Genomic DNA, 144179 nt, shown 5'->3' with positions numbered 1-144179 from the left:
CTACACTGCAGTTATCAATAAGGACCTCTCCTTGCCCCCGCAAGATCAGCAGCATGGTGGGATAGCAATTATGGGTCCAAACCTGGCCCAGGCTGTTCACCCTGAGCAGCGCCTTTCCCTTGTTTGAGGTGGACTAGCTCACCTTCTCGGGACTAGCCCAGGGCTTCCTGGGGGCATCTCTGTGGGCTGCCAGCAGCTTCTGCTCCCAGTGTCCCTGTCCACTGCAGCTCAGGTTAGAACTGATCCCGCTGGGTCCACGGAGGGGTCAGGGATCCTTCCTTCCTCTCCTTTTTTTCTGGAAATATAGATGTATAAGTGCCAAACAGGACATGTCCCACCCTCCCACCTCACCCGCTGGGAGAAATTTCTTCTCCTGCTATGGAAGATCTGCTGAACTGAAATTTCTATCGTATTCCTTAGTAAAAATATTCTTTTCAGCTTCAGGTCTTCCTGCAAGTCACAACACACTTAAGACTAAGCTTCAACTTGATACACCATGAGAACTGTTTTATACAAACATCTTATTACAGTTAGGGCTTCTTGAAGTTAGCTTCTAGTTGAAATCACACATCACATTTTGGAGTTCCAAGGACAGTCATTGCATGTACACTGCTTTTCCTAGGTTACCCAAAACTATCAGCCATTCCATTCTATCATGATTCTCTGTCTTAAATGGTTTAAAAAAACTAAAACCCAGCCACTTTCTTAAAATCATTCTGCTCAGACATAGTTGCTGATCTTGCCAGTGACAATGTCCTGACAGCACAAATGAGGAGAAACTGGCCTCTAAGATTCACTTTATGCCGAAGTACAATATTCAATGCACTAAAAAAAAAATAAAAAAATTCCTCATATAGAAATTTGAAATCTGCACAGTTTCTTAGTTTCTTGTATCTTCCAGTTTGTTTCTGCTTCTTGATGAATATTGCAATTCATAAGGTAAAGGTTCTCCAAGGCACTCCATCCAGCTCAAACCTTCCTGAAGTCCTTCAGTTATGAAGTCTCATAGATTAAATTGCAAATACCAGGCAACACAAAGTGAAATCCAAATCTCACAATTAAATATGTTACTAAAATTTATTTTCTGCAAGTATCTGAAAAGTCTAATTGAAAATTTGCTTTTGCAAATATTCATGAAAGATAATTTCAAGTGCTTGTATGCTCATAGAAAGCAAATTCTCAGAGTCATAGACATGATCAATTTGGAGTTAATTTCTGAATTTAAATGAATATTCATAGACATTTTTAACTATTCCTTTAACTTCAATACAGACTCATCAGCACTCATTTGCACCTAGTTTTTATTAGTGCATATCAGATTAAAAACATTGAATCAAAAGTTAGGCATGCCTGAAAAATGCTTAAAGAAGAACAGAATTAAGCCATCCTTTCTTATCTTCAAAATGGAATAAATCTAGCTTCCTTTTTTATTAAAATTTGAGAATAATTTGTGATCTTCTGAAGTTATTGTTCTGCTGTCAGCTAAAGCTATTTATATGCTTTGATACTAAACATTCCTTTACATAATGGCGTCTCTTCCTCCCAATCCCTTAAAAATTACTCATCTGCAATACTTTTTTTTTCCCCATTTCCTTGGATTCAGTTTAAATGAAGTTTATAAAGTGCTCATAAAATGATCTATTTCGGGCTGGTTTCAAATGCTACAAAGTTTAATATTAAAAATTCTTTCACTTACAAAAAATTTGACAATATGAGGAAAAAGGAAGAAGATATTTTAGATAATAAATTAACACAGTTGCAGGTCAACGAGTTATTGAAATATTTTCCAAAAGAGCAGCAATAGTCACACTTAGTCAGTTAGATTACTTATATGCTTCAAGTTCTCATGTGACTGAAGAACTCATGGGATATGATAATACAGTAAAATCACATTGTTTTGAAAAGCTTTAGTCCTGGAACTTTCTTTTCTTTACATCTTGTGAATATTTCTTTCTCAGTTTAAAGCTGAACTCAGCAGTTCCTCATTTTATTTGACTCCAAATTTATGTGGAAATTCTGGGATGACCCCTGAAGCTGTTTAGAAAGATGGAACTGTATCAAAGGTCATATTTTCAAAGATATTCTAGGTGATTTAGAAGTATAAAGGTCTGTTGACCTATAGGATTCAAAATGTCTCAGTCACTTCTAAAAAGAATGTAAACCTGGGACTATTTGGCTCTTTTGACTGTCTTCCTAACATTACTTCGTCAAAGTGATGCACAATGACATACATTGAGTTACATCACAAAAGCTAACAAAGATAATTACATTAGAGCTAATCAAGTTTGTGCACTGTGATGTCAACCATAAGCCTTTTCAAAAAGCCACTGATGAACCTGATGCTCATCATTCTTGAAGAGTAACCAATCCATTCTTCATCCTTTCCCCTGGAAGGATGAACTGATGTAGAATAAGTCTCCTAAGAATATATCCTCCAATATCACAGACCTTCTAGAAGTTACAAATGCAATGTTCACAGTTGTTGTTTGTGTTTATATGGAGCTAGTTGTTTCTCTACAACAGAATTTTCTGAAAAGTATTGGCAACAAATGAGAAAGCTAAAAAATCCAAAATGAAGAAGAGAAGGGCTTCCCCTCCCCCCCCTCCTTTTTTTGAACCATTTTTCTTAGATTATCCTAACATCTAAAATCAATATTTTTCTCCCTACTTATTTTCTTCAGTACCCAGCTTCTGGGCATATTTTATACAAGGCAAAATGAAAGCTTGGCTTTGAAGTCACAGAAAACTCACTGGCCAAGTGCATCAGCAATTCACGGAAACACACATGAAGGCATAGAGCAGAGAATTGGTACAGATCAGAGAAACTACACAAGCCGCTGTATCAGTTCAGCTTCATTTATTAAAAGGAATTGACAAGATACTCTGTATTGGAACCTCTGCTATATTACTTACAGAACAACAGGTCAAACTTTATGAGAAATTTCTGTGGCTGCCTTTTGCGGATGCAAAGGTCTTTACCCCTGGTGGATCATTTAACTCCCCTGAGATAAGACACACTAATTCCATCCAGCATGATCGCTCTTTGCCTTTATTTCTTAGATCATACTCATCCTTGTTGCAATAATCATTAATTACAATTGAAACATGGCATTTCCTCGAATCCCCTTCTATCATTAGAATACTGAGACATGCATATACTTCCTATGCTAATCGATTAGCTAAGATATGTCTTAGTGGAGGAAACTGGTTTAATATAGGTTTTATTTCAGACTGGAAAATTCTGCAGTATCCTTTCCCAATCAGTGCAAATAATTTTCATCCTTGTCCTCTTTGCTTCCTTATTCGCCCCAGTCATTTACTCAACTATGGGGTTGTGAAGATTGCAGTAGCTGTTAGTCTACATGAAGAAACTGTTATATTCACACCAGATATATGATATGCAAATACACCATTGTAATTCATCTGTTTCTTTAGGCTAATTTATATTTTAATGAATTTGGTCATTGGGAATTGAAGTACTTTAGCTTCAAAAACAGAGCTTGTTGAAAACCTTTTGCTGAAATATATAATTTTCAAGCAGGTTTTCAGCCAGCTCAAATCAGTGTTGAGATCCTTTATTTAGTGAACAAACACTTCAGTAAATAAGACAGAGATATGACTTCTGTATAATAGCCCATAATTTTGTATATGAGATATAGGGATAGCAGAGAAAGCCATGCACCACTGGGATAGTTAGACAAGCTATTTCTGAGGTACAACGTAGTTACAAACCATGTTTTGAAAATTATTCTAAAATTACTTCATCATTATTTTGTTGCAGGAGTAGCTTTTTTTCAGAAGATAATTCAAATTCATTTAAAAGATGCCATCAAGATCTAATAGACAAGTTCCAGTCATGATTGGGAAGCACAGTTAGGAGTGGCTCAATGTCACACAGCTGCAGGAACACTCACAAGGTGAAAGTGATGGGTGTCCCAGCCTGGCGTCACCAGAGTGGATCTGAGGAAGATCACCTCTATCAAAGCTCTCACAGATCTGAAAAATGAACCGTAAATGGAGCACAGCCCCTAATTTGGCATGCGACACAGTGTTTTGGTGGGACTATCCAGAAGTCACTTGGTGAAGCAAATTCAGGCATTAATGAAATTTCTTTGGGATGGGATGGAAGCCTTGTTCACTCTGGTTGTGGCATTGATTAGCCAGTGCCTTCTGAATTCACGCAGAAACTTAGAGGCATCATTTTCCCTACAGAAAACCTCCGAATTTGAATTTTACCTAGGCTGAATTTAGTCTGATGCCAGCAAAAACTGGATTTTCCATTGGCAACACTCAGCTACAGGAAATCTGAGCTTTCAAAGAAACCTCTCACACAACGGACATTTTGGAGCTCTCGTTCATTAGCTGGGCATTACTGAGCTCGCTGCTGCTGGAAAGCCTGCAGTGTCATGGTCAAGCTAGAGCTGTGCGTGGTGGCAGTTGTTGGCTCTTTAAATAGATTACTTCAGTTTGGATGGAAAGAACATGCAAATTCAAGCTCACCATCAGGAGGATGGGGAAAGACAGAATGAGATTAAGAGAGATATCACTAACAAACCTCACACACTGAAAACAATGGCAGTAAAATCACAATGACGGAACAATCATTTATGTCATACCAGTTTGAGAGAACATCGATTTAAAAGGTGTAATCAGATCCATTTATTGCAAGGACTAAAAAAATACGGAAACTGTGAAAGTGAATACAGATAAATCCTTTGCTATATTTTAAACCTTTGGCATAGCTTTACCCAATTAGAATGAAATCCATCTTATAAGAAATATCTAATTAGATATGGTAAACTTATTTTATTTTAAAAGAAAGACATTGATGACTCCTAATTATACACATACATGTTTTCTAAGTAAATTAGTTATTGTCTAAGCCATTATGCCGAACATGTCCTTATACAACAGTGTCATCTAGTGGTCAGCGGTCAGACCAGACTCTGCTTTAGCTGGAAGAAGGAGATGGTCAATAAGAGTGGTAACACCACCGGGTTTTTTGTTTGTTTAATAGATTGCACTATTTCACATAACAAAATACTTCACGGTTTATTATGTTTGTGTTAATGACAGCCCTTTCAGCGTACTAGCACAAGGCATGAATGGACTGATAACTTGGAAAGCCTATCAGCACCAGTGCAATGGCGACTAGGGCTGTGCCAGCTGCTTTCTGCCATGTTAGCAACAACGACACATTCACCCTCTTTCTCTGCCTCCAGATTTGTTCCCTCTAGTCCATTTGGTGCAGATTTATAGTTCAAGTTCAGGGAAATTTTGCTGTCGACTGCGTGCATTCAGCAGGGAGCTGATGCTGGCAGGTCCATGCTGGTGCACAGCCGCCGGCTCCTCCCCAGCCTCACCCCACCGACACCAAGTGGGGAGCAGAAACCCCCGGCTGCCCCCCGCACGACTGAAGCAATTCAGACCAATCCATCCATTCAGGTCTGCAGTCCCTCGCATTCAGCTTTTCTGCTCAATGCCGTACGCCTCTATTGTATTCCAGAAAGCTTGCTAATACTTCTCTTCCTATCAGCCAGCTAACCACACTGGGTCAGAATACGGCGAGCGTGTGCTGCCTCTGATTGTGAGACTACAGACAAAACACCCAGTGGAATAAATAATTACATTTTACAGACCTGCATCCTGGAAGCATTCGTAATTAATGGAAAACAGAAAAAAACTGATGTGATGACAACATGCCCTAAAAGCAATGCACCACTATGGCCCTGAATAACCTGCCATCAGCTGAGCCCTTTATCTACCAGTAAATCTCATTTTATGAAAAAGAAAAACTTTATATTCTAGAACTAGCTGGAAGTTCTGTATAACAACATTGGGAGTGTACAGTCTTGACAGAGACACCTACTGCAGGCTTTGGTGAAAGCCATGTTTTCTAAGGTATATCCCTCTGAGATCCAATACTGATCATAATGGTCAGACATGCAAACCCAGACAGTATTTCTCAGCTCCCCTCTGTAACAGGCTAGTCCTCTTCCCAGAAAAGCCTTGGGGCCTGATACCAGCAATCTTGACAAATCAGACATTGCAAAATTGTCAGATTGGCAAACTGTGATCTTTGAGATAACCAAATAAAATTCAGATTCCACCCCAATTCACAGCAATGCAGTACCATTTCCAAGAGTCTACTAATTCAAACATATTCCTAGAAGATGTGGGCCCTTATTTCTTGACAAGTAATATCATAATTAGGATCACTAAAACACTGGATTAAATCTGGAAGATCTTTTTAAGTATGTTCTACAAAATTTTCACAATACATTATACACAGATCTTCAGCACCCAGTAATTACAACTATTATATTATATTAAATATTTCCCCTGACCAGTGACATTATGGAAAGAAAGAGACAGAGAGAGAAAAAAAAAAGGGAAGGAGGGAAGGAGGGAAGGAAGGAAGGAGGGAAGGAGGGAAGGAGGGAAGGAAAAAGAAAATCTTGTTGAAATCTGCTTCTTTGTGAAGTTGTTTTGGGGAGGTAAGAAATAAATTAAGGGCTGGAATCTATGCACCAAGCCTGATCTCTAACCACTATGGGGTTTTCCCTATTCCCTGCTGCTGCATCCCACTTACCCGGCTTTTTCTTTCAATCCAGCACTCCTGAGAAGGGCTGCACTAAGTCAGCATTCTTCGACTGGATTGTTCCAGTGATCAATAGAGAAAGGACAATGATTTATTTATAAAGCAGCAATGCAGCACTGCAAGAATCAGTTCTCTTCAGGAAATGTTTCCCATTTTATGCATTTCCTACGTAAAAGAATGCACAATAAACTTCAGCATGAATTGCAGCGCAAACCACATTTTAACTTTACCACTTCATTTTTTTTCTCTTTTGGAAGTATCGTGTGGGTTTTTTTATTTAAAGCTTGTTGTATATTGATTTAGCAAGGAATAGGTAATAGCCATATCCATTTTCTCAGTGAGATGTATTGGTAGAAAAACAATTTTATAACTAGAAACAGAAATGACTGATCTATTGGCTATTATGAGCTATTCTGATTATATTATACATAGATGATACAGGTGATATATATAAATAGCATAGGCAAGTTTTGTATTTTAGATATGCTTCAAATAATATTGGCAGTATTGTTAAAAGCAAAAGGTCCACATCAGCAGTATAATACACTAGAAATCGATATTTTGCATAGGAAATGGGATATATGTCTCCGAGTTCCTTATTGTGTTGATTATTACATTTGGGAGAAATAACATCCAGTATTATTATGGCAGTTTGAGAAATAAAAATGTATGTGAATCTGCAAAAAATGCAGCTCATAACAATCTGGGCAGACACTCGGTGTTTCACAAAAAGTAAATGGGATAGGAAGTATGTTTTACATCTTCAAAAACAGATTTCTTTTTTCCCCCTTTTGGGTTGCATGTTTCTTCATAATCATCATTTTGCAATATAATGTCAGAATGAAGCACAAAAGGGAAATTTTTTCCAACAATTGGAATTGCCATGGCAACACCCCAGATCTCAGATAAAGTTTGGTCCTGTACCGATAGTCACATTAGCATTTGTTTTTGTGCTAAGCGCAATACTGCATGTGAAAAGCACTTTGGTTTCTCTAGTTAAGTATAAGGAGGTGTAATTTGATTATTTCAGAAACGTGAACTGTAAGATTTCGACAGGAGATAGAAAGCTTCATCTTTACTATCACATATTTTTGAAATGACACTAATCATCAAAAGAAAATCAGGTACGGCTATCAATATTAAGAGCAGTTGTTTGCATCTCTAGTCTCAATTATGCTGAATTTGAATAACTGTCCAGTGCCCCTTTTCCAGTAGCTGTTAACTTTCCAAAACATGTTAATCTTCAATCTTTGTATTCACATATATATATAAAGAAACCGATGAAATTAAGTGATGCCCGTACGCTACTAGAGAATCAAAGGAGACTATTTTTCCTAGACATCTTTATAAGGTTAATTTCCTTACACTAATTCAAAGAATCAGTTGAAGGTTAAGACAGACATTTCTTTTCTGACACTCCAAAATCCTATCCAAACTATAAGGAAATTAAAATCCTTTAAATTACAAATATTCTAATTTGGCAAATCTACACATCTATAGAGCATATACATGTAAACATATTTAGGATGTGTTTGGAAGGTTTTTATCCTGTAACACTACTCTGTAGGCTTGTAGAACAACTTACCAGAAAGAAAATATAGAGGGAGAATACATGACCATCCGAGCTGAAACCCAATTCCTCCCCAAGCAGAAAACAAAACCAGAATATACTTTCTGTCAAAGCAGCATACAGTTCAAATTCCAATTACTGATTTTCTCAAAACAGTGCAGAGACAAAGGCTTTGGTTTTGGGAAAAAAGACCCCACCAACATGCTGGAAATAACTTTAGGAATTTTAACAGTTCTGATGACAAAATAAATAGTACAGAATACAAGATGAGACTGAAATTCCTTTGCAAAAATAAGATATTTCAAAAAGATCTGATTATCCACCACTGGGCAAGTGTCATGAACCGTACAAACAAAGCAATACAAATACATGGTCTTGGTATACTCAAGCAGGTACCATAAACTCTGTAATAAATGCAGTGAAGAATATAATATGCCATGTGTCCAGCTGGAGAGGGAGCAACTTAAACGCAAGACCTGTGTCTCCTTTCTCTTTAAGGTACAGATGGCTGAACAGCATCCGCTAGGAAAGTATCTTCCAGAAGCCTGGCATTAAACAAAGATGCTAAATTCTGACATTTTATAAGTATATATGGTCCACTTGAAATGCATGCTGCTGTTTGAAGTGCTACTATTTTCCTGTTCATATTATAGATACAACTTCATGGGTCCACAATGACAAGCTTAGCTCCTCAAATGAAAAAAGTCACAAGCTGCAAACTGTATTTAAGGGCAGAATAAACTAATGACCAAAACCAAAGGCACAAAAATATGAAAAGAAAAATGCCCAGGGCCAGATACTGTTAGCTGTTGTGGGGGTCAGTTTTCAAGCACCCAGCAGAACGTTGAGTCCCTATTTAGTTGCCCCAAGAGGCGTGCATTGCTCTTTACTGAGAATCTCAATGCCTTGATACACTGGGACACAAAAGTGCTCGGAGTTAGGCAACGAGTCCTTAACCACTTTTGAGATCAACAGCCTCAATGTTGCAAAGCCTTTGGCAGATCAATCCTGCGTGTCCCAGGTGAGGTCCTGAGAAGCCAGCAACATGTGCTGCATTAGAACCAACTTAAATGTGGTTCATTTTTAGTATTTACAGGTGAGGAGTAGGAAAGAGAAGGGAACTTCTTGCTACAATTCTTCACTGTTTAACTTTTTTCTTCATCCTGTTGATTTCTATTCTGCAGAACCGGCTGCAAGCTTTACAACGCAGCAATCATCATTTGGGTTCACTTCTTCTATAATGCACAAATTCTAAATTAAGAGACCTTTCTTATAGAAAAGGGAAAGCATTTCTGTTAATGCACATCTTCCACTCTCCCAAGCAAGATATTAACTTTGTACAAGAAATAACTGGGATGTCCTTGAAGACATAGGCATACTTTGAATCCACTTTTCCAGATTTCACACTGTTAGGCATGAATTATTATTCCCTGTGATGTGAGGCAATAAATAAGTTAAGCTATGAAAACTCAGTACTTTGGAGATTACAAACCAAAACAGAAAACTGGGAGGGAAGAAAAGACAGACAGCAGTGAGACTACACCACTGAGCATCTGGGGCTTTTTACACCTTTCCTTGCTGCCCTACAATTTTTCTAGTAGCTCCTCTTTGAAGGGGATAATATATAGGTAGCTGTGTCACTGGTGGCTCTATCTGCAACCATGCAGTTGTGATTTTATTATGCAGTGTTGTGCTTTAAGAGCCATTTGAAAGCATTATTGAAATATCTCATTGCACATTATGATGACTCTTGTACCAGTAACTAAAGATGTAGTCCCCAGGAAGTGCCGTTTATTTCAGTGGAGCACAGCTGCACTGGAGGAAAAAGCCTGGGGCACCCGCAGCAGCAACAGGGAAGCAGAGGGAATCAGCAGCTTCTGTCTGATTTGAAAGAGGAAACATCTCTTTGAAAGCATTTATTTGCAAACACCTTGCACAATTACAGAGATTTCTAGAGGAGTCTCCTATTTGTTTTATTTCTGAATTATTTTTTCTTCAGGTGTTTTGATGATTTTGTTAATCTTTTCCTTTGCAAATAAATCTGTTCCTTGTAAAAAAGTCTAGCAGTTCTTTTTTTAGTATCCAACATGCCCACACATGGAGGTTACACACTGAAAAACATATGCCCCTTTTCAACTTGCTCTTGTGGTCTAATGGAAGAAAAGTGTAAATGTATTGAAATGTATTTCTTCCTATGCAAAAACCTTGTTTTAATTTTTTCCATTTTAGAAAAACATTACTGAAATGACAACTGGAAACAGTAGTTTCTGAAAACCTTTTCAATGACGTTTACAACAGCCACTGTAAACAGTTATAATTATTTTTGTAGAGAAGCACAAAAAGGATAAAAATAAAATTCAAGCCAATTCCAAACCCCCCACCTTTTCTTAAAAATCTGGATTACATTTCTGATGACACCAAATTTAGTAGTTTGGGCTGGGAATCTACTTCTCATGCAGTCAAAGTTGCGTGCTGTGATCTGGAACAGGTCACTTAATCTATATCTGCTGTTTTTCTTTGTCCTTCCTTAGATGTCTAATTTATACAGTGAAATAGCAGGACAGACTATAACACTCTGCTGCCGATACTGCAAATAGAAAAATGAGGCATGATCTTTTAAATACAGTATTCATTATAATACTGGCATTAGAAATGCTTTACTCTTCTATGATGCAAATAAGAACATCTTAGAGGAGGTTACACATACACGTCAGAAGCACATTTAAGGACAAGCAAATATATGAAACAAAACAGAAGAATCTGAATGATGATTAAATTTCATGCGGTAAAAATCTGATCATATGCATAGTGCACAATGGAGGGAACAGTGTACTCATTTACATTCTTAAAATGTGTACATTTTCAGTAATTAGAAAATAAATTTGGATGCTAGAGTTTCCATAAATAACAAAAATCATCAAGATGCATTTTTCTCTTGTGCAGCTTTTTTTTTTTCTTTTTATCTGACACACATATTTTTTATTTCCTTTATGTGATCTCAAGAGATTAAAGTCCAAACCACCTAGCTACATCACCCGCAAAATAAGTCATATGACATGCTCAATTTTTAGAGTCATTAGCTATCTGCAGGCATCATCTTAAGCAGTGGAGTTAAAAAACCTAAAGAGAAAAAGACAATGTATCTGAGGGTAAAAAGCCTTTGTGGGTGTTGATGGAAGTATATGGAAGAAACCAGCAAGAACAGTGGATAATGGAAGATTGCTAGTGCAGGTAGTGGGCTTATCTATATGACAAATTGATGAAGAATGAGGAGGAAAACTATGTTGATTTAATGCTGGCAATTTGAAGCATAGGCTGCACAGCTGTTTCAGACAGAAATACCAAGATAAATTCAGAAGCAACCCCTGCTCTGACAGATTAATAAAATACCAGGAATTATTTGAGCTTCTTAGAGGAAGGGATCACTAAAGAGCCCTTCGAATACCCAAGATATTGCACATAAGAATAGAAGAACGGCTCATCCAGCCCTTGCCTGCCTGTTATCAAGAACATGCTTTAAACTGATAGCCAAGCTTTTCTAGTAGACATGAAAAAATACATATTAGAAGTGAAAAAGTAAAGAATAAAGTGAACACCTGCTATTGATACAATTTTAGAAAAAAACTGTCAGTGGTAGAGCCTTCAAACAGGACACCTAAGAAAGGCTTACCTAAAATAAGAAAAATAAGCCATACAGCATCTTCTGTTTCAACTTATGCTCCTTAGACTTGTTACTAGCTAAAGGAACATTTATCCAGGTAAATGGAAAATCCAGGCTTTTTACACTTCAAAAATAAGACAAACGTGTAAACATTGTCACCACTGCTTTAAACATGCCTGTGAATGCTGAGCCCTCCATTCTCTGATCAAATATGAAAGACGACATTTCCTTGGTTCTGCCAGCTGTCTAATATGTGGTCTGCATGCTCACTGCTAACAACATCAGTCGACCCAAGTCACTAGAAAATGTATTTTAGCACATTTTACTAAACAGCCAGCCATGCTTCTTGGCTGGGTTTCTGAGAGAAAGTTTGATTTACTGGCATTTTTGTCCAGTTCCAGACAATCCAGCACTCTCAGAAAGGCTACACTGCGTCAGCAGGTTCCCACTGCTCTGCTCCAGAACCCTTTGGAAAAATAACATGGATTAATTTACAGACCCAAAGATCAGAGCTGAGAGCTAGCTCTTTGCTGGGAGAGAAGCTTGCTATGGAAGAATGTTTAGGAAGCGGTAAGACTGCAGGGTAGCAATAAATAAAGTTTAAAAAAAAAAACCAACAAAATTAAGTAGCTTTGGTATCCCCTCCCCTCCTCCCTCAAAAGAAGGGAATACTTCTTTGGAATACTTCAGTGTGATGGCTCACTAATGAATTATTCACAGAAAGGTAGAACTCGCTTTTCTTTCCCAGGGGTTACAGCAATGTCAAGTGAAAACCTGTTGGTCTGCCAAGAAATACGAATGGTGTGGAATACTTCTACTGGAGATGACACAATCACCCCTCTAATGATATAAGCTCTTTTGATGGGTGTATCTGAACTACATTCCTACAAAGGATGCCTGGCATTACTAATAATTTGATATTTAATTTTGGGAAAACAAAGCTCCTCTGAGCAACTTCTAAAGCCATGTTTTATTTTTAATTTATCAGCATTGCCTAAACTTATTATTCATTGCACAGTCCTTGTCCAGCACTATTTTTAACAGGATAAGCACTCAAAGCACTAATTTTAATACTAAAATGACCTGTGTTGTAAAAATGCCCACCACCTTGTCATCTTAGTTCTGGGAAGAACTGCTCAAATCTCAGTCCAACAGACAGTCCCAAAGGGTGGAGAAGAGCATAGGTTGTAAACTGTAAGTGATTTGCTCTCCAATATTTGGGTTGAGCCTATTTTTCTCACAGTCCCTTGAGAAAATGTGGTATTTAGGATGCTTTTTGTCAGGTTCTGGTGGTCAAGAAGGAAATTCCTTTATTAGGGAACCTATTGAGAAAGGTCTGTTGCTGTTTTTCACCTCATTCACAACACCATTGCTTAAATACAATTTAGAAATAAATTTATTTTTCCTAAACAAATTGCAATTTACAACTTAATTTATGCTTAGTGCTAATAAGAGGTCTAAAGCACTTAGCTTCCAGGACAAAACTTGAAATTCATCTAGTGGACGTGATTCTTATGGGAAAATCTTTGTAGGCTCAAGTGTGTTCTTCACAATCTCTCTCTCTCATCCTCAAGGAGAAACTTAGGATCATTTCGCGGAGCTAGCTGCATTCATAAGCCAGTTGGAGGAGAGTCTCCCAGAAACTCCATAACCTGTGTCCTGCACCTATATTAAAGTTTGGTACTTTGTATGACAAAATTATAGCCTACAACTGGAATTCATGTTTGTGCAAATTTTGATCTGCCCATTATGTATCAAAATTAAGCTACAGGCAAGGAATTAAGAAGAAATACTAGACTGACCCATGCTCAGACACTTTAAAAAAAGATGTCCAATATTACCTAAAGGTATGATTTGTTCATGAGAAGCATTTCAGCCCACAGGTGGGGTAAACTGGCCCCTAAGAATGCCTGGTCCTTGATGAGGGTAAGTGTGTGTCCATTGCCCACAGCATTCTGCCAACACCAGCAATCCTGCGATGGTCCAACACTTACAACCAAAGCTGGTATCAGCCAAGCATTTGCAGGAAAGATTCCTTTCAAAATTTCTTCTAAAGCTTCAAGGTTGCACTAATGCACCTCTAACCACCTAAATCATTTTTCCTTCTCCCTAATCCCCACATATTCGCTGTCATATGGTGTCAGATATGACAGTTCATAAGCCAGTCTCTTTCCAGTCAGGAAACTGTTGATCACCATCCTTCACTACATCAAACTGCTTGTGTTTTGTTTGTTATCTCAGTTGCAATGATTTTTGTTTTAAAGTCTGTGGACTCATTCCTACTAGGCAACCTCCATCTCCTACCACAGTCAGCAGCAGCATTTCTAAAGAAGACAGAATAAAGCATTTTCTTACTTTTAGGGTCATACATTTAATCTACAGTGACCCCATGTTCTTCTTAGTGTTTTTTTCCTGAAACTGCTTGCTTAAAGCTGGATAATTTTATCATGTTTAATAGCCAGTGCGAGGTCTAGCTCTGCTTGACTTTTGTTCAATTCTTAATATGCTTCTTTACCTCTTTTGCATAAATTTCTTTACCTGTCAGTCCTTTCTGCAAACTTTTTTCATTCTGCTCGTTTATTTTTAATTATGGGGCTATTCATCCAGTTAGATTCTTTCTACAATGTTTCCTTCTTTGTTCTGGATATTGATTCCAGATAGTTTAAAAACTTTTAGTAAGAAAGTTCCAGACCTCCTCCACATTTGAGTTTCTGACCTTCTTTGGGAGATTGATTTAATCACTCACATCCATAGAGTATTGAACTTTGAATTCCTCAGTTACATACCTATTTGTTTTACTCTTGTAATTTAATTTTATCTGAATCACACATCATACGTTCTTCAATCATCTCATCTATAATATCTTCACTACCTAAATGAAACCTTAAAGTTGGCCTCTTATCAATGAAGTGAAAAAACTGTCAGCTATTACCAGCAGAAATAACCAGTATTATTAGCATTTGTTCTCCAAGCTATACTGAAGAAGTTAAATACTTCCATATGTGGGCCTGCCCACCCATATGGTCACAACTCCTGGTAGTACTTCAAGCTTTAACCACGCACAAAATGTTAAAACATAAAAGGCTTTAAAAAAAATCCCTTTTAGTAATCAAATCCAACCCTACGATATCTTACAGACTCACACAATTAATAGAATTTTTCTGTCATCCCCTGATTCTGAAGCGCTTTTGATTCAAACAATACTGCTACTTCTTTCTTTAATCTGCCTCATAAATCAATGTGCAATTCTATCGTTTTTGATTACCATGCCCCGTTCCACACTTGTTTTTCCACTACGTTCTTGTAATCCTTCTAACATCCCACGTTTTGCTGGTCCACCTCATTATATTTGCATACAAACATGTTAACTACTCTTTCCTGACCATCAATTTTTACCCAGATTAATCAAAATCCTTCTGCTGATTATGGCACCTAACTGTAATCCTGAAGAACTGTTCTGGCATGTTGCTTTTCCCTCCAGCAGGGTGGGCTGCACTTCCCTTCCCAAACATCTGACCCTTTCCTCCCAGCTGGACAAATGGCTACCCCTGCCCAGCCACAGAGGAGAGGCAGATAGCGGTGGCACAAAGCGTCTCCCAAAGGAGCACATCCATCGGAGGAGAGCTGACAGAACAAGCCCCAACAGGGACTCCCTCCTTCACACTGCAGAAGCTGGACCAGACAGGCCTACCTGACTGGTGTTACGCAAATCATTATTTTCTCTTCTTGCTGCCCATGTTTCTGCTCACTGCCAAATCCATCATCACTGGAAGACACTTGAACTCACTTTTTCTGTTTACAGGAGATAGGCTGGGCAGTCCAAAAGTCTCGCAGCCTTACCCCTCATTTCTCAGTTTCAGACTCATTTTACCAATTATGCCAATCTCAGTCCCCAGGGGCAGATTACCAATGCTATTTCCTTATTTTCAGCTTCCTCAGTATGCAGCAGTACATGTCATTATTTACCTTTTGATCAATTGTGAGATAATTTGTATCCATTCCACTCTGCATTTTGTTTACCTAAAAATTAGCTGATTCATTTGTAAATAGGCATAATTTTGTTTTAAAGCTATTAGCAATTCAGGCCATACTTTTACTGGAGACTCATTCCTTCAGCTTCTGTACTGATATGTACATTACTTGCTTTTTTGTACTATAAAAATAATAATGAGAAAAAATGCTTTATTAACTAGATTACATTAAATATGTTGAGTAACCAGAGGATATTCAAACCTTTTTTCATCCAGGTTTAAGTCCATAGCTACCATGTTTGCTTTTATTGTTTCCTTTTGCCTCCTTTGCTCACTCCTATCAGGCATGTATTTGCACTCAGGTGTGCATGTAAAATTAAAGATAAAGTTAAAAGGCATACACACACCAGCAGCACATTTTCATGGGACCCGTAGGCCAATTTCTTTGTTGCCTTGTGAGTAATTTGCATTGGTTCTGCTAGGGCCCGGGAATCATGAATCTTCTTTGGGAATGCTCCTAAAAACCCTAAAAAGGCACATAGATATCAAAAGCGATTTGCTCCAATCTACCCAATAACTCTTACCAAGCAGAGAGAGGATAGCTGTATGTAAGAACGGCCTTTTCATGCTCCAGCACTGTCCAAAATACTTGTCTTGCCTTATCAGCACAGGGCTTCAGACAGAAACCATACAGCTTATTGGGAATTTTATCAGAGATTTTTGGCAGAGTGGAAACCAAATCAAAGTCTCCCACATCTTATATCATTCCTCCTGGCAGCATGAACGGCTTTCTGAAACAAAGAGATGCAAATTCATGTGAAGGCACTCCTAAGCTATTCCAACCTGCTAAAGAGCTGAAGTAATTCTCAGCTGATTCAAAAACAGGTGAGTTTACCACTGAGACCCTTTCCCCTACACTCAGCCATTGAGTCCAGCATCAACAGAGCTTGCCTGTCTCTGAGGCAGTCTAAGAGACACTAGAATGGTTAAACTGGAGTTTCTTCTTGAGCAAACCCAAAGGCCTTCTCAGAGGTGTTGTATATGGAAAATGAACCCTTTCCACTAGTTGTTTTCTGTTCATTGCTGTTTCCCTTGTGTATATCACACGATAACAAGAAAAGTCACCAATCTAAAATTCTAGCCTGTTTCATTAGTTTCATATACAGTTCAAAAATGTAATTTGTTAGCATAATTCATTAAGTCAATTTAAAGAGGAATTCTTACAGAACAGCAAATCAACTACTGCAACATACATGGCCACAGGCTGAAAAATGTAATCTAGCAGACTGATGTCTTAAGTGATATGACATACAAAAAACCCCATATTATTCTGTTAAATTCAGTAAAGCCAAAAATAGCATGCAGCTTTGCTTCACAGGTAAGGAAAGCACAGTAATACACTTAAAGCCAAAGGAAATGAACTCCCTGATTTCCAAACTTTTTCACAGTATGGAGTAGGTTAAGTGTAAATACTGTACTACACACCTCAAGTTCTCCTCTGTTCCTTCCATTTTGTTAAGTCTACAGCATCCTTGTAGCAGTTGCTTATCAGAAAGATAAATAAAGAAGAGAAATTTTAAATATTTAAGCTTTCATCTCATATGACAGGGATTTAATTCCTAGCAGCTGGGGAGGTACACCTACTCTTCCCTGCAGTTTCATCTTGCCTAACAACTTTTATCTTTCTCTCCGTGGAAAACAAGTGCCAGTGCTGCCTAACTACAGAGCTCATTGTAACTCACCAGAATACAGTATTTCAATGCCACAGTTCATCCACAAACCTCATTTTAAACACAAGTTCTCTTGCAAATTCATTGGGTCTTAAGTGCTCTGCTATCACATCATCTCTAAGTGCAGAATCAGTTGAATAAAATAGGGACCTAATTAATCCCATTGTTTCCCCTCTGAGATACAGACCAATCTGGTCTTTCTCATTTTCTCACAACTCAAAACAAAACTACTAATAGTTATTAAATAAGAGAAAACTGCAGGAAGCATATGACTGCTTGTGCCGCTACTGTAAATCACATCTGTTGGAAGACTTCCTTCCCTGTCTGATCTAGAGCTCTCACAGCTGCAGCCTGACCGGACTGTCCGAAATCACCGTTTGTCTTGGATTACATCTTGGTATAAAGTCTTGAAATTTAAATTGCTTCCTCAGCTATTCCTTTCTAGAACTTGGCGATGGTTCTTCTCAGTATTTGGAGACAAATACTTCTCAATTTTGAAGAGTGTCCAAAATTGTACACAGTGCACACACACCAACACATGCTAAGAGGAAATAAAATGAAAAAAAAATTCCTTCTTTGGGCTACAAAATTAATCAAGTCTACTCTCCTGTGCACTTGTGCCACTCCTCTCATATGTTCTCTATATAGCATTCCCACCACATATCTTATATGCCTTAGCTGATCCTAAGCAAGACATGCAGCGGTGAGAGAACAGGCAGGAGCTGGTCTGTTGCATTTCATCTGTTCGGAGCACAGAGGAACAAATACTCTCTGGCACTTTACTGTGCACTAGAAGCAGCTGATATTTTTAATGCATAAAGATATTTTGCGGGGGAGGGGGGTGTGGGTAAATATAAAATAAGGGGATAATAGTAGAACAGCTGTGTACTATACTATCAGTTTCATATGTATGTACGACATCAGAAAAATTTTGAGGTTTCCCAAGAAGTTTTGCTTAAGTAAGGGGTAAAAGATCAAGTCAAAATGTAAAATACATTCTATCAATCTATCTCAGCTCTTTTTGGGGTTTAGGCTCTCTTATAACGGTGTTGAAACTATTCTGAGCCATTTAGCAACTTTATAGCAGATATTGCAAGAATAATCTTCTGGTAGACCAACTGCCAAGTTTTCACACAAGGGCTTTTCCACATATTAATATTTGATAAGGAAACTATCCTAAAATGTTGTAAACACAGCTGTTTCCATTCTAGGATTGATTTCTTCTATGTCAGGCAAGCTCAGTGCTCACAAAGTACCCTAGTAGTACTCCTTTGTATTTTTTCACTTACTCATAAGTCTGCTCCCCTGTCTAATCATATTGTCTGATAACATACATTGTTCTTTTGGTCACTTCTGAGTCTCATCAGTTTCCAGATTTTTAGAACAACCTCTGCTATTAATTGATATGCATCATTTGCTTCCAAGGACTTAACAACGGCTCTTCACAACTGAGAGCAGCCTTTGCCTGATAGGTTGTGAAAAAAAATCAGTTACATTCTGTGTAAATGGCAAGAAAGGTATCCATGAAGTAAATTCAGAATTTACACCTGAAGATGCTGCAGTTATCCTGTCAGACTGTGTGGATTTCCTTCCAGCTCTGGCAGACTGTAATTGTTTACTTAACCTGGATATTGATTGTAGTTAGACTGCTGACTCCCTTTCTTCGGCTGCAATTCTCATTTTGGCAGTTTCACATACATCACTTAAAATTCCTCTCTGCAGCCACATTGTTCACATTCTTTCCTCTGGGTCATAATCTACTATCCACAACCATACTTTTATTTCTGCATTATGATGTGGGGTTTATTTTATATGTTTTCTGATCTCTGTAGAACAAAAAGGAGCAGTTTTTAGCAAGAAAGACCTTGAACCACTGTCCTTTATAATTTGTATCGTACAGAGTTTTATGGAAGAGCTCAGTGACACAAGATAGAAGTGAGAGATTCTGTGGCAGTGTAGCTGTAGAATGAATTTTCCACAGGTTTGATGAATGACTATATACATATAATTTTCTATCAATAAGTGTTAAAGTGTTAATTAGGTCCTATGTAAATCCCAATTTTATATCAATAGTTCAGGTGTGAATTTGAGGACTAAAAAACCTTTCACATAAGAACTTTCTTAATAGTCATCCTGGTAGCAATAAACTGAGGCAAGAGGCACACAAAGGTTCTGTCTAAAATAAAATAAATCTATTCACAACATCATGAACACCGAGGGTTAATTCAACCATAATGTGCCTCCTGGATTGGTTTAAGCAGGCTCACCTACCTGCCAGCTCCCTTTAGTCAAGTTTTTTAGGGTCACTGAAAGCCTGTGTGAAAAATAAAAGATTGCTAAATCCTTATAAAGCAGTTCTGTAAAGGCTAATAACCTCTGAAACAATGGCAAGCCTTGTGCCTAAAATGTCAAATAATCACAGGTTTGCACCATATTTTCAGAGCCTGTTCATTACACTGGAACAGCTGAAATACAGTATTCAATTTAAATGGGTTGTAAACAGACAGCTGTAAATGAGTAACATTCATATCAGTCACTGTCATTTCTTTCCAGTTATTTAACAGACAGAACCACACCTGGTCATTGATAAATAGCTTAACTGAAGTCCAGTATTAATCCATTTCCTTTACCTAAAGTTCAGAGTTCCCAAACTAGGCATCAGGAAAAATAAAAATAGAAAGAACTCAGATTCATATACTGGATTAATTCAGTAAGCCTTTAAAGGTATGTTAAATATTAATATATTCATTGCATACTTTTGGACTAGGAGATACTCTAGTATTTCATGCCATGAAGTACAGATTGCTAAATATACTAGTCATCAAAAAACAAGAACAGCAGCAATTATTTGGAAACATGAAACCATTCCTTCAGCAGAAGAGACAATGCTAGATTAGAACAGATGGACTCTATCTGACAACAGTGCAAAGTACTACCAAAAAAAAATAATCAATGCTTTCATATCCAATGAAGCTTGGCAACCACTTTTAGATTGTAAAAATTATGAAACCAAATAATGCTTCACCAGGAATATTTTCACATCTAAAATTTGGCAGAGTCACATAACTTAAAAGGATAGCAAGTCTCTAGATATGGATCAGGGCTTTGTACATCTACAATGTCATAAAAATGATCTGCAGCTATAAAAGACATTGATTATGATATGATATGATTATGAGTACACGACATTGTAATTTCCTTTGGGCCATCAGAAAGCAAAGACAGTCTGATAGTCTCTGAAAAAAATAAGCTCGGAGGATATCCACTGTGACAAATCACTTTACAATATAATATTTACAATTAAAGCACCTTCAAAACTTACACTAATAACAACAACAAAAATAACCAAAGAGCTTAACAGTTACCTTTCAAACAAAACACAACGGGAAGCTGAAAAACTAAGCAGCTCACAACTTCTCTGGGAGCTTTAACGCTCCAACTACTTTGCCAGTTCAGGCAGGGAACACAAATAGTTAACCTTATTTTGAGCTATTATACGGAGCTTACTATAAAGCTTGCTCTAATAAATGGTATGATATGAAGGTCAGCCCTTAATTCACCATCAAAATATCTTCTGGCTGTAAACATAATGACTTCTGCTTATACACCATACAACCCTGACAAGAATGCTACTTGACTGCATTTCAGACCTAGAAAAATGTTCTCATTTGCGTCAAGGTGCCGAATGTCAGCAGATTCACTAATATGCTTATTATTTGCACTGCAGTGGTGGAACAGAGTAAAACACCATGAGCCCTCCATACCCTGCTCCTGCCTGGCTAGGGAGACGAGGAAATAAAACAAGATTTAATCCTGTCCATATCACTGTGCAGGTGGTGAAACTCGACAAGTCAACATTAAGTATTCAAAGTGGTATTGTGGCCTAAAGGGATCACATGCAGCCTGCACATGAGAGCGAAGGAATAGCATGGTTCTGCTTCGGTGTTTGTAAATTTAATTTGTTCAAGAAAAAGCAACTCTGGAAGGGATTACTAGCTAGGATCAACACTCTTACCAAAGAAAAAGGGAAAATGCAAGTAGGAATAACATTGACATTTTTGTAACACAAAATAGCTTTTTGGGCTTAAGCGAATAAATAAGAGTTGGAGGCAATCGCAGCTCAGCCCTGACATATGTGAATACTCAGAATCACAGAATCACCTAGGTTGGAAGGGACCTTTTAAGATCATCTAGTCCAACCAATGAAAAAAAAAAAAAAAAAAAAAAAACCACACACACCCCACCACACCACCCAACACTAATCCATATTCCCAAGCACTATGTCAACTCCTCTCTTGAATACCTCCAGGGATGGTGCCTCAACCATCTCCCTGGGCAGCCCATTCCAATGCCTGATAACCCTTTCAGTAAAGAAATATTTCCTAATATCTAACCTGAACTTCCCCTGGTGTAACTTGAGGGCATTACCCCTTGTCCTATCATCTGTAACTTGGGAGAAGAGACCGACCCCCGTCTCTCTACAGCCTCCTTTCAGGTAGTTGTAGAGAGCGATAAGGTCTCCCCTCAGTCTCCTCTTCCCCAGACTGAACAACCCCAGCTCCCTCAGCCTCTCCTCGTAAGACTTGTGCTCCAGACCCCTCACCAGCTTCGTTGCCCTTCTCTGGACCTGCTCCAGCACCTCAATGTCTTTCCTGTGGTAGGGGGCCCAAAGCTGGACGCAGTACTCGAGGTGGGGTCTCACCAGTGCCGAGTACAGGAGGACGGTCACCTCTCAGGTCCTACTCACCACACTGTTCTTGATACAGGCCAGGATGCTGTTGGCCTTTTTGGCCACCTGGGCACACTGCTGGCTCATGTTCAGCCGACAGTCGACCAACACCCCCAGGTCCTTTTCTGCCAGGCAGCTCTCCAGCCATTCTTCCCCAAGCCTGTAGCGCTGCCTGGGGTTGTTGTGACCCAAGTGCAGGACCCGGCACTTGGCCTTATTGAACCTCATCCCGTTGGTCTCAGCCCATCCAGCCAGCCTGTCTAGGTCCCTCTGCAAAGCCTCTCTACCCTCCAGCAGATCAACACTCCCACCCAACTTGGTGTCATCTGCAAATTTGCTGAGGGTGCATTCGATCCCCTCGTCCAGATCATTGATAAAGATGTTGAAGAGAACATACTCCACTCGGTGTTCCTGAGTAGGAGGGCCCAGAAAGGTTAAGTATCTAATGAAGATCGCATAAGCATTTAAAAACACCGTATTATCAAAATGTTAAAATTTATTTAGCAAAATATTGTTGAGTATTGATATCTTTGCTATCTCAGTACGATAGCTATTTCTTTAAATAAGTGGGGCAATAATATTCATGGCATAACAACGTCTTACACACTGACTCTTCTCTTAATTATTGCCAAGATCTAATTCCACAGGTTCAGGGAAGGATACCTGTGGTTATATGTGTAAACCCCAAGCACTCAGCAAAGACAGGGCCCGCTGGCATATATGTGCATATACACACACTGAAATGAAGAATAACCAAGATCTACAGCAATGTACTTCTGAAACAACAGTACAAGAGAAACCTGTAAATCCCCTCTGGTAAGCGTAGCTCTGTATTTATGCCACCTCCAATATCTCTGAACAGCACAATTATTCAACTCTTTATAGTCATCTCCGGTCCCACAGCAAAAAATGAGCAACAAATTCTTGAGTCTGTAAAAAGCTCTTTTTGCTAAATACTGCAGGGGGAGAGGTGCTGGCAATCCCACTGGCACTCGGCACGGGAGGAAGATGCCCTATTTACTTCTTGGGCCCTTTCAATAGAGATTAGGGACAACCAGGGTAGAGGGTGGGGATGGCAGGTGAAAGTGATGGCCAAATGGTCTCCTATTTTGTTTTAGCATGGGTCCTTGTGATGATTAAAACTCCAAATAACTGTTAAATGTACCGCATGTTTTCCTAGAGCGAAGGACAATGAATACCTTTTCCTCACAGATTGGTACTTCAAATATAAAGCACAGAAAGATAAGCACTGCCAGCGAGGAATCTAAAAATATGTCTTGTTAAGCTTGATTAATGAGCTAATAAAAATCTATAATAAGAAAAAATCCAATTAAAGCATCTTGTGAGATTTCTCTCAAACAGAAATAAAGAACCCAAGAGAATGGTAAAACTTTGAAAAATTAGTATGATCCAGATGACAACCTTAGTATTCAAGCCTACAGTACACCAGTTTTATATTTTCTTTGACTGGCTGTCCTTTATTTATCATCTCTGATGTACGCTGTCAGGAATTCTGATTGTTGATGAGTTCTTTTATTTTGTTATTGCCTCACAAGTATAACATCTGAATTTAAATACAGACATACTAAAAACTTAGGCATTATATGGGTTGTAGCTACTCTACTCAGAAAACCTGTAGGCCTCTGGCACAATGTGTGGTTCTTAGAAACATGGAAATAAAGGCAAAACCTGAGGAAACAGAACTCATCCATCACCTGTATAAAGTCAGAAAACAAACTAGATACACTTGTCTTATCATTGATGTACAAAGGACAGAGTGGAAAATTTATATTCTGACATTCACTTTTCATCAGTATCTGGTACCTGAGTGTCACGGATTCAGTTGGGACAGAGTAAACTTTCTTACTAGCAGCTGGTATGGTGCCGTGTTTTGGATTGGGGATGGGGAATAGTGTCAATAGCACACTGCTGGTTTTGGTTGTTGTTAAACTCTCAAGCCTTTTCTACTCCTAACACCACCCTGCCAGTGAACAGGCTGAGGAGCACAAGAAGTTGGGAAGGGACACAGCTGGGACAGCTGACCCCAACTGACCAGAGGGATATTCCATACCATGTGATGTCACGCTCAGTACATAAAGCAGGGAGAAGAAGAAGAAAGAGGGGGTGTTTTGTATTCCCAGGTAACCATTACGCATGATGGAGCCCTGCTTTCCTGCAGATGACTGAACATCTGCCTGCTGATGGGAAGCAGCAAATTAATTTCTTGTTTTGCTTTGCTTGCGTGTGTACCTTTTGCTCTACCTATTAAACTGTCTTTATCTCAACCCATGAGTTTTCACTTTTCCAATTCTCTCTCCATCCCAACTAGGGGAAGTGAGTGAGTGGCTGCATGGTCCCAGTTACTGGCTGGGGCTAAACCATGACAGCGAGGGTAACCAGAGGATAGAGGAGCAGCAAGGACACTGGAAAGGAACTGTAAAAAATGCAGAAGTGGGAAGAGCCATAGATTTAATCCTTGATGAGAAGCACCTGCACCACAAGGAAGCCCAGCCTGCACCTTGCAGAGCCTGGAGGTGAGCAACACCTGGACAAGGGCTGGTGGCAGCCAGAGAGGAAGGCAGTGCACCAAAGAAACCTGAGGTTCCTCAGAGGCACAGAGCTGGGGCGCAGCAAACAACAGCAGGGCAGGGACAGTCTACACAGGGTCAGAAGGAAAAGAAGCCTGAGGATCTTGTACCAGGGCCAGTTGTTATTTTAAAACTACAGAAAGTGCCTATTTTAACTTACTGAACCACACCCTGCCATCAGCGAGTATCCGAGTACCCAGGAAAGGTGCATCCCATCTCCCTCTGGTGGCTAGTCCTCAGAAGAGAGCAACCTGCAATGGCAAACGCTTATCTGTTAGCCAAAACGTGTGGGATCACTTCGCTGTAAAGGCCCACCATCCCCAACCCACAGTTCCCTCTGAATTTTAGGTGTTGGGTTTTTTGAGGTTTTTTTAAACAAACATGAAAACGTCTAAGCTTATATTCTCTAATTACACAGGCATATTCTTTTTCTCTTTGCACAGTTCAGTGAAAATTTAGTATTTATTTTTATCTCTTTCTTTCAAGCTGTGGCTCAAGACTTCACTGAAAAGCACGAAATACCAAATGAACTTCCTCATCAACTGCCAGGAGTGTTTCACGAATGAATGCTTTTCAAAACACTTTCATTTGATTATGGGGTTTGCCTTTCCTAATTTGACAGCAAAGGAACCAAGGTACACAAAGCTTATGTTGTATCTGCCCACGTACCCGCCCAGGGCTCTTGAAGCCCACGTTAACAACAAAGTTTCCATTGACTTCGGATGGAGCCTGTAAAGACGCGCCTTGTTCTACGGGGTGCAAGCGTGTGGCGAGATGCCCAGCACTGCAGAGGAGCTCCTGTGGTCAGCAGGGAAGCCATCCCCTCCCCTGACCTGCCTGCTGGCGCACCGCACGCCCCCGGCTCCTGCAACCGGCAGCACCGCTCATTACGTCCTACTCAACACCGGCCACTTCAAAATACCTCAATTCTGACGCTTTTACTTTCTGCGGCTTTACCATTTTTGAATGTTTGGTGTCCCTCTCCCGGCTCCTTTTCAGCTGTGACGTGGCGTCAATTCGTTCTCACAAGTAAGTCTCTGACCCCAGAGCAGTAATCTCCGTCCTCAACACCCGAAACCCTGCCAGACCCCACGGTGCAGGAGGAAGCCTCCGGTAACACAGGCCAGCAGGGCTGCGAGAGGCGAGAAGGCAGCCGTGCTTCCCGCCTGCCGCCGCGCCGGCGGGGACACGGGGTGCCGGGACAGGGCCCGGTTGCCCAGGGCCGTCCGGCTCCGCTCGGCTCTTTAACACGCTCCTTCCAGTGACCCGAGCCCGCCCCCGCGGGTGGCTCGCCAAGGGCGGCTAACGCCGGCCCGCCCCGTCCCTCGGCAACCTCGCAGGCGGCCGAAGCGGGGAGCTGCCGACGCGTCAACGAGACCGACGCCTCCACGAAACCGTCTGTGGGCGGTGTGAGGAGCAGCCGCCTCCGCCCCGCTTCCCTCACGACCAGCCTCCGCAGAGAGGCTGCGGCCCCAGCGCCCTCCGAGGCTCCACTTCCCGCTTCCTGCGGGCCCGCCGGTGCAGGCCGGCCCTCCCGCCGCCGCCGCTGCTTCCAGCCCCTGCGCGCTGGGCGCGCCCCCCCGGGGCGGGCCGGGCCGGGGGCCGGGGGCGGGCCGCGGGCGGGGGGAGCGGCGGGCGGCCAATTGCGGCCCCCCCGGGGAGCGGCTCTGGCGGGGCTGCCGCCCGCGCTCGCAGGGAAGGATGGAGGCAGAGGGCCGGGTACCGGGGCCGCTGCTCCCCACGCCTTCCCCCGGCGGCGGGGGAGGGGCCGGGGCCGAGGCCGATCCCCTCGCCGGTGCCCCCGGCGCGGCCCAGGGACCTCTGCTCGCCGCCGCCGCCGCTGAGGTGCTGGCGTTGGACGATGAGGAGGACGACCTGGAGGTGTTCAGCAAGGTACGGCAGCGCCCTCCCGGGTCGGGCCGGGAGCGGGCGGGCTGCTGGCGGCTCCCTCCCTCGCTCGCCGGCACTTTGCCCTGCCATGCGCCGGGGGAGACGGGACGGGACGGGACGGGACGGGGCGGGGCGGCGGCGATCGCGGCCTCTGGCCGGGCTCTGCCCGCCTGCCCCGCACTCGGACGGGCAGCCCCGGCTGTGAGCCGGAGTCACCCGGGGCTCCGGGGCCAGCCAGAGCAGCCCCGGGCAGCCCCGCGCCCCCGAGCAGCCCGGCCCGCTCGGCCGAGCCCCGGGTGAGTTTTCCGCGGGCACGAGAAGCCGGGGTTTGGTGCTTGGGACAAGCCCCGCAAGTCGTAACTGCGCTTACCTTAAATTTGCAAAGTAGCCTGGGCTCGCTGTAGCCTTATCATCGCTTACATTTGTCATGTACCATATATGTATCTGTAAATTAAATAAACAGTTGTATTTAGTAATTGCAGTTGTATTTAAATATAAATAAATATTTCCAAGTTTCAGTTTGAGTTTTATAAGATGAAGGGAAGTCCAGCACCTTCACATAAGAGGTTTGATAAGGAAACGTCTGTATTTTGATGAAGGGAATAAAAGGAACGTAACTGACGATATATTAGGGTCTGCATTCTGAAAGCGCACAGAGTTGGCGAGGTATATGGGTGCCACTCTTGCCAATATTGCTGATTTTAATTGAACCAATGAAGTGTGGTATGGCTACCACATGTATTGTTTCTCATTTTGTACTGATTTGGTTGAGACTTACCTCTTCAGCCATTAAAGAGGAGAGCATGTCGTGGATCTATTGGCCTTACCAAGGCAGCATCTAAAACAGAACATAAGGACATACAGATAGCTAAGGTGGAAAAAAATATATATAGGGGGCCAAGGCCCAGCTCACCTTCTGTGACTTCTGAACTGCTGTGTGACAGCATGTGTGACACTGGAGAGAAACAGCTGATACGTTTCCTATTTGAAAATGTGTCACCAAATGTAATTTCAGTAGGACTGATTGACATGTGAATTAAATGTGTAGTTTTTATATTTCTGTCATCGAGATACATTTTCTGGTATGCATGAATAAAAACATTGGAATAACAGCTTCATTCTTTGGAGCTATGTATTTAAACTTTGACTGTAGTAAAATTCTTTAAATTCATGGATTTTTAAGGCCAGAAGGGACTATTAGGTGATTTAATGGTCTGTAACATGCAAGAGGTCAGGCTAAATTTCACCAAGTTATCTGTGTTTTTCTGAAGCATGACTAGGGTCTAACTAAATCATATTTTCTAGAAAAGCACCAGTCTTGATTTGACATAAGGAGGTGAATGATTCACTGAACTTGCATGCGAAAGCAGTGCTAAAATATAATTTGAGTTGTTTGTTTCTTACTTTGAACCCTTTTGCTTTTACTAGGTAAGCTCAGGCAGTTCTGCATGCAGGTATCTGCCTATCAGTACAGCGTATCCACAGTTATGCTGCTTGCTTGTCAAGAGTGATGCTCCTTGGGAATAAAAAATAAAAACAAGTGTAGTTGACACGAGTTACTGCTGCTATATGGCAAATATGTATATCTTTACATTTCTGCTACCTGGATTCATGCCAAGTATTTCTTACTTAAATTAAATCTTAACTACTATTAATGCATGACACATAACTTACTGCTGCAAACAAGAAAATTTGTCATACTGTGTGAAAATACAGCATTCTTTCCAAAGCTTGGACACCTGCATTTAGTGGTTATATATAGACCAGAAATTCATGGTTTCCTTTTAGGTGCAATTTGAGGGCTGATCTTTTGCGCTGATGAAAATCTGTAAGGTTGATTGGGGATTACACCCCATTTGTTCATGTTCTGTATATTGAAGGGAAGCTGACAGGCTAAATGTAGCTTCCGACCAAGTTTTGTAAAACCAGTTTTTCCATAACGTAGTGTTCCAGGACCACCTTGTTTTAAATTGTATCTTAATGGGGTTTCTCACACCACTGTCTTTAAGGTAAGTGGTGTAGCATTTGCTGTCCAAGTGGGACAGCAGCAGCAGTGCGGCGTTCAGTGCCTGACACCGGCATCGACTTCATTTTTCTCAGTTCAGTCAATGGAATGTACCAGCTACCAAAATGGTGAAAAATGAGATTCTTAAAAATTGTCAACCTCAATACCTTAAGTTATTACTCAAGACGTAAACACAGGGCTTTTATTTTATGAAAATTCATAGACATCTAACCTCACAGTGTCATAAACCATTGACCCAGTATCCCGTGACATATCTCAAATATTACAGACTCGCATCTTCTTCGGCAACTCGGATGAAGCATTTCATGATGTGACGTGCATTTCACTTTATCCTAGTTTCCGTTACCATGGAAAAAGTTCTGAGGTCTTTTTAGCAGAGATGACTTCTCGGGGCTGGGTTATGAGTCACACAAATACAATGCTTTCAACCTGCTTTCTTCCATTAGTCTCAAAGTATAGAGTACTGCAGGTATCGCAATACCCATTCAGTTAATCTTTGCCTTCCTTGTTAACTGATTTGGCGACCTAGCATTGACAAAGCTGTCAGCGCTTTGGTTAATACTTAAAATCTTTAGCAGCTCTTCTTTCAGGCTCTGTTTTACAGTGTTTGTCTCCATTTCATAATTTCAGAAAACTTAATTAATGGTATTTCTGGAAAAAATGTACATGCCACTTCAGAATTGCATAGAGGATAATTTTTCTTCCAAAACAAGTTGATCAAGGATTTGAGACTAATTTATAAGTGAAGTTTTCAGCCAAGGAACTATTCTGTCTTCCTGAATCTTTGCTTCTTTGAAGAATGCTCCAGAAACTAAGCTATTTTCTTATAAAATAAACTGCCACCATGTCATTTATCTCCAGACCTGCTTCAGATCCCTGGCCTCAGAAGACTGCAAGCTCTGGATCCTTGCTGGGAGGGAGGGATGGATGAACGAGGAATGAAGGCAATCCTGGGTCAAGGACCTATTGTCTGGGGGAAAATGGTGTCTAGGCAAACCTCTGGACTTAATGTCTTCTACCAAGAGCCGCAGGCTCAGCTGTGTGCGCAGCCTGCTTTGAGGCTGCTCCTGCTGTATGTGTGTTTTCCATCCCTTACTTATTTTGGAGTCTTACTGACCCATTGCAGCCAAATGTGAGAATGAGACAGGGTAGCTACAAAGTAGTAGAGGAAGGAGACCCAGAACGAGGCCCTCATGCTGCCAGGAGCGCGCTGATTTTCTATCCATTTGGTCTCCTGACCAGTAAATCAAAATGCATGAACCTATTTGCTGCTCGGCACACACAGCTCTGCCAACTGCTGTCAGCAGTGAAGGGGCTTGGAAGGGAGAAGGGGAACTGCAGGTAGGTGGGGCCGGGGGAGGTGTGGGAAAGGGCATCGTTATCTGGGACAGGACCTTGGTTCTCTTTGCATGGCTGAAGAGGAAAAAAGTGTGTTTTTTTTTAAAAAAAAGTTATACAACCCAAGAGCTAGAAGAATTGTCTCTATTTCCTATGCCACAAAACTTCAGCCCTCATCTGTATGCACACAAAAGTATAGTCCCAACCACAAAATTACAGCTGTAGAGAAAATTATCATATTTTTTTACCATGTTTCTATGATGACTTCAGGCTTGTGTCACGTGAACTTCAAGAACTGCTGGAAGTAAACCTGAAGTATCATGAGGATAAAGAAAGAGAAACAGATGCTTGTTTAAGACTCACATGCATTCATTCATGTGCAGATGAACACTAGACCTGTATTAGAACAAAAGTGAAGACCTGCTAATTCTATGGATTTTTATCGCCCGTGTTTTGTTTCACAAACCACATATTCATAAGCTCTTTCATAGAAAAATATACTTTCAGAAACCTGCCTGTATAGAGCAATTTTTAGTAGCAACCTAGAAGGAGGAACAAAACATTAAAGTATTAATGACCCATGGAAAATGAGAAAATATGAAACACATTTGCCTTGATCCAATTTAGGCCTTGCAGAGTCATTATTCCTCAAGTTATATGGCCATTCAAGTCCCTTACGCGCTCACATGCATTTTTCTTTCCCTGGAAATTTCCCGTTGTCTCAGCACTTTGAATCACAGGGGCTGCTCTGAACCAGCGGTCCTCATTCTTCATGTAGAGCACGGGCAGCCAGTGCTGGCGGGCAGTGAGAACAGCTGCTCTGTTTATCCTCCAGCACTCGGGACAGGGCTGGCTGGATACCAGTAAAGAAATCATGCGCAGGAACACACTGAGTAAACATAAAATGACTTACAGGTGTATGAGTGAGTAGCTATATAATATTTAAAGCACTGCCTTTAGTCTTCCATCCTGCTTCTGTCTCCCTGTTCAAAGAACTGTAGTTAAGTGATGCGAGGAGAATTTGTACATCAGTGCTTTCCATGCGTAATTCTCAGTATAAATTCCTACTCCATATTTGTGGGAGTAGGCAGATAAATCCAAAGGAGAGGGATGGCAGTAGGCAGTGAGGTTTAAGGCAGCAAAAGACCAAGAGAGGAGAATGTGTTCCAGAGAAAGTTTTGATTCAGTTGAATACAAGAAAGAAGCAGCAACTCTCCCCAAGCTCAGCAGCACTGTGGTGGTGTGCTCGTCGCTCCCACGTGATCTGCCTTGGGATGGTGCTGTGTCTAGTTTCTGTGGACTCCCACATTTCCACTCCTGCCATTTGAGCAGTTTTCTCTTTAGCAACATGACTTTTCTCCTTGTTCCATAGTTAGCGAGGCACCAGAAAGGGCAATTCGTTGTCACTTGGTAGTTTACTGTAGCCTACACTTTTAGAAAACTTCTAGAAAACAAATTAATTTTAAAGTTTGTTATAAAAATACTTCATTGCATTGGATATATTAGAAAAAGTGTATAAAATGATCGATATTTAAAACATAGTGGTTGATTTTAATTGCCCAAATTTATTATTTTTAGTGATTTATTCATTTATTATGCTCTTTTATAGTTAGTGATTTTAATTGATTTTCCTAGTCACTGTATCCTTCAAAATTTTAGATAAGTAGATCTCATCCAGACTTGCATCTAAGAAAGAAAGTGAGATTTTTTTGCCTGTTTCTAATTTCCCCCCAGTTTCTCAGTGTTTGGGTGATCACCATTGAATGCACTGAGCAGAAGCAGCTGCTATGGGGCATATTCTTAGAGAACTGTGGTGGAAGTGGTTGACGCTATCAAAAAGTGGTTTCCCGCTTCAGCAAAACAGTGGTTTGACTGAGAAATTAAGCAACAAATTTGCACTGCATCCTTACTTAACTGTTTTTAAAAAGATTGAATTTATATCTCTGTAAAAGTTTTCCATTTCAAACTTCATTTTAAAATGTAGGCAAACTGAGATATCCAATTCCAATAAAAATTCTCATTTGGATTTTGTCTTGTTTTCTTTTAAAATCACCACTTTTTATACACCTTGTTCAGGTTATTAGAGATAACTCAAACTTCATAAGTCCCGAGTAACTGGCTTCTAACAATTTTAATAAAGCTGGTAAGTATCCTACACAATTATTGGGTGCTTGGATTCATAACTAATTTTAGCATTCATAGGCAAGTTCTCTCTCTGGCTATGCATAACATTCTTGACAAACAGTAGCATTTTTCATCAGTCTTAGAATAAATCTCATTCATATTTCTTACATCCTCACCGAAGCAAATACTGAAAAGGATAATGGATTTGCCATGTACTACATAATTCTTTCATCTGCTATATGTTTTATCTGTTTTACCAGACTATTTAAAAGCCTGTTAGTTTATCTTCTGAGGTGTTTCCATGTTTGTTTTTGTACATACAGATGTATTGATATGGATGTTCTCATGTCTTATCTGTAGGATACATCACTGGCTGAGGTAAACTCATTCAGTCCTTCAATGCCAATGTCCCCCTCATCAATGATAAACCAGTATAAATTTGAAGATGAACCAGAATTAAGAGATCTCTTCATTACCGTCGATGATCCTGAAAGTCACATTACAGCCATTGAAACGTTTATCACATACAGAGTAGTCACAAAGGTAAGCATCTACTCATGGCTATAATGGCTTACATTGATAACAGTAGTAGCATTTTCACTCTTCTTACATGCCATTCTCTGGGACATTACTAAATTTAAATTATACTCTGATTTTGCCATGACTTACAGACCACTAAAACTTTATGAAACTGTGCATTAGATTCTGGGGAAAAAAAAATCAGTATAAGTCTACACATACAGGTGCTTATGTCTTTTAAGCTGAGAAAATAGCTAATAATTCTTCAACCGCCAACTGAACAGACAGTTCTATATGAGAATAATATTTTCTGTTGTGATCTTCAGCAGGAATATGAAACAGAAGAAGGACTGATTCAGTTCAAAGACACTATATTAGCCTTAGTATTTATGACTTTTGGATCACTTGCAGGCTAGCAGTCTTTTGTCTTGCATAAGTGTTACCTGCTACAAAGTCTTTCAATTCCATTCTTTTGTAATTGCAACATCCACTATCACACGGACATTAGTTTCCCATTTACAGTTGCATTTGATTTCTGGGAAAACTGCCACAATTCTCCAATGAAAAAGCAGTGTTAGGAGACAACTGAGTGTATTTTTAGCTGTCCAGAATACAAATTATTTGCTGGAAATAAGGAAGAAAGTAAGCCTTGTGAGACTAGCCAGCTCTCTGGGGTTACCGGCAAATATTCTGCAGGCTGCATTTTGCAAATTGCACTGTTAATTTATTTTACTTTGAGTCCTTTTAAAAAGATTCATTTAAAGCCAAATTTTCAAATGGGAATTATTCATCCTTAAATGAGAGGAGATATCAATTCCTCATAAAGTATTTAAAGAGTAGGAAGAGAGCTATCTTCATTAGGTTGCTAGCAATAATTTTCACTCTCTGCATGTTTTTGTATTCGAGAAAACATTTTTTTCTTCAGGCAAGTATGGAAGGGCTATAAGGTGGATTGCTTTTTCTTTTTTATCTACTCTATCCTTTCTTATCATATTTAATTTGAAGTGCTGTTTGTTGATGATAAAGTAATAGCATTCCTCCCACATACCTTGAAAAATTTTCATTCAACCCTCAAAAATGTTTAGATTACATAAACGTGTTTTGAGGTTTTTAGAATTTACTTGCATCACATTATAAATCTCTGTGCAACAATGAATGCTAAACAGCACGTATTACTTTACCGAAAACATAGGCTCTTTGTGGCTTGATTCTAGAAGATAGAGCAGTGATAAAATAAATCTCATGGTCTGACAAATTTGCAACACTGTAATAAGCATTTTTTCTAGGCAATAAAGGTTTGTTGGCAAGTTCTAACAAAAGGCTACAAAACTGGAATTGATGATGGAATTCAGAATCCATTAAGCAGCACAAGAAGTGTTATTGCTATGATATGCTGAAGTTTTCATGTTTTGAATGTGGGGATTGTTAACTAGTGGCAGCAGGTCCCAAGGATGTATGTCAGCTATTTGGGTTTTTTTTCAGAATGCTAAAAAATGGGCTTTCCTTACTCATAGATTACTAATCACTTTAAACTAAGTGCCCTAAAAGTAATGAACATAACTATGATTTCTAAAAGGAAAATGCCACACTAAAATTAGGATTGAAATCTTTTGGAAACATGGCAATAGGCTAGTTCTTATAAGTCACTCTGTATGCAGTTTAGTGCTTGCTTTTTGTTTCTTTTTTTATTTTTATTTTTACAATAGAACTTTGAATTTTTTGCTAAAATGGGATGTGTTTTATCTCTTCAAGTAATTGATGATTGCACTTTAAAAAACATCAAGCAAATAATTCCGGCAAAATAGAAGCATGTATGCACCCCCTTTAAGTACTCAGTTTTCTCCAACATCTAAAACTGTTTTGTTCTTTTTTTCTGATTTTCTGACCTGGGCCTGTTTTTTCTGCTTCTGGTTTTCAGACATCTCGTGGTGAATTTGACTCCAGTGAATATGAAGTTCGAAGACGGTATCAGGATTTCCTTTGGTTGAAGAGCAAACTTGAAGAAGCACATCCAACATTGATTATTCCTGTTCGTTTGCTAAAACATAAGTTATTTTTATTTGTTTACAAGATGGCTTCAATCTTATACAGAGATGTTTGAGATCTTTCTTCAGTTTCTGAAATCTCACAAATGTTAAACCAACCTAGTTTCATTAGCTTTATACATATGTGATAATTAGAAATCCCATGAAGGTATTCTTATGTTTGTAACTGTGCCATTTGCAGTAATTTATGTCCTTTTTCTTAGTTGTATCTGTATTCTTCTGCACCGTGTGCTACAAGAACCATGTTATACCACTGTTGAGTGTGATAACTTTATAACAGTTTGGGTTTTGCAAGGTATAGAACCCACAATGGTGGGTTCTACAAGGTATAGCTATGTTTTTTGGTCTAAAACCAAGGTATTGGTCTAAACCAAGGTATACCTATGGTTTTTAGTAAGTAGAAGAACTATTATAATACCATTAATATTATGCAAATTATACAAAATATTTTTTCTTTTTTCCTTAGCCATTGCCTGAAAAATTCATAATGAAAGGAATGGTGGAACGGTTTAATGATGAATTCATTGAGACTCGAAGAAAAGCTTTACATAAATTTTTGAACCGTATTGCTGATCATCCAACTTTAACTTTTAATGAAGACTTCAAAATTTTTCTTACTGCGCAGGCCTGGGTAAAATGACTTTATTTTTATTTACAGTTATGTGAAACCACTTCTGGTGTTAGCAGGGTATATCAGGAGTCTCCCTAGTTCAGTATTCAGTAGTGTCCTCTCACGGCCTGTTACAAAAGTGTCAGAAGGCGGCAGTGGATTTATGGAATATTCATCCCCCGAGATAACCTCTTCTTGTGTGCCTTTGGTAATCGTGTGTGTGGCCGTAGATACCTCTGTACCTTCCACAGCAGTTTTTATTGCTGCATTTTTAATTTTTGTGGCAAATTCTCAATATTCAACTGCATGCTTTTTAGTATACCTGTAAGCTTCCAAGATTATATGGAAAGTAGTATTTTAAATTAATTATTGTTTAAGAATGGCACTGTCTTTTCATCTTGTTTTTTTAAGTTATACTGGTCTCATAAAAGAAAAATACAGCCTTTGAATTTCCTGTTGTATTTTTGCAAGATGAGTCCAGTTGAAAATTGGTGTTTTGTACTCAGAAAAGCCTGCCTCTCAACTTCAGCAAAGGTTATTCCAGCAGCATATTAAAAGAGTTGCCATAAAAAGATGGATTACTTCTTCCAGTAGGAACATTGTTTGCTTTTCTCAATGACATATTTCTGCAATCATTGCCGCTGCTTTCCTGTTCGAAAGGCTAAATTGCAAACTAACTGTCACCCTAAGGAATGAAAGGGTAAAGGTTCTCTGCCATCTTTAATCACTCTTGTGAGAATGTGATACATGACATGCTTGTGTTTGCCCAGAAAGGCTTAGCTAATAAATGCACATGGCAGGTATGGTTCTGACATAGGTCTAATAATTTTAAAGTAAGATTTATACAGTAAAAAGACACACAGAGGCTTATTTATGTAGTTTTGGTTAAAAAAAAAAAAAGCTTTAAATTATGCATTATTTTCAGAGAATTTCAAAAAGTACATGGAAGTAAACACAGCTTGTTCTGTCTACAGGAGCTCTCCTCACACAAGAAGCAGGGTCCCGGTTTGCTGAGCAGGATGGGACAGACCGTCAGAGCTGTAGCATCCTCAGTAAGAGGAGGAGTTAAAAATCGTCCTGAAGTGTTTACAGAAATGAACGATTACATGGAAACATTTAGTCAGAAAATAAACGTACTAGACAAAATAGCTCATAGAATTTACAAGGAAGAAAGGGGTAAGTAGAAAACAAGTATTGGTTTTATTGATTTAAGAAATTAATATATTGGAAAAGTAAATTAGTTTTCATTGTGCCAGGCAAAATTCTCTTTCCAGCAAGCAGGAGAAAAGGAAGATCTGTGTTTATACTGTGCTTTTCATAATGGCCATTGTTTTGGCGGACTTTCAAGTTAGTTGAATAACTTGTTAATACAAAGAGTTTGAACATGTCATTGGACTACTTGATAAGGAAGTTAGAAAGAAGAAAGCGTAGCAAGTATGGTTATCTTGTTACTTGTGCTTTTGGAAAGTTGTGTGACCTTTTGGGTCGTACTTTCAGTGGAATGTAAATAGTCACAGTTTTCTGTGCTGTCTCGTACTAGCATAATGCTGTCTAGGTTCCAGATCTCTTTTTTGGTTTCATTATGTACCTTTTTTCTGTGTTAAACAAGTAGATTTTTTTTTTTTTTTTAATAGCTTTACCGTTGGCCATAATTTCTGTCCTGGGAAACTATGCCTGGTAGAGTTTTCTTAAGAAAGGATGACTTAATCTCAATTTTTTCCTTAAGTAACAGCAGTTTGAACACCTACTTGAAACACAAAATTACTGACTTTGTGAGATTGACCCTGATCTCAGACTATGCCTGTTCAGTACAATTTCCACCAGTCAGCACTTGAGGGATTTTATTGTCTATATAATATAATTTGAAGAGCTGCACTTTGTTCTTTAATAACTGAGCCTTTATGCTTTATTGTGCAGTACCAGATCTCAGTGTGTCCTCACTAAATTGGAGGGGTCTTATAAAAGGAAAATACACATTGGTGAAAAGTGTTTCTTTTGATATCGTTTATTTCAGTGGAAATAGATGGTTAAGGTCTGTAGGTTCAAGGCACCAGTGCCAAAATATTTCATGGAAAACCCTATGAATTTTGACATGCTCCCAAATGCTGTAGGTTATATCTTCTTTCTAGATTTTCCGAATAGCACTTGGCAGAACACTTGTGTGCAGGGCTGCACTGTTGTGGATATGAACTGTTGATAGCCGTGATTCAGAGAACATTCCTGCTTGGCATAGCTTAACATGGGATTCTTAATTATATCTCCCATGGAGGTTTTTTTGGTCCAGTTCATCTCAAAGTAAACATTACACTCTTCATGGCACACATCTGCCTTTCATCTTTTCTTGGACATTTCTTCAGTATAAACTCAGTTGCAATAAAATTGTGTTTTCAGTACATAACCATTGTGTTCACAGTACCCTCCTGTGAACATGCAGCTTCCAGGTCATACCCAACCTTGCCCAAGTTTAGTCCTGCCAAATGGCACAGTGAATTCTGGACCTTTTTCTTTCTGCTCATAGATTATCACTTGGCCTCGAGACACAAGAGAAATAATTCACAGGATATCCATGTATTTAGATTAATAAAAACTACTGAAGGTAGTTCTGCACCTGCAGAACTGAAGTGAACTTCAGTGTGTCTTCTGCAGTTTTTGGGATATACCAAGGCTACTAGTTTTAATAATGGGATTTGAAGCATTACTGTAGCAGAAGAATTTAGGGCAGTAGAAGAAAGTCAGACCAACTACTGCCCGGGGCTGCTACGGCTCATGTCTCTCTGTATGAAGACAACATGAATTAATTCAGATCATTGGGTGAACAGAATACAATCCACCAGGTCTAAGAGTGTATGTGTCCTTTTAAAATGACCGGGGTATTTTTGCTGATAGGTTTCCAGGAACTACTTAATTACAATACATTCATTGATTACTTGATTCATAAACTGCAGTTTACTTATTGTGGTCATTTGAGCAAATGTAAACATTAGCTTCAGTCTCCTGCTTTGTTACAGTAAATATGAGGTTGCAATTACTATCACTTAAACATCTATTAATGAACAAAAGACTAATATGTGAATATGTTCCTGTTAAGAGTATTTTAATGAAATGAAGGAATACGGCCCCATCCACACACTCTGGTCAGCGTCAGAAGAAGATATAGCAGACTCCCTAAAAGGTGTTGCCAGCTGCATTGACAAGTGTTGCAAGGCTACGGAGAAGCGAATGGCAGGGCTCTCGGAAAACCTGCTGCCGATTTTACATGAATACGTTCTCTACAGTGAAATTCTGATGGTAAGGTTTCCTAAAGGATTGCTTATGGATGTATATAAAGTTTGGCTTAGTCCAGTGACAAACACTGGAAGAGGGTTTGCAAATGATGGAAATGATTTTGCAGTCCCTTTATTTGGTGTTGTTACTAAACGTGCCCAGCGTAGGATAGCTGTCCGATAGCAGGGAATCCGGTTTGTCCTGTTTCCCTTGTTAATCAGGCAAGAGGCACCCCTTCCACCTGAGAAGAGGTTGGTAGTTTTGCATGGCAGGCCACCCTTAGTAGCTGGGCTGAAGAGTGTTTTGTTTGGCCATTTTCAGGGAGCTCTGCGTTGCAGCAGAGGTGGGAACACAGAAAGGTTTGGGGAACAGCAGCTGAGAACAGCCTCCTCTGACACTGCTGAAATATGAACTCATCGACTAACAGATTGTGTGGGGGAAAAGGTGTGGAGAGGTTTTTCCCTTTCTAGGAGATGTTCCTAAACTATGTTTTCTTTTTCTAGAACAGCAGGGAACTTCCAGTTCCTGTGCCATTATGTAAGCACGTGTTAGTCTTTGCCATGTTCCCTTTATGTACGTATTTTTCTTACACTTGGAGAGAATGTAAAAAATCAGACTTCAGAATTGATAAACTCAGTGCTGATGGATAAACAACATAATTAAGTAACTGAATTCAGCATGTCATAGTTCCCACTCTGCTGCCTCCAGAAAGGAGAAAATGTGTACAAACCCCTCTTTGTCTAGGTTTTGAGCAATGCAAGCTGCAGTATCTGTTCTTGCCTCTCTGCTGGGAACCCAGCTCCTTCTGCAGTGGTTTCTGAGTAGGGGCTGAGAGTGTGTTACAGGCCACGGGTAGAGCAAGACCCAAGTTAACTCAGCCTTTGCCAGCACTGTGCAGAGCGCTGCCAGTTTCTCAGTAAGGCTTAGCTACTGAGAGGTTAAGAATTACTGCTGAAATGACTGCTATCTTTAAAACCAGTTCACTGAAACAGGGGCCCTACAAAATGTCCTGTATCTCACAGGCCTCTCTATTTACATGTGTGCACAGGTAGATGGAGGTAAGTACTGGTTTGCTAAAACATCCTGGCCATTGCAGGTGGTCTGCCTCTCCCCCACTTCCGAAGTTATTTTTCAGAATTTCTTAGTCTGTTACCCGTGAGTGGTCCCAGCCTTCATGCTGTTGAAGAGAGCCTGCCCATTGCCTTCTAGTCTGCAGCCTGGCTCACCCTTTCCCAGGTGTTCTCTTTTGTCCGGAGCACAGAGGGGTTTCTGTGGACAAACCCCACGGTGATGATCTGGCTCTTCACGCACACCTTACAAGTAGCTGTTGCCCATTGCTTTTTTTTTCCTGCTTGAAGTGTTCTTGATGCAACACTTGTAATGCAGCATTAGGCTGCCTTCAGGTCCTGTCCAGAGGAGAATTTTCCTCCAATAGCCTATTCCTGTTCTACAACTGTTCTTTTCCTTTCATTTACCATCGATTTTTATTTTTCCTATAGTTTACTTCCCTCTTGCAATTTGGAGAGGGAACTACTAGTCACGATGAAAATATAATAGAAGACACACACTGGTAAAACCTGCTTTCAGAGGTGTGTTTAACCCCTCATCAGAGGGACCTTTGTGCGGTGCTGCCAAGATCATGCGTAAATGTGCAGCAGAAGGTGTGGTCAATACAATACAATACAATACAAGCCTTGTATATTCCAGTCTTGGGAGCTCAGCCTTCAGCTGGGGAAAGAGATGAATTCATAGCTAAAATATTTACATCTGGACTGGCTCCTTCCGAACTGACTCACTGAACAAATCTGGGGAGTGCAGAGTAGTGCTGTGCCTCAGGGTACAAATTGCAGCAATAAATTGGTTATGGGCCCACATACAATTATTTGAGGGTTTTGTGGCAGGGTGCTATTAAATATTACACAAAAAAATTGTAAAAGTATAATAATATGTTCTAAAAACACAGTGCCTCTGCCATTAAAAGTCAGAACTTGTGTATAGTTGTGGCACATTAATATTAAAATAATTTGTTTTATCTTGTAATTTAAGGAGTATTTGTGATAAATAGTCATTTTTTGTCACAATTTGTGACAAAATAGTATTTTTTGTCACAAATTTGTGACAGTCATTAAAATAGTTTTAAAAGAGGCAGAAGAAATAGTAAAAAAGAGAAAGCATTTGTAATACAAAGGAAAGCTGTTCCAGACATATTTGTTTTGCTTCTGTTGTTAACAGCTAAGCATTTTCTATATTTATCTAACCAAAAGACATTCTGAGCTATTGAAACATAGATTTATGAGCATTAGTATGTATTGCTAATCTATTCCTCAGGATCGTCCAGTCAGGCTTACCAAAATTTTCTAGTGAGTACTTGTTCAAAAAGAAACCTTGAAAAATTATTTTTAAATTAACCTCCTAAATTATTCTATTATGTTTGTTAAAGTGACAAGATCTCAAAGAGAACTCAGTCAAATAAGACAGCTAGAGAAGGTAGAGCTGCTTGTGCCCTGTGCTGTTTCAACATGTCCTATGCTAGAGGTGAATACTGAAAATCTCTTTAGTATATACAGAAGAAGCAGTAAAACCAGTTGTGGCAAGGTAATGTAAAAGAAGGTTGTAAGATTTGTAATTATATAGGTCCTGCTTCTGATGTTTTTTTTAAAAGGACTAAAGCCTTGCAACATTTCTGCAAGATAAGCACACCTGAGTGTGCTCTTCTAGATGAGGAAACTAAGGCAAAGAGAAATTTGTAAGGCTTCCTCAAGGTCACGGAGCAAATGAACATCAGGAATGGAAATTTAATCTGTAATACCGTTCCTGTTTTGTAGTTTAACAAGTAACATTCCTTCCCCTTTCTAATTATTTTTTGACGCTATGCTAAAAAATCCAATACCTGGTAAGACAATTTTAAAGGAGGAAATAATTACATATACTGAAAATAAGCACATATGTCAATGTTAGAACATCTATAATTTTTATGATAATTTTATCTGTTTTTACTGAACTACATTTGGCACTTACAAAATAATATTGAAGGTTAAAGTCACAATTTCAATAATGCATGGTATACCATTTTTTGTCATTTATTCTACTTTGTATTGTAACTTTTACTCAAAGATACTTTTGTCATGAGATTTGGTGAACTCGTGTTGCTGTTTTAAAATATGAATATATATAATAAGTTGAGCTGATACTAAGTAAATTGCTGTTGCAGTTTTTGTCATAAAATAGCAATTGTACTGTATGGCAGATTCTTGCAACACTGATTTTGGATTTACTAATATTCTTGAAAAACATATAAGATAAAATACAGGTATTGAAAAATAAGTCTTCACTGCCTGATTTTAAGATTTCTTTTTTTTTGAGGAAAGTACATGTATCATGTCAAAATTATTAAATGGCATTATTCTGTGATCTTGCTTAATTTATTAAATAGCTGAGTTGTTTCATGGTTTTCTGAATAGATGGCTAAAATTTGGTGCGGTTTACTTCTTTTTTTTTTTTCATCTTCTATTAAGGGTGTTTTGAAAAGGAGAGACCAAATTCAAGGCGAGCTTGACTCCAAAATTGATGCTTTAGCCAATAAAAAAACAGAAAAGGATCTGGTGAGTATGCACAGAAAGCTGAAATCTTCCAGGCCTTATTCTAACTGCAAAAGATGATCCCCTGAAGAAAGCTTGTTCTCTGAAGCCATGCCTTGTAACTGGACGGTGTCTTTATAATTCTCATACTTATTCTGAAAAGGTTTGGTCTCTGTAGCTTTGCATGCCAGGCAAAGGCAATCACAAGAAAGATGCAAAACTTCAGTAGCAAGGCTGCTGGAGCAAAGGACTGGTAATAGTGGGTGACTACTGTGTTTTGTCAACACAGTCTGTACTGTGGCTTATTTTTAGTGTTTCTGTTTACTTCCACACTGGGAGTAAAAGAAAGTAAGATTTGCTGCAGTGCTTTTGTAGCTGCTGCTCCATGGATGTAGGAGAGGGAGAGGAGGTGGTTAGAATCAGGAAACTGTTCATTAAACTTATTTAAAATAAAAAGATCTGGATTCGGTTTTATTTGGTTGGGCCCAGGGATAATTTTTTTACTTCCGTTATGACACCTTCATTCACTCTAGCGAGGTCAGACTGTAACTGGTAGCTCATGGGGCAGGCATCCCCAAACCCATAAGCGAGGCTCAGTGGGCCAATTAAAAGTAAATACTGGGATAGGTATTGGCATTTTTTAAATTTTTGATTGTTCAACTCTCCAGCCTAAATAATGTCCTTTAAGTACAGTGTTAACACAAAGTGTTATACAGTGTAAATAATATATAAAAATGACTAAATAGTAATCACTGTAACTTTTCAGTACATCAAAAGAGAACGTCCTTGACATTTCAGATACTTTTTATTAGGGTTGTCGTAATTAGCTTTTATGTAAAATGAGCTGTTTAGATAGCTTTGGCACTTGAAATGCATATTTTTATTTGATTTCTTGTCACTGAGCTGCATAAATAAGAATATATTACCACTGTCTGATATCTACCATGGCTATAGTGTATTTTGTAACAATTTGCCTCTGCGCACTGCAGTGGGACAGTAAGTGCATACCTCTGGATTTGTTTTTTCCTGAAGTAGAAATTCTGTTTACTTAAACCTTATATTGTCCTTTCATTTCACTGCTTTTGTGTTCTCTAATCTGTTTTTGTCTCTTTACTTTCTCTGCTGCTTCTTCTGTCCTTTGCCCTTAGTTTACATATAAAGTTTGAAGCTGTTATAAAATGCATGGAGGATGGTGAGTTGGAGAAGGCCCCTAGGCTGGGAGTTGGGGTAGCGATGGCAGGTCCTACTCCTCTGCTGGCTGCAGGCCACCGTATTCCTACGCTGCCTTGTGAGGGCACAGGCCATAGCCTGCTCCTCCCATAGCCTGCCCGTGTCCCCAGCACCCCGCACCATGGGTGCCCCCTGGGCCAGCAGCACGCGTTAGCTGCACCGCACGCGAAAGCACAGTATATATTAAGAATGATCCTTATGGGTCCCTTCCAATTTGAGATATTCGGTGATTCTATGATTCTAAGAATTTTTTCTGGCAGAAAGGAGTGTTATAGGTCATTGTGTAAGTTACTTCGTATGCAGCTAGTTCCAACAACTTTTCAACATCCCTTTTAATCAGTACTTCCAATTTGAATGGTTTGTTGGCAACCTGCTCAAAACAGTTGCATTTGCACAGAGCAATTCAGTGATGAATTCCAATTTCATACAGCTTGTTTAGCAGCTAGTCTTATTGCTCTCCACTGCAGGGAAGGGAAAATTGCCTGGCAGGACGTGGTCTTTTCAGAATGCATTTCTGTTATAATCTGATGGAGTCCTCAGACAAGGTGCATGCACTCTCTTTTCCTGAACTGTTACAGACAAAAAGAAATATTTTCCCTTTGGCACAGTATTGATCACACCATGCTGATTAGATATTGACAATGGTTTACTCCATAATGAGATGTTTGTACTTGCTTCCAGTAAAATTTGAGATCAGTTTGCACAACGTGGTCTTTTTTCACTGTTTCAGTGTTTCCAAAATTGTGTTTACAGTTTTGGTAAAAGCCTTTGGACAGTCTGATTACCCAGGTGTTTGAATCTTTGCTTTATCTTTCCAACCCCTCTATTTCTTACTCATTTAAAAAAATCCTGTTTCTGAGAGCCTGATTTTCCTTGCAGTCTCACGAGAGCAGTAAACAGATGTCTGTTAGTCTAATCTGATCATAAAATCCTCTGTTCTCTAATTGAGTGACAGCTGTATCCTGAAGACTTTTTTCTTAATTAGAATTTGAAGGTTTTTTCTATTAATGATAGTTTGGCCACAGAGAATAGTGTACTGCTATTTTTAAACATTCGAGTAACTTTTAACTGTTTTCTTACTCAGTTTTTTAACTATGTTTTAATTTTTCTTATGTCTTGAAATATGTTGCTGACATTTTTAACCAGACTGATTTCAGAATAAAAGGTGGTCATAACACCGGTGCTGTTACTCGAATTGGTGTCAAACACTGAGTTTGGCTGTATTTGCACATTTCTATTCCTAAGCAGAACTCATGTAGCTTCTAATGATCTCATAGATGTCAGATTGAACTTGTCAGTGTAATCTAGTAGCCAGAAATTCTGCTGACAATGAGTGGCATGAACTCTAATCTCATTTGAAGTACATTTCCACCATAGATAAGGAATCTCAGGCTGTCATTAGAGCCGATAAAAGGCTGTGAGATCTTTAGCATTGGTCAAACATTAAATGATTTAACAAACAGGAGGTTATACAGCAGGAGAATACAAAACATCCCCAAGGTCAGTGCAGCTGAAATAGGCTGGAATTGCAAATTAAACCTTACAAGATCTCAGGCTCATTGGCTGGGAAAAAAACATTTTCTTGAGCTGTGCTTCTGCCACTGGGCTTTTAGAAAGCTCCTTGTGGTGCTGCTAAAAAGCCAAAACCTTCTCCCCCACTCCAAAATTTAGTCCACGAAGAAGGTAGTTGTTTCGTGTATGGAAGGTTTGACGACTGATTTTGGATGCAGGCTCTGACACAGATTTTTGGGAGGACTTTGGTGTCCTCCTGCTTATCTAGACCATTCTTACCTCCAGACCCCTGGCTGTAAAGATGCTGGAGTCTGTGGCTCCATCCCTCCCATGCTCCATTCTGAAGGCATAAACAGCAGTGCTAGTGCATCCCTTTGTGGTTGTGAGTTTTTAACAGTTTTGGTACTGCCACTAGCGGTAATAGTAATTCTGACAAAAGATTGGTATAATGTGCTCTGACAGAACCAGATAAGCATTAAATGCTAACTTAAGGATTCTAGCGTTCAGGCTTGCAACTGAGTGGTAAAGAGATGAAATGCTGAATCTATCACATTCTGAATATATCTTATTTTTTAACTCCAGGCTAAAAACAGTTATTATCACCAAGCTGTAGGATTAATTAATGTAGCAGATAGAAATAGCATGCTATTTTGCATAGTGAGATCGTGTAAACTGCTGTGTCACTTACTAGGTAATCTGGCTATTGAGCCAAGGCTCTTTGGCTACAGGTGGCACTGGTTCACATCTGGTAGGGCTCTGCCCTAGCAGTGTCTGGCTCCCACCTTCCTGTCCCGTGGCCCGATGTCTGATTAGCACCACGCTGTCCTCTGGGGATCACTGATGTGAGATTCAATTTATCACACCAAAGTGAGATCAATGTAAGAAAATAGATCCGGAAGCATATTTAATTTGCAGGATAAACTGTAACAATTTACACCTTGTAAATGAGGAACAGACTAGGTAGATGTTTTTGTTGAGACCAAGCCATTCTTCTTTGATTTCTGCTGTAGTGGCAGCTGAAAAGGGTGGCATTTATGTTTCTTTTCAGTTGTGAAAAAGTAGGTCTTAAACCTCTCTACTTGAGATGAAGTGTGGCCTAATGCTGTTGGCCTTAAGTCCAACTCTTGGCTTGATACAACACAGTTTCTTTTGGGCTTTAGAGGTGATGTTTAAACCGCGTATCCAGGCAGGGATGTAGAACAGTCTGCCTGTCCACATCACGTTGTGACTACACCGTGGAAGATATTCGTAGTTCCTAGAAAAGGCAAGACAAAAACAAACTGTAAAATAAATGTCTTAAAGATATGAAGAACAAGATAAGGGGAAGCTGCTGGTGCTGCCAGGACTTCTAAGTCGGAGAAGTTCTTTACGTGTGTAGCCTCGCTCATTCCCATATGGGGACTTTTTTCTTGCAAAAGCAGAAAATGGATTCAACTGCCTTTCGTGCTCTAAATAATCTAAAAATATTCACTGTTTTCAGTATTCTGTGTGCATTCAGTTTTGGTATTTGGAGGAAAGGCAATTAACGTGGGACATGCCCAAGATACCAAATCCAGCTGCCTGTAAATCCTTTACAGGTAATTTCCCCACATTTAAATTTTGGATTAACCTTTTCATATTGAATACAGTGTTGGTAGTTGAAATTACCCTTGTCCGTAATTTGATTACTAGTCCAGCTAGATAAGTGAACTTGGGCTTTTCAGTAAAGTAGAAATAATATTTTGCATTTTGGTCTTGATTAATAGCATTTCATTAATCTACAAGTGTGGCAAGGAAAACCAGTGTAGAAATCAAGTCTAACTAAAAATGTTTATTCATCTGTATATTGTGGAATGTGGAGAAAATCCATTCAGATGAAATTTTCAATTTTACTAGCTAAGGAGTTTTTGGCTACTTCAAGAGCTGAAGGATTCTAGTATGTCAAACTGAATTGGGAGTTTGTGAATTAGGCGCTGGGCTCAGGTTCTGTCACCGTTCCAGGCAGTGCTGCTTCCTTCCTGTCTGATGGCAGCAGCGCTGCTGGCTGTTGCACTGGGACACTCTCCTCCCTGCGTGGTTCAAGCTGGAGGCCGCGCACCAAGACTTTCCACATCCTGCTCTGAATTTTGGCATATCTGTATTCTGCCAATAGCCCAAGCATTCCTTGAAAATCCTGGAAGTTAATCCTGGAATCCTGAAGTTCATATCAATGAAAGCACCAGCCCTGCAGAGAGCACAAGGAGCCATTCAACTTTACAGGGGTGTTGTATGAGGAAACAGCAATTTGCCTGACAGCAGAATACAGGGAAGAAGAGGAAGGTGTATGGGACTTGGGTTGCAATGGCAACAATACAAAGAGATTAACTTTTCCTGCTTGATGTTCTTTATTGGTGGTGTTTCTCCCTGACCTCCCTCCTGCTGCAGACGGGCACTGTGCAGTCCCAGCAGATGAATTTGCACTGTAGCTGCAGAAGATATACCTCCTTCTGTGACTGGGTGCCAGCCAGAGCTGACACAGCTGATTAGTGAATGATAATAGGTAACAAAATTATTGAGAGGACTAGAAGACTCATTAAAGAGAGGGCCTCTGTCCACTTACTCATTCTCATTAGCTGAAGTCACTTTGTGCGTCTACAGTAATTAGAAGAAAATTATGTCTGTAGAGTAGCCCTCAAGGTTTTTGATCCTGGATCACTGTGAAAGAGTTTCTTCTCTGCAGAAGTCCTTTGGTTTAATTTCTTTCTCTGCTTCTGTATTTCTCTCTCCCTCACATGGTCACACAGAGGTTAGTTCCACAAGAAAAGATGGCAAGGTGACAGGCAAGAAATCAGAAAGTTTGTGCTTTTGATTTCTGCTGTCTTCTCCCCGTTCTGTTTTTCCTGAGATTATCAAAGGTTCTCTCAGCGTTTTCTCAGTTTTTCTGGCATCTAACTTGTATAGTCGATTCTGCTTTAGTAGAGCCCTCTATATTTTCCTTTTTATATGCATTGCTGTCAGGTGCTAGTGAAGAGGTGCCAGAGTCTGTAACTTCTCAGTCAACAAAAATATCTTCAGCAACACTTTAATTCTGGTCTAGAATTTTTGTTATTAATATTTCAGAAATTTTACCAAGTTATTAATTAAGAATAAAATTTATATATATCCCTGGGAAATAATTTTCTGTGCCACGTTAAATGCCAACCTTGATTCTGCAGTTCTGTTTGTCTGCGCTACAATCACTTGATTCCAATCACTTTAGAAATGGTGACTCTACTAATATTTTTTAATGTTTCCAATTCATATTTAGTTCTCAGAAGAGATTGGGAAACTTGAAGACAAAGTCGAATGTGCCAATACTGCTCTGAAAGCAGATTGGGACAGGTGGAAGCAAAACATGCAGTATGATATGAGATCAACGTTCACTAATGTGGCTGAGAATAATCTCCATTATTACGAAGAGGTAAAACACTTTCTCATAGCAGTGTTATTTTTTCATTGATTATTTCAGTGGAGAAGTCCATGGGTTTTCTTTAAGGAGGAATTTTTTGCACTTCAGTTCAAACCTGTGTTAACCTTCAGAACCCGTTTTTGCAGGAAGAAGGAGGCAGTTATCCTTAATTTGATATGTTTCAAGCAAAACGTATATTTGTGTCCAAGTGGTTGATCCTGGGTTCCTCATCGACAGAGGGCACTCTTGTTTTACTAACCACAGCAATTTGGAATGTATTTTTCGGTTCAATGTCAGCTGCTATATTTCAGTTTGGAAATCTTTTGCTACAACTGCATGAAGAAGCCCTCTGGAAAGCTCAGACTTGATCTTGTATGAGGAAAACATTTAAATGTGATTCCATTTCAGACAGCACATTCAGGAAGTCCTCGTTGCTATTTCTCTAAGGAATTGTCTTTTGTGAAATAATCTGACTTTACAAGGATAAAGAAGAACAATACAATTTTGAGAAGTCAATATAAAAAGCTTATTGCACTTTTCAAAAAAATACGACTGCTGCAAGTGTATAAAATTGATAAATTGCCTTGCTTACTACTTCAGAAAGAATGAAAAGTAATTGAAATTAGATTTTCCTTTTCAACTCAAATGCCACAGTTAATATTCTTGGTAAGAATTCCCTTTTACAAGAATATATGCTAAGAAAGATAACTTGAAAATATATAACAAAATTTATTAAACATTCTGTGAAGTTTCTTCATGAGGAAGACATTGTTGATGGAAGTGCACATTTTGAAAATATCCCAGATGTCTTGTATTTTTTAAAAGAATTTATCCTTATTTTTGGAAAAAATTGGAATACACTAAGCCATCTATTAATCATAAATGAGTAAATTTCACAGATATATGTTGATGTCTGTAACTTCCGATCCTGTATTTTGAACTTTTTATGGATTGCCTGTTAGCCAATGACAGTGTCCTGATTTTACAAATCATTTTGTTGAAACATAATTGAAAAGACAGAGCTCTTGATCATCAAGTCTAATTAATTAACATACATTCTGTGAGATGCACAGACATTGACAATCTGTTGTTAGATATTAAGATCAAAATATTTTCTGGAATCAGGCAGCAAGCTCTTGGCATCCTCTCACATTTTCTTCAGTTATTGATGATCTCTGACTTCTATATCAGCAATAAGTATGTTAAAATGATGCTAAATATATTGGATTATTTTCTTAATGAATGATTAGCTAAATTAAAACACAAAAATAATTCTTTGGTTCTCTTTCCTGTCTAGAAACGCTTTTTGCTGAATTAGAATTTTAATTCAGAGTGGCAAAGCTCATACTGTACAGGAAATTACTAACATTAAGTCACAGACTGCAGAAAATAGTTCAGCTATCTCTGTAACTGCCAGTCGTTCTTCTTAAATAGCCTCTGAAATACTGGAGAAATTGGTTTATACTGAGACATTATTCATAATTTCAATTTTCGTGAATATTGAAATTTGCATACAATGTTTTTGTTTGCAAAGTGAGGGCTTACCAATTTTTTTTTATCAGAAAATCATTATCTTAATCCTGACATTCAAGAGAATTTGATAAAATTAATATTAGATTGGGAGTTTTGATCTAAAATATGCATGTTTGAGTCCTTTGGTTAATGCTGATGGTTAATTATTGGAGAAGTGATTACTGTCAGAGGCTCTTATATTACAAACTATAGGTGTGTAATGCACTCCTGAAAACAGCAGAAGCAGCAGCCCTGGCATCTGCTTTCGCTGTTTGGAAGTGAAACTTAAGGAAGGGAATCTCAGAAACCTAAGAATCAGAATATGATTTTTATGCTTTAAGTAGAAAACAAAATGCTACCTTAACGATAATAGTTTGAGTTTCACTCATTAAACTCATGCACAAACACCATGCCTGTTACAGTGTTTTTCACTTGTTCAGTCATTACTTGCATCATTACCGTTCTCTCACATGTCTGCAGTTAAATTACTTGTTCATGCTTTTGATGCACCATTTGATTCTTACTAAGACTTTTCTTGCTGTAGCATCCCTCATCTTAGTTCTTGCCTTTTTTTTCCCCAAGCATGTTCTGTGCGTGCTCCCAGGCACCATGGATGCCATGGAAGATTCAGTTGCCCAGCTCTTCTGTCCATCTCCTAATAGGAATCATCTCCTACTTTCTAACTCAGTCACTATCTGCTTTTCCTCCTTTCACAGCTTTTTCCCCCCACCAGTTCAACTCCTATTCTTGCTTCTCCATAAGGAGTGTCCCATTCTCTTCTCCACAGCAGTGTTTCCTCGTTGTTCCCCAGTCTTGCTGACTTCATTTCCCAGGCACACAACCTATCCAGGAGTCATGCCTGTTAGTGGCCACTCTCTGCATCTCTTAAATTTCTGAGAACTACAGAGTAACAAGAGACAGACATCTCATGTTTTCTGGTGGCTCTTGCAGGAGAGAATCCAGTCTTTCAAGACTGTATAGAACTAAAGCCAGTGTGATCAAGCACAACACAGCAGTGTGTCTAAGTACACTAGAATTTCTAAAATTTCTAAAAAAATATTTCCTCTTTGTCACAATATGGGGAAAGAGTATGACCTTACATTTGTTTGGGTGTTTCCTTAATTGTAATTGCCTAGGGATTCTGCTGTCAACTTGTCAGGCATCACTTGGCTAGCATAAAAGAGTATGACTCCCTTAAGCTGAATTAATGTTCATGTTACATGAAGTGTTATTTTAAACTGTTACCTGTAATAATATATTTCTCTGGATTTACTAATTCAAAACAGGTAGAGGTATTCCTGTAGTCTTCCAGTTTACTGACTATCTACATTTAATATAGTTGAATAAGAAGTGTTCCTTTGTTTCTACAGCCGTGGAATCACCAATCTCTTTGGTCTCTCAATGCTGTGGTAACAAAGACACTAATTAAAGCCCAGTGTTGCAAATTTACAGGATGCTTCTATGCAGACCTGTGACAATGAAGGCTTTCCTGTGATAATGTACATGCTATATTACAATACATTTAAATATAATACCATTTAGTAGCCAAGAATTACCATGACTGAGCAATCATTTGGTACTCCTGTAGCTGGTCTCAAGAGTTCATAGACTTCTCTACTTCCTTTACTTTGCTTCTGGAAAAGAGTTGAATACATGCTTAAGTCTCTGTATTCCACAAAGGTTTAAAGCCAATAACATACCGTATTAATAATGACCAGAACTGCATTGCTAAAATAGAGAGGTTTTTCTGAAACAACATGTAAAGGTTTTAATTTTTAAACATTCAGAACCGTACTCCTATTTCTGAAGCAAAGAGCACTAATTTGTTTGTCCTACAGAGAAAAGTTCCGGAATGAAGTATGGGTTAACATCGTACCATTTATTTTACTCCTTTTCCCCATATCTTAGGTGTGTCACTGTTGGCTGAAACAGCACACCTTAGTCCAGAAGAAGTATATGCCAAATGTATCTGAAATCATAACCTGTCCACGGGGTGGAGCTTACAGCTGAGAAGGCTGATTATCACCAGGAGTATTTTCATTAAGTTAGGTACAGATATTCTGCAGAGCCCTAAAGATGCAGCATTACTAAAACCAGAATAAGATACAAAGTTACTGGTGGTGATGGTATTAGTATTATTTAGCAAGCATGTCTGAAGAGTTCCTGGTACAAATTAGCAGAACCAAACCAGGCAATGTTGAACTCTGGCTTCAAAGCGCAATTAAATATTTACAGATTTTTTCCTTTTGTGTTTACTAGAGTCTCTAGGATATTAACAGCATAAAAGAAAAAGAAACACTTTAATTTTTCTCAGCAAATAACTTTGTTAACCTATTCTATTCAGAAAAAACACCAGAATAAGTGGCTAGATTTTGCAGGCCGGTCCAAAGACTAGTAAGACATTATAAATCCAGCAAATATACCAGAGTTTGGTTTTCCACTGCTCATGATGCAGTCTAGTAAATGCAGGAAGACTGGGTTTTTTTCATAATGTAGGATGATATTTAATTCATTTTGGCATTGGAAGAACATGGTTTTTTCTTGTGCATGGATGAGCCTTTGTTTTAAAGCGTAGCCTCTAATTTTATTTTTCTCATGTCAAACTAATCCTGTTAAACCTTTGCAGCTTAATTAGATAAAAAGCTAAAGTTATCTTTGATATAGTGAGATTCTTGTTGGTATTGACACAGCTTACTCTCTTCCAAAAATAGAAATAATTTCTTGATTTTCTAAACTATTTCAAGAATAATTTAGTTGATTTCTGTGACCTACATTGTTGTACAGGCATAAATTAATCCAAAAGATTCTTTATGGCAAAACAATTCTCCTTCTCCATTACAGTAACTTCCCTTTAACTCCAAAGCCCTTATGTACCTCTCTACCTGGTATATCTGTAGAAAAATAGATGAGATTTGTTGTTTGCCCTAGAGGCCTCTGTAGTGATGCATATAACTAGTCACTTGGTTGCATAGCAAAAAGTTAGCTGCTCATGCATGTTGATCACATCCTACCTTAGCAATGCCTGGGAATTTAGCTAACAAACTTCATGTGATTTTCAGAAGCTCCCGCATGGCTGAGCGAGTTTGTCCCTGTGCATGTCGCTTCAAAGCCAGGATCCATCTTTGAACCCTCATTCACTTCAGCCGTAAAAATTTCTTTTAAATGCCTTCGTAGAAGGAAGACTTTTTTTTTTTTTTCTAGTGGGAATCGCTATTTCTGTGCACTCTAGTTTTTGTTTCCTTGCACCTAGAAACTATGAAGGTATTTTTTGTCTCTCTCTCTCAGACACAGACAAGATTTCATTTTCAGATTCTACTCCAGAAAATGCCATCATAGATGATATTTTTAAGGTATCAACCATGAAAAACAGGGAACTGGAACAAAAACACACATGTCATGTGCCACACTGCTTCTGTTATCATCCCTACTACACGTTCTATTTTTATATCTCTCTTTTAGCTAGATATGCAATTGTACTGTATGAAAACCTTTTTGCTGTTTTTTCTAAAAAGGATGTTACAGAATAGATGTGTGATCTGCAGTAGTAATCAGAATATTTTAGGTGAAGTAGCCTTATTTAAGATCTTGCTATTCCATTTTGTGTATTTAGGCTTTTTTATATCTTCTGCCGGGCTTTTACAAGTAATTGGATTATGAATTTCAATCCTATGCATGCACATTTAATTTCCTGGGTTTGGGTTTTCTTTTTTTTCCCGTTCTGTCTCCTTTGTGAAAGCTGGCTGATCCTCTGTTTAGATCTCTGTTTTCAACCTCCCAGGAGAATGAAGTAAAATCACTCTATAATAATGTTGAAGTATACATCACTAACGAAATGTCGCTTATGCAGTTCATGCTTCACAATATGAAAAGCTTGAGCCTAAGGCACAGAGACCTAGTTTTGTTTTGGTACGGTTAATTATAAAACTTGTCAGATGTAGCAGCACTGTGATGTCTGACAGTGAAATGAGCCACCATTGCTCTTACATTTTGGAAAATGTGTTTTAGTTATATAAATGAGGATAAATTAACAATTTAGGAACTTGTGTAACTGAAAAAAATGCTTTGCATCTTTGTCTGGAAAGACTTCAGTAGATTCTGTCTATCTGGTCAAGCAACATATTGTGATTGTATTTTAATGTGCAGTTTGGCTCAATGTTGCAAAGATAACAGAAAGCCACTTTTACATTCCAGCCAGTGCTGATATGTGTATTTTAATTCACATTACTGAAACTACAGAATTACAAAACATGATAAACTGTGGTTTAGAAAAAAAAAGTCAGTCATTGCCAACCAAAGACTTTTCAAGAAACAGTGATCATTACTTGTCCCACACCTAGAAAAAGCCTAGAAAAACAGATGTGCCTTGCAGCTTTCTAGCATAGTAATCCAGGCTGGGCTCTAGCAAACAGAAATCTGAGTCTGGGCACCACAGTGAAGACACATTGCTAGCAGCTGACTCATTGACATTGTAAAGCCAAGATGCAACCTTCCAGCTGAAGCATCTCGGGTAGACTCAGCTGCCACAGTGTCGCATGAAGTAGGGGAGAATCCAATGATCAGACTTTAAAGGCTTTATACGAAAGGTCAAAAAGACCAAGTTTGCAATGCCTGCAGATCAGTGTTCATGCTAAGACTATTTTCACTGTTTCTCCCTGATTTTATATTTACCATTTCAAAATAACATTTCTCCAAAAAGTCAATGAAGAAAGCAGATTTCTACAAGAATCTTATTCTGTTATTTCTCTCTTTTCACAGTAACTCAAACCTTAGATGTGCTTTGAACAGCAGCATAATGTTGTCATGTGCAAAAGCAGCAGAAGCGAGTTGGGTATTTTTGTCAGCAAGATCAGAAAATAAAGACTGGGGAAGTAGATTCATGGTTTCCATAGTCCAGCGGACAATATACGAATAACAGGAACAGTCTCTAACATGCCTGATAATGACCAAAATCCTATGCAGAAATAAGCTCCCGCATACTTTTTTCTTTGTGATCTTTTAGGTCAGTCAGCTGTTTTAACCTCTGTCATTATCTTGCAGACCCACGTCTTTCTACTTTTTTATCCCTGGCTCTGTGTCCTTGTGTCATCAGGGGGTTCCCCAACTCTGGTCATCCTGTGTGTCTCCTTCATTTTGCTCTTTGAGCTTATACTTTAACATTATTCATGACTATCAGATCCTCCCACTCGTCTGCTTTCACATAGATATGCAATAATACCAGGACCTAGGCTCTTTAATGTAATATGATTAAATCTACATATTTAAAGACAGAGTTTTGAAGTCATTCACTAGAAATGTCTAATAAGACAGAATTAGGTGGCTGTAAGTTCAAGTGGCATGAATCCTAGTTTCCAGGTCTCCTAAGCAATGACAGACGGATGCTAGATACTGCATTGTAGCTGGGCGTAGCAAATGACTACGGCTTGAATAACTTTTGGCAAAAGGTTATGAAATGACACTGTTTTAACACTGGGTACTGATTTAATTCAAAGTTCAGATAAACAGAGCATGCTGTCCAGGTTTTAATATAAAAGATCTTTCCTGAGAAATTTCAGAAGACTTTATTGTGAATATTTCAGATTCTTGAGGAAAAAAAAAACTACATACACTAAGTGGTAAATAAGCTGCATTGTCAAGAGCAATAGGTATGAGTGTAAAAGTTAAAATTTTATTAGAGCATTTCCATTTCAAGATGTGTTTTTTTTCAATAGCATCAAAACAATAAAATTATTGCATGAGTTTACCTGCCCTGTTCTAATGGCAGACTCAAAATAGTAGAAACCTGGTACTTTGGGTAACAAGCATCAGCACACCACAGGTTACCTCGTGATACTCTTGCTGTGACTCTCAACACTAATCTATGATTTACAATGATTTGTCAAGCTGCCAACACTCATTGAAGCCAAATTGAACCAAAATCATTTGGGATTTTTTTTTCCTTTTCATTTTACTGCCTACAGTCTTGATGCTTCAAATGAAAAAAAAGTAGAATGTACAATTATAAATACATTTTTCCGTGAGGAGAGAAATGCCACTTGTTGTAAGGATGACAGTTTCCCCATCCCCCCCACTCCCTGCCTTTCTGGTCCCATTTCTTTCCCATTACTCAGGGGAAAAATGAATTCTCTGTGTGTTTAGAAAAAAAATGTTTTAATTTAACTTGGAAGGAAAATTGGGTATACAATAGGAATCCACAGAGATTACACGGGAGCTGTGCCTGACACCGAGCTTTCTATTTGGAAGAAATCTTTGCCTGTAACTAAGGGGAGAGATTAAAGAAGAGCATAATTAATGTTAGCGTCTTCTATGCGAACACATACAATTACGGTGCTCACAGTGTGTGCTTGTCATAATGTAAAAGTGACCTTTACAGCTCACTCAGCATGTTGGCTAACATTTTGCATATCACTGAGCTGCCTAGGAAACCATATTTTGCTCTTACCATAGTCCCACAAGAGCAGCTTGTGACAATGCATATGTATTCTGATTTTTGTCTTCTTTTTCTCCTTGGCTACCATTTTTACATAAATCTTTGTGCTATATTCATGTGTATCTGTGATTTTTTTTTTAAGTGCCTTGCTACATGGGAGTCCTTCCTAGCATCTCAAAGAGTGGATCTTCATGTGGAAGAAGATTTTGAAGACAGGCCTTGAGTAATATCTCTGCTCGATCTCTGCCTTTTCCATGCATTCTCTCCCAACCAAAGAAGTGCTTTATACAAGATCAGATATGTTATGAAATATAACTGTTAAAAATCAGTGAAATGCAGGAAACCAGCTTATTGAAAACTCAGGTATTCTAGTCCTGAAATACATTTTGGAACATGCTATATATTGCTTTATATTGCTTAGCTGTGATTTTACATATTTTTATGCAAGTGTTTGCATACAATTGTTTTCATAAATATTGCATAATTTGGATATAAAGTATTTTAAATATGTAAAAATAGCTCCATTTTAATAAAAAGTTTAATAAGGAAAGCTTGTCTTCATTCTGTGTCCTAGTCTCTAAGAAATATTTTGGTATTTTAGCATGCTTGTTATATTCTCTTTGTTGAGTTATTTCCTGTACTTGTAAAATTATGTAGCATAGTCTTCAAGGAGCTCTTTAGGATTATTTTAATAGATTGTGCTAGTCTCCCAATGGCAACGTGGTGCAGAAAGATGCTGAACATGTTCTGTGAGATTAATGCTGCTTTAACGTCCTGTTAATTCGGTTTTCAGTTTGCAGTATTTACATGTCTATTAAACATCTTCAATTTGACATTTTTTAAAGATAAACTGGCAGTTCATGAAGCAGACTTTCTACAATGATACAAAGTTAGTTGCAGCACTGATCCTGCCACCACAAGAGCTTCCGTATGGAGTTTGCAGGATCAAACATTTACTCCCATGGCTGACCTTCCCATAATCCTTAACTTCCTCCCTCTTTGGATAGCCGGTGCGAAAGAGAAAGGGATAAGAAAGGAAAAGTGAGTTTTGCATCAAAATGATTAGCTGATTCACTCATGCAATATGCATTAAAGTGTTCCAGTCATTGAATTATTCCACCCAAAAGGTCTGTCAGTCTGCACTTGTAATTCCTGCAGTTGTTCCCCCTGGTAGTTATGGTCTGAGCAAGCCTAAGTCTGAATGTGGCAAGAACGAGGTGCAGGAATTGGGGACAGCTTAACCGCGGCTCTGGCCTTGCAGAGCAGCAGGGCTTCAGCCGTCACCTTCACCTTTTGTGGTGGTATGTTGTGAGCTCACCCTTGTCAGTCACCTAATGGCTGCAGGAGGGCCGGTTCCTGAGCACACGGCTGTGCCTGGGTGGACATCCAAGCTGGACGAGTCATTCTGTGGTTTCGATCTTAAGAACTTTACATTGCAAGTGAGACCTAGAATACCAGCACAGCCTTTTCAGCAATGCAAAGACGACTGCTCTCATGCTGCCCCCATGAAGTATTAATGAAAGCTCAGCTCTTTTTTTTAGCTATAAAATAGCAGTTAAGATGCTTCTTAAATACTGCAGGAAGCATGCATCTCTCCCAGCGCGGACAACTCGCAGATGGGAGGTGAGTGTGTGCGTGTGAGGGGGAAGGCAGTGTGGTACCCAGGGGCTGTGTCGCGGAGTGTTGTGTCCGGCAGTGCTGGCAGTAGATGCTGGCGGGAGGCACGGAAGAACAACGTGGCTGGACTGTGCTCTTTTCCCATTGTATCCTTCCCACTGATTTTTTTTTTTTTACGTGACACCTTCTGTCAATGTGCATAGTAGCCCTTAAATGCCTTTTCCTATGCTTTATTTTCTTTTTTCCCCATCTAACCTTTTAGGATTTACCAATATCAATGGATTCCACAATTTAATTTGCAGGAAAAATAAATTCATTTTGTGGTTTCCTAAACCAGCTACCCAACAATTTCAGGTAATGCTCTCTGCCTCTTAAATAGTGAGACGAGAGGAACAATTGTTTCCTATTTGTCTTCCCTGTGCCACTCAAGAACTTACAAACCTCTAGTGTGTCTTCCAAGCACTGCCTCTTTTCCCAGAGGAAAAGCTGTAGCTTAATATCATCTTGTAGAAAAGGCATTCCACATCTGTGCTCATCGTTGTTGCTTTTCTCTGTATTTTCTAGTTCTACTGCAACCGGTGTTCAAAATGCAGGCACACCAGAAATGTACGTGTTGCAATAATTATGCTTTGATTTTGTTTCATCATTCTTTCATACTAATTCCAAATTTATTTTTTAAAGTACCACTGAATGCTGAGCTGCCATTCCATAGAACTGCCCACTAACATTAAGAGCTATTCTGAAGGTGGCTAAATAATTTAATTTCCATCAGTGTGTATATATAGAAGTGGCTTTCCTCCAGTGAACATTAATTTGCATTTATTAATACTGAATTTTGCCTGCTGTTTTTAGCTCCTAATCTCTCAGTAGTGCACAGTCCTATAAACAGGATTCCAACAAGATAGGCAGCAGTAACACTCTGCATACCAGGTAAGCGAAAATTCAAGAAACTGAGCTTGAAAAAGGCTTACCTGGAAGGATATGAATGTTTAAGTGTAACAAAAAATTAAATATCATTACTCTAATTTAGGCTCCTCTAAGAAAAGGAAATGTCTGGTTAGCTGAGATGGGGAATGCCAATGTGCATTGCATTGATTTTGCCTGTGTGTTCTGCTGCAAGCAGAAAACTGCTCTCTGAGGCTTTTGGAAATCAGAAGCACCATCAGAGATTTTGCATCCTTGGCAAAAACGTGGGCTGCAGTTCATTATGTTCATGATTAATTTTTAATTTCTTTTCCACTTTAGCGAGGCCATAACTTATGGAGGAAAGACTTTAGTAATTAGTTATGTAGAGGCCATGTTGTTATTTTTCTGATTTTCTAGCATCAGTATTGTAATGCAAAACCAAGGTCTATTGTTAAGAACAATCAAACATTGTCCTTTTTGTGACATGCAAATACTTCTGAAACTTATAATTTTAGAAAGTCTATTGTATATTTAGACCTATTTCCAAGATTTTTATTTTTATGGAGTCTCACCTTCCTTAGGCTAATGCTTGGAAAGTGCTTATATTCGATTACTCAAAATAAGTCTGCCTATACTTACTGGATTTTCTTTCTGCTGTTTTCAGATAGCTTTGTACGGCTTGTTAGAGCCCAACCACAATAAATAACTTCTGAAGTGCCAGAAGTCTGACTAGGAATTCAACTTTCAGGTACCTATAGCTAAGAGCTTCTGTCTCAAGGATTCAACTTCCCTCTGCAGATTTGAAGACTGAAATTAAGTAAACACTTAAAAGGCAAGTATGATCTTCAAAAAAAGAAACCAGTGTAAAAATGGTGTGATGTTTTAGTGTCTTGTCTGCAGAGAGCATGAAACAACAGCTCTGAATAGTAGAAAGTTTTCCATCCAGTTCTGTGTGGGTTTTGTTCTCAAATTTATATGAGATCATTAACAACATTAATGTTTTACATTAGTGTTTTATTGTAAAATAGAAAATTCAAACTGCACCTGCAGTTTCCTAGCTAGATAATCCCCACTTGAGCACAGAACTGACACAGCTTATCAGCTTCCTTGGGCAGCCAGAGACAATGTGACTGAGAGTGTTTTCTTGGCCCAAGAACTCAGTTTTTTGCAGTGATGTCTTTTCTGCCCAGCGTCAGAGATGGGACCATCGACAGGTAGTCACAAGTTACAGGTCAAATTACTTTCAAAGCTCCCATTACAGCATTCTGACTTTATGTACAGATACTTGGAAAGCACAAGTCAAATAAATATTTAAAAGAAAGAAAAGAGATGTCCTTTTGCTCAGTTCACTGTGTAAACCCCAACTCCTGGCTAACCACAACCACCTTCCTCAGACAGTGCTGTGATTGCACAGTGTGTGGGGCTGCAAGGTTTAGTCATTGTGGTCGGTGTCTTGACCATAAAGAGGAAACAGTTCCTCTTTATGGAAGACAGAAGAAGAGGTCAGTTGTTGAGAAGATGCTGCCTCTGTATGTGAGTGGTTCATACTTAGAGCCTGTAAACAATGCATTTCTTTCTCTTGTTAGACTGAAAACACATAAAAAGACAAGAACAAAAAGCTTCTCAGCTACCTACTAAAAGGGAAGCTGCCATCAGTCCAAATTGCTGGTAATAAAGGTAAAACAGAGATGGCTTGTATGGGTTAGACATTAGTGGCTTTAAGCATCGAATGATTTTAAATGGTTGCCTGGTGCAGAGTCCATCGCTTCACAAGCTCCGTGGCAAAACACATGTCCAGAGAAAAACGAAATAAATATGGGCATAAAAAAAGAGCTGCTAGTCCCTGCTGCTGTCAGCCTGTACCCAAAATAGTGGTTTTCAAAAAGATTTGGCCTTTATATATTGAAATTCATTCATTTGCCTGATTGCTATGGACAGGATTTCACTGATAGCGGCACTAAAATAAAGATAATGCTGGTATAAATTAATCATGAAACCAACCTTCCAGCAGGAGCTCTGCAGGCCAGGAGGAATACCAAGGGGTTTTCTTTCATATGCCGAACTCACGCTTTAATATTGCATATCAGCACTGCCCACTATATTGCACAAACAGTCTCTTGCAGCTTAGTGAAGAATGGACAAGGGCAGAGGTGTGTGTAATAGGCTCCTCTGATGTTTTTTAAGTTTACTCAAAGAAAATGGCTAAATAAACCTTTCCTGACAAATGGAGGAGCTCCTGCCTGGTAGCTGGTGGGGCTGACTCGAGTGACTAGAGAATCAAATTGTACAGCCTTAGCAGAAAGCACCTGGAGAGCAAAGCGTTCATAAAGCACCGCACAACTTTGCAGCCTTTGCTGTGTGACCCAGTTACGAACCGTTGATTGCCTTTCTGCTGCCTTGACTCCAGCCCCGCCATCGTCCTGGAGAGCGAAAAGCCTTATCTGTGCAATCCCACAGAGGCAGATTAGTGAATACAGAGTGATTAAAAGAAATGTTGGCGAACAAACTGAACCTCAAACTCCTTCAACAAACCTACTTTGTTGCTTTTCCAAGCTGCAGCGATGTTTGGGTGAAGCCCCACTGCTGGCAGTGACTCAGCCTTGCTGGGAGGAACAGAGAGGTGACAGCTCATGGGAACCGGCAAGGGACAGCCACAAACTTTAAGTGGATTTGGGAGGTTTTGGGGACCTGAAAAGTGAAGGTAGGTAAGATAAACAATTAAAGAAATGCTCAACTGTAAAAGGATGTCCTTGTTTAAAATAAAATCAGAAGAATGATCAAAAAACATTGTATTAGTTTTCCTACAGGCAAAAAGCCATACTTTGAGGTTTAAAATTTTTGATTAAGACTGTGACACGACACTGAGTTTTCAGCAGGAATAATTCCTTGATAACTATTGCTTAGAAGGTTAGTTAAGGAAAAAGCATTATTATGTCTGCATTAATAATTAACCAAGAGTTGCCAGTAAGCCATTAACTGTCAAAGCCAAACTAAGAAAATTCCTTGGAATCAAGGCAAGGTTGATTACATTGTGTGGGGAAGATTCACCGTTCACAGCTTAAAGAGCAGCTGAATTTCCTTTTTGAATTAACTTCTTTAATCAAAAAATAAGTGGTTGCAATGTTGTAATGTGATTTTTTTTTTTACAGAAGTAAAGCATCTCACCAGCTCTTTTGCAAATAAAAAGACAATAAGATGCTTATTTTTTTATTTGTACTCTGGAATTGCGTTTGTTTAAATAATAAATTAAGCTTTCACCAGGAGGTTAAAAAATAGGATGTAAAATGAGAGCTGAGCAAGAAGCTCCATACACGTACAGCTATCACAAAACTCTTTACTTCTAAGTGGAGAACTGTTTTTTCACTCAGGTGCTGCATTATTTGGCTGTTGGGTTACAAGACAGAGTTGCCCTGAACATCTGCACCTCCTGCCCAGGAGCCCATAAGAATTGCTGGAGCCCCACAAAGCTGGTACTGAGCCCCTAAGGCTGCAGGGACTACCTAAAGGAGCAGCAGCTCATTGAGATTTCAGAATCGCTAATGCTTCTTCATCTCTTTTTTTACTGCTTGATATTTCAACATACATGGCACAAGAGTCCAAAGCTTCTACCTAATAAAAGCAAAAGAGGGAAGTTTATGAGCGTCCATTTCAACCTAAAAAGCATTCCATGAGTCTATGAAATAAAGTGAAAGCTGAGAGTAATCCTATGAAGAGAAAAAGTATTACAGAAATGGAGTTACATCCTCTCCTATTTTAGTCCACCAGCAATACCTTTTGCAATAAACAAAAAAAAACCTGGCAGATACTCTGCCGACATAAAAGTAAGACTAAAGCAAGGTTAGAGAAATATTTGTAATTGGGTTTGAGAGAAAATAGCTAAGTGAGAATGGCTTTTTGGAGACCGTGTGATCATTCACTGACAGGACAGTATATATTTTATAAGCAAATTAATTATGACAGCTTAACATAGTAAAGTAAGTTGTTCAATATTTATTGGTGCCTTCCAGCACGTTGCTTTATTCCTGTGATCGCACATATTTTGTTAGCATCTCACTGTGGGGAAGAAAAATAATGGAGAAATATAAAAGGGGAGGCACAAAAGCAGAAAAAGGAACTGATTTTTAAACTTCTGTGATGAAGATTGTACACTATAGCATAGAATTGTTAAAAGAATTCTAAAATATTATACAAATACAGTTGTGCCTCATTTTGTCACATATGGATAGAGCAAATGAAGAAATACACTTCTGCTGAAGACTGAACCTAGAACTTTTTTTGTATATTAGCCTTTTCTTCATTTCTGTGTTTTTCCTGAAGTAGAGAAATTCTCAGTACAGAGCAGCATCGGCCCTATCCAGAATATCTAATACAGAAAGGCAGCACTGGGTCAACCCAGCAAGTCTTTGCCAGCTTCTTTTAAGCAAGATAAAAAAAGCCATAGTTAAAATGCAGAGGTCACAAGAGGAAAAAAATTCCCTGATTTATTTATTTTTCCCTTTTCCATAAGAGCTGCAAAGCCACCTCCTACAGGTCCCACACTGGTTCCTGCTCACCCGCTGAGCACCTCACCCAGGTTTAATAAGGGCTTTTACAGCCACATTAGGAGAGGCTACACAGTCCCCTGATGGAGGGGCTGGCAAGGAGCAGGTCACAGGGAGGTGGGAGCCAGGCACTCGCTGGGGAAAGGTAACCCTGGTTCTCTTGGCCACAGCGCTGCCCCGGGGCCAAGGGAGATGCTGAGGAGCAAAAGGAACTACTGTACTTTGTCTCGTTACTCAAAAAAGATTCTGGGAGTTGTATAAAGATAACTGTCATCTGTCACTTGGATTGCAGTCTATACATAGATTTCAGAATATAGATCAAAAAATAGTATGGAAGGAAAAAAAATACCTTAGATAGAATTAGCAGGATATCTGCTTTCATGATTTAAACTATATTTAGCTTAGTTTTTAACCCTTAACTCAAAACGTTCCTCTTCCTACCTTATATGGCTTGCTACCTACACCGGATGTGTGTTGCGTCTGAAGTTTGTGAAGGTTGCCATGGGAATTCTGGCTTCACTGTTCAGTAAGTCATTGTCTGCAACTTGACAAAGCTGATCAACGTTACTGCTATATGTGTTCATCTGCCCTTAGAAACATTTGTCTTATGGATGACCTTTATGGAAAATAATATTACTTCATACCTGCTTTTTAATGTCATCTTATTTATCAAAAGTATTTATTTGGGACAAATAAACTGCAAGGCTGTTGAGATTTTCCTTTGGAGTCTCTCTCCAATAGCACAGATCCAGATGTTAGATCATTCTAATTCATTATTTGTGGTACAGCTATTTTATAGGAAGGATGTAGGAATGCATGTATGACTCCATAAAAAGGCCAGCACAGTGTCACATGGCATGGCCATGTGCCCATAAAGCTGGCAGCTGACATTTAGCTCACTTGAGTGTGGAGAGCTGCTCAGTGCAAGGAACATTTCAGTATTAATTTTAGTTTTTTAAAAAATCTGAGATCAGTTTAGAGCAGAATTGAGTACCCTGAGTAATTCTAACCATGCAAATGTATTTTTGTGGTGCCTCTTGTTTTTTGGTCTGTTCATTTATTCTGGGACACGTGAATATTCCTGATGTGATTGCTGACCACCCCATCATTATGCTGTGATCCAGAATCCATGGAAATGAATGAAAAGACCAAAGACTCTGCTCAGCTCTTCTAATACAATGTCTCCCAATTAAGCAACATTCAAATTATTAATAGTATTTGGGGAAAATGTGCTCATTTAAAAGAAACAGGAGCAGAAAAATACAATCAGTATCATGACTTTACTTTTATATTTGGTAGTGACCACAGTGTTTCTGCCATTTGTTTCTGAAAGGTTGGGAGGTGACTTTTTCTTTTGGGAGGGGGGCATTTTCCATTGTCTCATCTTAAGTATCTCAGCTGCTCTCCAGCAGCAGCAACATGTGTTTAGAGGGGAAGCAATAAAGCCTTAATTATAGGGCAATGTAACAGCTAAAAATGCATATTCTACTGCTATGTGTTCTTCAGAAGGATGTAATCAATTCACACTGTTTTTGAATGATGTTTCATATTGTGATCTTGTAATCAAATCTTAAAATAGCCAGTTTATAAAGAAAGCTAAATCCCTATAATTAGAAGAGCTTTTCTTTTTTCCAAATTAACCCTAAAAGAAAAGTGGGAGGATGGAGGTACAGCAGCTTTGATTTTGAACCCCCTACTGAAGTAAAAGAATGCTAATAATTTGAAAGATGGTTTTGTTTGGTTTGGTTTTTTTTTCAGAAAAATGTGCAGCCATTAAACAACATCCACAACAACTAAATGTGGTCTGTCAGAGATGGACTTAAAATGGTGTTTCTGTAATGCTGAATCACCATTAATTATTTCAGATAGTGAACAGTGACACATTGTTTTGGATTTCAGTAAGAAAACAAGAAAACAGAGTTGCCAGAATTCAGCATTTTCAGACATTTTTTTTGGTACCATATCATTTAACGAGTGGCCAGTGGCTTCTGCTGCACACTGTGATGGTGAGGTCCTGTTGTAAGCTCAAGTCCCTTGTGAATTGAATTGGGTTTTAAACATACCACCAACTGAGGTTGACAATGTACTATCCAGGAAAAAACTAAACCGATGTTTAATTACAGCAGACTTGGAGAACAGCTGCAAAGTCCTTGCCATGGAGATGGATCTATGGTGTATCTGGAGCACATTTCATCCTTTGGGGTTAACTTTGAAGAAGCTGGGATTAATGGATAAATCATATTTATGATAGCTCTATTTTAGCCTTAAACTATGGTGTCATAAGAAAGAAGGGCCTAATATGAATGCAAGGTAAATAAGGTTGCCTAGTGAAAAAAGCAAATTTTAGAGGATCCTGTGGCTGAGTAAAGTCCAAGGGAGTTACACCACCCCTCTGCTCGGCCATTTTGCAGAGACATGGCCACTGAAGTGGACAAGTTCAAGTTCAAGGACAAGTTCATAAGTATGTTAATGACCGGGGAAAGAGGGTATGCCTATTTGGGGAATATTATGTCTATTTACGGTATAAATTACTGTTCTCAGCTGAACAGAATCAAAAGTATTAGAATAAACTATAAATTGTTTTTGCCTAATCTCTTGAAGTTGCCTAGGACACAGTGACATCCCCACCCTGTGGCAGAGGGCAAGAAAAGCTTCTCACTTTTCTAAGCCTTTGACAAAATATACATAGCAGGAAGGAGAAAGGCTGTCAAGTCTCTTGGCCTTTTCTGTTTCTTAAGTTTTATCATGTACTTCTGCAGCATATGGTTATAAGTAATTACATTTTCTGAGCAGATGTGCAAAAGATGGATTGATTTGCCAAGGCTGGTAAATATCCAATGAGGAAGAGACTGGTGTGCCCATGACAGATTTTGTAAATGAGACATTTACGGAAATGGTGAACATAAACCATTTCATTTTAATAATTATTCCTGAGGTTAAAAGAAGCCCAAGTCCATTGTCAATGGGGAAAAAATGCCTAATATGTCTCTGTTTCCACTTTTAGAAAAATTAGTTTTTTCAAAATCTGTTTGGAGTATGTTGGGTTTTCTAACTTGTTTCCTCTCTTCTCTCCCATTTTCTACTTACTGTTGAAAAGGAAGGTAAACAGGAAAGGAACTGGAAGAGGAAAAAAAAAGTCCCTCTCTCACACAAAAATAAGATTTAAGAAAATACTGATTTTTCAAATGTTAAAAAGAAGCATCAACTGATAAGACTAGTGACAATCTGTACACACTACACTTGAGCAAACAGCAAACAAGGAATTAATGATGTTGTTACTTGATGCAGTATGTCAGAGCAGATCTGACTGACCACTGAGACATGCTTAATGGCATGGCAACTAATGTTGCTGAATATGCCTACCCCAAGCACAACAGAAGCCTTATGGATTCTGTCCTTAAAAAACACACAATCCCATTATCCTATTTCAATATTAAGCTGGAGGTCACTTTGCAAAATAAAAGCAACACATTATTTGATATTCAAAAAGGTATTTTTCCCCAAATGTTACCACCCTTTTGTAAAACAGTACTTCTGATCATGTAATTTCCTTTAGGTAGATGTAGGTATGTTCCCACCTGGCTAGCTCTAGAGGGTCTCCTCTGTTTTCTTTGGTTTGTTTTTAAACAGAGCTGAAGGAAGTTTGAGAAGTTTGTATATTCTTTGTAGAGAAAGAACTAAAGAGGAAGAGTATTTTGCCTCTCAAAGTGATTCAAAGTTGTCATCCTTTTTATTTTCTCCCGTTAGTCACTTCATTATTATTCACATATCTCAAATCTGTGTATTCACCTTCTCCAATTTTCAGGTGCTTTTCCTTCATAGTTAATTTCTTTCTTCATTTCTCTCCGACAGCATGTAATATTGATCACATTAGTGCTAAAGCTGCATGAATAATTTATCAACTATTTTGCCTCTTTTCCTATTCAAGTTTGGCCCAAAATGATTTACTTGAAATATTCATTATTTGAAATGTGTTGCTGAATAATTTTTGCAAATACTTGTCTGTGTATTGTTCAGAGGTGCAACCAAAAACCCAAGTGGCAATGATTTAACACTTTCATCCAACTGTCCCCTGATGGAAGCTCATCTTCTGATCCAGTGTTTGGTGCACCTCCTGATAACATCCCCACTTGAACCTGGCTTCCTGAAAATACTCCTCAATGTTCACTTAAAAGTTCTGATATAGAAAAAAAATGCCCACCAAATAAGTGCATATTTGTAGACTACTTGGAAAGGAAGGACATGAGAGTCAGTGGTCAAAAGAAACTCATTCGGCAGTGAGAGTGCTACTTGTTCAGCGAGCTGATGGGCTGCCCATGCTGTCTTCATCCAGTCACTCCCTTCGCTCCTCAGCACCATCAAACAGCACAAGTTACCCCAAGTGACAAGTCCCTTAAAAGTGAAGTGCTATACATATGATTTACATAGCCAGCCTTCAGGAAGCCTGAAAAAGAACACTGATACTAAGAGCAACGAGGGTGCTGGGGAGTTTGTCTTTCAGCATGGATGCTGGCAGCAACTAGAAGTCAGCATCAGTCCTGCAGTGCAGGGATGCAAACAAGGGGCTTCACTTATATTCAGCCACATATTTTTCAGCCACCAGTGGCAGCCAGGGTAGGGGAACTGTGTCTACATGGATGAGGGATGCCACACTTTGGGAAGCAAGGGGCTGGGCTTTCAGGAGTCCAAGACCTGGTGGGATCAGCAAGTCCTGTGCCCAGTTCCCCACCTGCCAGCAGCTGGGTCTGTAGACACTATCTGCTCTCATCAGGGCAACAGCCATTTCCAAGCAAGCATCGCAGACTACGAATCCCTCTGTTAATGAGATGTTCAAAGGAAGACCCTTGGACAAACCTACACCTTGTATCCTCAGCTTCCAGCCCATTTCTGCACCTTATTAACAGGTGGCAGTACTTTCTTGGCTAATTTGGCTTCTTTGGTGCTTTAAATAGTGATAACAAATTTTAGTAGTAACATGGGGCTTTTTTCCCAGGCATTTGTGTAAGCATCTATATAAATATTGCTGTTCCTTAGATTGGCAGCTTTCAAGGCTGGGGTGTGTTTCAGTTTTGTTAATAAAGCACATAACATAGCAGTTTCTGCTCTGAAGTTGGAACTTCTACGTGCTACTACAGTGGAATTAATATTTACCTCTGCACATGTATTTTTGGTAAGTCCTAGGGAAGCAAACTATTCATGTTTGTAGTAGGAGCAAGTAGTCATCGCAAACTCAGGGCTAGGTCCCAGAAAAGTGTCACCTATAAAATGCAGTAAAGCTGTTTGCAAAATACTGTCAGTTATAAAGTTAGTTCTCAATGACATTTCTCTTGCAGTGAGGAGGTTGCTTTTAATTTAATTGCTAATTAAAAGTTCAATCACTTACTGCTTAATATTCCCAATTTAGCACTAAATGAACATTAAGTGATATAATTGCTGCTGAAGTCCCTAACCAAATTGGAAAAGGAGGGGTGGGGGGCAATCTTTCAAAGCATCAGGGCTCGCTCTATGCTCACACCAATTTTCCACCTCCTTTTGTTAGCAATGCTAAGCGGGGGGTGCTGACCCTCAGGGTTAGCTTCTCTTGAACAAAAAACTAGAAGTTAAATTAGTGTGGCTATCTGCTGTGGTCTGTGTGAGCCACCAGCTGTACCTGTGCTCTGCAGTGGCTCCGGGAGTGTGCTCAGGGCAGCAGGGAATGAAACACCAAGAGGGACAAACGGCATGTATCAAATGGAGCTGTGCTTTGAAGAGGATGGAGAGAATGTGCTCTGTTACATATCAAAGCAAACAAGCAGGACTACCTTGGAAGACAAAATATATTTGTGAGGAAAACAAATATATTTTTTCTTTCTGAATTTCTAATAAAACCTTGATACATAGAAATATATATAAGGAAGACTGCAAAGTAGACAATTGGTACTGAGAAGCAGTCTGTAAATGATTGACTATAAAAGATGTGACTTTTTCGAATCACGTAATTTTTTTTTGTTAGGCTGAGCTGTCACCCACCGTAGCCAGATTCTGTGGATGAACGTGTATCCTGTAATTAATTATTACTTATTCTTTTTCTGTCTGACCCCTGGAGCTTGTTTTTATAAACTGCAAATTGTCAGAATCTGATTCGCATTCAGTGCTACTGACAGTGGGAATGATCAGAAGAATTCACTTAACAAATATAGATGATAAAATAAAATGTCACGTTTTATTACATACTTTTGTTCCATCTGCCTGAGCAATTTTAAATGCCAGATTTAAAGAAGTGCCAGCAGGCCACGTCTTTCAGGGGTGCTTGCATATAGCTGCACTGGCTTTTAGCATTTCCTTTCTATTAAGAGGATAATTTGGTGGCATGATAAACTCCTGGAAGGGGCGAGAGCGTGTGTGTTTGCAGTGGGACACTCACTTGCTCCTGCTCAGGGAGAGCACAGGGAATAACCACCTCCCAACTTGCCTCTCCCTAGATCCACAATTGCTTTTCGTGGTATTGCCCTAGCTGGGAAGCTGCATCGCTGTTTCCACGCAGCTTTTGAAGGTCACCATTGCTCACCCCTGTGCTGCTTGCTAGTAAGACACTACAAAAGCATCTCTGTTGCTGTGGGCTTTTGGGCTTTTTCTATCACTCACAGCATTTCTCTTGTTTGCATATCAAATATTGAGGCTTTGAAAATTTCAGATTATCTATTTTTATTATCTATTATTCTGTTTCCATCAACGAGGCAGAGCAATGGTAGCAGTGATTAGGTAGCAGGTTGTGGTGATTTTTTCACTCGGGTTCCCACCAGAGTGCTCCTATTTTGTTCTGGTCCTTCTTGGGGACAGTACCTGCCCTGCCTGCCAGGGCTGCCTGACCACATCACCCCATCCTCCTCACCAAGGAGGGAAGCAAATCCACCTAAGCCCTGAAGTCCCTAAAAGACTGTGGGTTTTAAAGTTCAGCTCAAACTTGAAGCATCTTTGAAGCATTTTCTGCTTCAAAAATGCTGTGAAAAAAAATGAAAAGGGAAAAAGACCCAGATGAAATAACTCAGTAGAGGAAAAAAGACGGGGAAATGGAGCACAAGGAGGTAGAATAAAAAATGTAGAGAGGCTCTGATCAAAGAGTAGAGAGGAGAAGAGAAAAAAGAGATAATGAATAAGTAAGTAAATGCTACATGCTCCATGTCTGCTTTCTGTGCCAGCTCAGTGGCACTCTGGATCTGATGCACAGAACTGGTGCTGCACAGTGAGGAGAGGTTTCTTCTTGGTAAAATCTGAGTAGCTTTCAAGGAGGACAATGGTATTATACAGGACAACCTGTTACTGCCCCAGCATTACTGCAAGTAAGGTATGAACTAATGAGTTGCCAGGAGTACCTCTGTTGCTACGTCCACCCCATGAAAAAGAATTCTCATGCTGTGCTTCACCCTTTTACCCAAAATACCTGTTTGTATTCACTTTGAGAACTTGGCAACTTGTCAAAACATGTAAAAAACCCAGCCATGTTTAGGACTGGAGAACAGCTAGACAGTTCCCTCTACACACACATGCATTTCAGACGCAGAGACCTTAAAAGGTGCAAAATTTCAACCCACAGATCCTTAGCACTTACTGAAAAAAAGATTTTCTTCTTGTATCACAAATTACCAGCTACTTGGAAATATAAGCCATAAGAGGCCTTCCATGGAAGTTCAAATTGCATTTCAAAGCTGAAGCTTGCACTTATTTTTCAAGTGTTCAAAGTATCTTACTTTTCAAAAAAAAAAGAAAAAAGAAAAAAAAAGTTATTTCAGCTCATTTTAGGTGCCTATGTAGAGATAGACAAAAGTGTCAAGGCATGACTGAAGCCATTTATTCCTCTTGGGCCTTAATTTTTTATACTGAGTTAATTAGAGTTGGACTTCCCTATAGCTATAAGTTAAACTTTCAGCTCTGTTTCTGTGAACTAGAAAGCAAGATGGTAAATTGCTTTGGCTGCCTTTGAGGCACCTAATGTATTTTTTAGCCTGTTATTTAAAAGCTGGCTGTACAATGGTAATGGTCAGAGGAGAAGATGCCAAGCATTTATCAAGTTAAGGCCCATTAAAAAAAATATACCAGGAAATATGCATACTGGAGCCAAATATGCCACATATTTTAACAACCATTGAGTATGGTTTTGCTGAAAGAAATTAACAAATACTCCATCTTTCCCTATAAATCTTTGAGAAGACATTGAGGTTTTTTACCTGGTTAAACTTTTCTCTTCATGCTTGATCCCTGCAAGTAATACCAGAATCGGGTCCCTTATTCCTGAAATAATGTAGGCTATAAGGGGAGGTAACTCCTTATATTGGGTATTGGATTGGAGCGTGAAAACTTTGCTAACTCCTGGCTACTATTAGTTTTGCGCCCTGCCAGTGAGTAAAGTATGGATTAGACTCACAGAAATACTCCCAACTGTGCTCATGCCTTGGGGCGGATTTAGATCAGACTGATTGTTCCATTAAGCTCCCAATCTGGTGAGAAGTCACACTAGTAATTTGCATCTTCATAAAAGAATTAGCAGAGCTGTTGCTTTGAAGTTCAATTATCCATGTGCATGTTTAAAGCCGAATATTGAAAATGCATTGTGCTGTTTGCACAGCTGCAGAGAGTTAAATACACGGGATGTTTGCAGGTTTGCTACCGAACTTTGCCAGGGAAACACAGGGCTATTGTGAAGTCTGCAGAAGATCTAACACCATAGGCAGGCATTGAAGCAGAAGTGAAGCTCTAAAGAAAGTTTATAGCTTCATTTGTGGACACTGAGGATAAATTCAACAGTCCACTTAAGTGTTTATATTATGAGGTGCCAGCTGCAGCTCTATAGTTAAGGCTGAATTGAGCTTTGAATTTAAATCAGGGGTTCAACTTCATTATTTATGTGGATGATGTGGTTTCCTTTCTTTTTTTCCTCATCTCAAAATTTATAGTACTTGCTCTTTAAGTACATGATGGATTTCCTACTACCTAGCAAAGCAAGCAGTTAAGGGTTGAAATTAAACTGTAAAACAGATACCTTATGAAATGAGATTTTGTTCAAAACACTACTGATTTTTTCACATTGTAACCACTGTTAGAATTCAGTTACACAATATAAAATAGCCAAAAAACACTATGAAAATAATTAATCAATGCTTGTATAATTGCTATGATCAACAGCTCATTTATACTTACAGGGATTATTACAGCACCAAAGCTTACGCAGCCTATCATCCCTCCTTGCCAGCGCAGCCACTCATTGCCACAGCACTCCAGGTTCCAGCTTTCCACGCTACAGTACTCCAACTCAGAGGAGGGCAACGGTCCATTTAAACAGGCATCTTGGCCCAGCTACTATGGCCCTCACACCCTGGTGATCTCTTGCCCAGGTGGCTTCCCAGGCGTGATGGACCCTGCAAGGCTCTGTAAGGCTCCCTGCATCAGTGCAGCCCTGCGTGGGACCCAGGTGTGTTCCCCAGGGGACTGAGGGTGAACAGTGGCTGGTAGTTTAAAGCCTTTTCCTATGGGCCTGCCTCAGCTCCCTGTGTGGGAACACCTTGAGCTCCAACTCTGGCAGCGCTAAGGGAAGCCTGAAGCTGCAGCTCCCACCTGGCATGCCCCCAGGCACCACCTGTGGGTCTGGTAGCAATGAGATCACTTGCAAAAGCATCTGAAAGATATGCTGATATTTGGCCTGTGCAACGCTTTGAGAGAGATTCCATAGCTGAATGGGGCTTTAGAGAAGCCACATAGACTAGATTATCCATTATGAAACACTATGCGCTGTGAGAAAAATTAATATTAAATAGATCAGTCTGGGTAAGCTGCAGCTACTGCTGTCTCCACAAGACACTTGATATTTGGATTATTTTATGTCCTTCATCCTTATACAAATGACATAATATTTCACAGACCACTCCGCCTGCTGCCACTGTGCCACGTTTTGGCTGTTGGTCATTTTTGCAGAGAACAGGAGGGATCGTTTCAAAAGAGACAGGTATGACACATTTATCTATGAGTGAGGAACATATTTTGATATGACTTTTATATTTATTGCTAGTGACTAATCAAAGTTCCAGCTCAGCATCTGAGGATCAGCATTTCTAATATGCTGGCTGCCTATCTCTCAATCAAAGCAACACCTTAACATCAAGGATTCTGTAGCCTGAGGCATTTGTTATAGGAATGTACTTCATAGAAAACCTAAATGAAACAGACAGATCTGATCGCAAGGAAACAAAAATATTATAGCTCTGATGTTATCAAAATTAAATGACTGCCTTTGAACACACTACTTTTCCTATAGCAAAGACAATTACAAAGAGAAATACAAGTGAGGAAGGTTTTTTGAAATGCAGCAAGTAACTAAGGAAATCTCATGTATGAAAATCCAGGGTGTTTTGTACAATTTCATGCATTGATGAATCTTTGCCGAAAGGAACAGAATTCCTTAAGTTTACAACTGTACATGTAATTAACCACATCAAAATGATAACCCATAGGAATTCAATAGTTTGCCCCAAAACATCATTCTCTTGGGTCTTATGCCAAACTATTTGTTATACAATAAGCATAAAATGTTACAGAGTCAGATCTGCTCAGTTCACACATAGTATATTAAGACAGCTGTGTCTTTCCAAATGAAAAACCCCAGTGGAAGAGATAATAATGTATTTATTTTATTGAAATACTGCTGATCCTCATAAAACTAAGTTTCAGGTTAATCAGATTTACTGCAGTTTATTAAATTTCATTTACAAATTATTGGAAAAGCATCAGATCTGGTGCAGTCAAAACCCCCGAGAAAACTGTAGATCAATATAAACATTGATCCAGTCTGTTTCCAGAGCACACGTCTTCCTTTTGGAGCAAGTGTAAATGTTATACAACTTAAATTAAGCCACTGCAAAGAATATTAAGATTCGAGCGATTTCTAGCAACTGCTAAACACCTCTAGCCCTGAAACCACACTTTCACTAACTGCACACAGTCTTGATATATTTCTTTTCAGTGATTCACATTCTTGTAATCTATATAATTGTATCTTGTCTCTCTGTTTAGTACTGCAACAATTATTGTCTTTTCACTGTATTGTAATTTCTTTAATACTCAATATTGTTCGCACTCCTATTGGGAAAAAAAAAAAAAAAAAAAGAAAAATTCTTCCATAGTTTTTAATACTGGAAGGAATTCTGTCTGGCAAAGAAAACAAATCTTAGCAAATTGTTTAGCAATGCTAAACAAAAAGAAGTCCATGTCAAGCCCACTCCCACACTTGCTTATCCGAGTGGACAGAGTTAAAAGATAGGTTTTGCAATATATGCAAAGGATTAATAGCTAATGTTGAATGTGATACTACGGAAAATGTACAAAATGTGATATGATGTCCACATCCAACTTCTTTACAGGTTCGCTCCTGACCCGTCATATTTAGATTAATAGTTTCCTATTATTACTTATTAAATGAATAGTTGAATTATTTCTTAAATAGAAATCATGAGGGGCATTTGCATGCCTTGTTGCTATATGTAGAGCAAATATATCTTGTTTACTTTAACAGTCACAAAAGTCAAGGGGAAGGGGTTACTGAAACACCATGGGAATGACTCCAACATCCACTCCTTACATTATGCCCTGCTACGATTTATGTTATTTTCCTTAGCTGGTTATGATCTACACACTTTGCTAGCTACACAAATCATGTTTGTCAAACTTGCAACACCATTGCCCTGTTACAATGGCACTTCACCTGGTATTTTATTACTAACCAAAACCACTTAAACAAAACAATCCAAACTAAAGGTCTGTTCATGAAGTGTTTGTATATTTAGCCAGGCAGAAAGCAGAAACAATGATACATTACTGATTAGCTCACTTCAGATACGAACAGTTCAAACTGTAAATATGAAACATTTTTATTAAGTCATTTGTAGGCAATTCACAGATATAAAATAGTTGAGAGAGGATTTGTAAGTGTAGACCTGACCAGAGATCCATTTAGTCCAGCATGTTGTCCCTGGTGCATATCAGCACTGGATTTTTCACAAGAGGTTGGGTAAGAGAAAATATGAAATAACAATCCTATAGGAGAAGTCCTCTCTTCAGGACTAAGATTGCTTCCTTAGCCTAATAGTTTAATTATATTGTAAATAGCTTGAAATCCTATCTATAATAATCATGAACATTTCCATCATCTATACATCTGATTCTTTTTTCTGAATCTTACTAAGCTCTTAGCTTCAGCAAAACCCCACGGTAATAGATGCCTGGAGTTAATTTAAAAAGTCAATAGTCTTAAGCTTGTCTCACAGAAAAAAATCCCTTGTACACATGGTAACAGCTCCTGAGGAGCTGGAGCTTCTCCTTTCCTTGCTTGCTTACTTTCACCACAGGCTTTTTTTCTTGTTGCCACACCGAACTAGATTCAGGCTTCCTTTGGAAGAAAAGGTCTATTTTGCAAAATTAATACTACTCAACACATACATACAACATGTTTCTCTCGATATTTTTCCTTTTCTTTGCTAACGATATATTCAGGTTTCTTGATGGAACATTTTGCTTCTATTTCCTTGAAGTAAAACCCAAACACTCTAATGGGGATGACTTTTTTTTTTTTTTCTATAGCCTCATTTGTTGAGCAAGGCGCATACATCAAAAGACAGGTAACACCACGGTCACATAACAGCTGTGAAACTGAGCACGGTGCTGCTAAAAGCCCGGCTTTAACACTGGGGTTTTCCAGGAGCTGCAGACCTGCTTCAACACAGTCCTGAGCTTTCTGTTTTCACTTAAGCCAAGTTCCAGCATCAGCCAGTGCACTGTGCAGAGCCACGGTATAGAACATCTGATGTACCTGACTACTCATCTATCCAAAACTGGGGACATAGAAGATGCTGCTGCTCCTAAGGAAAAAATATATTTCAACAATATTGTCTAATCTGTCCAAAGGAAATGCAGTTATTAGAAAATACGCAAAGTGCCAAGCCCCTCGCAGCGTGATAAATGTGAAAATAAGCCCCTAGTGAGAAAAGCCTCAGACAGCAAAGACGTTTGTCCTGAAATGCACACAAGGAGGAGTGGCAGCTATGAAGAGCCCAGTTCCAAGTTCAGAAATGAAAAGGGAGAATCTCAGCTTGCAATTCCACCAGAAACCTTTCTGAACCATCCTTCCTCCCAACAGAATGTGACCTCTCCAAGACAGTATCTCAGATCTACCCAATAAAATGTCTAATGAACATTGTGGGGGCCACAATTCCTGCTAAAATCATAACTCCTCCATCAGAAGTGCTGGTCCGGTCCCAGAACTGCTCCAAGCCCCGAGGAGCAGTCGGAGGGTGTCCTTTGAACGGCACTCTTTGCACTGCTGTGACAGGGGAAGGGGACGGCCAGATGGGCAATAGCTCAAGTCACGGCACACAGCTGCTTCCAAACCCAGCAGGAGGGAAGGGGAAGCAGAGGGAAATCATCAGGGTGGAAAAATTAGCTCTCAGAAGCCCAAAATGACCTTCACAGAAGAGATGTCTGTTGTAACACCCATGGGCACAGAGGGCATTGCAGACATAGAAGTGGTTATGAACAGTACATGGTACTCACAAGTGTCAGCAATAACCATTAAAATAAATTCTCGGTAATATGTGGGAAATAGCTGTAAAAAATGTGCAAGGTGCATGACTGAGTAAGGATAATTTCCCCATCTCATTTCTTGCACATAAGGCCCTTTCTATTCCCAGCCCCCTTAAAAAGTGAATTTTGTTTTCTAACTCCTGAAGGAGAAAAGGAAAAAAGAAAAAAATTACTTAGCAGCAATTTGGTACCACAGAGAATTTATTGACACTGAGTCAATAAAACCAAAACCTCCACATGCTCTGTTTGGTTCCTCACCCACCAGACTGTTTCAGGAAGGTGATGTGTGGAGGAAAACTACATAGCTTAATTGGGTATTATTATCTATAAAATCTATAAACTACTAGTTATGCCCTGAGGTGTTCTGAAAGTCTGTAAAAGGAAAAAGCATCTGCAGTAAAGAGCACGAAGAACATCATTCTTTGCTTATTTACTACTTAGAAGTATTTTAAATCTTGTTTTTATTTCCAAGTGATCTCAGCCTGCAAATGTACAATGCACCATTATAACAGCTGCAGATGATATTAAGAGAACTGAATTGCAAGTACACTTTGGAGCACTGCACTGAGTCATCAATGAGTGCTGGAGAACTGTTCTTCCATTATTTTAACTGTGTACACATTACCAAATAAAATAAAAATATTGTGTATTATTGATATTATATTACAGCACAGTGGGCAAGTTGCATAGAAACTAGAAAAGGATAACCAGAATAACTGTAGTTAAAATATTTTAATAAAGTTTATAGAGTTTAATTTGTTATCTGAAAAAATGACAAAAATGAGATATAGATATAGGGTCTACCCTTGATCTCAGAAGGAATTTCATTATATTAGTTGCATTACAGAAGATGCTCAGCTTTTGCATGATATTTTCTTTTATAGTTTAATCATTGTAGGCTTCTCTAAATTAAATAAAATGTCCAATTGTTTGGACAAAGAAGCATAAATTGTCACAAATACTTTAGGAAGTATTTTTAATAAAAGCCTGCTAGGCTCTATGAATGAATTGCGGTGAGGGTTGTAAATTCATTTTAAAATGAACTCTTGAACATCAGAGAAACATTCTCATGCTTAAATGCAAGCACACAGATTTTTCTCTGACATGGGAGTATTATTCCTCTATGAAATGATGGAAATGCCATAATATGTCATAAACACAATTTAGTACCTTTTTTCCACTAGACGACTGCTTGCAGGCACAAAGATAAATTTACTACAGCAGAACCATTGGTGCTTTCACAGTTAATGCCTGATAGCATCTTCATTTAAAATTTGTTTTTTCCGTGGTTTGTAACTTGATAAATTTACCCTGGACCAAAGCATGGTTCTCAAGAACTAATGATAGGGACCTCATTTAACCAAATCACATTTAAGTGTGTATTTTAAAAACAATGAAAAAACATTTTCCGTGACTGAATCGTGATGGCATGTGACAACCACCCAGGATGCACGGGAAACTGATAGGATGGTCAAAATCCAGTTTGTGCTCTAGAGCAGATTAAATATTACCTTTTCAGCAGCATCATGAGAGTTACCAATCTGATGCTGAAAATCACCATCCCTGCATGTAGGAGCCACTGCTTTCTTTCACCGCTAAGGAAAACTACTGGCACTGGGAAAACGCGAATTATTATCCATGCCGCAATGTGGGAGCAATTAAAGCACAAAGGGACACTTTCTGTCCTCTGAAGGGCCTTCCATCCTCCAGTACCTCCTCTTAGATGCCTGCTCCCTAGCTATGGGATGAGTCACAGGCTTTCCCTTCCCAGTGACTTGCCCAGGTTTCCACAGATAACCTATGTTAAAAAAAAGAAACCCAGCCCTCAGCCTACAAGCCAAACAACAGTTCAACTCTCTAAACTTCTTCTCCCTTCTCTCCTCCTTCCAAAAGATGTTCATCTTAACTGGAAGTTTCAAGTCAACATCAGAGGTACTGGCAAATTAGCCCTTGTGCTGTTTTCCTTCTGGTTTATTCAAAGACAAGTAGGGGCAGAAACAGTACTAAATAACACATGCTAAGTGCATGATGGCTGTACACTGCAGAACTAGGTCTCCCCGCTTGAACTTTGCATAGCTCTTTCCTGCTGCCCTATAAGCATGGGAAATCTCTTAATACTCAGTAGAGGCAAAATGAAGAATTCTTTGCTTCAGAAGCAATATTCCAATATGGAGCTTAATGGACTTAAAGATCCAGAAACTATGATTTCAAGACAGAGCTCCTCAGAATCCATGAATCTGCCACTTAAAATTCTCAAATGAATAGCACAGACTGTGCTTTTCAAAGGCATCCAAAAGTTAATCCACTGAACTCCCACCACAAGCTAAAGCATTTGACATTTGATTTCTACAGACTCTTTAGCAAATCCCTCAGCTATGGTATACAGGCACGTTTTCTTGGCCCAAAGAAATTGCAGAGACTATTTTATGGACTAACGGGAGCTGGCTGGGCAGCACCGGCACTGTGGCCACCACAAATGCCCCAGCAGGAGGAAACGAGGCTGCTCCATGGGGAGAGCACTTCTTGCCATGCCCATGCTCAGGGCGCAAGCTAGAAGAGTGAACTCATGGCCTGCCTTTTCCACCACCCTCCTGGAATGAGGTATAATCTCTGCTTTTATATTTTTCATTCCTGGGAATCTTTCCAGGCTAATCTGTTCTGCATGGACTGTTTGGGCCGCCTCTGCCTCAGCTAACTCAGTGATGAAGCACTCATTGCTTTCAGTCCCTGCTGGCTGTGTCCAATGAGCTCATCAAGAGCTTGAGACAAATCCAAAATCTCAAGATGAGCTTCTCAGCATGTCTGGAAGCCCTTTGCTGTGTCTGTCCCACAGTAATGTATTTCCACAGCTCAGCATCCTATGCAATCATACTTCTCTGGCTCTGCATAGAGCCAAAAAACTAGGACTTTCAAGCTGACCCTTGTAGGGTCATTCCAGCATCAGCTCATAACTGCCAGTACATTAAGCTCAAATCCAAGTGTTCTACCTAATATTAGACTGCTTCATCCAGACATAGGCACATTCATGTAGATGTGGGCAGTTAACACCTTTGAAAAAATACTAACATTTGAAAGTTAAAACACATTTGAAAACTGTGGCCCAAGGGCAGAGAAAAGTAAAATTGCTACCAATAGTTTGGAAAAGCCCAAGTCAGCTGTAGCTCTACTCAGCTAGCTCTACTAAAACAGCTCTACTAGCATCCATTCAGGCCTAAATGCAAGATGACAGTAATCAAAAAGAGATCCATCAGTATAAAAATAGCTTTCAAGTAAAAATATACACTTTTAGAAGTAATATAACTTCTAATAAACATTTAGAGAACTTCTTTGAGTTTACAAAATAATAAAGAACTCTATACATAATACAAATTAGAATGTGATTTTTCTGTGAAGAATGACTTTCAGAGCATAGGTTACTATTTCTTATATTCAGTGCTTTCCAGACTGAATGTCCTGCTTACAACACACTTTCCATACTCCCAGCTCTGTCCTCCCTATCTCTTCCTTTGTGCTTTCACACTTTACAGTAATGTTTCATCTATTTCACTGTCCTTCAGTTAATTCTATTTTCTACAGTAAGACAGATACCAAGGTGTGAGAAATCTTAGCCACCAACCCCTGCCAGAGACTTTAACCGAACCCTGAAAGGCACTGCTAAGTAGGCTACAGAATATGCAAATATGAAACCTAGTAAACTATCAGCTGCCTTTCAAAATGAATTTATGGCTGTCCTTGCCCACAGATGGAGCTTTCCTTGTAATATTTCTCCTCACGGTTCTCTTTCACGGTTCATGCTGGTGTTTCCAAACAGGGTAAACAGGAGGCAAATTTCATGCTCAAAGAACAGTCTGGACACAGTTTATGAATCTGTCATTCTTGTGAAAGTTGTCTAAGGACCTTGGTAACAATATCCCCTAAGGTAGTGAGCCCAGACCACCATCCAGCACTGTCACTGGGTACTGAGTGCCTGGCTCCACGACAGCCAGCCTCTTCAGCCACTACCATTTTTGCCCAGTGACTATCTTGGAATGGCTGTTTTAGTGATGCAGAGCAACACTATACCAAATTGAAAAACAGGGAGCAAAAACTATATCAGTCTGTTGGTAGCACTGAGTAAATTAAGCCAGGCAGAATATACTTGGAGGTTCGCCAGAATACAAAATGTACTACAGATCTCCTCATCAAAATAGCTAAGATCTTGGACTACAACTCAGACTAAACTCCATTTAGAAAAGGAAAAAAGACATAGCTACAAACTTATGTCTACACCAAAGGTGACCTTTACAATACCATTTTTGAAGAATGGGGGAAGAGAAAGATGGGCTCAGATCTTATTTTTGCTGCTGTCCGAAATATCCCACTTGATAATAGCTGAGACATGAAGACCAGGAGAACAGAGAAAAGGAAACAAGAGCAATGCTCATTTCTAACAGCTGTTTCTTTGCTGCTGAAAAGAGCAAGTTTCCCGAGGAGTGGATTCCCCAGGGCAATGAGCAGTTTTTAATTAGAGTCAGGGAAGACCAGCCAAGGGACCAGGCCCTTTTCTATCAAAACTAATGCATAATAATCAAACTGGCTGTTTTGGCTGAAAAACTAGTCAAACTGCAGTGGTTTTTAATCACCTGGGTGCCCACATTGGTCAATATCCAGCAAGCCAAAGTCACTTGACGTTTTTATACATCTCGTTAAGTATCTTATAAGCAAGCACATATTTGAGTTTTTTTCCACTTGTTTGAGGATTGTGTCAGGTGAAAGAAATAAGAAACCAGGAAAATAAAACAACTATTAAATGGTATTTTTGTTTCGAGGAAATATGGCTTTAAGTATTTCCTAGTCTTTGCCACATGAGTACCTAGTAAATCAACAGAAAGGAGAAAAGTGTTGGTTTTTTTTAAGTTTTGAGAAAATTCAGTGTGTCTCCAGTAATTTTTACTGTCTCCCACTAATTCTCAAGGGTTTACTTATCTGTCAGCTCAAGCCAAGGTCTTCCGCTGGCAGGATCTTGCACTTCCACTCCCCAAGCTTTGGTTCATTAGGCTAACTCTGAGGCAAGGTGCTACAAGATGCACAACACAACTATTATGGACAAAAAAATTTTAAAACCCCCTCAGTTCCTTCAAACTGAACCTTCCCTTCTCTGGAGCTTCCCAAGTACTTCAGAAATATCTGTATGCCAGGCTGCTCTAGCAGGGAGCAGGTGCTATACTAGGATGAAAAAAAAAAAGGTCTCTTACCATAATTTTACATTTAGATACCACAATGACCAATTACTTTAATAGATGACAACTGCAAAAACTCCTATAGCACCTTCTCATAGCTACAGAGTCGTGTCAGGCAGGACTGATAAATGGAGCCCTACGTTGTCACTCAGAATGCTGAGTTAGCACTGGCACAGCTGTAGAACTACTTTCCTCATGTCCCTTCAGCTTCTGCCTGACAAATCCTTCTCCTAGACCTCTCCAGAAATAAATGAGCAGTGAGAGACATCAGGACTCTTATACCTAGAGTCAAACTGCATCTAAATTGCCTGTTCATTTGTCTAGAAGCCTCTCAACTGCTGTAATTAGAACTGTAATGCTATTACCAACAGTGGCAGTTTCTATTGCTAAGGTGGTAAATTGAGTGATTTGGTTATAATCTCTCTTTGTAGGAGCATAGCTGTGTGATAAGGGAATCAGTGAATGATGGATTCAGCAGCCATCACCTCCAGTTCCTAAGCTGCTTTCTATCTAGCTGATATCAGAAGTCTTGGCTGCACACCCATATTCAGCAAAACCCCACTTGATTGCGCATAGTGATCATGATGAGCTCCATTCAGGGAACAGCAGGTCAGAAAACAAATCCCTGTTACATAAATACAGTCTGTAAATATAGTCAATTTATACTTTTGTACACTGATCATAGTCTGCAATTTCCTGCACCGGATAGCACAGCAAAAGGCTTAGTCTCAGAAAAAAAGGCAGAAATCTATTTGCATTTCTATGTGTTTATATGGTTTCTTCAATAAAATATTTGGAAAGCTCCTTTTTTGGTGGAGGATTTTTTGTTTGTTTGTAATTTTTCATCTGATATGCTTGGTTACTTCAGTAAGCAACTTTCCCCCTTCAGAATCTTAATATCTAAATAGCTCTTAAAATCTTTAGCTAAATTGTTTTCTCTCTCCTTTTTTTTTTGTTTTCATGCCTTCCCCCTTTCACAGTAATCTCATTTTTAAGTCATCAGCAGCATAAAGGACTGTTCTTTCATGTTGACAGGCTGGCTGGAGCATCTCAGTGCTACATCCACTGTTCCAGGTCTGCAGATACTGTGCTCAGCAGTGGGATCTCAAATGTATCCTAGACAGATTGAAGTGCTTAAAGAAGATTATGGATACATTTAAAGGTCCCATTTGGGATGAAAGCTCCATTTGATGAGGTGCCTGCAGACCCAGATACAGACAATTCATAGTGCAAAGAATCTACAGTCCAATAGGTATAAATTATGTCACACTTGTATCCAGATATGTAGTAAGAAAGCAAATACGGTCATAAAAAGTGCTTCTTCTGTTGTGTATTGGTCTTTGTTAAAACAGAACCAAAGTCAAAGGGACCAACAGTAGTGGGGCAGTCACTGGAGGAAGGGAGTAAGACAAGGGAAGAGTCAATATTGTGCTGCTTCTTTGGTAAAAAAATCGGTCAATCATATCTGAAGGATGGATGTGAAAACAGATGAGGTGATATTTGCACTGACATATCAGCATGTCACACGTTTGCATGAAGAGGTAGACAACATAAAATGAAAAAGTGTCAGGGAGCCTGTGCATTTCTGTCATTATGTAACCCGCTTTGACCCTGCCAATACAGAAATAGAAGTGTATGGGCAAAACAACAAAGTACAGCTGTTATTGTGACAATAGAAATGAATATGAGAGCAGGGCTCCAAAAGGACCACACCTGCTTGTGACAGAGCTTCCTCATTCTCATGAGTGACTGTGCCAGGAGAGCCAGGAAAACAGTACTGCCCGGACCAGGAGGTCTCTCCCTGCTTTTGGAAAGTCTCACATTTCTCCTTGCCTGTACCTCTGCACTGAAACCAGCACTCACGTCCAATAATGCACAAACTGGCGGAATGTCATAGTTCCACCACAGCCATGGGGAGATGGGAACCCAGGTGTTTAAGAGTGCAAGGCAAAGCTATCTATTTGTCTATGATATATTCTAAGCCAAATACTAAACTGAAAACCAACATCAAACAGAGGCAGATGACATGCTTAACACTGCTGAACTGTAAAACTCAGCAGAGAGGAATGGCACTGCAGGGAAAGGGAAATTTTTTTAGGCTAGATGAATGTATGCTGCAAAGCTCTTTATGCCATCTGGTAATAAAAGCAATAAAAGACCAATATGTAAGAGTGAATAAGTTCAAAAAGTAATCAAGAATAAGAAACAGGCATATGAAAAAAAAGACAGCATCTGTTACAGAGAATGAATGGAAATCACATCTATCTCATACTCAAGGAATAAGAAATGACGAACGGAAAGCCTATTCTGATAACGTACTGTCCTGGAAAAGGGCTATGCCAGGACATCTTAAAGCTTCCAGGAGACACAGCTGATAAATTCACATGATAATTCCAGTCTCCATCTGGCAGGTAAAAGCGCCTTTCCTTGTTCCAGGGCTAACCACTGATGTATGTGAGCTGCAGCCTCCCGTCACAACTAAGTCTGTCAGGAAAAATGATACTAACGTAACAATATAAATGTGCAAACGCTCATCAGCAACTAAGACCGTGGCCCACTTTCCCACAGTATGCTGTCCCGCTGAAGACATTTGGTATCCTTTTAACCTAGCAGGAAGGAGCATAGCTGTGTCGCTCAGCTCTAGCTGCAGAGCAGCAGTGACAGAGGAAGCTGCAGCTCTCCTGTGTCCTCCTCACAGCTAATGCAAAAGCTGTGTTTGAAGCTTTGCTAATGGTCTGTGAGCAGGCTGGAATGGGGGCGAGAGCAGTGGAGAGATGCACAGGAGAGGAGGTACTCGATTCACATCAGGTAGCCTGCATTTGAGGTCTAATTCAAAGCCTGCTCAGGGTGGGATATGAATTTCAGAAAGGGGACCTCTTAAAGCAGGAGGACACAAGGTGGCTGAAGGGGAGTGATTAAGTTTGGGATTTTCTTGTTGCCTCTCGTACAGCTTTGTTAGTGATTTTCTTTGAGTAGCTCCACACAAGAGGCTTGCTTTGGAAAGGGCCATTTGTCATATGGGAGTGCTGCTCCCAAATATCACATGTATTTGAAAGAATTAACAAACATATGGTCTGATTTGTAAATGATAAAAAGATACAAAACCACGCCTCCCACCCTCCTCTATGTCTCCTATTTAAATCTGGAACAACTCCCCTGACTCCCACCTGGAGCTAAACAAATCAGAATAGACAAGAGCAGTATCCAGTCCCTTCTTAACCAATTTTCTTTCCTGCTGTATTGCAGGAGGCATGATACACACAGCCCTGCACATCTTTGTTTTCCCATTAGTTTGTGACCCATCACAAATTCAGTCCATACTTGTGCCTGTAAACATGACTGCCAGACCACTATCTGTAGGATCTGTAGTGTCGTGAATTAATCTACTATGATCTGTTTGCTTTACTAGCTGTATAGGAAATTCTTACCCACCGTCTATAAAGTCACTGTACATTATATCCATTGAAATTCTACTTGTATTCAGTGGAAGCTTTTAGCTTAGATTATCTCATTTGCATTTATTATCAAATTCTCCTTACCCCTCCATTTTTCCTGAAACAATCTCATTTTCTGCTGTTGCACCGCTCCCATTAAAATAATTGGTACCTCACCACATTTTCCTACTTTCATATTCATATCTGCACCTGAAAGATCCATTTTATGTTGGCAAAGGCCTAAGTCCAACTACAGTTGCTGGTTATTACACAATGTGACACAACAATATGTAACATCTAACGAGAAAGACAAATGCCAGAAGCAGAGGGAAGCAGTGAAGACAGAGCACAGAGCCATATAATGAACGGAGCAGGTATGCTAAAGGCCAGGGAGCATGAAGAGGAAAGTTTTAGTACTATTCTCTTCTGTGTTGACATGTATGTTTCTCCGCAACCTTCCTTCCGACTGAAACCACAACCATAGTGAAGTGAGTAGTACATTTGAAAATCAAATCACACACTTGAGATCAAGCAGGTCATAAAGAGCCTTAAAGGTGACAAAAGGTGACAAAAACTTTGTGGCATCTCACACTACAGTGCTCAAGGCCTGTAGAAGCTGGCTCTTCCAGGGAACCTGTAGAGGTGACTCTTCCCTTCCACTATGACAAGCTTTTAGTTTCAGATCTATAGCAGTATACAGGTAGAAGTGAGTTTACAATCCAAATTTTCAAAATAAATTACATCCATGAGAGAAATTTCTTAACCACTATATGCAGATCACCAGATTCCTGAAGAAAAATTCTGTTTTATTCATTCAAAAATACAGAATACAGCCTTTTACCTTAAATATGCAGGGAAGGCAGGTCATCAGGCAGCAAGTAAAAAGCAGCAGCATAGTGTCCAATGCCACGGGAGTACCGACTTCTCTTAATCTGACAAAGAACTAAAGATCAGACAGTATCTCGTGATTATCTGTTCTTCTACACAAAATTGACTGAAACGTATACGTTATAAGCAGGCAACATTCCCATAGGAGACCCAGGATGACATAATTCTGTCACATCAAATCCCTACTCACTTGGTTTCTTTCCTAAAAAGACTCAGCATGCAAAAGTGCAAAAGCCCTCACCATCCATTGCCTATGTACAGTTTGTTTAGTCTTTCTATTTCCCCTCTTCTGTGTTGCTGTTCACTGTCTTTGAGTGTGACTCCATAGAATAAACATAATACAAAACCAAGGACATTCCCTGTTTCTCTCTGGAAGACTATATGCTCCAAGACTACATTGTTACAATGTTTTCTCTAATGGCTCAGAAAAAAAAACAGATACTAATCTCAAAAAAGATCTATCACCTTGTCTTGACAACAATGCAAAATACAGCCAAAAGGCAAGGGTCCTGTTTTATTCCTGGTGTTTCCTACTACAATTAGCTTCATGTCCCCTGTCTTCAACGAGAGCCAAAGGGGCTTTTCTTTTGTTTTCCTAAATAAACACTTCATTCTCATCACATCAAACTTATTTTTAGAATATTTGAATAGAGTATATTTAAGTTGTCTGTTGCCACTGTATAAATAAGAGGTTGCTAAGGAAGGAACAGTAGCTGCTTCCTTAAGCAACAGTAGCAAAAAAGGATGAAACAGCAGATGATTTCTTAGCAGAAACAGCAGACTAAGAGCAGCCGTTCTCTTCTACTGCAGCATTTTAAAAATGTAGAAATGCCATCCACTAAAGTATTGATATTTTAAGTCAGAAAAATATAGCAAATCTACCTCAAATTAGCACATTAGCTAAAGGGTGCAAGAAGGCATTTTCCCTGCTTCTGAAATTCATCCTCTTCTCATTTTGTAGCTCTTCAGTTTTTATTTTACAGTTGTAGACATGTTAATTCTCTTTTTTAGGGTTATTTGCCTACTTCAGAGCAATCCTAGAAATTCACAACTCAAGGATCTCACATTCAAAAACACATTAAAGATTGCCAGCAAGGCTACAAGTTGCCTGTAGCTGCAGAAAGTATATATTTAGTTATAACATTGTTATTTAGGGAGCGATTGGTCAGAAAAAAAAAAGAGGTTTGGTTTCTTATTTTTATTTATTTAGATCTGAATGTTGTCTGATGAGAATGCTGGTACACAGAATTTGGTTTTGGGGACTAAAACTCTTCTACCCATCTTAGAGGATGAATTCAGTAATTTCACAGTTGGAGATTACCATCGTTCCCATTCTTAATCACTTTCAGAGTAGTGCTCTGTACCCAGTCGACTAATGAAGCCACTGCTACGTGCATAATTTAGAGATGATTATTCTGCTGATGCGATCACTTAAAGAGGCTGGCTGCCGTGGGCCGTTCTGGCTGTAGTCTCTACAGGAAGACAGTGCAACAGCAGAGCTCCTCTGGGAAAAAAAAAAAAAAAAAGGCTTAGGGCTTGTCCACACAGGGGACAATTCAGGACGGTTTATCTGAATTGGCTACAGATTTGCTGTGGATTAGTTAGTCACATAAACCTCTGGGTGTATACTTTTATTCAGAATTAAATTGTCCTAACTCAATTAGATTAACTTACTTCCAAATGTTTAACATGTCTAGTGATAACAGACCAAGAGCAGAAGACATGTAAGGGTATTCTAAAATGGTCTGCTGATGAACACGGCCGCTCTCCCCTTATGCTTCATGAATATCACATCTCACAGCAGAATGTAGCATCAAGAACTGACAACTGGAGTGGAAGCAATTGAGTTCAATAGCATGATAGGCAGAGAACTGGATGTCATCATCACCTTCAGGAAAAAAGTAGTTGGAGCCTGGGCACTAGCCAGCTATATTCCTTCCAGCTACAGTGACCACCACACACACCTGGATCATGATATCCTTTCAGGCAAGGGGGAGTGGAGCATCTCTGAAGCTAGCCTTAATGACAGCTATCTTACCATCAACTTGTCTGGGATAGTATTCATCAGAAGCCGGGGACAGGTTTCATACAGGATATGCTGCGCTTCCTAGAATTCCCTACAGAGAGAGAACAAACTCCAGCATTGAGCAGCGAACCAAGTACCTAATCCTCTGTGTTGGAAGTGGACCGGGGCTTCATGATGAGGCAAATATACGCAGCTGAGTATCAAAAGCAAACCTATTAGTTGTACCATGGTATGGCACCTCAGCGAGCGCTAAGAAAACAACCAGGCTTATTTATTATACAGTCACACTAGGGCTTCCAATTCCCACCCTGACAGGAGTTTTCTGGGGTGTTCAGTTTCCTCTTCTCAGAACATCAGGTCAAGCCTAGAAACCCTAAGGTGCTTTTTCAGCCATCCTCATACAGCAGAAGATGACAAAAAGGCAACACTATGTTTTAGCAGACAGTCCTTGGTGGCCAATAGCAAGAGTAAAGCTTGCACAACCCTAGACATGGAGCAGAGAGACTGCCCCTTACATTCCTTTGTAGAACTCCCTGAAGGCCTAGGAGAAGGCCAAAAGCTGAAGCCACAATAGGTCCCCATTCATTTGGCTTTCCACTTGTCCAAGTAAGAACCAGGCAGCCGCTGGCTCCAGCTGCAGTTATGCTTGTAGTACACTTCAGGGCAAAGGCATGGCATCCTGCCTGACCTGTCCAGTTTCTCAAAGGTACTTGAGGGGAGACGAAAAGTGCTGGTGTACAGCAGGAAAGTCTGGTGTGTTGGGGTTGAGTCAGCTGTCAGAGGCAGAGCCTGGTGAAAATGCTCTTGGTGTGCTCGGAGGAAGGTGCTGCAGGGCTGAGAAGTCTGGAGGTCTGCTCACCCTTCGGCCTGCAAATGCTCCTGAGTATCCCCAAGGCCAAAGCTGTGCAGATGGCCAGGGAGGTATTTGATCAAAACAGACTCAGGTTATCTCTTCCTAAAATGTAGCGCTCTCTGCTTTCTGCATGGCAAGCCTCAGAAATACCAAAATCAGACTTCAGAAGAGTATAAAAAGCTCCCTGCTACCATAGTGTGCAAACGGACCATTGCACTCACTGTGATCTTGCACAGCAACAAAATTTGAAGGCAACAACAAACAGTAAAGAAAATTGCAGCTGAAAAATACCAACATTACCCTCTTTTAATACATATTGTTAAAATGAAAATTTTTAAAAGTTGAAGAGATGTGATCCCAGATGCTATCACCGTATGTCTTACGCAGTTCATAATTACAAACAAACAGCAGAATACATATAAGGGAATCTAAATTGGTATGGATACAAGCCCAGCTGGTGTCCCCATATGCCTTACGAATTCCCATTTTTAGGAACACAGCAGCATACAGCATTAGAGATGCTTCTTAAACATCTCATTTATAAATAGAGTGGAGCTGTTTCACTGAAGTACACACAGAAAAGGTCCACGAGGATCATAAAACCAGCTGCATTCAAAACCACAGAAATGGTTCAACCACAGTGTTTTTATTGGGAACCACTCTGCACTAGAATATTCCCTGAACGAGGGGTGATGCTTGTTTGTCATAGGCTCCTCACTGAGATTTTTTTTTAAAAGCAGCCAACAAAAAGCCATTTTAGTCAAATAAAAACAACTTACTTTTGTTTTGGCAAACTGTTCCTACTCAAAGCTTTTTCAGGTCCAGAGTGGAAGAGTGTAGGCCTCAAGCTCCAGGGCAGTGGAGAGGTACAGGTGTGAGAGAGCTAAATTCTTGCCACTTCTGATAATCAATCAAAGTAGGGTCTGGAGCTTGGCCGGTCCACATCCTGGGGAGAGTCCTTCACCAACAGGCTGTGGACTCTTCTGCAATACAGCTCTTCCTCTCTTGCTTTTCAATTTCACCAGAACCGCCTCTAAGGGAAGGCAGTTAACTGCAGGGATTCCTGCTTAATTGTGAAAATGTATCACTAAATTCAGTTGACAAAATCATGATTTCATTATATGTACACTATCAACCAAAATATATCTACAGCAGGCATCTAAAAAAATACACTACATATGAATGAAAAATTATTTTATTTAAAAATACATTATACAGCAGAGTGTCTCTCTTTGTTTTCTCACTGCTGGTTCACAGAGATAATATGATAAATTTAACCCAAATATTTGACTGGGAAAGATCCTGAGAGAGAAAGAGACCAGTTACAAGCTGATGATATACAGTACACTGAAAAAGAGTCATCTCTTTTAACATAAAAGAATCTCTTGGTAATCTTATAAATCAGATATAAAAAACGTAGGTTTGCTACCATGCAAAAATGAGTGAAGATTTCATTTAAATCTGCACACAGAGAAATCATTATTACCTTGGACCCTAAATAGCTAGACTAAGAGAAGGGTAAGTGTGCCTAACATGGTGATACAAACTTTGGACCTACTACAATTTTGTAAACACAGTTGATAGTCTAATAAGGGTGGATTTTCAATCACCTAAGTAACATCGCTGTAGCTAAGGGCTCTATTCTAGGACTTTTCTCCCCACTGATGTATTTCTTTATTCTCTAATTCTCAGTTTAGCACAATGACTTTGTGAGATATGCTCTATTGCACTCAAAGACGACTTGGCCTTACCCTGTTTGCCAAGCACTACTTAGGTAGTTATATTCTAATGAAAGCAGAGGTTAATATAAAAAGTAAAAAGCAGGTGTTACCTGCATGACTATGTAAGAATGCACTAGAATTCATCACAGAAAATACATACGTGATTCTACAGCCTTATGTTTCAAACATCTTCTAACAATGATTAATACACAGGAAATACACTGAATTATGGAAAATTTAAGGCCTAGAATGTTCAACAGCCTGCACTGAACATTACTATTCTCAATGTGTCTAGCGTTGTATCAGCTGTTGCCAGAGGAATATTTTCTGGCAGATGTTAAGAGCATCTTCAGCATCTACAATATGAAGATCCATTTGGTGCTCGGTTTTTATAGGACAACTTCACTGTGAATAGTTATCAAGGCTGTCTTTTGAAGGGTATACTCAATTTGATTATTCAAAGTGATAATTGAGATATGATAACATTGCCTGATATTGAAGAAAAATCAATTTGTCAACACCGCACAAACTGACAGAGGATTTTTTTGCAAATATGCCCTGAAACACAGAGATAGAAAGATTTGTAGACCGAAAGTCTGCCTGTCCTAGTCACATAGGCTGAAGAAAATTAATGAAACCTTTTTGTTTTTTCCATGAGTGCTCTGACATGAAAATGGAGAGCAGAAGCTCATATGCACTTTTCTCACTAAGCCAGTGACCTCCTCCTTATTTTAGCACCCATTCTCCCAGCATAATATCAGGGTGTACAACAAATATGAGAAGATGCAGGCTTCCTTGAATAATTTGTTTAAATTATTTATGAATAGCATGGCCTCCCATCAGATATGCTGAGCTAAGAATGGAGCCCTTAACCTTTCATGGGATATCATTAGTAATAAAGAATATATCAATGATCAAACTTTCTATATTATTTTCATTTCTTTTAACCTAGATACATATATATCATCCAAGACATTCAAGAACTACAAAACAACAATTCAACTACAATTATGTCAGGAAAATATCCAAATAAATAAACTTTTAATTATGATACAATACTTATTACAGTAAAAATTGGCATTTTTTTTTTCTCTTTAAAAGCAGAAGCACCAGTCTTACATATAACATACTGTTTGAATGATATCTTACATGGAATACAGCGTAATACAATGTGCAAACAGCATTTTCATACAGAACATAATATATGTCTAGTTTTTATACACTGAAATCGCCTCAAATGGAAACACGTTCATGCTGAATTAAAAATGTAGTTTTTAAAAATCAAAGTCAAATCAAAATATGAAGTACTGTTGGAATAGGTACATGAACCATTAAAACAATGAGAAGCCAAAATAGAGGGTATTGTCAGATAAATATTATTAGTGCTCAGTTTGTCCCATTCCATCAAAAAGTAAACAGTTAATATTTTTGCTAGAAAGTAAAGTGACGTTCTAATATTTAAGAATTCTTCAAAATGTTGGTATCATTTTAATGATGTAAAAATCAAGTCAGAGATAGGACTTCTAAAAATTTCTTATTTTTGAATCACTGCAATTATCGTGTGTGGGCTGTGAAAAGAGATGAAGTCCAATGGAGTGAATATACATCAGCATCAACATCATGTGACTTCTGCAAAGGCCGTGATGTGGTTCTACGAGTTAAAGGAAAAACAAACAGATAAAAACCCAGAAACCACACAGACAGACATCAGTCGCCACTGTGAAAATTTTTGCCTCTTGTGCTTTAGGTACAGCCTTGTGCTTGGAGACTATTGCAGGATGATATAAATAAAACTGGTTTTAACTGCAGTGCTATCACTTACTCCCATAGCAATTCTTTGTTAACCACTGGAAGACTGTATATGTAAGTACCCTGAACAAAGTAATTAGGTGCAATAGTTCTAGAATATTTTAGTTTTAGTTGGGGCTTTTAAAATTAAGTAACAATGTGAATAATTGAGTTAGCTGTACTTTTATTGCTACCTTATTCATAATTTAAAACAAAATTCCTAGAAATTAAAATTAGAGTTTCTGACACATTGTAATATTCTATTTCAGTGTTAATACAATTTTAATGTTGCTTTTTTTAAAAAGATTAAGCTGGATGGCACAGAATCAAGTAGTGAAATGCTACAACAAAATTGCATTCAGCAGTTGAGAACTCATATTCAAAATTTCTTTTTCAGAATCACTACAGCATTTCAATGGGATGATTCTTACGAACACGAAGACGCATATCAGAATGTGATTATACTTCAAGTGACTCTACACAGCAAAACTGCAGCATCCCATAGAGTTTTGCTGCTTTTTCATGCTCTTACCTAAGCAAGTGCCTCTGCAAACATTTGGTAGATGAAGACTCAACTGCACAGTGATGTGCAGGGTCCAAAGGAACCACACGATCCCTTTAGGCACACAGTACCCTTGCCTGCCACCATTTTTTATAAAACATGCAATGTGTAAAATTAATAAAGAGAATGTTAAGCCATGTGTTTCTTCCCCAGCACAAAAATGCCCAGAGGGAAATAATACCACGCAAAGCACTGCAGATCTCTCATCACCTCCCCTCCTGGAGCAGACCAAAATCAGAAGAGAGGTGTAAACTGAAGAGGAGGGGGGAAGGTAGATAACTCATGGAGAGTGGGATAGATCTCCTTTTTTTTTTCTTAAGGGAAATTGTTTTAAGTCCTCCAGAAAATCCCTTATGACACACCATAGAAAGTGCTGGAGAGAAACTGTGGCCACCACACAAGTTTGTAATTCTCAGTTCTTCTTTAAACCATCTGGCTATTTGTCTGTGCAGGGGGAGCCAGGCAGGAATCTTTGATTTTGACATTACAGAAAGAAATTTAGAAGTACCCTGAGTGAGAGCAGAGGAGAGCTGTCTCTTATTTCCCTCTCTCCAAACAAGGTTGGCAGTTTTGCTTCCTCTGTGCCATAACTGTACTGTGTCCAGGAGGAGGAGCTCTCTTCCCCCTCCCCTATAATATATATTTTAGCTCTAGCAACTTTCTTGCTGTATTTTATGACAGCTTTCATAAGAGAACACCACCAAATAGTAAACATCTATGTACATTCTTCTCCAAAAGTGGATATATTTTAAATAAATAACAATGATTAAACCATAGCCAGCAGAGTTTTTAAAAGACATCAGAAAAAAAATCAGTGTGCAACTTTCTGTGAAAGCATTTTCAGTAAACAATATTAGCAAATGTCATTGTTTCCAGATTTTGATTCTGCCAAAGCAAAGCAAAATTAGGTTCCCTAATTAGAAAACAAAACATTAACATTTCAAGGCATTTTAGTTGGCTGGCCATATTCTGCTTTCAGTACAGGAAAGACAATATATTAGGCAACCTCAATGACTCTGGAGTTGCTGTGAGGCTATTATGACATTTTCTTCACAGTATTTACTTTATTTTTCCTTATTTAGACCTGAAAATTATCCTGTCAACTTAAACTAGCATCAGTCTAAAGTTATTCACTCTGTTGATAAGCAAGATGGTTTAAAAATTAGGAATTAGAGGAAAAAAAATTCCTTGTTATTTATTCTAATCAGTTCTTTCAAGTCCTGCTACATGCTATCCCTTTCTCTACGTGACATACATTTGTCTGTGATGCAGAGAATCAAATGCTCTTTCATGTGGCATTAATTCAGGATTGGATAACTATTACTTAGGAAAGGAGAATGTGGCTCACACTCCTGCCTGCTATACTTCCAAAATGAGCAGGTCACCATCCTCGGAATAACGTGCAGAGCATGGGATACAATAACAGAAAAAAACTATCCCCCTTCCTCAATAAATCCTCAGAGAGAACTGCTAAGCTACCGGTCACAGAGCTATTGATTCGGACCCTGGTGAAGACTTGTCAATTCATTTCCAATGGACTCAGCAGCGTGATGCATAACTAGGTCAAAATTAATCACTTGCTGATGGCAAGAATCACTGATAAACATTCATGCAACTGTCTGGGTATTCATGCGTTTGATATGTTATCATCTCAGGCAAAACTACAAATGAGCCTTGCTGAGACTCTTTACAGAAAAAAAAATAAATAGCATCCCTCTTGAATAACGGCATTTTGACTCTCTTACTATGCTCTTTTACTTCTGTTTAGATTTACTGTGACACAGCTCAGTGTGAGATACAAACCACCACCAGCAAACAGATTCACACAGATGCAGGAGACAAGCAAAAAACCATGCAGAAGACCTCAGCTTCTCCAACTCCATGGGAAATTACTTCCCCTACAGTACTCAAAAGAATTAGAATATGCTGAGGGTCTGCTCAACAGCAGCAGTTTCACGGACAGGCACACCAGCTTTTGTATTATTCATTCTAAATTGACAGTATGACCTTGGTGTCAGCACCACGTGAACAAAGCATGCTTCATAACCGTGCTCTCACACCACTAACAGAAAAATGGAAGCTCAGGGCTAAGCCTTGAGTGCAGGTTTCTGAGGGAAAACGATCCATACCTGTCTATCTTCTGCTAAGATTTTAATTAATTTCTGTTTACAGGCGATTCCATAATGTTAAAGCATTGGAAAAAAATCCATAACAACTTTCTTGTGGTTTACAGTTTTCATTATATATATTAAATATTTTTTACCTGAAAATTTTTTTGTTCTGCTCTCATGAATATATTTAGAAATATTCAAAGTAGTCATCATCCTAAAAAAGATTTTTCCATGTTTGAAAACAGGAATTTGAAAAATTGTTTGTAGTCCTTCATAAAGCGGTTTGTTAAAACAAATACAAAAATACTACTGTAGTAGGTCAGGCAAATGATAATTTATCATATAATAATAACTTTATCATACAATTCTCCGGGTCAGCAAAGTATATTTTATGCTTTTACTGGACGAATCACATTTTTAAAGAAAAGAATGAATTCAAGTGAAATTCCCCATTTAAAACATTGCAGACCTGCACAGAACGCTGCTGCCACACTGCATCTGCCTTTGCTTCAAATCCACACACAAACACCCATGTGCGCTCTTGCGCACATACGTTTATTGCCTTATTTGAAGATGCTCAAAACGGTCCATTCCTGATATCCAGGAGAAGAACCTAATGATGCGCGCTTTGAGAGAGTTGCGTTGCAAAGGATCTTCTTGATTGTTACTAATACCTTGATTCTGTAACACCTACAACACGCATATTTGAGGAGGTCACATTGAATATATTGTTCCATGTCCTCTGTTTAAGTATTATTTTATTTGAACGTTAGATGTGGTGATCACAGTTTGCATTCAAACAGAAATAATTCCTGTACTGTGCCCCAGAAACATATTTAAGCAAAGGAGTAGGGCATGAATTCAAATGCTTGACATTGCAACAAAAGTGCTTATGGTCTTTTATGAGCTGCCTCTCCTGGGTATGTGTTTCTGTGTGTGAAACAATGTTGTAATGTATCTCCTTTATGATACTGTATTATCAAGAGAGAACCACTGTGACAACGGAAACCTGAAAACCTGCCTATAAGCTAATGTAAGCATGCGGACTCTAGTCAAGCCATCCTGGAGATACACACACATATATTAAAATACTGTTATGGATACCTACGTACACTTTCGGACATCAAGAACAACAGTATTTGGATACTTCCCAACTAAAATATTTTCGAGCAACAGAAATAGACACAAACTCTCTCCTGCACTTGCCCACAGTTGGATGAGCTAAAACATCTTTGCATTTTGCTGTTAGCCTGTGAGCTCAGCAATGGGCGATCAGTCTCCCCGGAGAGCCCCAGCAACCAGAGCGGACTCCCTCAACCACGCTGAGTGTACACAAGTGCATGTACCAATGAGAGACGACTTATTAAAAAAAATGCTTAAGACCAAGGAAAAAGCAGTAACATTGAGAATTAAAAGTAAAAATATCTTTTTTCTAACACTGTGAGGAAGCTGTTTTATGTCTTGTAAATAATCAAGATGGAGTAAACGGAAAAAATATTATACCTTAAAAACAGACGGGAAAAGCTTCCTCAGCTCTAAAATACTATCAGAAGCCATTGCAATATCTATAGAATCATAGAATCGTCCAGGTTGGAAGAGACCCTTGGGATCATCGAGTCCAACCATCTACACTACACTACAAAGTTCTCCCCTATATCATATCCCCCAACACCACACCTAAACGTCTCTTAAACACATCCAGGGATGGCGACTCAACCACCTCCCTGGGCAGCCTATTCCAATGCCCGACCACTCTTTCTGTGAAAAATTCTTTCCTAATGTTCAGTCTAAACCTACCCTGTTGGAGCTTGAAGCCATTCCCTCTCGTTCTGTCATTAGTTACCTGTGCGAAGAGACCAGCACCAACCTCTCTACAGTGTCCTTTCAAGTAGTTGTAGAGAGTGATGAGGTCTCCCCTCAGCCTCCTCTTCCTCATACTAAACAGTCGCAGCTCCCTCAATCACTCTTCATAAGATTTATTCTCCAGGCTATACTTAGTGTTGTTAAAATTAATCATTACCACCATTACCTTTGGCACATAAAAAATAGACCAAGAATTATAGTGTCAAACAACAAGATTTTTGAGACGGTTAACCCTGATAGTCACTAGCAATTGGTATGATAGGCAACAAGAACATCACAAATTGTAAGAGGAATTCCAAATACTTATCACCATTAGAACTTAGAAATGCCTGTGTCAGAGAGAGAGAGGTATTCTAAACTATCTGCTTCTAGTTCACAGTCATGCTGGAGGGTCAGTCCTATGGATGGAGTTTAAGAAACCTCATTGTAACAAGGAAAGGTGACTGTCTTTGGGAACATGGCTTGGGCATTGCTGACAGAAGTAGCACTATGAAGGAATGCCAAGCAAAGACCTTGGGGATAAATGGAGCTTATCTGTCAAACAGAGCACTGCAAAGAACCGACCGTGCAAATAAGTAATATTGAACAGCTACTGAAAACACTGATGATCAGACACAGTAATCGTCTCATCCCACAGGAGATGAACCATAGTGTCTCTCCTAACCCAGCACTTCCTCCTAAAATGTCTTACCTCAGTATTCTATCTACTGCCTCCCTTAACCCTAAAATCCTCTGTGTTCCCTTTGTATTTGACTTTTTTTCAAAGCTAGAATACTTATTTAAAAATAATAAAAAATATATATATATATAAAAGCTAGGAGAGTCAGCAGCTACAAGAAGATGTCTATGAGCCCTCTGTAAGCCCTGGCCAATTTCAGATGACTTTAGCATGAAATAATGTCAGTCTCCCCTGAAAAAGAAAAAAGAGTTTGTGACTGCACTGGATGAAACTGAACTTTAAACTGTTCCAGGTACCACCCAGAATATTCCTATTTCCCAGTAACTCTTGCAAAAGAACAGGAGTCTCTAACCTTGACTGTGGCACAAAGAGAACCTCCTCTCTATAGGAGAGTGCCAGCTAACTGAAACGCAAATTGTCTTGTAAGAGATGAAGAAGGTCAGAGACAGGAGAGAAAAAGGAGCAGATGGGTGAGTGATGAGGTTTCCTGGCTTTCATTCTTTTCATTAATTCTGAGGATGGATGTAGTTAAGGTGAAAGCAATAAGTCTGAATTGCTGAGCCAGCTCTGGCAAGGATTCTTCAAGGAGACACTCTGCAACTATGGCTTATTTGAGTGCATGACAAGTGGGTACCCATGAAGAACAGCTTAATCATCTGCATGCACCACAATTAAATAGAAGTGCCATGCAAACAGTGATCTACCCTTGTCATTAACCAGCTCAATTCAGAATATTACAAGTACACATATTCCTATTTAAGTGCACTTCAAATGTAGCTCTTGACCTCCACCAGAACTCAGACAGTGGCAGCATGGAGACCATGCCAAGCATGCCAAGAACATTCATTGTCCTGCAGGAAAAAGCACTGGAATAGCAAGTAGCAGATCTGGAAGCACAAAAATAAGGTGCTTCCAGGTCTGTGTGATGCACCATGTGCTTATTCATTTACGGGTTAATTTATAACAAAATTGGAGTGAGGTCCCATCTGGTGGTCATTTCTAATGAAGTCATTCTTTAAGACAGCATTCTTTGAATCGCTCGCTCCCAGATACCTATATAGCTATTATTTTTAAATATCAATAAGAGAATTGCATTGCTTCATGCTAGCACTGCCTTAGCCCACGATAACTTCAGTCCATCAGGATTTGTGTTACTCTTAGTAGCTAATTTCTGACAGTAAACTGTCTCTAATACTGATACAGGAGCTTTTAGACTGAGAATAAGGAAAAACATATTTAAAATAAGATAAATGTAAACATATATGCATTTAGAATATGGAACTGGGACAGCCATAACTGAAATGTAGTGAAAAGCAACCTGCACGTGGCTAAAGCAGGCAAAGACAAGTAGCACGCAAATTATTTAGCGCCCCTCTCTCCAGAGGAGAACAAAGGATGTAAAATAAGACAACAGTTAAAAAGCAAAAAGCAAAGACTAAGTTAATAATTCTTGTAGTGATGGTAGTTAATTGAGATGGCTCAATTTAGACCTCAGTTCCATGTAACTATTATTCTTAGTGCCTTTCATTTAACAGGGTCTGGCTTCTATCTAAAACTTCAGACTAAACATTAAAAAAAAAAAAAAAAAAAAAGAAAAAAATCCATAAAACCTCAACACCTACATGCAAGTACTCATGTGTAAGTAATTCTTCATCAATTATTTGCTAATTCAAATTTAAACTTTCTGAGAGTGGAAACAGAAGAAAGCATTTCCCAACAAAAAGCAAAGTCCCCACATTATCATCCTCCAATCTCATCCTCTTTGTCTGAATAGGAGAAAGGCTTTGTAACATAGACCAAGATAAATCCATACACTAGGATCTCACTAAGTGTAACACCCTGTGGACAGGCCTGGATTTAATTATCTAGAGAGAAGTTCCATGACAGCAAACAGCTACCCTCTACTCCCATAGGAATATTGGTTCAGATGGAAAGAAGCTCTTTCATATAATAGAGTCCTGGGCAGCTCACAAATAGTGGAGGTCATCCTCAAGCAGAGCAAACATTATTCCTGCCATCACCCTTCCACACTCTCCCATAGCTTTCCTCAGAAAATAAAATAAAAATTTCAACAGCCAGAGAATGTGCATTTATTACCTATAATGGCTTTTGAGCCACAGAGGTGGCTTCCATTGCAGGAGAGCCTAGCGCGTAAATAAGATATGCTTTTGTTAATGTGGTATGTCCTCAGCCAACTGACATCTTGCTTTGTTTTGACATTTTACAGAAAGCTTACTGAATGGATTATTTTGAAGATACACATTCATCATCTAAATGCTTGTTCAAGCAAATGAGACTCTGACCTCCTTACGACAAGATATCAGCAGAAGTAGCTTAGAAACATTCAGCTCCAAAAGGTGTGTTAGATCATTCTGAAAAGAAATCTTCTTTCCCTTCAAGGAAAGGAATAACAAACCCAGGGTGCTAGCAGCAATTCTTACCAAAGGACAACTTCCACAACTTCAAATGACTAAGATTGGGAAGTGGTTAAAAACATCTCTTCTTATGTTTAATATGAAAAAAAGTATCAGCAGTAATTTGGATTTAAAAGAATGCCATAGAAACCTACTTTTGGTGCCCTACCCAGTGTAGAATTGTTTACTATCTTCAAACATGGGCGTAACACAAGAGATTTTAACAAATAATGGCAGATAAAGTCATTAGAAAAAACAGATTTGTTTCCAAACTTTGCATTACCAGTTCAAACTTTCCCCCTGGTAAAAATGCCTAAAATATTTTCTTTATTTGGCTATTTCAGTGCTTCTTTGCTCATAAAATTGCCCAGACATAATCTTACCTAACACTTACACAGTACAATATCATCTTCAAAAAACACAAATTTTTATTACAGGAAACTAAAATTATTTTTAAACACATTACGATACTTACTCATGCAAAAAGTCTTGGCATATCCAGGAGATTATCGCTAGCATGTCCTAGTCCAAAATCCCATTTTCTTTGGCAAGAGATCATGGCTTTCGTGCAGTTACTGTATGACCTGTGGTACTCTTTAGTATTATCATATTCATTAAGTTGTTTGCCCTGCTAACACAGATGCCAGATCCCCAGCATTTTCAAGTAACTGATGAGAAAAGCCCCACAGCTGATCCAGAAGGGACTGCTCCACACTAGTCTGAGGACATAGCCCAAAGAACTCCAATAAATGCCACTTGTACCTGAATTGCATAACCACTTGGGCTCAGGACTTAGAATTTCCTTCTAAGCACTTCAAGCTCTGTGGACTCTCAAAGCGTTATTTAAACTTACTTGAGTAACACAAGGAAAGAGGGCCTCAGATCTGCTCAGTACGACTCCATGGATTTAGCAGTGGCTACAGCAGTAAACTGGACTGATATGTAGCCATTGTTCTTGGAGGTGACATGAAGAGTCTCCCAAGGAGTGTCTCTGAATTAATTCTTCCCTTCTTTTTCCTTAGCTACCATGCCTCCTTACTTTAAATCTGATTACTTTGGCACTGTTGTCAAGACAGTTTGGGATCATCCTTCCAAGAAAGCTACGTTTTAATTGTTTTTAAAAAAGTCAGACATTACCTTTTCTAAAGGGCTTTCTACTCGGGGTATGCTGATCATGGGCATCTGGGCCAGATTATCCATATGAGAATGCTCATGTTCTGGCTGACGTCCTCTGAAGTTATTTACCACACAAACAACCTAGAAGGGATTAGAAGATAAACAGAATAGCTAAGGAACAACTTGGTTTGTTGAGCTTTGATCCTGGCATCCATAATTAGGCAGAACTCACACCAGCTTTAGTCACAGCTTACAGTAGAAACACAGAAATGTGAAGTCTGTGTTTTAGAGAAAATTCTTAGGTAATATTTCAAGACAAAAGACTTTCAAACAATTCATTGTTCCACGCATCATCTGAGAACCAAAAAACCCTGTTATCTAAAAGCAAATCCATTACCAAAGCTGAATAATAGAATACCAGTTATAAGCAATGTCATGAATAGATGTCCAGAGCACATGCAGCAGAGTAAGGCAATAACTTTAAAGTCCTACGAAGGGCTAGTACCATGTAAGTTTTGACCAGCCAAGACTGTCTCAAATGAGTGAGAAAGGAAGAATAAGGAGCAAGGATCACCCCCAGGTTTGAACTAAACTCTAAACTTGCTCAGGGCAGCAGTGACTCTCACACAGGGAATTAGGAATGTGATATATACGAGTTTGTTAGTGTTTCTACTAATTAATACACTCAGCAAAGCAGCAATGCTTGTCCATTTTATTTCCTTCAAAACACAACTAAACTTGATGTGCTACTCGAAGGAGTTTATGCAATGTACATCACAGAATGCTGGGACAGATTCTCAGTCTATTCTCTTTTATGACTTAAGGGGCACAGAGTGGAAAAACTTCTTAAAAACAAACCATCAAATACAACTCCTGGACACCTTGTGTGGAAGGGAATGTTTGGAAGTGCGAGCAGGTATATTTAAAGGAGACCTTAAAGCTGCACCCACATTTCTCAGAGGAGTGAAAACACCCACCTCAGCCACCCCAGGAGAGTTCTCAGCCAAGCCAAGTCTTCAGATCCAAGATCTTGAGATCAAGACCTTCAGATCCAAGAATCAAGCTCAAAAGTGTTTTCATGGGGAAAAAATTCAAAGATGTATTAAGTACTATTACAAGCTGCCAGGCAGACAAACTTGCAGGCAGCAAACAGCAGTGACTATTCTATGCCATAGTCTTGCACTGAAGTTATCAGTGAAGGTGATTATTAATATATTAGCAGCAGCTTTCTGACACAGACACTAGTCATTGTGAATTGCGACTAACCAGTTTTGGAACACAGTTCCAGAAAAGGAAAAGGCTAAACACGGGTTTTATTTTTGGTACAGAAAAACATAAAATTTCAATGTAGACCTGAAAGAAATTCAGTCGAGTTAAAGCTGGAAAAGAAATGCTACTTATTCTCTGATCAGTGTAGATATAATTATACTCAATTTAAAACTTTATACATGAAATCATAAGTAGATGTTATTCTGAAGGATATACACTTGCTTAAAGCGAGGCTTGACTCAAAAATTCTTGCTTGAAATGCTACAATCTGGTTTGTAAGGAAGTCAAAACAGATCATTTGATCAGTCCTTTCTTGGCTTCACATTTCTGAGTATATGTAAATATAACTAAGAAAACTGATAGTTAATTAAGAACAAAAATTAGAAACACCTCTTTTGTCATTCAATTGTCTGAAAAGTCAAGGCTACCGATATTGTTTTAAGAGATACAAAATTATAAAATTATACACTGATTTTTTCAAACAGAAGTGACATACATATACACTTACCAAAAATACTGCTATAGATATTCCAATTATAAATCCTGCTATTACATCTGACCAGTGATTTCGATACTCTGCTACTCTGTTGATTCCAGTGAGGAAAGCCAAGCACATTAAGCCCAAACACAGAACAGGTTTTGCAAGCCTTGTTCCTCTGGCTTTTACTGTGTTGGTGATATACATCTGAAAATTAGAAAGGAAGAAAATATAAGACTGGTGGAGATCTCCCACTAATTGGTGAATAAAATCTCTACATTTTGTTTGAGCAGACTATGTGTATTTACTTTTTCTTTTTTTTTTTGGTAAAGAAACAAGGAAGTAGAGTGCTAGATAAAGTCATCACACCCTTTTCTAGGGATGTAGAAAAAGAATTAGACCATACAGCAAAGTTACATTTTACATGAACCTGAAAAGCCCCTAAAAGAACAGGCAAATCAGACAATCCTATCCTATTACTTCCAGTCTATGTATTTATTTGTGCAGAGATGTAAAGAGTCTAATTTTTCACTGTGCAGCGTTGACAATAATAGAAAAAGATCTTTACACTGAAAGGGGCTACATCAAGGCCATATTTTTATTAGCAAATGCCTTTCTTTCTCATAAACAACTTCTCCATGTGATTAACTAGAGATTTGTCAAAAAGCAGCAAAAATTGAACTAAATCCCTGCATCTATTTTTATAAATAACGTTATAGTTTCAACCAGCGCTGAGCCAATACACCCCTGTACTTCACAGATGGTGACCAATCCCCCAGCACACAAACCAATCTAAATGCAGAAACTTTTATGCTTCAGACTCCGAGAAATCAATCTGCCCTACTTGCAGTCTACCTCTCTCTGTGCAATACTACTGAATTAAAAGCACGGCCTGACAACAGAGCAGCTCTTCTGTCCTAAGGGTGCATTAGCGACTACTAGGTTCAAGCCAGCACTTTCCAAGCTCTGATGTGCCAATGGAAGAAATGAATACCAAAGCTTTGAATTTCCATTCTCCTGAATCTTGGCATTAAGGCTGCTTGAAAGTTCCCCCCTGAAAAATTGTACTTTAAGTAACAAGATTTTTTAGAAAAAAAAGTATGTACTTTCTGCAGAAGAAGAATTGTTTCTGCAACTAAAGCACTGAAATCCCTAAACCCTTCACATTTAGACAGAGAGTTGAAGATTTACATTGAAGAACGCAAATATTTTCTATGGAGTTTCACCGGAGATTCCAAGTATGTAATGCCATCACTTTGAACTGCAAAGGGAAACAGATGAATCTGCATTGAAGAACCAGTAGCTTTTTGGCCAATAACTGGGCAGTCCTTTCATTTTTTTTGTAATGTCTGAAACCAGCTGAATTTACTGGGTGATCAGTTATGAAGTGCTGCAGTAATCAAGTCAAGAAGAAGTTTAGGAAGCATGGTTACAGTCACAATAAGTTAAGCGAAGTGGTGGTCAGAGCTTGTCTGAAAAGAGCAACATCTGCCAGTAATTTTGTTCAAAACACTAGAGAAAGATCCATGGCTTAGGGGATGAATCAACGCTTAAGAGAGAAGAAAGTTAAGAAGAGTTTTAGGGTGTATCTCCAAACTGTATTTCTCCTCTTGTCTTCCTAGACCATTTAAGAAATGGCATTTTTCCCTTTGCTGACTATCCTTTTATCTCAGCTCCTTATATTTTTGCAGGCTCTCTTCAGTGAGTTACTCTTACCGTGTGGAATGCTGATAAGACAACTGCAACTTTAATTTCCAGCTTTATAGCCCCATTGGTTTTCTTCAAGCTACAGACAGAGCAGTACATGTTAAGTTGCTCAACAACACTCTATTTTAGTGACTCATCCTACTCCTGGATAGTACCACCATTATCCACATTCACGCTACATATTAGAACATCTGGTGCTCAGGAAAATATTCTAATATTTTGAATACACAGCAAGATTACCAAATTTCAAATACAGCTTGGGTAAAGCTGACACAGGGAAGTTGGCAGGAAGCTATCCTGCATTTAATTCTGTATTGTGGGATATGAAATAAAAATGACTACTAAGAAGGGAAAATCAACTCATAAAAAGAGTGTAGCTTGCTTAAGACAGGTCTCAGTGATATATTTCAGTGATCTGTAACACCTGGTCATTGCCCAAACAAGTTCTCAATTTTTATGAAGTCAAAACACATTATAATACAAATACCCAACTCTGCAGTACCTCAAGTCAAACTTCAACATTTTTTATACAAAGCTAAACTGAAAAGTGCTCTGCAGAAAATTCTCAGAATTTTTTTCACAATCAAGCATGTGCTTCAAATCCCTACTCAGACAAAGCACTGAGTGAGCAGGAACAACTGCAGACTCATGCTGTGCCTCACGTGAGTAATAACTAGCCCCATTTGCTGAGCCCCTTCTTATATGCGCAGTCAAGACTGTCATGTCAGTCCATTATTCACAATAAGCTGAGAGTTCTGCCAGCATAGGTGCCATTTCTATCTTTTCTTTAAAGAACAAATAATACTGTGCTTAACATCAGTGGTATGTTAAAATATATATTAAAGAATCAATAGAAACAGGGTAAACTTTTCCTGAAACAATGTAGTGAAAAGTCTGTGTATTTGCAAAACTCTACATAACAAATGTAGACTTTTCCAAGGCAGGATTCACAGATGTCCATTTTTAAACTTGACCCCTTGCAGCTCTAATACAATATATTAACACAGTCAACTACGTCAAAGATCTGATTTGCATTAAGAATAAAATATAATTAAGTAGTTGTTTTCTTCTTGATTCTGGAAGAAAAGCTATTGAACAGCACACTCAGTAATTGACAAAGAATAAACATCCTGAGAAGATGACAGGATTTTTCTTCTCTTACTTTTCATAAATATTAAATGCAGTATCAACAAAGGAAAATAGCACAATGATTTAAATGAGAATGAATGACAATATAATTTTTTACATGGTTAAAGATGTTTACTGAACAAAAACATCTCAGTTCCTTTTAAGAAAAGAAATTGGGAGAAGAGAAATCTAATTAAAGAAATATTTTAAATTAGTCAGCAACAAGACCAACAGCAGTAAAGGTCAAGGACTGATACAGTAGTTAGAATTAATTATGCAGGCTGCACATTCTCCTGCAACATCAGATCAGCGGTGAATCTTCTCTTGAAAAACTCCTATTGCTTTTCCTTTTCCTGAAATAAGGTTTTAGTATGAAAAGATATAAAGGTGATACCAGCAAGTAGACACTGGCAGAGAGTCATATAAGGAGGTGGATGTTATCTGATCATTCTATATACCAATATTTAGTAGATTTTCAGGAAAACACAAACATTTCACCTTCAGTCTTCAAGATGCTGAAAGTGAGGTCTTCAGAGAATCTTGTAAATTGAAAGTAAAACTTTAATTGAAATAATTTTGAAAATATGTATTTGAAAGAGTCAAAATCACCATCCACCACCAAAGACAAAGCAACCTGTGAGGTTTCTGACATGACTGTCTCAGGTCATAATATAAGGCATAATCATAGTGTTGGCACTTCACTTGTACTGGGAAAGCTTTCAAAAGTGTCATGTTGAAAGTCTGACTCATGAAATATGTCCTAGATCTAGTGCAAACAAAATGATTCCAAAACACCTAAGAGAAGAACAGGAATTGTATGTCAAGTGCAGGACAAAGTGGCCTCCTGGGCTACGCTGCAAGCTCTTCCTAGTTGTCGTCTTTCAGCTATCTTTAGGTTCACCCACACAAATCTCTGTGCACACAAACACACATGTAACAGGTCCCAGAGTCCCGTTTCAGTTAGAGCAGAGCTAGTCATCAGTCTGGGTGCACCAGCCAGGAGGCAGGTTAATTTTTCTAGCTGATTTCATCAGCCTGGAGCCCAGGGATGTGGGGAAGAAGATCCCTTCTGTGCTTGCTGTTTTGGTCCTCCCTGAAGCAGATGGTCTGGGGGACTGACAAAGAGACAAACCAGTCCATTAGTGGGCAGAGAATAATGACTCACAAAGCGACAAGCAGAAAGAAAAAGGAATCACTGTACAGGCACCTATCCCAGGCAGCGCTCCAAATATAAATTCTCATGTTTTGTTTTGCTTTTATAATGTGCTATCATTAAAGAAAGAATCTTGACCTATGCAAGTAATATAAGAAATGTTATAGATGTTCCACCTGAGGAATGCACAACTTCCAATATTCATCATACCTACAAGAAAAGAGATACAGATCACAAAGCTGAAAGAGTAGTGGGCTATAGTGGATGGTAGTCTATAACCGGGTTCAATGTTTAGTTAGAATCCTGTTTGATAATCTAAAAGCTCTTCAGCTTGCTTGATTAATAATTACTGGGTCAAATTATTACTAGAGCAAACAACAGTCATATTGTCAAATCACATGGGCCTTTCTGCAACTGCCCACTGGAGATTATTTTAGTGCTTTTGAAGCCTCCTCCAGCTTTCTCCCCTAAGTTTTGCAGTAATTATTGATAACCCTAGACAAAAATTTGCTTTCAAAGTCAGATGTTTGGTTTGGCCAAAGGAAGGAAGAGAAAGCTTATTAAGTTTCCCACTACAAGCTCCCCACAGTCATAATTCTATAAACAGCTGGAGAAGGAAAAGAGGTATCCTTCAGTATACCAGGGCTGTAAGATACACCTAAATATTAATTAAAGCTGATTCAGTCTACAGAGGTTGTTATCTTGAGCAACTGAATTATAATGAAAAACTGACAAGAAATATCTAGAGATCTTTAGATAAATCCCTGGATCAAACTGTAATGTTATTTTACTACCCTGCCTGAAAGTCGCTAATACACCCAATATATGAAGCCCGTGATATAACCTGCACAATCAGCATCAAGGGATACTTTTACTTGCTGCACCAGATACTAGGAAGAAATACCACTTTCCTAACACTGCCCCTGAAAAGCAACCAAAAGAATCCTTTAATTCTTCAATTTTCTAACAAAAAATGGACAAAGCCAACTCAATAAGGTGGCTCCGCTACTCCTTTTCCTCCTGAGTACTCCCTAAAGCCTATCAAAGAGAGGCCTGTCATACCTCCTCCAGCTGCCCATTGAGCAGGAGCCAAACATGCACTTCAAGACAAAGGACAAGCAAGAGGAGGCTTACATCTAAAGACTGGATCAAGGAGTGACACTGAGCAGAACATCACCATGTTGCTAGCACTGTGACCAGACTGTCTTGCTGTCTTTTCCCAGTGACTTAGAAACACAGTAAACTGCAAAGACAAAACAGCAGAACGCCAGGAGCAAGAACCTTGCAAAAAATATGATCATGGGCCCAACAAAAGCTCTTTGGAGGGGAAAAAATTGTCAGCTTTACCTGCTAGCCCTGCCTGAGGCTGTAGTCGAGGCCAAAGGTTCACAGTACAAAGCAACATAAGCAGCCTACAGACCTAAGGGCTATGTCAATTATCAAAACATTAAACCTGCTCCTCTATCATTCCAAATCCAAAGCAAGTCTGAAATGTACACAGTAACACCAAGTTGAAACACCACCCTACAGACAGGTTGGCTGCCAACGGCTCTTGTCCAACGCAAGAAGAATAACACAACAAAAAAAAAAATTTATAGAAATAATTAAAATTTGTCTTAAACTACAACTAGCAATGACCAATCCCCTAGGTCTGCAGCACCAAAGGACAACTGTTACTCACAGGTCTTGTATTAAAATCCATGGGAATAGACTGACTAAATCTTCATATATCTCACTTTGAAATCCTACCAAAAAAAAAAAAACCAACCTCATGACTTCTCATTTTTGTGTCTCAGTTGTGGGAAAAAAACCAAGTATGTGATAATTTTCTGCTTCAAAATACACCTCTAATTGTCCAGGTTGTGTCATCTTACACATACCAGTGTGGCTTATACAATTATATTATATTGAGTAAACTTGCAGCATTTGCCTTAATATCTGTGTTAGCAGATGTTGTTCCAACTGAGAAAGTGTGAATTGCAATGCTGGTAAGAAGTGGAAGCTGATGCAGTCAATTTATTAACCCAACTCAAGCAAAAACAAACAAAAGGTCTAAGACCAGTTAAGCAGACACCTAAGGAGAAATCCAGGTAGCAGCCAGCTTGGTTAGAGATTTTGGAAAAGAATTACAGTAGTTCATTTTGAAGACTATGGTACACTGAGAAAGATAAATCTGAAAGTCCGAAGAAGACAAGTAACAGATCCTTGAAAGTGTCTGTGTTTGGAGCAGGGTAGAGAAAATGCCTAACCGTAGTGCTGCCACTCAACGTTTCCATTGCTAAGTCTTTCTTGATAGGTACCAGGAGAAAGTAATAGAGGCAAACACTACAGAGAAGTCTAAATATTAGCAATACAATTGTTTGAAAAAGACTGTACTTTCAGCAGGAGGGAAATTCAGAGTTACCATAGCAGCCACCCACTCTCAAAAGAGGGGAGGGGGGAAAAAAAGGAAGACTCAAGAACTCAGATGAAAAAAAGAGGCTATTGTTAACAAGACAATATGCACAGATGCTAGGTGATAAGGACATGGCTGCACTTAAATGGAATGAGATAGGGAATGATTAGTTAAAGTATAGGCTTTGTTTCTAAATGGGTTGATCGATGAAATCACGCAAGTCTGACATTGTTTACTTCACTCCCTCAGAGAGCAAGGACTCTAGATCAGCTTGTTGCCTGTTTATGTCTTTAAGCTGGTTTTGTTTTGTGCACAGCTGGCTGAAATGTCCAGGGAGGATTGGTAACAACCCCTCCCTCCTTCCCAAATATTTCTGTTAACCAAAAAGAGAAAGTACATTTTGTATCAGAGATCATATGCTCATGAAATACTATCTAGGTAATATATGGAGGTCTTTATGTCCATGCTCTCAATAACCGTTGTACCACAGTTCATACAAAGACTAGGCTACTGTTTAAATCTTCTACTCCAGTGAATAGTGATGAGAAAGTTGTTATTCAGGGCCAACCATCCTGATCAACATAATGACAGTGTAAGGACATGACCCCAAATATTGAAACATTGCATTTCTTTCCCTGCTGTGCAATAAACAGTATATTTAGCTGCAACCATGCAACAGAATTTTAAAAAAATTTACAAAAAAAAAAGAATTATTGCGTCAAGGACCTAAATTTGCAGGCTACAACTCAGCTGATACATCACAGCAATTCACTTTATTAGGCAGCCTATAAGAATTCAGAAATCCTGTCAGCAGTTTCTAGTGCTTCAGTTAAATGAGTGTCATGAATTGTGCTGCAATATAGTAATGACATAGGATATATTCATTTCTGCAGTTACCGAAAGCTTATAAAGTCATGAAACAGAACACAGCAGCTTTAATTTTTGATGTTGCTAACTGTATATTGACCACAGAAAACATAAGGTTTGTATAAAGTACTCTTGCTCATGTCAAAAGCCATTGATACTAGGTATTAGACCTTACTAATGTCTACTTCTTGTTTTTAAAATGTATCAATACTATTTTCCTTCCTGCTTTGCAGTAGCTGAACAGTTGGTTTCCTTTAGTTACTGTGACTCATGGCAACAGTGGAAATCCAACTTTACAGATGGATGAGAAAAATAGGAGCAATTAAAATGAAGAATGCTGAATATTTTCTAAAATAGCTTGCACCAAATTTAGAGGTATGTTTCAGTGAAGCAAAGCCTTAGATATCTCCCCAAATAAAGTCAATACTATTAGGAGTCTTACACTTGCCTCAAGTTAGAATAGCATTTTATTGCTTAACTCTTATTTGCAGATAACGCTTGCCTGTACTAACTGATGGTCCACGTCTCTCAAGCAGACATTGCTCACAAGGAACTTTTGGTAAATGTTACTGTCAGTGCTGCAGATTTTAAGCCACTGGTTCTAAAACCATATTTAGAAGCACGGAGTTGGCACACTGTCTGTGGATGGGGTTGCGATCTTTGCCATGATGGCAAGTATCAGTTTCCAGGTCAATCAGGAACTAAAAGTCAGCTCATTAAATATATGCTCAAAAGCAATACACACACATGTATATATATGCATACATACATATACACGTGTATAGGCAGGCCACTGTTCAAATACCAGGGGAATTTACAGGATGACTCCTGCAATGACCACAGAGGTAGACACACGCTTGCTTAGTTGCCCACTGACAATACGTGGGCAGCCCTGGGCCAAGCCAAAGGTCTACAAAGGACTCTGACTACCAGCGCAGGTCGGGTAAGAGACTCCCATGGGCATGTACTGGGGACAACTTTACTAAGAACATGTGCTTCTGCTTAAGACTAGAACGATATGCACTCCAAATGAAGCCAGGGAGTACTGCACAGAGTTACTTGAGCGAGATTCATTAGCTACTCTGCCTCTTACCTGCTTCCCCACACCTCTCAATAGCCTCTAGAACAGTTCTGATACCAGACAGTAAACACCATTTTTTATCCCAGCCTTGCTCATCACCCCCTATATTAAAAAGGCAAGAGGGAAAACGGGCTTGATCGTCTTGTAGCCCATTTCATCGCAGACTAAGAGCCAAACTGACTTTGCATGAGCACTGAGGCACCTGTAAATACCAATATTCTGGTACCTAAAGACATGCACAGATCTCGGGAAACCTGCAGAGATCAAACACATGTGCCCACTCTTCCGCTTCATCAAAGAAGATGGCCATGTGCAATTCTACTAATCTGTACCGGGTTAAAGCATGGAAAGGAACCACTACCAGTCATGGGCAAACCCTACCTTTATTCTTTACCACCCAACAAAGCCTCATCCCACATTCTCTGGAAATGGGAAAAAAAGTAAACCAAGAACTTGATTATCCTGTATCTATAACCCTTTTTGGACAACTTGCCCTTTCTCAGCATTGCCGTAGCTTTCAAGGCTCAGAAAACCACTACATCTGTAATTGGCAGAATTAAGTCCAATGAATCAAATTCTCAAAGGCCTCACAGTAATTCATAGAAGGCTTACATATATAAAATCAGCCAATAGTTGTCTTATCATTTCCCCATTCCTCCCTCCTCCCCTTACCATGTGAGCCATTTGCTCTCAAAAATATAGTGACATTAAATAGTATGATATACTTACAGCCAGATACATAGCTGCATATACGCTTAGTGCTGCTTCTTTGGATGGGAATGTCTTTCTGGCTTTCATGATAAGGTCTGGATTTCCAGTACAGGCATGTACGCTACTGATGAATTGTGTATACTGTTTACATCCAAGTGCTGTATAGTTGGGTTTACAAAGTGCAAGAAAATGTGGTGCAAGATTCCCTGTTACTACTTGTCCAGCATTTACAAAGATGTCCGTAGCAAATAGTCCAAATGCGTAAATTCCTAAAGAGGGAAACAAAGAGTTAAATTTCCCAACAATTTCACTCCAGGGCAACATATCATAGTATTTATCATAGTAATATACCAGCTCCTTCCATTTAAGAACATGAAAAACTCTCATATGTATTGTACCCTAAAGATCCTGGCTCATGTTGGAGATGGTACTTTCCTACACAACTGGAGCACCAACTCTGCAACGTACCTGCACACCTGGTCTCTCTCCATCCTTCAGAGCAGCACACTCATCTCCTGTGCAAGCAGCCCACTTTCCTAGGCCCCCTAGCCACCAATTTCCACTGCTTGGGGTAGCTATCTATACTGGTACCTAACTTTTGCCCATGTTCATTAAACAGAAGTGACAAGAGGTAAATTCTTCACCCTATAAATTTGCTTGAGAACAAAGGAAGGCCCTGATGGAGAAGTAACTTGAAAAGTCGTAATACATACTGGACAAATGTTTTCTTTTCCCTTGCAGCTGTAAAGAAACTGAAGTACTGAATAATTCAATATTGCCATGGACAAGTTGTCTTCATCTGTCTGCTACTGGGTACATCTCTCTGCATGGCATATTAATCACAATATCAATACAGTGAGCTAAAGATCTATATATTTGAGGAGCTACTTATACTAAAGAGGTTTTTTTATCAGACATATCAGGAAAGCATTAAGCACGCATACTCATTCACTACGATGGAAATGCGTGTATCTGATTACTTAAAACAGATTTCTGCTATTCTGAGGTACTTTTCTATTCTTTTAGAAGCAGAAACTGAGCCCTGGAAGGAAATGCAAACACAGCACTCTGACTGGGAGGCAAAGCCAGCAGGTGCATGTTCAAATTCCACCTGAGCTACAGATTTCCTCCTATATTTCCACAGGCAAACCACCTTACCTTTCCCATACTTCAACTCACTGTGAACGTAGCGTGAGTTCTGGCAGTTCCCAACTTCATGAGGCACCATGAGGACTTGGATGTAATGGATGTACATCACAGCAGACACAATGCCACAGAAACACGTGCATTTCTAAAGGTCAGGTTTTTTCCTCGGCAAAGCTAGAGGACCGAGGATGATTTCTGGGATCCTGGCTGGTCAGCAATGTCACACTAACATTAATTCACCCTGAGCTGCTATAAACTGGTGAGCAGCGGACTGTGCCCAGTCAAGTGGCTGCACAGAAGGGCCCTTTCAGCAAGCCCTAAGGGTGTGTGCTGCCCCAACAAAGGTGCCCACATCACTTTGTGTGCACATAACAGGTAGTGATGCCTCATCTGGTGGAACCATGTAGACCCCGTTGTTCATCCCTTCCCTCCCTCCCAACTGTTTTTTTGCTTCTGTGAGCAAGGAGGGCCCACCAAGTGGGAAGGAAAAGTGAGCACTAGTTACACACAGAGCAACTGGAGCAGGAGGAGCTCCTTATCATCACTCCCCACCTCCTCTGGACCTATGCAAGACAGTCTCATTCTTAATGACTTTTAGCACTCCAGTGTGACAACAAGCAATTGCTCTCTCTGAAGGCAGGCATGGCTGTTACACAAACACTGCAAATCCAGACACAGCTGCACATCCCCTCCCTCTCCCTGCGACTGGGGCACACAGGAGGATTAGCTGCCCCAAGGCTTCATTCCTCCAGCTGTTTCTCCTAGACACAGCCATGAGTGAGAAGCAAACAACAGAACTGAGCCTGGCTATGGCATCCCTGCACATATTAAAAAGCAGCATCTGGGAATATTCAATAGACATTTTGAGTGGTGGTACTGCTCCCTCCAAACACATTTACAATGAACTATGTAGAAAGGATGACATCTCGTATCTACTGAAGCCAATGGGGGAGCTACATCTTACTTCAGTGGAGGATGGATCTTGTAGTTTCTGCTAGAGACTATAATACAATCTCCAGGCTAAGAAAGTACCTAAATTGGGCTTGGCTTCAAACACACATTTATATCCCAATGTCTTCAACTTTGGCTGCTATGCGTGTGTGTAACCAAAAGAACACCATCAACTATAGACATGGCACAAGGTATCTCCCTTCTCCACTTCACCCTACTCCAGGCCTGCTGGTTGTTTTTCCCCCTTGTGGTCCCAGTTTTTTCTATTTTTACTGCTGTTCCTGCAACTATTTTTTTATCCAAACTTCCAAGAAGTTTCATTTGTTACTCAAAAGGAGAGAACTCACTACACCTGAGTTAAGACTATACATGGTTATCTGAATATTTTCCCCAGGTCAAAATTAAGACATAATTGATCATTTTCACCATTCAGAAAATGAAAGCATTAATTTTGCTCATACCAAGGAATCTGATGGTCCTGCGCACCAGTGGATTTATATAACAACAGTCTCCAGTTAATATTGTTTTTTCTTGGTTTTCAAAATCCTTTGTAGCTAACTGTAGACAAAACACTGCAGTTTCTCCAACGATAATCTTAGGGAAGGAGAAAAGAGGGGAGAGAAATGGCACGTCAGATTACAGCAAGTAAAATAGCCATCGCTATAATATTAGTATATCTCATCTTCAGGAAACAAGACCAAACTAGCACAAAAGACAATGTAAGTGAACCAAGTTCTGTATGTTAATCTTCTTATGAAGGAAATATGCCTTTTCTTTACTTTATTTGCATTAAAAGAGAATAAACCTCCATAACCAGGACTTGGAATCGACATAACACAACCTAGTTTTCAGGATAAGGGGAAAGAAAAAGAAATCTATTAGTTCAAGAACAACAGATTGCATAATGCACAAGATTTGGACCAAAGTGAAGGCCTGAACATTTCAGTTCCCATGTGGCTTTCACTGACACTCAGCGCTTCACACAGTTGAGCTCTAAATTTTGGACAGGGGCGCAGTGGAGGGGGTCAGAAATCACAACAGGGTTCCTGTTCACATCAGAGGACTGGTTTGCCAGCAGGTACTTAACAAGTCTGGCTTTAGCTTTGTTCCTCGTGCTTGAATAAAGTGTCACCACAGACATTTTAACATTAAGCATGGCCTGTTTCACATTCATTACAACAAAATGAATAAAGTTCTCATGTCTATAGATCATTCACATTACAGTTGGCAAAAAATAAAAAAAATCACGAATAAAAAAGATTTTGAATGTGAAATATCCCCTCTAAGATGTGTACAGCAACATATGACCTTTAATTTACTTATGATAATTATGGTATTGACACTTAATAGCCTAAGCCAAGCCTTAAGCATGTATCTATCTAAACCTACGATACTGAAGCTTTATGGCAGGTAGCACAGGTATGATCGAAAAGAGTAGAGCAGAAAGGTCAAATACAGACCACTGTATTCCAACTTCGATTCACTGTGGGACTTAGAGGCAAGGCTTTTCCACTCTTCTATATGAAAAGCAACAAAGCTCATTGAGAGGTACATCACACTTTGATAAAATGGGAATGAAGACCAGCAAACTGAAGTCTTAATACTACACAAATAAATGAAATAATGCCATCAAATCTGATTCATTGCCTAGGTTTTTCTAAACCTTTCACCAACAGGAAATTATAAACTTTTTCATATACCACAATGGGTCTGAATAGCTCTACACACACACCAAAAAAAAAAAAAAAAAAAAAAAAGAGTGATGGCTCATAAGCACAGTTTGTTGTCAACAGGAAAAATGCAATTAATGACCTTACTTAGTTATTTGTACACAGATGACTTTGGGCTAAATTGTGACACACACAGGGGAAGAAAGTGCTTCTTACAAATAATGTGGCACAAATAACAAAAATAACTGTGGTGGTATGTAAAAAGCAAAATTCAGTTTATCACAGAAACAGTCATAATCTATTACTTTAGACTGGCTTCAGATCCTAGTGGAATTCTTAGATGAAACTGAAATTTACTTTAGACTGGCTTCAGATCCTAGTGGAGTTTTTAGATGAAACAGAAATTTCAATACCTGAACCAACAAGTATCCTCTCTCTACTTTGATGCAAGCAAATTTTCAGCATACTGAAGTACATTTCCTTCATGTACAAATGATCAGTACACATATGAAATGTAACTCAACCTTGAGTTACAAAATTATGTAACAACAAGGAGATCAAAATTATGACAACAACAAGGAGAATTCAGCCTAATGATCACAAAAAAAACCCCCAAAAAACAGTTTTAATATGATTCATAAAGGTAAGAACTGAAATACTAAGATTTTACTGTGAATCACAGTAACTCCTTTCGTCTAGAATAATGAAACATCAAGGACTAGGGTTTTGTGGTTTTGTTTGCTTTGTTTTGTTTTTTGCCAAACTCATAAAGTCTCAGTAGAATTATTGTAGATTTCCAAACTCCAGGAAAAAGCAGAATCCAGCACAGAGGAAGCATCTCTGATATACAGTGCTCAACACTTGCTCTTTTGTGCAAGAACACAAAGAAAAGGGAGCCAGCAAGCTTAACTCTCCAGCTCTGAGCAGAGTCTCTGAACCTGCCGATCCAGGAATAAGTGTTCTTCTTTTTGGCTGGTAGGGAAGTTGAGGGTAGCAAGCAGGACAACTGTATAGGAAAGGAGATCCTCACTTCCAGAAACCTGTCTTCATTAGCTGCACCTAGATCTTTGCTGCTGGCAACAATTTTTCCTTGTTGCATTTCCTGTCTTTGACAGTGACCTGCATGAAGAAACCCTCTGCTCCAAGAATAGCAGGGAGCACTGTTCAAGTTCTCAGCTGAGCAAAAATACTCTTAAGTGGGTACATAGGTGCAAGGGTCAGAATGATGCAAAACTCTGCTAAAGACAAAACTTTTGCTACACTAGGCCTAGCGCTCTACCCTCAGAAGTGACCAGAGTGGGATACACCATTGAGCACAACAGGCATTCATCGCTATGCTTCTGTGGTGTACTTTGATAGAATCCTCCTGGAATTTGGCAATAAATACAGGTTCTGTATTTTTCTGTACTGGCAGCTCAGCTAAAGCTGTTCTTCTTCCTTCACCCTTCAGCATAAGCACTGCTCATCTCAATAATCAGCCTATTGATGCTTCAGAAATGGAAGGAAAATCTTTTTCAATCTCACTAAGCCCCAGGAGAGATGCTGCTTCCCAGTGCAATTCCTTCTTCTCTTCAGCACCACTGGCAATATTCAGCTCTACAGGGTAGAGGAAAGGGAGGCCAATCTCCCTCTTGCCCTATACCATAATTTACATGACTGGTGTATTCCAGGAGGGAAAAATTTCTGTACTTCCTCTGGCACAGGGACAGCCATTACCCTTCCACTGCATACACAAGTTGCAAGTATCAAACAAATGACATTTAATAGAACAGAATTACTTGTGTACTTCTTGGCTTCTTTGAGACAAAAAGTTTTTGGAATATTGCAAAACCAACAGTGAAGGATTGCAATGGAGAATTTGAAAGCTCTGACAACATGAGTTTTTGGACAGAGCTACACAAGTTTAGGTATAGGAATATAATTTGCAAGGAAAAAAATGAGGATATTAGAAGTATCTTTTACCTTATTCTAACAGGGTCATGTGATTTTAGATGACTGTACAGATTTCTTAAAGAATGATATATATTAAAATTCTTAGCTCACAGATATTTTAACAGCTGTTAAAAGCAGAGGCCATCCTTCCCTAAGGCTGAGAAAACCTTTGGACATATAATTACAGCATGTAAAGTGTAAGGAAAAGAACAATTTTCACCTGAAGACTAACAATACAAAGTTCAGGCTTTCAGTACTCTAAAGAACACGTATATAAATAATTTTCACAGTTCTTTTATCAAAGTGCAGTGTACATAACTGTTACAAGAAGGAACAAGACAAGAATGATCACCCTACAGGCATGGGCCTAAGCTCTGACAGGTAGTGATCATGTCCTTGTTCCACTACAGCTTCCCTCTGTAACCACAAGGAAGGCCCTTAGTCCCGGTTCACAATATAAAAGGTAGTAGAAATGATACAAAAATCACCCTACATAAAGATACTTAATATGAATACATAATTCATAACTAGCATCTAGATAATCCTTTCTTTTTATGGAAACATGGAAAAGAAATGTTAACCCAACAAAATCTAAATTACACAAAAAGTTCTTGTAACCATCTCCATGGCAATTGTATCCTGCCTGTGATGCGACAGCCCATCCAACAGCAGGAACAGAGTTTGGGAGGGGTAAGATCTAAAATTAGTATTTCTTCTTTCACCTCTCAGCTCTTGATTAATTTATTAGCTGATTGATTTTCATGGCAGTTTTGTACTAGTAATATATTTATTGCCAACCACCCAATACCTGTTCCTTTCCTTGTTCTCTGCAAAGGATGCTTACAGGTTTTAGCACACATTCCCTACACTGATTCCTTCCTCCCAAATATGTTCAGGTTTTTTCTGTATTAGTCATTTTTCTGAATCCAGGCAAGCTGTTCCTAGTTTTAGCACCGCACGTCAATTTAGAAATCTAATTTGTGCTTCCCAAAGTCATCCATCCAGTGTATTCTTAACTTGGTTCTAAATTCTGAGCTCTTTTTCAACTTGAAATGTCAAACCTGACTCATTCCAAATATTAGAGCTACAGCAGCTCTGACCTTGTTGATTTTCCAGTAAACTGACTCCATAAACAAACTTCCCCTAGTGTCATGTGTGGTTTACAATAGCCAGCACCTATATAATTAAATGACTTTAAATCTGCACTTCTGAAATACCAATGAGGTTTATTTTATGGATTACCTTCTCATATGTGACATAACTTCCTATAAAAAACCAACAGGATTCAAGCAAGAATTAAACATTCATTTGGATGACAAGATATCTGAGGGTACATTAATGCACTTAAGTTAAATACTGAAATTTAAGGTTCATAAACTCTATTTGGGATTAGGAAAGAAATTTCTGTGTACACATTCATAGATCTTTCCAGTTAACACCTATTTTAGGGTCTACAAATGTTCATGAAATATTTCATATGGGCCAGGTAACATGGTAGAATACACAATTCCCTTCTGCCAACTCTCAGGGTTATGCTGTAGCTACAGCAGCCACTCAGATAGATGAGTAACACTGAAAAGCAGTTATTGCATTAAAAAGACAACTAAATATAGTCATCCATGTTCTGAACTTCTCAAGTTAAGAGGAACAGTTGACAACACTGTGCACTATAATTTTTCTTCTGACTTCTGGAGCATCTCAGGCAAAGCTCTGCTTTTATCTTCAGAATGAACTTCCTCATACTTCCTTATCAGGCAGGAAGAGAAGCTGAGACCTGGAGCTAAAAATCTTGGGGTTGATCTCTGCATGTCTAGGCAAATCGTTATTTAAACTGCATGGCCTCCCCATTCATTTCACTTGGGAGCTCCCACTTCAAAAGCAAGGCGCAGGTTTCTTTTAAAAATACGGCTTCCATAGGTTTTGTTGTTCCCGTTCTTTATCTTTTTAACTTTTGGCCAGATCATGGACTATTGCTGGCCTATTTCCCCTTTAAAAATGCCATCAACATACCACAGAGCATACTGGTCTCTAGAGTTTGGAAAACGTAGCAGCATAAGCCTCTGCCTTTAGTGATGCTATAGATAAGCTCCGCACTCTGCTTTAAGCTAAAATTGCTGTGTGAGGTGACAGCCCTGGCAGAAAAAGCAGCAACAGTATTTCCAGCAGGAGCAATTTCAAGTTCATTATGCAGAGCTTTCCCTTGAGGCCATTTTCTTTGTGTTTTTCTTGTTCTCATTGCTTCTTGCTTGCTTAAACTGACAGCAAATGCCCTAGTTGATTTCCACAGAAGCACATTTTCTATAGTAAAAAATGACCAGTAGTTTTGAAGAAAATGAAAAAAATAAGTCCTAGATAAATCTGTCTGCTATTGACCAAATACAAAATATCCCCACTTGCATGCAGCATGGAGATATAGGACCATACTGCATAGCAGCTTCTGAAGGTCTGGAGAAAAAAAATGTGAAAAGAAAATTGCTTTTCTAGAGGAAGATGTAGAAAAATATGCTCAGCCTTTTTTCCCAGTAAATTTTGTTTTAAAAATATGTACTCTCCATTTTTTTTGAGAAAAATATCAAAGTTTTATTAGAGTTCTTGGTACTTATTTGGTCACGGCCATTTACAAAAGAAAAATAGCAGTGTAAGAACATTTGACTATTAGATATATAATATCTGCTTTACTTATTTCTCTGTAGTGCAGAGTATGGCTATATGCTACTAGACACTAATGGTCCTTCTGACAGGGACAAATGTTCAGTACTGCTCTTTGTAATACACTGCACATGTAGCACATAACGATGATAAAGGTTGCTCACTTCATGAAGACTTTATTGCTATTTGAAAGCAAGAGGCCCATAATAACCAATCATTTATAACCAGGGAGCTTCAAGTAGACCCCATGAGCACATAATTACAGAGACATGGGCAACTTCATCATTCACTGAGTTATCTTCATTCATTACTTTATCATATGAGAGAAAAAAAATGAAATATTTAAAGTACAGTGTCTCTAAAAATCTTACTTCCCCCTCCTTTTTTTTTTTTTTTTTCCTAACTGAGCAATTGATCTCGTATGCAAATGGCATCTCCTCTAGGGCATGCCAGGACTATCCAAGAGGCAAAGCTTCTGCACCACAGAAGGCTGTCACCAGGTTGGAATCACACAACGCTAGAGCAAAGTTTGGTGATGCAAAAGATCATTTTAAGAAACAGTTATCAGGAGTCTGCTATTTTGAATCTAAGAGAAGGGCCTCGTGCCATCACCAGAGGGCAAGTCTTGGCATGTGACAGCAGGTCCTGCATTTGATGCTCCGCGACAGAAGCAAAGGGGCAAACAAGCAGCCCCATGGGGTGCACCAGCCCTGCTGAGAACCGCATTAACGGGAACATTCTCTCCGCGTTCAGCCTGCTTTACCCACCGCACTTGGCATTACTTCCCCCCCCCTCACGTCTACTAAACCTTTTACATTGCTGCAAGATGAACAGTATCCAGCTGCTCTGCACTGCAGTTCTCCAGGGGATTAGAAATGGCCAGCACACCAGGAAAACAAGCTCAGAAACGCTAACATGGCAGTCTGGGGGCCAAATAAGTGTCTGGCACCTGGCTCCAAAACTATCTAACTGCTGGCATAGTTTCACAATACTGAGACAAGTATTCTTGATGAACACGTTCCAAGAGGTAGCAGATAACAGACTTGGATGAGAAATCTTTTGCCCATGCACCAAGCCTTTCTAATTTAGAAAAAAAAAAAAAAAAGAAAGAAAAAAAAGACCAAAAGCTTAGAAAAAATATTACTCTAGAGAAAATTCTCAACATTTAAACTAGTAATTTTGATCTGAAAATGGTGAGGGGAAGAGAAAACAATTCTCTCAAAACTGCCTTATAAAAGCATCAATTACATTTCAAAAGGCAAAGTTACTTCAGGTTGAAATAGTCCAGATAAGGTTCTTCTAATACAGAATTTATATATGTTTTAAGTTGTTCTTTTTGCAAAAATGAGGATGCCATTATGCAAAGCTTCCAGGCTCCACACTTCACTCTACAAACATACATGATTAGGAAGATGTGTTGCGATATGACCAAACTAATTTTAGTCTCCAGATCTCCAAGTGATACTTCAAAAAGATTGTTATTACATATAATTATTTCATTAGTGATTTTGAAAAAGGACTTTGTTAAAATTTTTCTTTTTCCAGATGCTTAGCTTCAACCTTTAAAATGCCATAATATTTGCAAAGGAAAAACAAAACATTCAAAGCCCCGCCATTTATCATAAAATCATAGAATAGCTTGAGTTGGAAGGGACCTTTAAAGGTCATCTAGTCCAACCACCCTGCAATAAGCAGCAACATCTTCCACTAGACCAGGTTGCTAAAAGCCCTGTCCAGTCTGACCTTAAATGTTTCCAAGGATGGGGCATCTACCACCTCTCTGGGCATCCTGTTCCAGTGTTTCACCACCCTCATTGTAAAATATTTCAACCTTACATCTACTCTAAATCTACACTCTTTTAGTTTAAGTTGCCCCTTGGTCCTACTGCAACAGGCCCTGCTAAAACGTTTGTCCCTATCTTTCTTATAAGCCCTCTTTATATACTGAGATGCCACAATGAGGTCTCTCCCCAGAGCCTTCTCTTCTCCGGCTGAACAACCTCAACTCTCTTAGCCTGTCCTCATAGCATAGGTGCTCCATCCCTCTATCATCTTCGTGGCCCTCCACTGGACCCACTCCAACAGGTCCATGACCTTCCTGTGCTGAGGACTCCAGAGCTGGACACAGTACTCCAGGTGGGGTCTCACCAGAGTGGAGTAGAGGGGTAGAATCACCTCCCACGACCTGCTGGCCACGCTTCTTTTGATGCAGCCCTGGATGCAGTTGGCTTTCTGGGCTGCCAGCTCACATTGCTGGTTCATGTTGAGCTTCTCATCTACCAATGACCCCCAAGTCCTTCTCCTCAGGGCTGCTCTCAATCCATTCTCTGCCCAGCCTGTATTTGTGTCTGGGATTGCTGTGACCCAGGTGCAGGACCTTGCACTTGGCCTGGTTGAACTTCATGAGGTTCGCACAGGCCCACCTCTCAAACCTGTCCAGGGCCCTCTGGAGGGTTTGAATACTAAGGCTTACGATACCCATACCAACAATCATTTCCAACAGCAATGTTACTTTATGCTTTAAACCTTAGGTGATCTACACACTTGCACTTTTCTACCCAGGATGAACATTCAATTGCAAAATTCAATATAAATGGCCTTTCATCCCTGATTGAATAAAAACTGATCACATAAAAGGCATCTCTCAGAGATTCTGGTCACAAAGTAGTGGTTTTACAGTCAGTATATGACTGGAGCCAACTGTTCTCAGAGGCTCAGAGTAAGAAGAATATCTGAATTTCCTGCTTTTCACACTGTCTTACTTCTATCTCACTTCTCCTCAAGGCCAGCCACATTTTGCAGATGTATTATTCCTGAGATCAGTTCAAGAAAAGCCACTTTAACTGAAATGTCATAGGCATCAAACAACTGAAACTGAAGGACCAAACACTGCACCAGTATAAGTACCCTGTGTTGTAATATAACTATGAGAGAAACAGGCTGCACATATGATTAATACCTGTAAGATTCCACAAAAATTGTTTTTTGGCTTTTTGTGGCAAAATATGCATCTGCAAAACATACACATAATTGTTTTTCACTTATGTTTCTTACTGTCAATTTGTATTTGATTCATAATGATAAATTTAAGTAGGCAACTAATAAGTAGTAGGCAATTAATAAAACAATTCTACACTTCTTTATTAAAAATTATCTTCACAATAAAAAGTTTTCTTTGAAAGCACATAGCTAGCTCCACTACTGTCATAATGGCCTCTGTATAAGCACCTCTTCCTTTACAAGTATCTTAGGCTACCATGTCATTGCCAACCCACCAAATACATTAAGGTCATTATCTTTTTCCAGTTGAAATCAAAGGTAACATCCCCACTAAATTCAAAATGGGTTGGATTAGTTGTGAAAGCCTATAGCACTCTAGATTAAGAGCAATACTTCAGTCAAAGTGGGGAAATGGAGCTTAGCTATGAATGCCATCCCAAGAAGATAATGAAAAAACAACTATGTATGAGGCCAAGTCAATTTTACAGGGAAGTCGTACTAAATATTTGGGAAAAGAGGTTTAACAGGACAGATAAATCAGAAAGAAAAGTCCAAAACAGTAATGCCTACTCCTGAGCATATTACCTTAAAGTCATTCTTCTTATATAATACTTTATAGCCTTCACATTGTAATCAATTACTGCAGAGGATCCAGGTGCCATTAAAAATGAGTTAAAAACTCTTTAAAAGCCATTGCATGGGAAGCATCCAATCGAGAAATATGACCTCCTTCTGACCTGTCTCACATCAGAGTTACTTGTGTGTAATATGTACATTCAGAATAAAATCAGCAGTAAAACTACTGAGTAACAAACCCTGACAGTATTAATCCACATTTCTAGTGCCTGTGAAAGCCAGGAAACAAATGACCAAATAAAAGCTTTCAAAGAAAAGTAGAGACTGCAACTTGTATTGACACTACAGTGACACAGTGAAAGTAAATGAAACCATGGCTCTACCAAAGTTAACTTCTGAAGCTTCACTGACTTCAGGATGACCCATGATGTTATTCCTGGAAAGGTCACTAGAGATACTGGTCAGTGAGAAAAGATCAGAAAGAAAAAGAGGTCAGAAGTCCCTCTTCCAGACACCCCCCAAACCAACTAGTAAACCCAGACACAAAACAATGTCTGACCACCTGCATCTCTTTCCTCAGATTTAAAAGCTGTGATTTCAGTGTGCAATTATTTCTCCTTAAGAATGTTATTATAATAAATTAATATACTGAAGTGATGTTTAGTAGAAACAGAATCTTAATGAAGGCATAGAAGTGGGAGCAGAGGACTGTTTATGAGCATCAGGAGTTTTAATAATTACTTACCTCTTCTCTTAACAATGCAATGGTAGTGAATTAGCCAGCAAGCTTTTTCACAGAATACTGCATAGCAGTAGCATATACCATCTGTCTTTGATACATATACATGTAGAAAGACCATTTCAATAACGATTCTGTATATCATGTAGATCAAATATGGGGCATTTATGGTTTTCCGCAAATATGATTTGCGCTGCTCTTGTCACTCTTTCAACTCTGCTGCACAATGTCTATTTTACTGCTCCTGCCACAAATCCAGATGGCTGCAGATGTGCAGCTGGCAACACTATGTTGTCTGACCCTGTTTAGGAGTTTACACAATGCAGTGCTTGAATTAAGAGGAAGTCCCAAGTGCCCTCATTAGCACAGCAGCCAATGAGCTGAAACAGGAGCAGCAAGAGTGGGAAATTTTAGCAAAAAATTCCTAGTACAGGAAATGCCTACAAGACAGAGGGGAGATTGTATACTTTGCTGTGAAGACAGCAGAGCATAAAAACAGCTCTTTTAGGCATGCAATGGTATTCTGAAAACTAATTGCAAAGTCTATAGGCCAAAGTAAGCCCAGCTACTCTTCTTCAGTATGTGCCTGTATCTCCTTCCAGTCATAAAATAAGGCATAATGGTTTACCTTAACAAGGATCACCTCCTTTGCATAGACCTGTAAAATAACAGTAAATATGTTCCTGGCTTTATCAAATAACTTCAAAAAAGCTCAAGTGGCGAGAGGAGTGTTTTAAGGATGAATGAGCCCATTTAAAAATTTTTAGATCCTGTGAAGCTTTGATATTGGCTGTCTTCAAGGCAGACTTTATAAGAGCTGGCATTTAGTCTTCTCTGTGAAGACAATAAAGCAGTATTAGATAAAATACATAATTGTTATGTAAATGTATGTACATATATTGTGTTTTTAATCAGTGTTGGATGTAATCTCTCATTATTTGGGCAACTTAAGTTATTACTAGAAAGGTAAGTTCAAAGTATGCAGTGTTGAAAGATGCTTTCACATTATTTGGTGATATGATAACCTTTTTAGGTATTCTGATGTCGTAAACTAATTCTTTCAGGCATTACTTTTTTCCATTGGCATTCAAGGTTAAAAACAGATGTGAACTAAACTATGGATACAAATCAACCCTCTAAGCATGACTGTTTTCTGGTAGCACATTGTGCATACACACTTGCATATGTAAATATATTTAGTTTTTTAAAGAAATAGTCTCTGCTTTATTATTTTCTCCTTCTTCTAATCACACAACAATCACAATTATAAACAAAAGAAATACTGAGCAAAACTGTGATCCTGACTCAACATGAATGTGGTTCCATAAGATTCTATCAGCACCACACTCATTCATATACACTATTCCATCTCAGGAAAGCCTTGCTATCTCAAGTAGCACTGAAGCATGTGATTAAATCCCACCAAGATAATTAATTAACAATTAGTACATACCTAGCTCTTGTATAATTATTTTCACACAAAAATCTCCTAATGCTTTATAGAGAAGCCTAGTTTCACAATTGCCACTTGACAGCTAGGCAGTAAAGGGTGAATGTACCTCCTGCTTGGGTGGCTAGACCCCTTTATCAAGGCAAGCCTGCTAGAGCTCACCACCCAGCTCCATACGCTGATTCTGCCAGCTGCAGATGTCTGCAAACTACTTGCATACCCCAAGGTCAGTCTGCCTACAAATCTCATCTGCCTTTGCTAAATGCTCTGGGAAGAGCCCCTGTGACTGACTGAAGCACTGACTTCACTCCAGCGTGAGCATTTGCCAAAGAGGGCCATGGGAACAGACAGACTGTCCTCACCACCATGCACATGAGCATGCTTGTGGCCTACAGTACAGTGCAGCAAAAGCTCCCAATTCCTCCCTCAGGCCTGTCAGACCCACGTCTGTGCAGTTCGAATGCACAATGGCAGCAGCCTCAAGGCTGGCCTCATGGCAGAGCCCAGATACGGCCCAACTGGTCCAAGCACACCCCCCATATGAACAGGAGAGGCAGAAACTGAGCAGTGGAGAGGCTCTGGGCACAAAGCTTATTCTACATAAGTATGATCAAACTGCTATTAAGTATGTGCATGTCCACAAGTTCTGCGTAAAGATGAACTTATGCTCAGAGCCATGCACTTCTACAAACGGGGTCAGACTTCAAACATCAGCCAGGAGCATTTTGACTGTCTGGGTCCCCACTTGTCAGCAGAGCCATGTCATGGACAGTCTGTCCACCCACACTGTAAAACCCAAAAAGGTAATGTGTATTGGCCCAAGTCTTAACTAAAGCAGGTCAAGTTCAAATGCAGCCCGTAGGGAGCACGAGGTGAAGTAAGTTGCACATGGTTGGTTACTACAGCTCAGCTGACCCGTGATTAACAAATCTTTAAGCAAAATTAATTCAGTTATGTCTGAGCCCTAAATTGCTATGGACAGGTCACAGAAATCCCTATTACTACCCAAAATAACTATACTGGGAAGTTGAGTTCCACTTAATGGTCTAATATTTAATACCTGATTTACAAAGAAGCAAACTACAAAGCAGCAAGTCCTCATAATATTATTCAGAGTTTGAATGACGAAAAAAAAAAAAAAAGAAAGAAAAAGACTCAGAATCCTTTTAGAGACAGCATAAAACCTACCAGCCTAAAATAATGGGAGTTTCAAAACGTTATGTGGAGAAAGAAAGAATCAGAATAGCAGGATACTGTTGGGCTGACTTCATTCTTGAAACCTTTTTATTATTATTTAGAAAATAAAAAACTCTAGTTTAGGAATGAATGCCTTCATACATGCTCCTTAACCCTACATGCACAAGAGGCAAGAATTAATATCTGCAGAGAAGGAAAAATACTATTTCTAAAGAAAGTCCTTAAAACATAACTATTTCGCATTTATAATTGGTTGTACATTAATAAGTATGAGTTTAATGAATTTTTCATATAAATATATAATGTATCATAATTATAGAATGGATAATTATGATACATTTACATATACATGCAAAGTTACAGGTAACAGGTGTGTGTTGTCCACAATGGTAAGCAGAAGTAGAATCCACAGCCTACTGAGTTTTCACCCAGCATTACCAGAGGTTTTTTTCCTTGGTGCCTTACACCCCAGGAAATGGCATCCAGGACTGAGACTCAATTTTAAAGAAATACTGAAAAATTTATTAAATTAGTAGTAGGTAAAAAATTCTTAATATATATAGTAATTTTTCTACTGCAGATTTCTCAGTGCTTTACATTGAAAATAAATATCTTCCCACCTGCAGATGAATAGAACTGACCTTATCAAAGCCAGGTTGCTGATCAGAGAGCAAGTGCTATAACTTTTGCTTTCCTACTCCCTCTCCAACACCATGTTCACTGTACTATGCGTGAATATTAAGCACTAATATGTTGACAATGGATATTCCTCATTAAAACAGAATGTCAAAGGTACATGTTTTCTGAGTACTGGAGATGCGTTATATCCACCTCAGCTAGGCTTTTGATTTACAATCTATGAGGTACCACACCTCAGCTAAATAAGAAGCATTTATGATAGAAGTTCGGCCATCACTCACATCAATGTATCTGAGAAATACGCAAGAGCATTGTAAAGCGTTTTAAGCATCACACTGCTTTTAAGGCTGAAAAACACAGCTAAAGCTACTTACAATTCTACTTTGGCTGTCATTTATTACGTATCATATGGACACCCATCTCCTCAATCCTGCATGATGTACAACGAGCAAGAATTGCTTGGTTGAGAAACTGATTATTACTTCAAGCCTACTATTTTAGATTACAAACAATGCATACAAATTCCCTAATCGTGCAGGATCAGTTGGATTAACAATTTCTCAGTTATGTTTAAGTGCATCGTTTATAGGACAAACGGGCATTCAGCTGTTGCAAACAGAACCCTGTCTGCCTTGTTCACATCTGCTTGCCTCTTTACTTCCAGAGAGCCCATCAAAGGATGAAGCATATGGCCTCAATATTGTTAGTGTTTGTAATAGCAAGCGTAGCAAGCACAGCAGAAATTATACATTCAATTGGAAATTCAAACATAACTTCTGCAGGCACTGCTCATGTAAGCCATCGCAGCACAAGAGAAAGACAGACAGATAAAGAAGAAATCCCAAGAAAACCCCACGGGTTCCAAATCTTTTAGAGCTGTAACCGGGAGAAACACTATTGGATTAGTGGTTTTATGCAGGGATAGAAACAGCATCACGCTATCAAACCATGTATTTGTCTTGCTATCTGTCCCGACAGGCCAATACTGACATCTGGTACACAAAGTTACCACAGACTTTTGCTTAAGAATAAAAAATAAATCACACTGTTAAGTTGCAATGCAATTAAACCTTCACAAAGGAAGGGCATGATGTAAATTGTCCCTTAGCTTCAGCATCTACTACTGGCATTCCCGCCTTCCAAAAAAGTGGCTGAAGTCCTCAGCATTTGCAAGTTAAAAAAGAAGCAGCAAGTTTTACATGTCTTCCCTCCCCCCAAAAAAAATTAAAAAATGTGAGAATGGAAGAAGAAACTATCAAGGAAAAGAAGTCGCAGCTGTGCACACAGGTTGAAACAGAACTATGAAAACAGAAGCTAAATGGGCCCTTCAAGAACAGCATGATCACAGAGCAAATAAAGTATTCTGGTAATTCCTTCTTCACGTAAAGGCTTAACAGCTGCCAAATGTGCCAACAAGAAAAGGATACATAAATAAGCTTTAGCTAATCAAAGATGTTCCAGGATTATTGAAACAGGTCATATATCAAGAAGCTGAAGAGAGTTTCTCATACAAGTAAAGTCATTTCCATTTGATTTCAGAGGATAAGCTTAGTCTACCCAATTCATACGAGTCTGGATGTACAATTCTAACCTTCTGTTGCATTACCATTGTCATTTCGAAAACAGCACTGGGAGATGTCAAATATTGCAGCTACCTACCTAGCAAAACAGCTTATTGCTCCCAAGAAGAGCACCAGGACAGACTGAACACTTTGCTGGGTGATTCCTCTAACTTGCTATAGGTATATATATAAAAATGAACACTTGAATACCTCTCTATATATTCTTGGAATTTTTTTGCCCTGAAACACAGAGCTCCTGGCAACTGTGCATCCTTGCATTATTTATCAAGTTTCCTTGATCTCTTTCTGGCAGAAGTGACAAAACAACTTACTCTCCTTCAGGATGCATAGAAACCACTTCTATGTTGAGTAGCAGAGCACGAGAAAAGTCTGTTTGATTATGCCCGTGCTTTAGTTTTTCCCAATAGTATCAAAGTGTCCATAGAAGCTCAAGTGACTTGGTACCAGCCATGAAGTAGAAAAATAATCAGCCTCAAATAGGTGGAAAAAACATTTGTGAAGGTAGTGCTTTTTTCTGACTAAGGTCAGGAACGAAAAGCATCTAAAGTTCTCAGGTATGAGGTAAATCTACAGATTCCTGGCACAGCAAATTCACAGAGGACATTTCCAGAAATATTTCCTTTTTCGGAACTTTAATTCTAAATTGTGTTTTTCCTTAAGTTATAACAGATAACAGACTATTTTGATGTCCCAGAAATGGATCACAATCCAGCACCAAGTTATATCAGAGTAGAATAGTTTCTGTGAACTACAGGTTAACTAAAAGCTACCGTGACAAGAGCATTTTGATAACCCAGCCTGATAAGATCTGATCAGTCCCTGATGCCACAGTACATGGAATCATAGGTGCCAGAAGGAAAATAGGGACTAGCAGGTTCAAAATGGAAGAGTGAGATAGGAGGATGCCCAATCACATCAGCTAGATCTCTGTGCTGGAAACATGCGGTGCATCTCCTTCAGGTCTCTGCATATCCTTCAACTACTCCCGAGCTGCTCAGACCTGGAACAATTAAGAGATCAGCAAAGACACTGAAGAAGAGAGACTTATGAAATCTGTGCTGATCCTTCAAAAGGTAGCTTCTCTTTCTCATTATTCACAGAATAATACTGTTTTTTTCTTAAAGCATCAGGGTACAGTAAATTTGATAAATGAACAATGATGTTGCATCTCTCGCTTTACAGTCTTTTTGCCAGGTTTCAGAATTCCTTCCTCAAATGATCAGAAAGGAAAAAGTTACTGACTAAAGCTAAGCCGAAGGCAGAATGCCTGATTTTTTACCTCCATTCCTTGTTTGGGATGTGCCAATTTAAAGATTCATCCAGTCTACTAAAAAAAAAAAAATAGAATACAATACTTCATGTCTGAATGGTGGATATTTTTTCAATGATGATATTAAGAGGATTAAGCTAAAACAAATTAGTCTTTAATTGGTTTAAAGGGAAAATATGAATATGCTAGGAATTCATCTAGGAAAACAGAACAGTGAATACTTTATGAATAAGTACTGTAATCATCTGCTTGTCACTTGGAAATAAAAACAAACAACATTTGCATAATAAAACTGTTTACACATCTTAATGAAAGTGTGTCATTATCTCCTCCTGGCTGTTATACAACAGTCAATATACATCTTAGGTCCAATACACTGGGTTTTACACCAATTATCGTTTTAACAGAGATTTATCACTTTCAACATTTTAAATCATCCATATTAGCGTGTGGACTCATTAAAAGAATACTTGAGCGCAGTTAATAGGACTTTAGAGAAGTCAAAATTATTAAGATCTATCAGAAAGAAATAATGCAGAACCAATCACTCAATAGATTCTGAAAACATGAGACACTAGCCCCACAGTCCTACAAATCATTTCTGCTGGAAGCTAAAGGATTAGACTGACGTATATTTCCCAAGCTACATCTGTCATAACAAGCCTAAAAAAGCAACCAGCCCACTGAGCAAGAACTGGCACTTTGGGAAATGGCTTAAATAGCACTGAGCTCTCAACTAGCACTTTTTTATGCTTATTACATATTTGAATAGACTCAAATCAAGACTGTATTTCTTGTCACATTCATATTTGACTTAAAAATTAAAAAAAAAAAAAAATAGAAAAAGTGTATTGAGAATTCCTCAATACACCAGAGATTTCTGGATACTAGTGCTATGGACAGTAAAAGGACAGGAGTGCAGAGCCAGCAGAACTCTTCCAACCCCAAGTCCAAGACAAATCGGAAGAAGGGAGCCCACAGGGGCACTACCTCTGCAGGGGTCTCATTCTTCCATCACAGAATCTCCCACTTAGGGCTTTTACATTCTTCTGATCTCAATTTCAATCTCATCTACATTTTGTAGAACATTTAACTCTTAGTCTGCCTAATGGTCCTGATGCAAACCCATCTACTCACTCAAGGCATTATTTTACCTGCAGAAAAGTATGACTTAGGAGAGCTTCCACAAATAATAGTCTAACATTGGAACGGACCATATCTCTTGTATGTTAAGCTGCATTTGTTTTCAGCCTTTTTTTAAAACAAAACAAACAAACCCAAACATTTGGGCCCTCAAAATTCTGCAGTGGAAGAACTCAAACTACAGATTTAACAGATAAGGAACGGTGCATACATCCTTTAGAGATAACCCATAGAACACAGACTGAAAACCTATGTTGTAAAGTATCCTGCTTCACTTCATGGAACCTGCATAAAAGATGGGAAACCAACTGGAAAAAGGGAAAGGAGAAAGTTTTTCTCATCCTACAGAATGACTGGAGGACCCCTCTATCCCACAATTGCTGTTATAACTATGAATCCCAGAATGGCTTGGATTGGAAGGGACCTTAAAGGTCATCTAGTTCCAAGCCCCTGCCATGGGCAGGGACACCTTCCACTAGACCAGGTTACTCAAAGCCCCATCCAACCTGGCCTTGAACAATTCCAGGGAGGGGGCATCCACATCTTCTATGGGCAAGAAGAAGAAGTTGCAGGGACTTCAAGCAGATATGTCTATTTGTGAACATTAAATTGATGACTGTTGAAGTGAACAGGAGAACAATTTGACTTCTTACTAGCTGCTACATGACCCAGGAGATATTGTTTGAATAGTTCAGTTGGAAGGGACCTACAACAATCATCCAGTCCAACTGCCTCACGACTTCAGGGCTGACCAAATACTTGGTTAATACTTTGTAAATAGTTGACCAAAGACTGTAGATCCACAAACCAAGTAAGTTCCAAACACGAAAGTTCCAAAGTTCTAGAGTACAAAATCCCCTTCCTTCAGCCCCAGTTTCCCTTTCCCATACCAGAGCACTTGCAAGTCAAGCATTACAGTAGAGCAAGCAGTCTCTGCTTCTGCCCCAGGACTCTATTTCCCAGATCATACTCCTGAGCACCTGTGACCTGACAGCCAGCTGCATCTGTCCTTGGACAGCATGGGGCAGACGGGATAGGGAAGCAGACGGACTTCAGAATAGAAGCGTGGCAGCAATGCTGCACTAGGGCTGCAGGAACGTATCAGTAGGAAGTAGCATTTTAAAGACTAACCTGAAAGTTTCCAGAATTAACATTGTGCTTACAGCTATATCCCTTGCAAGTGACCCAGCTCATTATTTACGTCTCAGCACATTCATGTTGCTGCCCCATGACCAGAACGCATGGCTTGACACTCAGGCCTGCTATTGCAGCTCTGATGTGCACAGGAGTTTTGGATGAGCAGCTGTGTGACAGCTTCACAGCAGCAAGAGACCCACTGCTGATGAGATGCTCACCAAGACAGATCCAGCTACTGGTACTATACTCTTTCTGTTTTTTAATAGCAGGCAAGTGGAAAGAGGAAAGTCACTGGAAAAACTCATTCATTCTCTGATTTTAAGTAATTTCATTAAATTTGAGTGCAATGGAGCCATTGATTGAGTCACATTGAGAGATCCTAGGTTACCTTGAAGCGCTCTATGGCTTCAATTCAACGAGCCCCATCCCTCAAAAAAAAAAAAAAAAAAAAAAGTTAGCCTGAACACCAAGGTAAAGGCTCTCTATTTCTCTATTTCAAATCTTCAGAAACAGCACTAATTCCACACACCAAACTAACAGAAAAAGGAAAAAAAAAATTAAATTTTAAAAAAACATAGTATTTAATAAACTATATTCCATGACAATAGTGATTTTTTAAAAAAGAAACAGTACAGTTTCATTCATAGAAATACCTTTCCTTCACTGGTCTACATTTGCATCTTCACAGGGAAAGACACTTCACAGGCAGTTTTGTTACATGATACATTTTTCTATTTCATTTACAGAAAAAACAAAAATTACACAGAACATCTTTGTTCAAACTTTCATAGATGAGAAACAAATGAAATAGAAGATAATCTTTTCACCTCTGAAATCTTGGGAAGGAAGTTCCACTACTCCTAAAAGCATACAAGTTGCTTTGGTGAAGAAATATTACCTTCACCACTTCTTTCAATGAAAAGAACCAGCAAAGGCAATGTCCATATCCTGCACAACTGAGCAAGAGCTATCCCATGTAAACACTAAGTCCAGGAGGATTGCCCAAGGAGAATCAGAACAGAATTCTGTCTGAAGACTGAAAAATGTTGCCTTTATTAAATAAGGTTAATGATTAGGCTTAACGTTGTTGAAGTCATGAGACTAACATTGCCAGGAGGTGAATTCTCCATTAAATAAAATAAAACAAAAAATTAAAAATAAAATAAAATAATTGTAACACAGGCACCTCTAATGTGCTTTTCCATGCCCCAACCTCCCAACGCATGTCATTTGCCTGACAGACTGGTGACTGGGAGAGGAAGCACAGTTAAATATCATTAAATTCTATTATTAGCTTTTTAGCAAGGCTAATTACAAGACTGCCAACCCAAAATGTCATGGTGATTTCTCTGACGTAATCATCTGGCACCCAGGAAATGAATGGAAACTACCAATCCATTTTGCTGACACACATTAGGAAAAAGAGATGTCCATTACGAATATCTGACATAATCTTTATAACTTCCTGAGCCAAATAAAAGAAATAGAATTAAGAGCAAAACAAACACCACATGCATACAACAGAAAAACATCACCGACAAAAAAAAGCCTTTAAAATTTCAATGGCATTTGGGGGTTTAAAAGAGGAAACAAGCAAACTGATAAATAAAATGGTCAACTACTTGATGTTAAAATAAAAGGAAAATGAAACCAAAAGGCTACATAACATGTTTTGCCAAACAATATAGTTCAATCCCTAGAAAAAAGAACAGTGTCTTAAATACTAAGGCTGAGCCTGACCATGAGGTTACATGTTGAATACCATCTGAGACCTCATGGTGCTACAATGCAGAAGGGAATTGGGTCTGGGATTACCATAGGATCACCCTGATGAAGCTTTCTCTTCTCATATTTTTTTGGGTTTTTTTCCTGAGAAGGAATTAATCTGTGAAAATAATAATTACTCTCTTAAGAGGCCTCTTCTTATTATATTTTTTTTTTTTATTCTAATGCTTACAGCTGATTAAAATAAACTCTTCACAAGGAGTTTCTGTATGTTTAACTATGCATGCACCTGGTGAGTCTATATATAATCCATCCCCAATGGTTAAATACACCTATCTCATTCCCTTTCAGTCTTTGCTCCACAGTATGGTCAGGGATTATATGATGCTGATGCCCTTGTTATCTGACAACACAAATAGCACAAATTCAACAACTTGAAGGGAAGACATCTCGCTGCTTTTCCCTTTTTGCTGTTTTCCCAAGAGCCCAAAGAAAATCAATAAAGTAAGTCTTATTTAAGACACATCTATTTAAAACTGATTGACAGAAGACCATATTCAATTAGAGACACACAGGTTTAGTTTGCAGACATACCAGTAACTGTGACACACTGAGACAACTAAATCAAGCAGAACTGCTCACCGATCCTTACATATATTAGCTTACTTTCAAAAAAAAATAAACTGACAGAGGGGTTTTCTAATTAGTACTGGAATATCAGTAAGCGGCCACTTACAAGCCGGCTCCCCTCAGGTAGCCCATCTACCTGCAACCGACGCGCGTTTCGAAAAATAAGAAATCATTTTTACCAAAAGGAGTCGAAGGGGGCTGGCAATACGGGCACCGGCAGTTACATAAATCGGTGCTAAAAATAAACTTCAGCGGCGCGGGGTGGGCAGCGGCCGGGCCCTGAGCCGGGGCCTGAGCCGGGGCCGGCAGCGCCGCCCGCCGAGGCCGGCGGGGCCGGTCTGCGGCCCCAGCGCGCCGGGAGCACGGCAGGTCCCCCGCCCGCCGGACCCACCCCAGAGCCGGCCCGCCGGCGGCGCCGCTTCGGCCGGGGACCCGCGGCGAGGCCCGGTCCGGTCCAGCCCAACAAGTTGCCAGAGTCGGGGCTCGGGCGGCCCCTGCTTACCACCAGCACGGGCACGCCTGCCGTCAGCGAGTAGAGCAGCACCGGGGGCACGGCGCTGCGGTCCTCCGGGCCCGGGTAGGGCTTTCGGTACGCGCCCTCGTAGCAGAAGAAGCCTTGCACGTTGACCGTGAAGGTGTCCGTGTACTCGAAATAATAAGCCAGCATCACGGTCCCTGCCATGATCACCATCTGGAAGTAAAGCATGCTGGTGAGCGAAGAGAGCACTCGCATGTACGTGGGCTCCGGCAGCCGCGGCAGCCCCCGTCCCCGGCGGCGCGCTCCGCCCGCTCCCCGGCGGCATCCACCGCGGGCAGAGGCGGCTCGGCGGCGTCCAGCAGCGCGGTCAGGCCCGCGGGGTGGGGAGGGCAGAGCAGGGCAGGCGGGGGCCCGGCCCGCCGCTCCGGCACCGGCTCCAGCGCGGGCGCCGGCTTGTGCAGCGGGCGGAGCGCGGCGGCGAGAGGGGGCGGCTTCGCCCCGCCCCGCCCGGGGAGCAGCAGCCGCGCCGGACCCCGGCCCGGGCGGGGAGAGGAGGGAGGGGGCGGCGGGGGCGAGGCTCCGCACCGGCGGCGAAGGCCAATCTGAAACTTAGCCGGCCCCGGGACCGTGATTAGTAAAGTGAACCCTCCCCGCCTCCCGTGGGGCGAGGGGTACCGGAGGTCCCTCTCTACTCCGACACGCGCACCTGTACGACGTGCGCGCACAGGTGGGGGAGCGGCCGGAGCTGTCCGCCGCCCCGTCCCGTCCCGTCCCGTCCCGTCCCGTCCCTGCACGGACCCGCCGGGCCCTCGGTACTGCGCGGGCCCGGTACCGCCGGCAACCGCTGCTCGGGGGTGCCCCGGCAGGCAAAGGGATCGCCGCTGTTTGCCGGGGTGGTAAAGGCCTCAAAATGGAAATACATGCTTTTTTGCATAGGGATAACCATTAAAGCAATTACATTTAAAGCTTTTGTTTGACACCTATCAAGAAAAAGGGTAGCTGGGCACAAGGCTATCCTCACCCAAGTAACATCACAGAGTAACAGGAGAGTCTGCTCCAGTGCCAGGAGAAATCATACATATATGAACATAAAAGAGTTCCTCTTAAAGATACATATATAGCACATACACCTAAGAACAGACAACTGTGCCCAATGCTCTAGTCTGGATTCCCAAACCTGACAGATTAAAAGATAAAAAGTTACTTAAAGGTACTTCCGCCCCTGCCCTAAAATATTATATGGCCAGGAAACAAGCCTTTAAAGCCTTTAAAGGGACACCTTAGCCTTAAAGATTCCACTTGGTTTAGTAAAGGCTCTTAAAAATAACAAATGAGATTTGATCACCCTGTTTTATAATGTGTAATCATTCCCCTAGTGTTGTACTTTGGCTTCAGCTGTTCGTTTTCCTCCCCTTTAGGGAGAATTTTGTTCATATTCAGTGATGTTAGTCTTCATGCATTTCTTTTTAATCAGCCCTTGAAGAACACACTCTTCATGCCTGGATTCCACATCCAGTCTATTTTTATGTGTTCTTAACATACTCCCCAGAAGAATCTAAATCATGCCATTCACATTGCACTCACCAGACTTAGCTGGATAGCTACCTACCTTTGTAAAAATACGTAGTGAGACATGAGACATCTTGTGGTGAATTCTCCCTAGCACAGAGTTTATTTTCCCCATTTCTTTAGCACAGTCCAGTACCCATTACCATACACGTAAAAATCTTATTTTCATCCTGGATATTGCATACAAATACTCCCATTGTTAGGGTAGACCAAAGTCCATAGCAATGAGCACTAGACTCAGCTCTTCAGCTCTACTTGAGTGGATGCCCCAGAGAAACACTAGTGGCATATTTCTTTCAAAAATTGGCATTGGGGTGGGGGAAATCAACCTTTTCCCAGTAACCAGCTAATAAATACTCCTGGATTTTGCTATTACAAGCCAACTTCTGTTTATAGATATACCAATGGAGCTACTGCATATAGGAATTAGAGGACAAAAGAAAGTCCTGTTTTTACAAATGTTTTTTAAAGGTACTATCAAAGTCTCTGAAGGATTTTGAATCATAGATTTTGGAAAGAATCTCTATAGGTCACATAGTCCAACCACCTGCTCAACACAGGTCCCATTAGATAACATTGCTCAGTTCAGTCAAATATCTCAAAGGATGGAGATTCCACAACCACTCTGGACAACCTGTGCCAGTGCCCTACCACTGACATAAAACATTTTGTCCTTATATTAAGCCAGAATTTTCTGTGTTCCATCCTGGGCCTGATGACTCTCTTCCTATCACTAAGATCCTGGAAAAAAGAAGCTGACTCTCCCTTCTCTACACCCCACCATGAGGTAGAAGTAAACAATAGTAAGAAGTGCCCTTGGTCTTCTCTCATTAAGGCTAAACAAAATTAATAATACTTCTGGTGGTAGGGGAGTATATCTGGATCCTGAGTGCTCGGTCTTTTCTGGTGATACACAAATGCTAGCAAATATATATTGGTTGACATTAAATGAAGCATAAGGCTATTAAAGGAATTATTAAGGGGCATTACAATGAAGAGACTTTGTCTTTATGCTTTTCTCTTACTTTACAACAGTGACACTATTTAGGCTCTAATATGGGGCTTCCAATCATTTAAAAACATGGTGTGCAAGGGACCAGAATAATTAATTCTATTAGATACAATATTCATTTGTATTAGTTGGCTCAATCTAGTGCCCATGCTTCAACTACTATAGGTGGACTTGCCATTTAATAGTGTTACAAGCCAGAGAATACAGGATTTAAGTCAAAGAGGAGTTTTAAAGTCAGCTTCATTGGTGATTAACTCAGAGCCAGCCCAGAGTGATCTGAGTCAACTCAGGACACTGATGAGAAAAACTAAAACATGAAAATGTCAGGCCTGTTTTTAATTTAAAATTATGGTGCTACGTAGGCAAATTGGTTGATTGTCAACTTGATGCTGCACTGAGGGATTAATGGAATTAGTTATTCCCTTTCTCCAACCCCTAGTTTTTAGAGTAAAGATCATTAAATGAGAAAAATAGTCCGGTCATCTTACTGAATAACAAGGGGCTCAACTACAAAGTAGTTTGCCAGCAGTGTGCCCAGGTGGCCAAGAAAGCCAATGGCATCCTGGCTTGTATTAGAAATAGTGTGACCAGCAGAAGTAGGGAGGTGATTGTGCTCCTGTACTCAGCACTGGTGAGGCCACACCTGGAGTATTGTGTCCAGTTTTGGGCACCTCAATGCAAGAGAGATATCGAGGTGCTGGAGCAAGTGCAGAGGAGGGCAACGAAGCTGGTGAAGGGCCTGGAGCATAAGTCGTATGAAGAACGATTGAGGGAGCTGGGACTGTTTAGTATGAGGAAGAGGAGACTGAGGGGAGACCTCATCACTCTCTATAACTACTTGAAAGGACACTGTAGAGAGGTTGGTGCTGGTCTCTTCTCACAAGCAAACAGCGATAGAACAAGAGGGAACGGCTTCAAGTTGCAACAGGGTAGGTTTAGACTAGACATTAGGAAGAAGTTCTTCACAGTAAGAGTGATCAGACACTGGAACAGGCTGCCCAGGGAGGTGGTTGAGTCACCATCCTTGGATCAGTTTAAGAGTCGCTTAGATGTGGTGTTGGGGGATATGGTGTAGGGAAAAACTTTGTAGAGTAGGGAAGATGGTTGGACTCGATGATCCCAATGGTCTTTTCCAACCTGAATGATTCTATGATTCTATGATTCTATGACCACATGTCCAAAAACTTGAAAGCATAAAGTATATAAAAATTTCAATTCTTTTTTTTCTTTGAAAGCTTTGTAAACTTATGACTGTTTCTGAAAACAATGATGAACGGTGTATTTATTTTTATACAGGTAAGGCTTGCTCTGGCACTGTCATCCTTTCTCAGCCCCTTCTTCCTCTTTTCCCATTTTGAAGATTTTTTTTCCTTAGAACAAGTCAGAAAGGCTTGGTTTCTTGCATCTGATAAAGTCAAGTTAAAATCTGCATTAGCTTCTGTCTGACTTGCACCAGCTGAAAAACATATGTGCATTTGATGCCTACTACTGTTCTTTTCATAGAAGTTGACTGTTACATTATGTAGACTGTTATTTGGTGTAATAACGAAGGGCAGAAATGCTTAGGAATACACAGGTAAGGCAGGTCCAAACTCCACAAGATGCTCAGAATATTACAAAAGCAAAAAACCAATAATACCAAATATTGACAATACTCACAAACAAATTCCCAGTGCTGCAGACATACTTTACAAGCATGGCCTGCACTCCAGTGGCTGGCCTTCATGATTATGCGGTTAGCTGATCAAGTAAAACCAGAGCTATACTTTTTATTATAATGAACGTGAAGTTTATTGGCTGCACAGTTGAATATGCAAACATGTATTACATCAAACAAATAGAAGCACAAGAACACAATCCCCAGTGCCTAAGGCAGCCAGCTAAATATATTCTGCAATCACAGTATTCCCTGCTGATTTATATCAGTGATATGCAATGACAGCAGAATGGCAGAGAAAAACCCAGAACCAACAATTTTTGTTTGAGAAGGCTATTGGTAAAACTGTCAGTTGAAACTCAGATGATAGACTGTTTTTGAAACTAACTTTCTTGGGAATAATGCCACTGATCTCTGAGCAGGAGTTCCCCTGTTATTCCCCATAGATTTATCTTGTTCGTTTCATTTGCTACCTAATTTTAAGTGAAATATCAGCTCAAGAGACACAATGTAGAGCAGGGCAGACAGAGAGAAACCTTAGCTGCACTGCTTTGAAATGCTTTGAAACCATGACCTTCATTACCAGGAGCAATTTCCAATTCCAAACCAAATTCACTAACCTTTCATGTGCTTACATCACCACTTTTTATAGTATACTAGTTATAAGACATTTCTATGGCAAAAGGCAGTAAAGAAACAAAGCTAACCCAACACAAAGCATTCTCAATGGGAAGAAAAATAGGAATTGATATCAAATCATCCCACTGCTTTTACTTTTCTGTTTACCTCTTTCATGCTTTATCAGAGTGACAGCAGCTGGCAACCCCATGGCTGTTTCCCTGTTACAGCTCCACAGTACTACACTAAACCAGACCTTTCTGAAGGGAATATTGCATCTGTGTTGATGGCGCAGCAGCAGGGAAGAGTCAGAATGAACTAAAACCTTTAGAGACCTCCTGCCTTTATCCAGGAATAAAATTAGGAAAAGCCCCCTAATTTGGCAAACAGCAGAAGAGAGATTTACTTGTGTACAAACTTTAGAAGAGCGTTGTATAACGTTTAGTTATTTGATGCAAGCTTTACTCTGCCAATATACAATCGTCTCTTCCTCTGTTTTTAATAACAGATATTGTTAAGAGATAACTAAAAGGACATTTTAATTGTTTAATTAAATTGTTTAATTGTATGCTTCATCCAGCAGCAATTTAAGTCCTAAAGCTCAGGGCACTTACTGATAAAACTTATGCTTGTAGGACCATCATAATACAAGAGAAAAATAGTTTTCTAGCAGTTGGTGCAAAGCACAAAATCAGAAATGGGGGCTCACTCAGAACACTTGCAGTATGATTCAAACAAGATTCACCAAATCTAAGCTTTTCATATGGTCTTAGTATGTCGTTCAGAGAGAGACAGCTCCAGTAGGTGACTAAGCTCTACTACATTAGGGCAGGATGAATCATCCTGTGAAAATGTCATTCATTCCATCCTAAGAAATACCAGCCTGTGATGATACCACTTGCAACAATAACAAAATAATCTTTGATGACTAGCTTTGACTAGCACCCTTCTTTTAAAAGGCTCTACTGAGATGCGATCGATTTTACTCTTAACTGTCACTTGCACATAGCTAAACTAGCTCCAAATTAGGAATCACACTTTTCAAGAGTCACACAGGGAGAAAAAAGTCAAATTAGCAGCAGCATAAGCATTAATACTGCTTTGGTATTGCGGTGTTATGTAGAGCTAGACCCTATTTCCATAGAAGACATTTTGCCCCAGTAAGCTTGGGCACCTCATACAACGCAGTGCAAGTATATGCAAGAGTGAGCAGATGGAGATGAAACAAATGAGGAGGAGGACAAGGCAACAATGAAATGATTGAGTTTGATATAATGAGTAGCAGTCACAGCACATTAATTGCCTAGTCAGTGTTTACATCAATAAGATAATCTTCTTAAAACTGCTTGCTATCTTCAAATTAAGGAGAAGTATTACTGCATGCAAATTCTTCATAGGTTAGAAGAGAAATTTGGGGTGCCAGAGGAACACCATCTACCTAAGGCCTGGACATCTTGAGAACTAAAGCCTGTGTTAGCGTATCTACCACCATACTGTCAAAATTAAAAAATAGAGAATGCAGTTTTGTCAATGTGAAATGAATTTAAACACTGATATTTGAAAGCTCAAATAATGACTATTTAATCTGACCAAGATAAATTTAGGAAAAAGCCTACCACTGAGAAAATGATTACTGCAGCTACAAAGCTATCTTCATTGACAGACACACTTTTTGTAACTACAATGTTATACAAACTGCCTGTAAACTTAGCAATCTTTGGCATAATTGGTCCAATAAAAATCATATGAGTAACCTCATTTTGGAATAAACTTCCTTATCTCATTCACCTAGAATATCATCATTCTTTTCATTTCTTTTGATAAAGAAAACCCCTTTCTGAGGTAATCAGTGATACCTTGGAATATTGATGCAGCAGATTACTGAACAGTAGCTGACATAAGCAGAGCACTAGCCTGTTCATGGTGCCAAGAGGGGAAAAAAAATATCATGACACAGACCTGCCCTGTGCAGTACACTGTATGTATCTGTACAGCCGATTTTGTACATAATCCAAAATTAGTTCAGACATTTGTACAATGCCTGAAGGTTTTACAGACCAATCCTAAAACTCCCTTTACATATTACTGAATTAATTTCACTCATTTGAGTATGGCAGTTTGCTGTGTTGTAATTTGCTTTCCCTTTTGTACTTTTTCTATTACAAATACTGAGAATAATTAATGCAATTTATCAGCTAAATATTCTGTACAGCCTTTAAGGGGATGTGCTTAAAGTAAATGTTTGCCCACTCCGCGAGATTCTACATTGTCAGTATAAACTTTCATCAATCTGAAACCACGCAAGTGTGAAGGAAGGAAATGGCCAGCCCATCTATTCACCTTTCTGTGGTTACTGATGCTCTCACCCACAGCTTAGCCGCCTATAGAGACTGGACTCTAGCAGTCCCCAGTGGTTTTACACATATTGTAAACACATTGCTCAAAGATTTATGAGCAACAGCTGAAGTTACCAGAGAGATGGAGATGAACTTCTGCTTTACCAGAAGGAGACCTTGTCCATTTGCTTATTACTTGTGTGAAAAATCATACTTGCAGGGTTGGTATTTTATAGCCTGGTCTCTACCTGGATGAATCTACCCTCTTATTTTTAAAATTCCACACTTAAACAGAAGTGTGACTAATTTTTAGCTCTGCACACTTGCCATCATTAGCTTTTGCCAATTCCATGGCTGCGGAATAAAATATTCTGAGATATTCCTCCCTGAAGAGGGGAAATGTAAACCCATCCAAAAATGTATAAAAGAAATTAGACGGTCACATTGGCATGGGACTCAGCTCAGAATTGTGAGGTCTTCCTTCCAAGGCTGAGGTTTCCTCAATTCGGGGGCAGCTGCATAGTAAAACTTGCAGAATATCTCTTTCCATAACCAAGCTTGGCCCTTAGCAATTGTATCATGAACAAGTAAGGTGTATACAAGACTTTAAAG

General features: G+C 39.4%; 2 protein-coding genes across 3 annotated transcripts; one reads left to right on the top strand and one right to left on the bottom strand.

The window, feature by feature from the left end:
* Window positions 1–26549: 26549 nt before the first annotated feature.
* SNX7 (sorting nexin 7) lies at window positions 26550–56879 on the top strand. The gene is made up of 9 exons (XM_074151295.1): window positions 26550–26743; window positions 32589–32771; window positions 34666–34776; window positions 35259–35423; window positions 36377–36578; window positions 38491–38690; window positions 42182–42268; window positions 48252–48404; window positions 56474–56879. The coding sequence occupies exons 1-9, from the start codon at window positions 26552–26554 to the stop codon at window positions 56552–56554; spliced, it is 1374 nt and encodes a 457-aa protein (XP_074007396.1). The 5' UTR covers window positions 26550–26551; the 3' UTR covers window positions 56555–56879.
* Window positions 45865–136630, bottom strand: PLPPR5 (phospholipid phosphatase related 5). Of its 2 annotated transcripts, XM_074151297.1 has the most exons (8): window positions 136400–136630; window positions 115019–115151; window positions 112479–112729; window positions 103449–103625; window positions 101693–101812; window positions 86492–86593; window positions 51461–51538; window positions 45865–46241 (listed from the first exon to the last, which is right to left on the bottom strand). In XM_074151297.1, exons 1-8 carry the CDS (start codon window positions 136628–136630, stop codon window positions 46215–46217), a joined length of 1119 nt encoding a protein of 372 aa, XP_074007398.1. In that variant the 3' UTR covers window positions 45865–46214. The 2 variants fall into 2 exon arrangements, with proteins under 2 accessions (XP_074007398.1, XP_074007399.1); XM_074151298.1 differs by lacking the exons at window positions 45865–46241; window positions 51461–51538; window positions 86492–86593 and adding an exon at window positions 90604–92789.
* Window positions 136631–144179: the final 7549 nt, after the last annotated feature.

This window comes from Numenius arquata, chromosome 8, assembly GCF_964106895.1.
Source record: "Numenius arquata chromosome 8, bNumArq3.hap1.1, whole genome shotgun sequence".
NCBI lineage: Eukaryota > Metazoa > Chordata > Aves > Charadriiformes > Scolopacidae > Numenius > Numenius arquata.
The sequence above is the reverse complement of the archived record's forward strand: the minus strand, read 5'-3'. Positions and strand labels throughout refer to the sequence as shown.

Coding starts and splice junctions, on each gene's coding strand:
- SNX7 (XM_074151295.1), top strand. CDS start 26,552: ATGGAGGCAGAGGGCCGGGTACCGGGGCCGCTGCTCCCCACGCCTTCC. Junction 36,579..38,490: donor AATTTACAAGGAAGAAAGGG/GTAAGTAGAAAA, acceptor GTTCCTGTTAAG/AGTATTTTAATGAAATGAAG. Junction 48,405..56,473: donor ATCTCCATTATTACGAAGAG/GTAAAACACTTT, acceptor TTTTTTTTTAAG/TGCCTTGCTACATGGGAGTC.
- PLPPR5 (XM_074151297.1), bottom strand. CDS start 136,630: ATGCGAGTGCTCTCTTCGCTCACCAGCATGCTTTACTTCCAGATGGTG. Junction 51,539..86,491: donor GCCTTCCCTGCATATTTAAG/GTAAAAGGCTGT, acceptor ACTCTTTTCCAG/AAGCAAAGTAAAGGAAGTAG. Junction 46,242..51,460: donor CAAATGATTGCTCAGTCATG/GTAATTCTTGGC, acceptor TGCCTTTTCTAG/GAACTACGAATATCTTCCAC.